The sequence below is a fragment of the Leptidea sinapis genome, chromosome 4, assembly GCF_905404315.1.
Source record: "Leptidea sinapis chromosome 4, ilLepSina1.1, whole genome shotgun sequence".
NCBI classification, from domain to species: domain Eukaryota; kingdom Metazoa; phylum Arthropoda; class Insecta; order Lepidoptera; family Pieridae; genus Leptidea; species Leptidea sinapis.
Window position 1 is genome coordinate 6,502,195 of NC_066268.1, and position 133,180 is coordinate 6,635,374.

Genomic DNA, 133,180 nt, shown 5'->3' on the forward strand with positions numbered 1-133,180 from the left:
TCAGCAATATGAATATCGTGTCCGAGGTTCTCGAGAGTGCAGAGAACGATTTTGGTATCATTTTTGAAAACGAAGATGGCCACCGCAAAAATTATGCTTACAACATTATGGGTATCTCATCCGAGGTTTTCGAGGGTACAGAGAACAATTTTGGGATCAATTTGAAATCGAAGATGGCTGCCGCACACAATTAAGTTTTCAGCAATATGGATATCGTGTCCGAGGTTCTCGAGGGTGCAGAGAACAATTCTGTGATCATTTTTGAAATCCAAGATGGCTGCCGCACACGATTATGTTTTCAGCAATATGGATATCGTGTCCGAGGTTCTCGAGGGTGCAGAGAACAATTCTGTGATCATTTTTGAAATCCAAGATGGCTGCCACACACAATTATGTTTTTAGCAATATGAATATCGTGTCCGAGGTTCTCGAGGGTGCAGAGAACCATTTTGGTATCATTTTTGAAAACGAAGATGGCCACCGCAAAAATTATGATTACAACATTATGGGTATCGTATCCGAGGTTTTCGAGGGTACAGAGAAAAATTACAGGATCATTTTTAAATCCAAGATGGCCACCGCACAAAATTATGTTTCAGCAATATGGATACCGTGTCCGAGGTTCTCGAGGGTGCAGAGAACAATTCTGTGATCATTTTTGAAATCCAAGATGGCTGCCACACACAATTATGTTTTCAGCAATTTGAATATCGTGTCCGAGGTTCTCGAGGCTACAGAGAACAATTTTGGGATCATTTATAAATCCGAGATGGCCGCCGCGCAAAATTATGATTTCAGCAATATGGATATCGTGTCCGAGGTTCTCGAGGGTGCAGAGAACAATTCCGTGATCATTTTTGCCATACAAGATGGCCACCGCAAAAATTATTATTACAACATTATGGGTATCGTATCCGAGGTTTTCGAGGGTGCTGAGAACGATTTTGTTATCATTTTTAAATCCAAGATGGCCACCGCACAAAATTATGTTTCAGCAATATGGATATCGTGTCCGAGGTTGTCGAAGGTGCAGAGAACAATTCTGTGATCATTTTTGAAATCCAAGAGGGCTGCCGCAAACAATTATGTTTTCAGCAATATGGATATCGTGTCCGAGGTTCTCGAGGGTGCAGAGAACAATTCTGTGATCATTTTTTAAATCCAAGATGGCTGCCACACACAATTATGTTTTCAGCAATATAAATATCGTGTCCGAGGTTCTCGAGGGTGCAGAGAACGATTTTGGTATCATTTTTGAAAACGAAGATGGTCACCGCAAAAATTATGATTACAACATTATGGGTATCGTATCCGAGGTCTTCGAGGTTGCAGAGAACAATTTTAGGAGCATTTTTGAAATCCAAGATGGCTGCCACACACAATTATGTTTTCAGCAATATGAATATCGTGTCCGAGGTTCTCGAGGGTGCAGAGAACGTTTTAAGTATCATTTTTGAAAACGAAGATGGCCACCGCATAATATTATGATTTCAGCAATATGAATATCGTCTCCGAGGTTTTCGAGGGTGCAGAGAACAATTTTGGAATCATTTTTAAATCCAAGATGGCCGCCGCGCAAAATTATGATTTCAGCAATATGGATATCGTGTAAGAGTTTCTCGAGGGTGCAGAGAACGATTTTGGTATCATTTTTAAAATCCAAGATGGCCGCCGCTCAAAATTATGATAACTACATTATGGGTATCGTATCCGAGGGTCTCGAGGGTGCAGAGAACGATTTTGTGATCATTTTTCAAATCCAAGATGGCCGCCGCTCAAAAGTATGATAACTACAATATGGGTATCGTATCCGAGGTTCTCGAGGGTGCAGAGAACGATTTGGTGATCATTTTTCAAATCCAAGATGGCCGCCGCACAAAATTATGATTTTAGCAATATGGATATCGAGTCCGAGATTCTCGAGGGTGCAGAGAACAATTTTGTGATCATTTTTAAATCCAAGAGGGCTGCCACACACAATTATGTTTTCAGCAATATGAATATCGTGTCCGAGGTTCGCGAGGGTGCAGAGAACGATTTTGGTATCATTTTTGAAAACGAAGATGGCCACCGCAAAAATTATGCTTACAACATTATGGGTATCTCATCCGAGGTTTTCGAGGGTACAGAGAACAATTTTGGGATCAATTTGAAATCGAAGATGGCTGCCGCACACAATTATGTTTTCAGCAATATGGATATCGTGTCCGAGGTTGTCGAGGGTGCAGAGAACAATTCTGTGATCATTTTTGAAATCCAAGATGGCTGCCGCACACGATTATGTTTTCAGCAATATGGATATCGTGTCCGAGGTTCTCGAGGGTGCAGAGAACAATTCTGTGATCATTTTTGAAATCAAGATGGCTGCCAAACACAATTATGTTTTTAGCAATATGAATATCGTGTCCGAGGTTCTCGAGGGTGCAGAGAACGATTTTGGTATCATTTTTGAAAACGAAGATGGCCACCGCAAAAATTATGATTACAACATTATGGGTATCGTATCCGAGGTTTTCGAGGGTACAGAGAACAATTACGGGATCATTTTTAAATCCAAGATGGCCACCGCACAAAATTATGTTTCAGCAATATGGATACCGTGTCCGAGGTTCTCGAGGGTGCAGCGAACAATTCTGTGATCATTTTTGAAATCCAAGATGGCTGCCAAACACAATTATGTTTTCAGCAATATGAATATCGTGTCCGAGGTTCTCGAGGGTGCAGAGAACGATTTTGGTATCATTTTTGAAAACGAAGATGGCCACCGCAAAAATTATGATTACAACATAATGGGTATCGTATCCGAGGTTCTCGAGGGTGCAGAGAACGATTTTGGTATCATTTTTGAAAACGAAGATGGCCACCGCAAAAATTTTGATTACAACATTATGGGTATCGTATCCGAGGTTTTCGAGGGTACAGAGAACAATTACGTGATCATTTTTAAATCCAAGATGGCCACCGCACAAAATTATGTTTCAGCAATATGGATACCGTGTCCGAGGTTCTCGAGGGTGCAGCGAACAATTCTGTGATCATTTTTGAAATCCAAGATGGCTGCCAAACACAATTATGTTTTCAGCAATATGAATATCGTGTCCGAGGTTCTCGAGGGTGCAGAGAACGATTTTGGTATCATTTTTGAAAACGAAGATGGCCACCGCAAAAATTATGATTACAACATAATGGGTATCGTATCCGAGGTTTTCGAGGGTACAGAGAACAATTACGGGATCATTTTTAAATCCAAGATGGTCACCGCACAAAATTATGTTTCAGCAATATGGATATCGTGTCCGAGGTTCTCGAGGGTGCAGAGAACAATTCTGTGATAATTTTTGAAATCCAAGAGGGCTGCCGCAAACAATTATGTTTTCAGCAATATGGATATAGTGTACGAGGTTCTCGAGGGTACAGAAAACAATTATGCGATAATTTTTAAATCCGAGATGGCCTCCGTGCAAGATTATTATCACAAAAATATGGGTATCGTATCCGAGGTTCTCGAGAGTGCACAGAACGATTTAGTGATCATTTTGAAATCCAAGATGGCCGCCGCTCAAAATTATGATGCTGCAGAGAACAATTCTGTGATCATTTTTGAAATCCAAAATGGCTGCCACACACAATTATGTTTTCAGCAATTTGAATATCGTGTCCGAGGTTCTCGAGGCTGCAGAGAACAATTTTGGGATCATTTATAAATCCGAGATGGCCGCCGCGCAAAATTATGATTTCAGCAATATGGATATCGTGTCCGAGGTTCTCGAGGGTGCAGAGATCGATTTTGGGATCATTTTTGAATTCCAAGATATCCGCCGCATAAAATTACGATTTCAGCAATATGGATATCGTGTCCGAGGTTCTCGAGGGTGCAGAGAACAATTCCGTGATCATTTTTGCCATACAAGATGGCTGCACACACAATAATGTTTTCAGCAATATGGATATCGAGTCCGAGGTTCTCGAGGGTGCAGAGAACAATTCTGTGATCATTTTTGAAATCCAAGATGGCTGCCGCACACAATTATGTTTTCAGCAATATGGATATCGTGTTCGAGGTTCTCGAGGGTGCAGAGAACGATTTTGGTATCATTTTTGAAAACGAAGATGGCCACCGCAAAAATTATGCTTACAACATTATGGGTATCTCATCCGAGGTTTTCGAGGGTACAGAGAACAATTTTGGGATCAATTTGAAATCGAAGATGGCTGCCGCACACAATTATGTTTTCAGCAATATGGATATCGTGTCCGAGGTTCTCGAGGGTGCAGAGAACAATTCTGTGATCATTTTTGAAATCCAAGAGGGCTGCCGCAAACAATTATGTTTTCAGCAATATGGATATCGTGTCCGAGGTTCTCGAGGGTGCAGAGAACAATTCTATGATTATTTTTTAAATCCAAGATGGCTGCCACACACAATTATGTTTTCAGCAATATAAATATCGTGTCCGAGGTTCTCGAGGGTGCAGAGAACGATTTTGGTATCATTTTTGAAAACGAAGATGGTCACCGCAAAAATTATAATTACAACATTATGGGTATCGTATCCGAGGTCTTCGAGGTTGCAGAGAACAATTTTAGGAGCATTTTTGAAAACCGAGATGGCCGCCGCGCAAAACTATGACAACAACAATATAGGTATCGTATCCGAGGCTCGCGTGGGTGCAGAGAACGATTCTGCTATCATTTTTTAAATCCAAGATGGCCTCCGCACAAAACTATTATTTCAGCAACATGGATATCGTGTCTGAGGTTCTCGAGGCTGCAGAGAACAATTTTGCGATCATTTTTAAATCCGAGATGACCGCTGCGCAAAATTATGATATCAGCAATATGAATATCGTGTCCGAGGTTTTCGAGGCTGCAGAGAACAATTTTGGGATCATTTATAAATCCGAGATGGCCGCCGCGCAAAATTATGATTTCAGCAATATGGATATCGTGTCCGAGGTTCTTGAGGGTGCAGAGATCGATTTTGGGATCATTTTTGAAATCCAAGATGTCCGCCGCACAAAATTACGATTACAGCAATATGGATATCGTGACCGAGGTTCTCGAGGGTGCAGAGAACAATTCCGTGATCATTTTTGACATACAAGATGGCTGCACACACAATTATGTTTTCAGTAATATGGATATTGTGTCCGAGGTTCACGAGGGTGCAGAGAATGATTTTTGGGACATTTTTCAAATCCAAGATGGCAGCCACGCAAAATTATGATTTCAGCAATATGGATATCGTGTCCGAGGTTCTCGAGGGTGCAGATAACGATTCTGTTATCATTTTAGAAATCCAAGATGGCCGCCGCACAAAACTATGATTTCAGCAATATGGATATCGTGTCCGAGGTTCTCAAGGGAGCAGAGAACAATTCTGTGATCATTTTTGAAATCCAAGATGGCTGCCACAAACAATTATGTTTTCAAAAATATGGATATCGTGTCCGAGTTTAACGAGGGTGCAGAGAACGATTTTGGGATCATTTTTGAAAACGAAGATGTCCACCGCACAAAATTATGATTACAATTTTATGGGTATCGTATCCGAGGTTCTCGAAGGTGCAGAGAATTATTCTAGGAACATTTTTGAAATCCAAGATGGCCGCCGCACAAAATAATAATTTCAATAATATGGATATTGTGTCCGAGGTTCTCGGAGGTGCAGAGAACGATTTTGACATAATTTTTGAAAACCGAGTTGGCCGCCGCGCAAAACTATGATAACAACAATATGGGTATCGTATCCAAGGCTCGCGTGGGTGCAGAAAACGATTCTGTAATCATTTTTGAAAACCAAGATGGTTGCCGCACAAAACTATTATTTCAGCAACATGGATATCGTGTCCGAGGTTCTCTAGGGAGCAGAGAACAATTCTGTGATCATTTTGGAAATCCAAGATGGCTGCCGCAAACAATAATGTTTTCAGCAATATGGATATCGTGTCCGAGTTTAACGAGGGTACAGAGAACGATTAAGGATCATTTTTGAAAACGAAGATGTCCACCGCACAAAATTATGATCACAAAATTATGGGTATCGTATCCGAGGTTCTCGAAGGTGCAGAGAATGATTCTGGGATCATTTTTGAAATCTAAGATGGCCGCCGCAAAAAATTATAATTTCAATAATATGGATATTGTGTCCGAGGTTCTCGAAGGTGCAGAGAACGATTTTGTTATCATTTTTGAAAACCGAGATGGCCGCCGTGCAAAACTATGATAGCAACAATATGGGTATCGTATCCGAGGCTCCAGTGGGTGCAGAGAACGATTTGATGATCATTTTTCAAATCCATGATGGCCGCCGCGTAAAATTATGATTTCAGCAAAATGGATATCGTGTCCGAGGTTCTCGAGGGTGCAGAGAACAATTCTGTGATCATTTTTGAAATCCAAGATGGTTGCCACACACAATTATGTTTTCAGCATTATGGATATCGTGTCCGAGGTACTCGAGTGTGCAAAGAACGATTTTGGGATCGTTTTTGAAAACCAAGATGGGCGCTGAGCAAAATTATGATAACAACATTATGGGTATCGTATCCGAAGTTCTCGCAGGTGCAGAGAAGAAGTGCATTCTGGGATCATTTTTGAAATCTAAGATGGCCGCCGCACAAAATTATAATTTCAGCAATATGGATATTGTGTCCGAGGTTCTCGAAGGTGCAGACAACGATTTTATAATCATTTTTGAAAACCGAGATGGCTGCCGCACACAACTATGATAACAACAATATGGGTATCGTATCCGAGGCTCTAGTGGGTGCACAGAACAATTTGGTGATCATTTTTCAAATCCATGATGGCCACCGCACAAAGTTATGATTTCAGCAATATGGATATCGTGTCCGAGGTTCTCGAGGGTGCAAAGAACAATTCTGTGATCATTTTTGAAATCCAAGAGGGCTGCCGCACACAATTATGTTTTCAGCAATATGGATATCGTGTCCGATGTTCTCGATGGTGCAGAGAACGATTCTGTGATCATTTTAGAAATCCAAGATGGCCGCCGCACAAAACTATGATTTCAGCAATATGGATATCGTGTCCGAGGTTCTCAAGGGAGCAGAGAACAATTCTGTGATCATTTTTGAAATCCAAGATGGCTGCCACAAACAATTATGTTTTCAGCAATATGGATATCGTGTCCGAGTTTAACGAGGCTGCAGAGAACGATTTTGGGATCATTTTTGAAAACGAAGATGTCCACCGCACAAAATTATGATAACAACATTATGGGTATCGTATCCGAGGTTCTCGAAGGTGCAGAGAATGATTCTGGGATCATTTTTGAAATCCAAGATGGCCGCCGCACAAAATAATAATTTCAATAATATGGATATTGTGTCCGAGGTTCTCGGAGGTGCAGAGAACGATTTTGTAATCATTTTTGAAAACCGAGATGGCCGCCGCGCAAAACTATGATAACAACAATATGGGTATCGTATCCAAGGCTCGCGATGGTGCAGAAAACGATTCTGTAATCATTTTTGAAATCCAAGATGGTCGCCGCACAAAACTATTATTTCAGCAACATGGATACAGTGTCCGAGGTTCTCGAGGGAGCAGAGAACAATTCTGTGATCATTTTTGAAATCCAAGATGGCTGCCACAAACAATTATGTTTTCAGCAATATAGATATCGTGTCCGAGTTTAACGAGGGTACAGAGAACGATTAAGGATCATTTTTGAAAACGAAGATGTCCACCGCACAAAATTATGATTTCAATAATATGGATATTGTGTCCGAGGTTCTCGAAGGTGCAGAGAACGATTTTGTTATCATTTTTGAAAACCGAGATGGCCGCCGCGCAAAACTATGATAGCAACAATATGGGTATCGTATCCGAGGCTCTAGTGGGTGCAGAGAACGATTTGGTGATCATTTTTCAAATCCAAGATGGTTGCCACACACAATTATGTTTTCAGCATTATGGATATCGTGTCCGAGGTTCTCGAGTGTGCAATGAACGATTTTGGGATCGTTTTTGAAAACCAAGATGGGCGCTGAGCAAAATTATGATAATAACATTATGGGTATCGTATCCGAAGTTCTCGAAGGTGCAGAGAAGAAGTGCATTCTGGGATCATTTTTGAAATCTAAGATGGCCGCCACACAACATTATAAATTCAGCTATTGGAAATTGTGTCCGAGGTTCTCGAAGGTGCAGACAACGATTTTGTAATCATTTTTGAAAACCGAGATGGCTGCCGCACAAATCTATGATAACAACAATATGGGTATCGTATCCGAGGCTCTAGTGGGTGCACAGAACAATTTGGTGATCATTTTTCAAATCCATGATGGCCACCGCACAAAATTATCATTTCAGCAATATGGATATCGTGTCCGAGGTTCTCGATGGTGCAGAGAACGATTTTGTAATCATTTTTGAATACCGAGATGGCCGCCGCGCAAAACTATGATAACAACAATATGGGTATCGTATCCGAGGCTCGCGTGGGTGCAGAGAACGATTCTGTAATCATTTTTGAAATCCAAGATGGCCGCCGCACAAAACTATTATTTCAGCAATATTGATATCGTGACTGAGGTTCTAGAGGCTGCAGAGAACAATTTTGGGATCATTTTTAAATCGAAGATGGCCGCCGCGCAAAATTATGATTTCAGCAATATGGATATCGTGTCTGAGGTTCTTGAGGGTGCAGAGATCGATTTTGGGATCATTTTTGAAATCCAAGATGCCCGCCGCACAAAATTACGATTTCAGCAATATGGATATCGTGTCCGAGGTTCTCGAGAATGCAGAAAACAATTCCGTGATCATTTTTGACATACAAGATGCCTACACACACAATTATGTTTTCAGCAATATGGATATCGTGTCCCAGGTTCACGAAGGTGCGGAGAATGATTTTTGGAACATTTTTCAAATCCAAGATGGCAGCCACGCAAAATTATGATTTCAGCAATATGTATATCGTGTCCGAGGTTCTTGAGGGTGCAGAAAACAATTTTGGGATCATTTTTAAGTCCAAGATAGCCGCCGCGCAAAATTATGATTTCAGCAATATGGATATCGTGTCCGAGGTTCTCGAGGAAGCAGAGAACAATTCTGTGATCATTTTTGAAATCCAAGATGGCTGCCACAAACACATATGTTTTCAGCAATATGGATATCGTGTCCGAGTTTAACGAGGGTACAAATAACTATTTTGGGATCATTTTTGAAAACGAATATGTCCACCGCACAAAATTATGATTACAACATTATGGGTATCGTATCCGAGGTTCTCGAAGGTGCAGAGAACAATTTTGGGATCATTTTTAAATCGAAGATGGCCGCCGCGCAAAATTATGATTTCAGCAATATGGATATCGTGTCCGAGGTTCTCGAGGGTGCAGAGATTGATTTTGGGAACATTTTTGAAATCCAAGATGCCCGCCGCACAAAATTACGATTTCAGCAATATGGATATCGTGTCCGAGGTTCTCGAGAATGCAGAGAACAATTCCGTGATCATTTTTGACATACAAGATGCCTACACACACAATTATGTTTTCAGCAATATGGATATCGTGTCCCAGGTTCACGAAGGTGCGGAGAATGATTTTTGGAACATTTTTCAAATCCAAGATGGCAGCCACGCAAAATTATGATTTCAGCAATATGTATATCGTGTCCGAGGTTCTTGAGGGTGCAGAAAACAACTTTGGGATCATTTTTAAGTCCAAGATAGCCGCCGCGCAAAATTATGATTTCAGCAATATGGATATCGTGTCCGAGGTTCTCGAGGAAGCAGAGAACAATTCTGTGATCATTTTTGAAATCCAAGATGGCTGCCACAAACACATATGTTTTCAGCAATATGGATATCGTGTCCGAGTTTAACGAGGGTACAAATAACTATTTTGGGATCATTTTTGAAAACGAATATGTCCACCGCACAAAATTATGATTACAACATTATGGGTATCGTATCCGAGGTTCTCGAAGGTGCAGAGAACAATTTTGGGATCATTTTTAAATCGAAGATGGCCGCCGCGCAAAATTATGATTTCAGCAATATGGATATCGTGTCCGAGGTTCTCGAGGGTGCAGAGATTGATTTTGGGAATATTTTTGAAATCCAAGATGCCCGCCGCACAAAATTACGATTTCAGCAATATGGATATCGTGTCCGAGGTTCTCGAGAATGCAGAGAACAATTCCGTGATCATTTTTGACATACAAGATGCCTGCACACACAATTATGTTTTCAGCAATATGGATATCATTTTTCAAATCCATGATGGCCACCGCACAAAAATATAATTTCAATAATATGGATATTGTGTCCGAGGTTCTCGAAGGTGCAGAGAACGATTTTGTTATCATTTTTGAAAACCGAGATGGCCGCCGCGCAAAACTATGATAGCAACAATATGGATATCGTATCCGAGGCTCTAGTGGGTGCAGAGAACGATTTGGTGATCATTTTTCAAATCCATGATGGCCACCACACAAAATTATGATTTCAGCAATATGGATATCGTGTCCGAGGTTCTCGAGGTTGCAAAGAACAATTCTGTGATCATTTTTGAAATCCAAGAGGGCTGCCGCACACAATTATGTTTTCAGCAATATGGATATCGTGTCCGATGTTCTCGATGGTGCAGAGAACGATTTTGTAATCATTTTTGAATACCGAGATGGCCGCCGCGCAAAACTATGATAACAACAATATGGGTATCGTATCCGAGGCTCGCGTGGGTGCAGAGAACGATTCTGTAATCATTTTTGAAATTCAAGATGGCCGCCGCACAAAACTATTATTTCAACAATATGGATATCGTGACTGAGGTTCTCGAGGGTACAAAGAACGATTTTGGGATCATTTTTGAAAACGAATATGTCCACCGCACAAAATTATGATAACAACATTATGGGTATCGTATCCGAGGTTCTCGAAGGTGCAGAGAATGATTCTGGGATCATTTTTGAAATCTAAGATGGCCGCCGCACAAAAATATAATTTCAATAATATGGATATTGTGTCCGAGGTTCTCGAAGGTGCAGAGAACGATTTTGTTATCATTTTTGAAAACCGAGATGGCCGCCGCGCAAAACTATGATAGCAACAATATGGATATCGTATCCGAGGCTCTAGTGGGTGCAGAGAACGATTTGGTGATCATTTTTCAAATCCATGATGGCCACCGCACAAAATTACGATTTCAGCAATATGGATATCGTGTCCAAGGTTCTCGAGGTTGCAAAGAACAATTCTGTGATCATTTTTGAAATCCAAGAGGGCTGCCGCACACAATTATGTTTTCAGCAATATGGATATCGTGTCCGATGTTCTCGATGGTGCAGAGAACGATTTTGTAATCATTTTTGAATACCGAGATGGCCGCCGCGCAAAACTATGATAACAACAATATGGGTATCGTATCCGAGGCTCGCGTGGGTGCAGAGAACGATTCTGTAATCATTTTTGAAATTCAAGATGGCCGCCGCACAAAACTATTATTTCAACAATATGGATATCGTGACTGAGGTTCTCGAGGCTGCAGAGAACAATTTTGGGATCACTTTTAAATCGAAGATGGCCGCCACACAAAATTACGATTTCAGCAATATGGATATCGTGTCCGAGTTTAACGAGGGTACAAAGAACGATTTTGGGATCATTTTTGAAAACGAATATGTCCACCTCACAAAATTATGATTACAACATTATGGTTATCGTATCCGAGGTTCTCGAAGGTGCAGAGAATGATTCTGGGATCATTTTTGAAATCTAAGATGGCCGCCACACAAAAATATAATTTCAATAATATGGATATTGTGTCCGAGGTTCTCAAAGGTGCAGAGAACGATTTTGTTATCATTTTTGAAAACCGAGATGGCCGCCGCGCAAAACTATGATAGCAACAATATGGATATCGTATCCGAGGCTCTAGTGGGTGCAGAGAACGATTTGGTGATCATTTTTCAAATCCATGATGGCCACCACACAAAATTATGATTTCAGCAATATGGATATCGTGTCCGAGGTTCTCGAGGGTGAAGAGAACAATTCTGTGATCATTTTTGAAATCCAAGATGGTTGCCGCACACAATTATGTTTTCAGCATTTTGGATATCGTGTCCGAGGTTCTCGAGTGTGCAAAGAACGATTTTGGGATCGTTTTTGAAAACCTAGATGGGCGCTGAGCAAAATTACGATAACAACATTATGGGTATCGTATCCGAAGTTCTCGAAGGTGCAGAGAAGAAGTGCATTCTGGGATCATTTTTGAAATCTAAGATGGCCGCCGCACAAAATTATAATTTCAGCAATATGGATATTGTGTCTGAGGTTCTCGAAGGTGCAGACAACGATTTTGTAATCATTTTTGAATACCGAGATGGCCGCCGCGCAAAACTATGATAACAACAATATGGGTATCGTATCCGAGGCTCGCGTGGGTGCAGAGAACGATTCTGTAATCATTTTTGAAATCCAAGATGGCCGCCGCACAAAACTATTATTTCAACAATATGGATATCGTGACTGAGGTTCTCGAGGCTGCAGAGAACAATTTTGGGATCATTTTTAAATCGAAGATGGCCGCCACACAAAATTACGATTTCAGCAATATGGAAATCGTGTCCGAGGTTCTCGAGAATGCAGAGAACAATTCCGTGATCATTTTTGACATACAAGATGGCTGCACACACAATTATGTTTTCAGCAATATGTATATCGTGTCCCAGGTTCACGAAGGTGCGGAGAATGATTTTTGGAACATTTTTCAAATCCAAGATGGCAGCCGCGCAAAATTATGATTTCAGCAATATGTTTATCGTGTCCGAGGTTCTTGAGGGTGCAGAAAACAATTTTGGGAATATTTTTAAATCCAAGATGGCCGCCCCGCAAAATTATGATTTCAGCAATATGGATATCGTGTCCGAGGTTCTCGAGGGTTTATAGAACAATTTTGGGATCATTTTTGAAATCCAAGATGGCCGCCACGCAAAATTGTGATTTCAGCAATATGGATATCGTGTCCGAGGTTCTCGAGGCTGCAGAGAACAATTTTGGTATCATTTTTAAATCCGAGATGGCCGCTGCGCAAAATTATGATTTCAGCAATATGGATATCGTGTCCGAGGTTCTCGAGGGTGCAGAGATCGATTTTGGGATCATTTTTGATATCCAAGATGTCCGCCGCACAAAATTACGATTTCAGCAATACGGATATCGTGTCCGAGGTTCTCGAGGGTGCAGAGAACAATTCCGTGATCATTTTTGACATACAAGATGGCTGCATACACATTTATGTTTTCAGCAATATGGATATCGTGTCCCAGGTTCACGAGGGTGCAGAGAATGATTTTTGGAACATTTTTCAAATCCAAGATGGCAGCCGCGCAAAATTATGATTTCAGCTATATGGATATCGTGTCCGAGGTTCTCGAGGGTGCAGAAAACAATTTTGGGATCATTTTTAAATCCAAGATGGCTGCCGCACAAAACTATGATTTCAGCAATATGGATATCGTGTCCGAGGTTCTCGAGGGAGCAGAGAACAATTCTGTTATCATTTTTGAAATCCAAGATGGCTGCCACAAACAATTATGTTTTCAGCAATATGGATATCGTGACCGAGGTTCACGAGGGTGCAGAGAATGATTTTGGGAACATTTTTCAAATCCAAGATGGCAGCCGCGCAAAATTATCATTTCAGCAATATGGATATCGTGTCCGAGGTTCTCGAGGGTGCAGAGAACAATTCCGTGATCATTTTTGACAAACAAGATGGCTGCACAGACAATTATGTTTTCAGCAATATGGATATCGTGTCAGAGGTTCACGAGGGTGCAGAGAATGATTTTTGGAACATTTTTCACATCCAAGATGGCAGCAGCGCAAAATTATGATTTCAGCAATATGGATATCGTGTCCGAGGTTCTCGAGGGTGTAGAGATCGATTTTGTGATCATTTTAGAAATCCAAGATGGCCGCCGCACAAAACTATGATTTCAGCAATATGGATATCGTGTCCGAGGTTCTCGCTCGTATCATTCCAAATGTGTCGTTGTCGATTTTGCGAGTAGACCTCCTGGTACGTTACATACATTCCAAGATTAAGTACTAATAAAATATCAAATAACTTGCTATTACTAATATCATTCTATACCATCTTTATTATAAGACTTTGAAAGCCAGAACTTATTATAATCATCATAATATTATATAAGAAAGACGCTCACTAACTAACAAGAAAACTTAAGTTCCGCAATAAAGCGGTTACGAATGATATGTATTCTGCCCAGGATTTTACTTCTGGTTGATTAATCTGTGACATATACTATTTGACCTTGTCGTGCTGCAGTTGACATCACAATGTAGAGACTGAGCGTTTGGCGATTAAGTAAAACAACTGCTTGACTGTGAGGAATATGTGGAAGACATGATTTATTTGAAAAGTTACATGATATATATTCAAAATCCTTAAAACTAGTTACCCAATTACAATTGTTACTTAAAAAATATTTACAAGTTCAGAAAATACACACCAATACTAAAACTAACATTTTAACCAATAGTAAAACGTTTCATTCAATAAGAATTGAGAATAATATTATGTGTTCTATCTCGCTCTAAAACTAATGCTATCGCATTAAGCCGGCTAGAGAGCGCGGTTTGTGTAAACTCGCGTCGAACCTCGATCATACGATGTCAATGAGCATTCTGCACCTACGCTGTCGCTCATTGATTAAAATTGCATGAATAGCGATCGACCCCCGAGTCCCGACGCTTCACTCGTCAGTCGTGTTCGCTCGGCCTTGCCGTGCGGTTGTGTAACGCGGAGCATATGACTGATCACGTGAGTAAATCTGCGGCCGTCGAGAGAACGTGACGATGCTCGTACATTGATGAGATGATTACTGGTGATCTGTATGATTCTATGAGTTGATGTACAGCAATATGAAATGGTTCTTATCAGAGCTAATATTACGTTATATAAAATAAAATGTTCTTTTCAGAACGAATCTTTCGCCATACGCTTATTACAGTTATTATGCACGATTACCATTTCTACGATCTATAATGCTACGTTACAAGTTAGATATTAGACATTTGTATTAATTGATATTATTGGTTGTAGGTACAGCTACAATAACCTCTATCTTGCTCGTTAATAATTCGAGATTTATTTGTAATTAAGAAATAAAATCGTAATAAAATACAAATACGACGTTCTTTTCTTTAAGTATATAAAATACTTTCGAATGGTAGGAAATACCTTCACTCTTATATATCTTGCAAACATAGTTTTTACATTTTCTTAACACATAGGTTGGCATTTTAGATTATTATTGTCACGCCACGAATACGTTCCGATTAGCTCGCTGCTATTAGCCGACTAAATGAAATTACGACAATTGTCTGAATTTGTCTGCAACAATTTGCGCTCGCTAGTGCGATATCTACCTCTTTATTGTATATAATATCATTGTCGAATACGGTCAATCAAGTCAGGTAGCAACCATTCATAGAAATTTCTTCTACTTTCGGTTCCACGTTTTACCTTAACCCATCATCTTTTTCGATTTTTCTAAAATGTAATTTCGTAGGGCTCCACAAAATAAAATATTAGTATTTTCACGGTGTAAACATGATAAAAAATAATTGTGATTTTTTTTCAATTTTAACATGTTATCGTGAAGTGTCAGAAATCATTTTTTTATATTCTATTCCTCATTATTCCAAGTTCTATTCCTTCTTCTGTAGTTTATTTTTCTTCCACAATGCACTGAACATTTATGTGGCCATCAGGACTCATACTGAAAAAAAAACATTTATTGCTTGTAAAAAAATATTTATTCCACGAATAACCCGCTTTTGACAATGATCAGTCAGTTTCCTAAGTTAATTGGCATACCGCTTCATCTTCTTTCTCCTTGCCTTAGTCGATAGTAGCAGTAGCAAAAGTCGAAGGTACTTGTGAGTGCAGCAGCAACTTAAAGTGAATGTAAAAAATGCCTTGAATTCTAGTAGATCAAACATTTGTCGGTAACAATAGATCGGAGTCAAAATTATTTTATAGGGACAATGTTATCCAGTCTTCTACGGCAATATTCAGTCTCGCTATACACCCAATAATTAATTCACTATAATCTTAATTAAATATGTGGTAGGTACTTAGATGACGGCATTTTAGGAGGTGAAACAAATACAGTTCGGTTTTGTCTTTTTGTCCCGAAGCTAACCTATATTCTCCGATGTTGCCCTCTTTGGAATCATGAAATTTGTCTACTATGGACGATTCTCTACGAAATTTACTAAGTATCAAAAAATTTAAATTGTTCACTGTCTGATATTTCTTGGTGTCAGGCCTCACTGCCCATTCGTTTTAGTGGAATTGGTATCAGAAAAATATCTAGTATATCCTTACCAGAATTCTTATCTTCTGTTCACAGTGTCAGCACTTTAATATGATAAAATTATCTTCCAGTCATTAGGGTTCCTGCCACTGGCATATGCGTAAACTGCTAAGAATGCTTGGAAAGTTACCTGTCCAAGTGAAAACTTCCCTTTAAACATGCGATCACAAAAGCTTTGGGATGAGCCACAGTGCAAAATAATTCACAAAAGTATATTATTATCAAGTCACATTATTTCGGATCAGGCTCGTTTTATTGCTGCTAGCGAACGAGATCTAGGGTATTGGCTTCAGGCCACTCCTTCGACTAACATAGGGACGCTTCTCGATAATTCCAGCTTCTTAACCGCACTTGGTTTACGCCTGGATGTCCCTATAACAGTTCTATTATATTCTTCCTACTATTGCTCCTATGGAAGGTATACCACAAGTTTGCCAATGTCATGTTAAGGTAGAGCTTAGAGTATTTACTAATTTTAATGGTAATGATCGGTGCTTAAGATTGAAACAAGTTTTATTTTCTTAAACCTGAAATAAATATAAATGCTGTTAGTACTATAAAGGACATACACAAATATAATTACATACTTAAATTTACTTAGTGCTATGTACAACTTAATCTTATTTATTTTAATATATTTACACAAAATATATACAAAAGGAGTGAAAACTAGGGAGAGGAGACAGAGAAAGTTGGGCGGGGAACAGGCATATGACAGATGGCAGAGACACTGAGAACATTATTACAATTGCTGTCATTGGCTCTAAACTATTCAAATCAATAGGTCTCGTTACCAGGCCATAAAATCCAAAAAAAAATTCAAATCAATAAACAGAGTAATATTTTTAATTTTAGTAATTAAAAACTAACAAGTGCGCAGTTGGGCACTTGCCAAGGTTTAAGAAGTTTACAACTCTAATCCTTTGGAACAATAATTATGGTTACATCTTATTATATCCTTAAAATGTGCCTCGCTCAAAACAACACGCAATTAACGGACCACTACAAAAATAAGAAGAACAAGTCAATCAATTTAAAAAACAATCCCTGCAGAGTATGCCTCTCTGAAGGTTCTCTATCGATATTTGATAATGCTTGCTCATCCGAGATAATTAATATAGTAAAAAGCTTGTGTAATATTGAAATAACTCAAGATGATAAATTTAAATTATTGTGTAAGAAGTGTGAAAATTTTGTGAAGGATGCTGTTTTATTTAAAACCACAGTAAAGCAAACACACGAACTTTTAAAATATTCAACAACCGAAGAATTTCAAGAAAATGATTCAATTTACTCCACTGATACAGAGTTGTACAAAGAAACAAAACAACATAGTAAAGATCATAACAATATTGATAAAACTGCTGAAAATACAGAACAACAATCTTCACCTAAAATTCAGTGTAAAATCTGTAATAAAGTGATAAACAAATCATATTACAAGCAGCATGTAACAATGCATGATCCAGACCACTACAACTTCATTTGTGATGTCTGTGGAAAGTCATTTCGACTTCGCTGTGCCTATCGCAATCATAAGCTTAGACATAGAACGGACTTTTCTTTCAAATGTAAATCATGCCCGTATAAAAGCCGTTACTTAGAACTGTTAAAGACTCATAGTAAAGTCCATGCCGGAGATTATAGATACATGTGTACTGAATGTCCGGCTAGATTTTTATTCAAAAGTAATCTTAACCGTCACATGCAAAAGCATAAAGAACCACAGTTTAAGTGTGATTCTTGTAAAAGGGCTTTTCATACTAAATTAGCTGTGCAAAGACATTATGAGGTAGATCATTTGGGAATAAGGAACCATGTCTGTAATGTGTGTGGAAAGGCCTTTGGTTACAGAAATTCCCTAATGAAACACCAGAGAGGTGTTCATAAAAGAGAAAAATGTATTTTTTCTAGAATGCCATCATATTTACAGGCCCAAGAAAATGGTTGAACAAATTCTCATCCTCAATATATCTTTTTTTAGCCTTTTTTAGCCTTTAATTATGCATGCAGAGCAAAGCTATGTTGTAAATGAGATCCTTGAATTATAATTTATTTTACACATAATTTATTTCACATTAGATATTTGGGGAAGAGCAAAATAAGTTGCTAAGGATGAGGGTACTTCACTTTATTAAAATGGGATGTTATTCACCCTTTAAATTAAATTTCTTGTATTGTAACTCATACAATTAAGATTTTAATTACGCTAATAGCAATGCATTAGTATTTTAGTGTAGGTACAGCACTTTTTCATGCTCTAAATATTATAATTTTATATATTGTATTTACTTTAATGTCTAGTATGTAGAAGTGCAGAATACCAAAAATTTTAATTTAATTTAATTAGAAATGGATTAAATAATATAATAAATTATATTCAATTTATTCAGTACTTTCATAATTTAAGCAAAACATAAATTTAAAATTATTTTTTACATTATTTGTATTCAATGTTTTTTATGAAGAATTATAGAAAGCCAAATATAAATATATATACAATTTAATAACAAATGCATTAAATAAACTATAATTTATCTTTTACTATTTTTGTACATAAAGTTGAATTATAATGTACTGACATTGTCAAATTACCTTTACTTGGGATATCATAATAATTAGCTTAGATGATTTTATATGTCTAGAAAGACTGACAGCTATAAACTTTCACCAACTCGTGCACACTAAAACAAATTGACTGACATATTGCGAGTGTTGGATGTAGCTGCTGTCATGCACACTAAAGTACTGAGCCTGACTTGTCATATGGCCTAATAGCAAGACAGATTCTATCAAGACATATAAATTATCTAAGATCATTACAAAGAATAAATTATGAGAAAAAATACTTATTTGCAACAGCCATAGGTGGCTCATAGCAAAAAGACAATAAGATTTAATCAAATAAAACATTTATTGAAGTAGGCGTTACTTTGCGGAAATCCATAATTATACAAATGATTTGAGTTTTCTTTAGTGTTAATTCCGACAATATTTGTGTTTAAACAATTCGACACGTGTTTCGCATCTACACGAGGCATCCTCAGGACGTGTTGTCTTGCCAAAATCTGGCACGAGACTGAATCAAGTGAGCCGAATTTCTTTTTTTTTGAGGTAATATGTCGAACTCGAGTGTCCGCGTAAGCTGACACCCCACACCGACTAAAACCTCCTTTATGCTGTAAGCCATGCTTTTACAGCGACATAGGGCCATGGGCAGTGGAGGCCGCAAAGACTACGCAACAACAGTCGCGGGACGTTTCCTAAGGAGACTCGAACCCCGGACCGGCTGTGTGCTTGTGGGAAGTGAGCCTGAAGCCGCTGTTTTATATTTATACCCTCGTCCCATGAAATGACCAATTACAGCGCGTCATTAATAATATTGTCGGAATTAACACTAAAGAAGACTCATTTAGGTCAAAAAATGACACTTATATGTCAAAGATACACATTCTACCATTAATAATCACATATGAAAACTTTCTAGCTTTAATGAGAAGAAATGGCAAGAAACTGCCAATCAAATGTTACACTTTACAGCTTCATTTTTTTATAAATTATTTTAATTACAATCTATGTAAAGTTACGCAACAATACTCGAACGTCACGATTTACACGAGTAAGTTAAAAAGCAAATCTAAATAAATACATGAGTTAATTTTTTTTATGAAAATAAGGGACGAGACGAGCAGGACGTTCAGCCGATGGAAATTGATACGCCCTACCCATGACCCAAAAATTCTGAGTGGCACTACAACTGCGCTCGTCACCTTGAGATATAAGATGTTAAGTCTCATTTGCCCAGTAATTTCACTAGCTAAGGCCACGGACGAGTAATAAAATAAGGATTCCGTGTCACCTTACATAACAGTGAGGCACCAAAACAAGCTGGTATACCTGTAAATACATAGCCCCACGTATACACTTACACTAATACAAGCCGATCGGCCGCCATTATGAGAATTGCCATCGTCTGTGACAGATCAGATTGCGTCGCCATAAAATATTTTAAAAATGCCGTCGTGCGTTGTGAAAAAGTGTAAAAACCATAATATAAAAGTATTTGTGGATATATGATTATCTAAGGGAGAAAAAATTGTGTACCTGGTATACCCCGCAACCCCACACACACTAGCATAAAGGTGTTTCCCTTGTTAATATCACGGCGCGGAGTCCTTTTTTTACTAGTCAGTAGCTAAGGCGTCCTTCAGAACGAAACAGTAATGCTTACATATTACTGCTTCCCGGCAGAAATAGGCGCCGTTGTGGTACCCATAATCTAGCCGGCATCCTGTGCAAGCCTCCCACTAATCTGCACATACTGGAAATAAATAAACGTGCAAGCGAGTTTATATTAAAAATTATGAATTTAAGTACTTAAAAGGTATGACAAATTAACCACATGAAGCAATTTACGAGTATGAGCGATTGACCAGCCATCGCATCTCGACCATATTTTTAGGAAGGGAACGACCCGCTCAATAAGTGAGGTATTTTTTAATGAAAATAAGGGGCGAGACGAGCAGGACATTCAGCTGATGGTAATTGATACGGCCTACGCATTGCAATGCAGCTCAGGATTATTGAAAAACCCAAAAATTATAGGCGGCACTACAATTGCACTCGTCACATTGAGACTAAGACGTGCTACCTACCTACGATGCTAAATATTTGAAAATTCATATAAAACGGTACCTACAGGTATATATTGAAATGACTTGCAGTATTGTTAAATATAAATGTTATTACTGTTTATTTGTGGTCAATTCCAAGTGAAGTGGTTGTGGCTTCGTTGTGAAAAATTGAGGATTTATTTACTTCTTCTTTATCCTCTCCCTATCCCATTTTAGTTGGGGTCGACTCTCATATTCAATCTTCGCCAGGACGTTCTGTCCTGGGTCGTCTGCGGATTTATTTGTGCTTTTTTTAGACTCGGGCTCGTAGTACGCGGCTGGACAGTGCAGCAGTCGCCGGTGGTGATGACGAGCACGGTATCACTGACACTGTGACACTATTAGTGTCCACGGGTGCAGAAAATGTACTCACAATGACCAGTACATGATCATCGGCACTATGGGTCTTATTGCGAGACGCGTTTTGTAACACTGGTTTCCAAGTTAGTGGCAGAGCCCAAACCTTGTCTCTATTAAAATTAAGTCGACGGTCAATTTCTATGGCTTCCAGCAGCTTGCGAGACACAAAGTTTTTATTGCGAGCCAATACCCTATCGAACATAATGATATAATGTGACATCTCGGAGTTTAGGGCGTGATCTGCCAATGCCGAGGTGTTGCTGTCTAACTTACGTACACTGCGGATGTGCTCGGTGAGTCTGGTTTTTATGTTGCGTCCCGTTTCACCAATGTAGCTTTTGCTGCACTCACATGGAATTTCGTAGACGCCAGGGCTTTCCAGAGGGTCCCGATCCTTAGGAGATCGTAGAAGACTACCAATCTGCGTTAGGGGGGCGGTTCAATAGGGTAAAAGTATTGGCTCCCTCTACCCTTTTGAGTGGGGTGTTCTGAAGTTGTATGGTGCCATGTGTTGAGTTGGCAAAGTTACAGTGCTTATACACAGTCTTCTGTCTGCTGACTCCCAGTCCAGCATTTTCCAACGCACTGCGCCATTGTTCCAGTGTGATCTGTAATTCCTCTACGTCTTCATTAATGAGGGCTATGTCATCTGCGTACAAGATGTTCCACGGGGGCTTTTTCTGTAGATCTGCTGTTATCTGTGATGTGATCTGTGTTCATCACTAAGTTGAAGTGTAGTGGGCTGAGAGCTGAACCTTGATGCACGCCGGCTTCCACGTCAAATTGGTCACTCAAACCAGCGGGGCTGCGCACCTTAGTTTTTACTTCTTTGTACATTTCCATCACCAGTTCGACGAGCTATTCTGGTACGTTCTGAACTCGCAGGGACTGCCAAATGAGATCTCTGGGGACTGGAAGGTTTATTTACTGGCTTTGAGAACTCTCTCTATTTTTACTTGCTACCACTCGAAGATATTGAAGTCATTGGATGATACAACATGCATTTTAAATAGCTTACCCAAGGTAGTTCAATTCTTAAAGAGTGGTGCGATATTTAATACCTATACCAATTCGTTTCAATTAAATGGAACAGCTCACTCGCCCACACAATATTGAGGTACAGTGCATCTATCTGAAAATTATGATTATTCAGCATAACTTAGTAAAGTGGTCTATTACATAATCAAAGATCTGATATATTACACAATTGCCAAGAAACTAGTTAACATTAGCAGACCCAGATCCATCCAATTAGGTACCTAAAACTCAGCAGGGCTAGGGCACAAGACAAATACATGAATATACAATAATAGAAATACATTTAGAGACTGAGCGTTTGGCGATTAAATAAAACAACTGCTTGACTGTGAGGAATATGTGGAAGATATGATTTATTTGAAAGGTACACAATATATATACAAAATCCTTAAAACTTACAGTTACCCAATTACAATTGTTACTTAAAAAATATTTACAAGTTCAGAAAATACACACCAATACATTACCAAGCTTACATTTTAACCAATAGTAAAACGTTTCATTCAATAAGATTTGAGAATAATATTATGTGTTCTATCTCGCTCTAAAACTAATGCTATCGCAGTAAGCCGGCCAGAGAGCGCGGTTTGCGTACTCTCGCGTCGAACCTCGATCATACGATGTCAATGAGCATTCAGCACCTACGCTGTCGCTCATTGATTAAAATTGCATGAATAGCGATCGACCCCCGAGTCCCGAGTCTAGAGGTGTTCGTTATATTAGATAGCTGATAAAATAATCTAGTATATATTTATAATCATATCACCTATTATTTATTAAAACTGGCAAGCGTTATTTAATATTTATGTGATACGCGATTTTTGTCACCTGCCAACTTATGCTCTAATAGGACTGCATAAGAACTAAATTCAAATGAAAGTCGTTTATAATTGATGCGATACGCTATTTTTGTCACCTGCCAAATTATGCTCTAAGCAGACTGCATAAGAACTATATTCAAATAAAAGTCCAGTTGTAATTGGAAATATATTAGGCAAAAGAATATATTTTGTTTAGCTATCCAACGTTAGATTATTTTGTTTGTTTGAATAAATATTAAGTCAGATCGGATATAACGCGCTTGCGGCTCACTTGATTTCGTATGACGTATTTTAATTAGTATTGAACATTGATTATTGAATATCGTGCGTTTGTGAATGATTTTGAATTGATTGTTTGTTTTATAGAATAGTTTAAAAAGTTTTATAAAAGTTGTACCTAAATTTAGTCTTTTATCAGTATAGTGTAAATAGATAGAGGTTGAGTATTTTCTGTATAAATAACTGCAAATAACTATTGTACATAAAATCAATGCACTTTGAAGTACGTCTGACAATTTAGTATTTACTGAGTAGAATAACTAACTGGAAGATTAAATTTAAATTGCATGAATAAAATCAATAAATGATAAGTAGATATTAATATTTTATCATAAATCATTATTTCAGTCAGACAGTCCTAAGCCTGTATAAAAAATACGAAGGAAATTCATTTTTTTTAATTAATACGTACATTATTAGCAAGCACTTGTAAAAGCTCACACAACAATAATGTATAGAATAATACTGAACAACGCACGATATAAGGCAGGTTTAATAAACCAAGACGACTTTTTTCTGAGGTCTCCAGACCTCACCCCCCCCCCTGATACTCCTCAAACTTCTCAATTCCAACCGGCGACCTGCACTGCCCACACTTCTTCAACATCTTACAAGAAGACATTCTTACTCCCAGCTAAACCTAAACCAGTTTTAGGGAAATCCTATGACCGTCAGGCTCACCAAAATATTATCGCTTCTTCCCAGCCAAACGGCTGTGCCTTGCAGCTATTGCCATCCCTAGAATCAACCCCTCTCCCCACTCCAAATGATAATCTTGCTGAACTACTTCTTTGCTCTCTTATTAATATGCTGTCCAAATTCTCGGACGCCTTACCGAACGATGTCTCTGCCCTGGTTGAACAGTTACTTGAAGTCCTTTCCCGCAATAATGGCTCCTATAGGTCTAAAAATTCTCCAATGGAATTGTAGAAGCATTCGCCGTCATAAACATGATTTGTCATATTTGATTAATCGATACAAATTATCTATCCTTGCCATTTCGGAGACGTGGCTCATGCCTGGGTCCCATTTTAAGATTTCAGGCCTCCGGGATGACAGGGATGATGGTTGGGGAGGTTGTGCACTGCTGATTAACACATGTGTGACATACTCCCAAATTATTGTGCCTATACATAATCCAGGTTTACATGTAGTAGCTGCCAGAGCTGCTAATATATCTTTTGTTTCTGTTTATATTCCTTACCCCAATTCTAACATCATTCTCGAACTAAATACTATCCTCTCCTCAATACCTAGCCCCATGGTGGTATTAGGTGATTTTAATTGCCGACACACCATCTGGGGTTCTCATTTTATTGACCCATCTTCCTCGTTCCTCTTAGATCTTCTTGATGACATAAATTTCTGTATCCTCAATGATGGATCTGCCACTCGTAGAGTTTCCCCAGCACAAAATATCAGTGTGCCAGACCTTTCTCTTGCATCTCCTTCTCTAGTCTCCCTCTTATCTTGGCTAGTGCTACCAAGTTCATTGGGCAGTGACCATTTTCCCATTATTATTTCTTATTCCCATCCATCTCCCCCCTTTTCTCCCTCCCAACCTCTCCTCAAATACCGAATCGCCAATGCCAATTGGCATCAATTTTCATTGCTTATGGACTCAGAAAGTGACTCTTTTACAGAGATAAAAACATCTAATTGTCTCCAGATGTATGAGAAGTTCATATCGTCAATTTTACAAGCTGCTAATGCTTCAATTCCCATAAAAAATCCTGACCGAAAATTAACTTCTTCCCCTCCTTGGTGGGATGCTGAATGCTCCGCCATGGTCCGCTCGCGAAAAGAAGCTGAGAAAATATTCTCCACATCTTGTAGCATGGTAGATTTTATTTCCTTTAAACAGATTTCTGCTCGCACATCAAGACTTCTTTCCAAAAAGAAATCCCTTGGATGGCGTCAATTCTGTGAATCCTTATGTCCTCGTTCCCCCTTTCCCTCGTTTGGAAAAATATAAAAACGTATCGTAGAGGTTTTGACATGCCGGACATTACAAACAATGACCCAAACTCTTTTATTAATGACTTCTTTTACCATCTAGCTCCTCCCTACGTCCCTGAATCTGATTGTCTTTTAACCCCCGATCCGATTTCTACCCTTTCCAACTCAGACAAAATGAACGATCCTTTTTCCTTCTCCGAACTAACATCTGTTCTTGATCACCTTCGTGATTCCTCTCCTGGCGCGGATGGTATACCTTATTCCTTCATTTGTAAGTCCTCTACCACTAGCAAAAAAGTCCTTCTTAATATTCTCAATTCGTTCTACTCCTCCTGTGTAATCCCGAATTCTTGGAGAACACAAATTATTATACCCATCCTTAAACCTGGCAAGGACTCATTGGTTGCTTCCTCCTATCGTCCCATTGCTTTGTCGTCAGTTCTGGCCAAAATTATGGAAAATTTGGTAAAAAACAGATTAGAATGGATAATAGAATATAAAAATCTCCTTTCTAATAGCCAATATGGCTTTAGGAAAGGTAAGGGTACGCTGGACAACCTTACTTCTGAACATCCTTACTTCTGAAGTTCGTTTAGCATTTTCTAGAAGCGAGCATGTTGTTGGGGTCTTTCTAGATGTCTCAGCGGCATATGACAACGTTCACCTTCCTCTACTCAGGCAGAAAATGCACCAGCTGAGTATTCCTGTTAGGTTGATCAATATCATTTGTAATATGTTAATGGGTCGCTCTATTTCCGTCCGCCATCAAGGAACCCTCCTCCCACCTCGAACTGTCTGGAAGGGCCTCCCACAGGGTTCGGTGTTAAGTCCTATCCTATATAATATATATACTTCTGACCTAGCCCTTACTGCCCATTCTGCAAAATTCTTCAATATGCTGATGATATAGCACTATACTCCATCTCATCTTCTTTTAGCTATTCATCATCTTGCTTAAATTCTGCTTTATATTATCTGAATCAATGGCTCTTAGACCACAACCTCTCTCTTTCTGTTCCCAAATGTACTGCGGTTATTTTTCCCCGAAAACGCACTATACCGGTCATAAATCTCTCAGTACGTGATGAATCAGTCCCGTTTAAGGATAATGTTAAATTTCTAGGTCTTTTTCTTGACTCTAAGCTCTCCGGTATTCACCACTTGAAGTACATTGCTAAGAAATGTGAGAGGGGTGTAAACGTTATGAGGGCCCTTTCGGGGGTACGCTGGGGTGCCCACCCATTTTGTCAAAAACTTTTATACAGTGCTATCGTTCGTAGTCATTTTGATTACGGTAGCTTTCTACTTGAGCCGTGTAGCAAAATAGCCCTGTCCAAATTAGAGAAAATCCAGTCCAAATGCTTACGAATCATAACTGGTGCTATGAAATGTTCTCCCGTCAACGCTCTCCAAGTGGAGTGTGTACACCAACCACTTCACCTTCGCCGTCAGTACCTAGCCTATAGATTCCTAACTAACGTAATCCAATTTAGCGCACAACCCCTTCTTGATATTCTGCACTCTTTGTCTCTAGCTATTCAAACTTCTTTATATTGGTCTCATAAAGATCCGCCTCCGTTAATTAATTATTATACAAAATTTAAAGCCTTTCCAGTTCCCGTTTACCAATGAGCCTTATGCCCAGTCTTTGAAGTAGAATATCAGTCTCTCATTTTCCAACCTAAAATTTTCTTTGACTTTGGAACTACTAAACACTGCCCTGAAGCGAATAGAAAATTTAATTCTATTCTATCTTCTGATTGGTCTGATTGGGTGACGTTGTACACGGACGCATCCAAATTATCCAATAATAGCTGGGTCGGGTCTGCAGTTTGGATCCCTAAGTTCCGTATAATTCTAAATTACAAAAGTCCCCCGCAGAATTCCATCTTTACCGGCGAATCAATTGCCCTGTCAGAGGCGGTGTCAAATGTTGAATCACATAAGATCAACAAGGCTTTAATCTTGTCTGACTCATTAAGCTGCTTGTTGGACCTAACAAAAAATCCATTCAAATCTTCAAGCAACTTCACAATTAATTTAAGAACAAAGGCATCCCTGTACAGATGTCACATAATGGGAATAGAAGTTACATTAGCTTGGATACCTAGTCATCTAGGGATAACTGGCAATGAATGAAACTACTGAAAATTGCAGACTCGTGCGCTAAAGACGCGATTCAGTCTGGAACATTAAAATTTAATTACTGTTTTCCTCGAGATCTACGCGCTATGTCTAAACACTTTCTGGCTGATTCATGTAATGCTTTATGGCAAATCGCAAAACAAACTAAAGGTAAATTCTATGGTTCTATCCAACCCTTTATCCCCTCTAAGCCCTGGTTCTTTCCTCAAAAAAAAACAAAATAAACTTTTCACTTCTGTCATCATACGACTTCGCTTGGGATTTGTCTGTTCCCCAGTATTTTTGGCCAAGATCCGGGTAAGGGACCATTCTATATGTGAATGTGGCCTTGAGGAAGGTACTCTTGAACATATTTTTTTCTATTGCCCTAAATTGTCAATTCCTTTATATGACCTTCTACCGAAGGATATCCCTCGCCCCATCAACATCCCTTTTCTTCTTACTTTATGCCATTCCCCTTTCATAAAGATTCTTTACAAATTTATCTCCCGCAATAATATTAAATTGTAATTTCTATCCTCCATACTTTCTACGCTTCTATTAGGCACATATTCCCACTTACATTCACACATTACTCCCTTAAACTTAGATTAGATACTAACAAGGTACTTACTATTGTTGTGTTATGGGTGTTTATTACTAACCGTACTAACTCTTGTTGCCTATTCTTCAGTTCACAAAAAAACCACAGCTATATCAACCGATCATTTCCTTTTAAATCAGCTCTTTATATACTTCAATCAGCTAAATTAAAATAAAAAATCTCTCCACCTTGACGTTGGCGGAATCGTCGACATTGAGTCGACGGAGCCAGTTATAAAAAAAAACAAACGCGTCATTTGTCATAACGAAGTGTACTAATATATTATAGCATAGATTTCAATATATAGCCGTTGCAAACACCTCCAGTCCCGACGCGTCAGTCGAGGACGCTCGGCCTTCCTGTGCTGTTGTGTAACGCGGAGCATATGACTGATCACGTGAGTATATATGCGATCGTCGAGAGAACGTGACGATGCTCGTACATCCATGAGATGACTACTGGTGATCTGTATGATTCTATGAGTTGATGTACAGCATTATGAAATGGTTCTTATCAGAGCTAACATTACGTTATATAAAATAAAATGTTCTTTTCAGAACGAATCTTTCGGCATACGCTTATTACAGTTATTATGCACGATTACTATTTCTACGATCTATAATGCTACGTTACAAGTTAGATATTAGACATTTGTATTAATTGATATTATTGGTTGTAGGTACAGCTACAGGCCGCTCTCATGAAGTAGGTACAAAAAGTGACAAGCGAGAACTACATTCTTCACAACTGGGAATAGCTGATGATCAAACTTAATCAATCTACGTTGTAGATCAAACCATTTATGCTGCTGCAAGGAAAACGCCTAAGTACAAACATTATTAATTAAATTATCCAAATTGGCTTTGAAGAAGCTGGGCGTCATATATAGAGCACGGCAATACTTCAAGCCGGCCCACATTCTAGCACTCAACAAAGCGCAGGTCCGGCCACATGGAGTATTGCTTTCACCCGATTCGTTCCGTCGATTTCCACATTCGCACGACACGCCACAAATTAGGATATCATCCTCACCATCTGGATGTGTGGGGTTCGTCCACGGTGCGGTTTTCAAGGAACTTACTAATTTCACTAGCTACAGCGCCCTTCAGACCAAAACACAATAATATTTACACATTACTGCTTCACGGCAGAAATAGGCGCCGTTGTGGTACCCATAATCTGGCCGGCATCCTGTGCAAAGGAGCCTCCCACTGGTTCGCGTCCAATTTATTGTCGACAATAACAACTAAAACAGCTCCGAGTGAACCCCGTTGTGACCAACGTGTAATTGTTGTGGCTTGTCGTTTACAGCTGCTGGTAAATGGTTCAAGGTTAATGAAACTCCACAGTCATCTAAGGCAATTTAATAAATAAGTATCTATAAATCAATAATCACAGATTGAATCAAATATATAAGTATAACACAATTTAAATTATGTTCATGAATTCATAGCCCGCAATACACACGTTTTATTATAGCTATTGGCAACAGGAGTCAAATTATTTGTATTTTCGTCATAGATAACTGATACATACCTACGTAACATTGCTTCTTTATAGAATGGTGCTACTAGCAGGATAGGTCACGTGATGTACTCTTGGAAAACCAGAAGAAACACAAGATTATTTCTTGCCTTTTGTATATCAACAGATCGTTGCATTCGTGTATTGCAGAATCGTCCAAAAAGTTTTACTTGTTTTAACATAATGTGAGTAAACATAACATTGATGTACAATAAACAACTACTCACAATCACACTCAAACATTGTCTGAAGCAAAACTCTGCTTACGCGTCTATTAGGCAGAGTTTTCGTTCAGTTGTGCTTTGACCGCGCTTTGAATACAACGCCACGCAATGAAAAACTATCGAAACATAAAATGGATGGAGTGTCGATTTTCAGGTAAGTGCCACTTTAAATTAACAACGCAAATAACTTGACGTTTTTAATCACTTTGCTAAATAATTACATGTCAATTGCTAAAACAATATGTTCTTATCTCGTGTTCCGAGCTTCTTATGAGCGTATACAATAGACTTTGAACATTACTGACACGAAATAAGGTGTTAATTTGACTTAATGTTTTAATGTTATCTGTATATGTGTATTGTGTACGTATATACAACTACGCACGGAAATATTATAACAACCTTTTAATTGGCGATTAGGAGTTGTTGATTGTAAGTCAATGATAATATGTTTTTAATTACGTCTCATCAGAAAAAACGTCGAAATTTTTTATATCTGTAGCCTCGGGATGTAAAGAATGATTTTATTTTCATTTGAATGTAATGGAAGTGACGTTATTCATGAAAAATATGCCTGTAGTTAATTGGTTACCCACATATCTCTGACAAAAATACAAATTTACAAAAAAAACTTATCTCTAAGCGAAACAGCAACCGAAGCATTATATTTTAAAAGTTTTATCTATAGTTTAACATTTAACGGTATGCGCATCATAGTATTTTGTTAGTGAGAATTTTTTTTTATCTATACCCTTGCTTTAGATCCTCTATTAAAGATTCTGAAACAGCTTATTGCCAACATTTAAACACCCAATGAAAAAGTAAGCGAATCTATTGTTTATATAACTCATTTTGACTAATAAGTCGTAAACAGTCAGCCACACTCGGAATTAGCTTCTTAGCTAGTATTTTGAATATTAAACAACTTGCTAACGCAAACATTTACAAACCAATTGTTTGTGACGCATTACCGAGTTGACAGGTTGTTTACGCTGATGTATTCTGTCTTTGATATATTTTTACATTTGCAATTTTTTCATATCTAAACAATATGTTATGTTTTTAAAGTGATAACCCTCACTTCTAGGATTAATACACAAATAAAATTTGAAAAACAAAATTTTATGAACGATGCGAGATTCGAACCCACGACCTCCAGCGTTCCGTGCCGGTGCTCTAACCAACTGAGCTAACCGTTCGGGTACCGCCTCATTATAAAATTCTGTTTGCTTTGTTCAACTCTTTTCATATCTGTTTATCGCTCACGCTGAAATAACACCCGATCATTGAAAAATTTAGTAGCCAATGCATAACCGTAATTCAATTATACACATTTTGTAGAAATAATGTAACATTATTACCCAATAATTTATTAGAACTGCTCCATAAACGCCCGCCAAAGATTTTCGTGAGTCAAATAAATACAATAATTAAACTAGTTAATATAATATTTGAAACGGCTTAGCTCACGTTATCTAGGTGTAGGCACCGACTAGTTTCGGACTTATCGAGGGTCCTTCATCAGGGTGAGTGAGATGAGTTCGCGGTCGCGTCCCATTCTTGCACTACGTGCTTGAGCTCGGAAGCGGTTCGCCAGCGCGGGCGCTGGCGTTGATGATTATAAAATACTTTTTGAGTAATTAATATTGCAAGAATTTTATCAATATGTCAATTCTATTAAAATAAATACTCTATCAAAATTAAATTATAAATGTTAGTTATTTATAGAGTTTTTACCATAAGAAAAAAACTCTAATTTGTTATTACAACATGAGTAACATTCATTGGCGCATTCTTTATCGTTTAAATTTAAAACAATTTTTCTAAGCATAAATTGGAATAATTTTAAGGAATTAAATCTAGGCTATCATAGAATCTTTACGATAATTTCTGAATATATTTAAAAAAATGAAAAATAGCCTATTGCAGTGAACAATAGCATGATCAAATAACACTTAAAATATGCTCGAGTACATTTTAAACACGGACGAGTAAAAAAAGAAGGACCTCGCGCCGTGATATTAGCAAGTGAAGCACCGTTATGCTAGTGTGTGTGCGGTTACGGGGGATACTAGTTGCACTATTTTTGCTCCCTGAAATAATCATATATGGCCACTAATACTTATATAGTATCGTTTTTACACTTTTTCACAACGCACGACGGCATTTTTAAAATATTTTATTGAGACGCAAAGTGATCTGTCACAGATGATGACAATTCTCATAATGGCCGCCTATCGGCCTGTAGTAGTGTGAGTGTGTGCGTGGGGCTATGTATTTACACGTTTATCAGCTTGTTTTGGTGCTACAATGTTAGGTGACACGGAGTCCTTATTTTTTACTAGTCCGTGATTTTAAAGTGATAAATTAGATATTATTTTTAAATTCAAAATAGGCTCTTTAACAGATTATAACGTAGATTATTAGTGATAAGGTTTCGTTAAATCATATTTTTTTAAATATGTATAGATATTATGTAGGAAGCCTCTTTAATATTTATACCATTTTTCTATGGAAAGGATACATAAGTCTACTTGAGCTTCTCTTATTACACGGAATGTATATTCTAAAGAACAATCATTAACACTCTGAAATTATACTAACGGACATACAGAAATTCGAAATTACACATCTCTACCTCTACGATATTATTTTCTATACTAATATACAATAAAATAGCAGACAAGCTAGCCCATAAATGAAATATCTCCTTTATGTGGGTAGTTCTATAAATACTGATACAAATCTATAAACATTTTACTTTGTATAAGGGTTAATAAGGGAGTATATAATATATTTCAAATTCGCAATACACTGTTAGAAAAGGTATACAGATTAGAGAATAGATTGTCTATAAAAAGCATTGCATTACAAAATGTGTATGTACAAACATAGGCAACATTGTGACTTCGCTTGCTTTGGAGTAAATTTTAATACGTTTGTGGCGGTTAGCGATTTTTTATTTTTACATGAGTGTTTTTAGCTAATGGTGCGTACAGATTGGTGTAGTGTATCATGCAATAAAATATTTTGACGTACACATAGCTGCAATGTATCATGAAAGATATCAATTTCTCACAGTTTCACCAGTGGTAGCCCCTTTTGCTCAGGATACCGGCTAGATTATGGGTACCACAACGGCTCCTATTTCTGCCGTGAAGCAGAAATGTGTAAATATTACTGTGTTTCGGTCAAGAGGGCGCAATAGCTAGTAAAATTTCTTGGCACATGCGACTTAACATCTCATGTCTCAAGGTGATGAGCGCATTTGTAGTGCCGCTAAGAATTTTCGGGTTTATCAAGAATCCTGAGCTGCACTGTATTGTAATGGGCAGAGCACATCTGTTGCCATCAGCTGAACGTCCTGCTCGTCTCGTCCCTTATTGTCATAATGTAATTTCCTTGCTACGAGCATTACAAGCAGTCCGCGGCGCAATCCCTGATTTACGGTTTTTCGAACGAACACAAAGGGGCGCGTCCGTGGCTGAATAGCATCGTAGTGAGCAGCAAATACGCAATGAAAGGAAGGATGTTACATTTCATGATACATTTCACTGGTCTTTACGCACCTTAAAATAATAAAACTTCTTTAATAGAAATAGGACGACCATACGAATACGAATAATTTAGAATTCTCTAAATTAATTTTGTTTATAAACTCTACTTAATAATAGTAAAATATTTGAATTAGCCAATAATTTGCCTTGAATCCAAAAATAGCTATCACAATATGAATGCATATCTATCTATAAAATCTGTTGTGGCTGTTGAGACTTTAATAATAGAAGCAATTTTTGTTTATTTTTCACCTGCAGCTATATACAATGCATCAAATCCATTATAGTTAATAAGAACTAATATAATTTGAATAAGACTTCATAAGTCAATAATTATGATTTTGTATTTCACCATTACCAGTATATATCGTATCTAGTACAAAATATAGCTATTCAATCCATTGCAGCTAATGAAAATTGAATATAAATTGAATAAGTTAATAATTTAAATTTTGTATTTATTTGTTACCACTTCTAGTATGGGTTGTGTCTAGTATAAAAATAGCTGTTTTATCCATTCTAGCTAATGAAAATTAAATATTAATTGAATAAGCCAATAATTTATAGTTATGTATCTATGTGATATCATACCCAATTAACAATTTATCTTCTAAAGTCTAAACCCCTTGTAGCTAATGAGAATTGAATAATAATCGAATAAGTCAGTAATTTTAGTATTTTTTATAACAGAGGGTATCAATTACATCAATTTTAGCTAGTGATAATGACATAGTCTAAGAGCCAAATTAATAGATTACCAATTATGATGTACCTATTAATTCTAATGTAGCTTTTGAGATTTGAATAACAATATTTAGGTTACACTCACCGCCGCAAACGTATTTTACAAAACGCCTTAAGTTTTAGTAGAATATAAACATCATTATAATTTCCTAATTTTCTATTCTATGCTATACAATATTATAATACTGCATTATTTTCATCTAGGAATATACATTTTGTAATGTGCCAAATAAATTAAATTAGGTACATTGCTGTCAAATACATATTTGTAAACGTAGATAGAAGATGAACAATGGATGGGTCACTGAAATAACAATAATCATGTGACAGAGACACATAAATTAGATTGGTATTGAGAGGAAGCGAGACACACTACAATATCTACTATCACTTTCACGTATGCAAATTATTTTGGGTGGACCCGGTTCATCGGTTCCCAACAAACAATGGTAGCCGTGGTGCAATATTTTTTGTTAAAATGAAAATAAGGGACGAGACGAGCAGGGAGTTCCACTGATGGTTATTTATACGCCCTACCCATTACATTGCAGTGCCGTTTTGGATTCCTGAAAAGCCCAAAAATTCTGATCGGCACTACAACTGCGGTCGTCACCGTCAAGTCACATTTGCCCAGTAATTTCACTAGCTACGGCGCCCTTCAGACCGAAACACAGTAATGTTTACACATGTCTGCTTCTCGGCAGAAGTAGGCTCCGTTGTGATACCCATAAACTAGACGACTTGCTGTGCAAAGGAGCCTACCAATGGTTAGGCAATACTACTTAATTTAAATTCAAATTGAATAAATTCTGACTGTTAATAAGTAATCGAGTGATTTGGTGTGAATTCAGTTATTATTTAAATATAAGACGTTGTCATCTATTACGTTGCACAATCGTCCGGAAACATGAAAACATATCACACGTCACGGACTATCGCTATCTCATTTACATACGCTGACAGCGAATCAAGTGTTCACACTAACCTGTATAAATACCACTGGACAGGCTGTTCCTTATGTTTGACAGCAATTTTTTGTGCCTATTTGAAGCGCCCTTGCGAGCGTCCAGAGAACTAATTTGACGTATAATACAAATGGCTGCAAAGGAACGTAAAATACTCTAAAATATTTTTGCATTTTGAATGAATTTCGTTCGTTTTCCCTGTTATTTATACTTCAAGAATTAATGTTATAAAGTTGAAAATATTATTTGTAAATAGTTTTCCTATCGATGTTTGTTTAGCTGAGGTTGTCATCACTAGTTTTAGTACCGCAGACTCTCGCGACATGGACAACAGCGCCAAAATGGCGAATATCAAACAGGCACAAAAGCACTTTAACAGCCGCCAGTCTAGGGGTTTAAAGTAGAGGTCAGTGAGTGTTCATCTTCCATCTACATTTCTACACGACGAAAATATAAATAATAATAAGTACTCATTATAATAATTGACATTTTAATCTCAACGTGTAAACTAGAATAACAAGAATAGGTAGTAATAATTAATAGCAAAACAAGGGATTCCTCACTCCTATGTGTTTCTCATAAACATACACGAGATCAACGGATTGATTGATTGATAGTTAATTTTTTACCAAAAATGGAATTTCATTTCAATTTGTGGCTTAAGCAAAAATCGCCAAGCCCAGTTTTTTGCCAATAGGCATGATGGGTGCCTTACGAAAACTGTTCGTTAATGCTACCAACTATTTCGAGAAAAAATCAAATTTACGCAGAAAATCAGATTTGTTAAAGATAATCACATAATTATAATAATTACACTTAGATAATTTATACGTCTAGATAGTGCCTCTTGCTGCTAGACAACCGATGAAAACAGGCCAGGTTTATTCCTTTAGTGTGCGTAACAAGTTACGTCTTACACTCGCGATTTGTATGTCACTTTGTGATACGTGCATTGCTCAAAATAGAGGTCAACAGTCAACCTCTATTTTTTATTCCACGTTTTTACAGCTGTCACAGTCTATCTATACGTATAAATGATTTAAGGCTTCTCTTACGGTGGGGTAGTATGTAGCCGCCCTTACGACTTAAATACATAATTGACGCTATATTTCTATCAATAAGTATCTAATTCGTTTAAACAATATACATAAAATAATATCACATATTAAAAAAAAAACCTGAAATCAATATTAAGTCCACAATTTAAGATTGTATCGAATTACGACATTTCTAACTACAGTTTTCTACATCAATGGATTGCAGTTTTCTGGAACTAGAGAAATTTAATTAAACTATATTTACTATATAATATAAATTGATCTAACATATGAGCTAATTAAGCAAATGCATTTATAATAGATTGGCAATGACTGCGTTGCTTTTATTGGACATTTTACAATTAATACAACAACGAACAATTTTCTACAATTGGTTATGATTGATATCATTATAAAATCTACCAATTGGTAGAAATCTTTGGATTCTATCGTCAATTATTATTTGACCACAATATCAAACATCCATCGCGAACTATTTGATGTTTGATAAGCCTATTGGGATTACTTTTCATCGCTGAAGTTCATTTTTTTTTCATAGATCAAACATCAAACAAAAATCTTTTTATAAAGCGCCATTTTAGCGCCATACTAAGCAAATCTCTCTAATATCTTTGCTTTATCATTAAATTACAATAAATAATTAGATCATTGCTATAAGTATCATAATACAATAATTCAATAAAATCAAACTTAATACGTACACATATCAACTACTTCAATTTGTACCACAAATTAAAATCTGGCCTTTGAGGTAACATTTTTCACTAAAAATACTATTTCGGCAGTTGCACGGAAGGGGTAACAGATGGCTTTTTAATTAACTGAAATTATACATGATTGATATATTAAATTCAAAATTGATTCCAATAATAATTAGCAATAACAAATATAATAAATTTCTTTAACAATAAAACTATTTGTTAATCTATATCAGTGTTTCCCAACCTTTTTTAGGCCATGCCCCACCTTAACATTTCTAAAATTTTTAAGCCCCCCATACATAATTTTTAGCCCTTAAAAATGCTTTTTTCCCCTTAAGAAATACAAATGATAGGTTTTAGGAAGAGATCACTATAAAATTGTTATCAAAACAATGCAAAGTAAAATTTCAAATCATATAACGAAAAACTGAAATTCAAAATAATTATAATATTGATTTTTCGTGCGATCCTTGCGGTTAATGCTTGCTGCACAGAGATTTTATATTAGGTTCCAATTAACTTAGTTATAATTTCAAGTCTCCTCGTTGTGTTACATCAAGTCGACTTATTTATTTATCAGTAAATAATTTACAGCACTAAATCCACATTCAGCTAAATATGAAGATGGAAACGGTAGTAAAAGTTTTCTTGCACATTCTTGGAATTTGCCTTTTTTGTTAAATCTGTCACCGATATCTAGCATTTAAATAACCCAAAGCGAAAGGGTTAAAGACGTGTCGAGTCCATTTTGAAATTGCCCCCTTTAACTATCAAATAGTCCCTTTGTGGGGCAATTTGGGAAACACTGATCTATGTCATCATTGTCAAGAACGCGATGTACTGGTAACCCAACGCTATCCGTCGTGAAATTAAATACTATTTACCTAAGCCGTTTTTAGATCTGGTAACACTCATAGGGCGACGAGGCGGGTGTTGCAACCCTGCCATTTCTCTTGTAGTTTGCGGTGTTCTTCATATTGCTGCTCGCTTATATGTTTTACTGCGGGTGCGCTCTGTAACATTGTTAGTTATTTTTAACACATATTCGAAGGCTCACCAATGAAACTCTATTAGTAGGGCCAGGCCTGTCTCACTCCCCATCCGGGACTCAAGAGCGAGCAGTAATGCGCGCACCAGTTTTGTTCACCTACTTCACCGGTTTGATCGATCTTTTAAAAATGGAGAAACATAAAAAAAGCAAAGCATATTAAGGGTCATTCCGATCCATATTTATTTTATTTATTTTTTAAGCTTCCTAAAGACCCTGCAACAATCTAAAGTGATTATTATTATAATGAAATTACCATTCATGATAGCTAGGTAGCTATTTATTTTTCCAACGCCTACATTACTATCTGCAAGACTGCAACTAATGTAGGTTTGACAACGAAAGAATATTGTTTAAAAATTATGATTACATTCCTATTTATATTAAAGAAAAAACTAAGCATTTTTTAAAAGATGACCTTATACAAGGTAGGTACAGTTTTGGGTAAAGAAGGCAACCCTATTGTCGTCAGAATAGGTAAGAGTCACGCGATAGAAAGACAGGCAATTTCTGGGTGAATAATAATGTGGGTTAATAGCGGTGTGCGATCTGAATTACGCCTTATTATATAACCTCAAGAGTCCCTATTTCTTTAATTGATTTTCCAGAGTGAGATTTATGTCCTTGTACTATTATAATATATTCTTTGGTAAGGCTAAGATCTATAAAATGTGAAGAACAACATTGTGCAAGAACCCACTGCTCGATTCGCTGCAGGTATGTATTATTGATAAAACAAATTTTCAATGAACGTTGTAGAAGTATGCAATGTATTAATAATAAAAGATGTGCGTTTCACAATCACATATCTGGCAGATCATTTTTTCTGAGTGTTATATATATAGCCTATATTCTTATTAACACGAAAAATAAAGAGAATTTTTTGTGGTAGACAGATATGTAATGTAAGCCTGAGAAAAAAACGGTGGAACACTAAAAATAGTTTATATGACAAAACAACGGTCTGCCGGAGCAGCTAGTTTTAGATATTTTAGACTGAGTTTGTGTCAAATAGCCGTTCGGAATGAGTATTCCGAAAAAGATATAATGCAAGGCAATGGAGTTATTAACAGAATACTGGATAGCCAACAATTCAAGCATCTCTACGTCGTACGCGGTCAAATGGTTCGAGCTGATACTATTTTAGTACCATCATCATCATCAGCCGGAAGACGTCCACCGCTGGACAAAGGCCTCCCCAAAGATCGCTATGTCGACCTGTCTTACGCTGCCCTCATCCAACCTATTCCAGATCATCATTCCATATTGTGGGGGGCCTACCAACATCGCGTCTTCCGATACGTAGTCGAAATTCGAGGCTTTTACTGGTCCAACGGCCATGTGTCCATCGAGCTATGTGTCCTGCCCACTGCCACTTCAGTTTCACAAACATCTGGGCTATGTCAGTGACTTAGGCTCTTCTACGGGTATCATCATTTCTCCTCATTATATTATAAAAACGTGGTAAAATATTCATACCTTAATCTTCCTCGGATCCAAATTAGCCCCAAGAGTCTGTACACCTTTCGCAAGTTTTGACAATGGCGACAGGACCATGTCTCTCGTGGCACTCGACGCGGGACTGGCGATAGTCTTCAGCTGCTTCAACGCGGATTCGCTATGAGATGTCGCTATATTCAACGATATATCATGTTGAGAATTGGAGCGTACATGGTAACTAACCCCTTCCTGGTTTTCCTCATAAATATGACTCGAACTTTGGGATAATTTTTGGCTCAGCATCAACGAATTAGGCGGGTTTGGTTTGGAATCGAAATCGACCTGGATTTCCGGAGTAATTGTTTCATTATCGAAAGGGTTCTTTTTAGCTGTCATCGGCGTTTTGAGTGTCGGTATTTCTTGCGGCGCAGGCGCACTCGGCGATTCGTGCGTTTCAATTTTGGACGAGTAAAGCGGGTTTTGTATCAAGTCACAGTCTTCAGTTTCCTTTCTCTGATCGCCGATGTAGTGTTGCAAATGTTCAAAATTGTCCAAAGTCGGTTCAAATATATTCGTTCTGTTGTCATCATCGCTGGAGTAATCTGAACTCATTCCATCAGATAGGCTGCCTTTCTTTTTGTTGTCTTTGTTTTGGCCCAGGGTGAACATTTTGCGAGTGCGAGCGGCGCCCTGATCAAATTTTAACTGAAGGCTCGGTCTTGCGCGCGCGTTAAGCGAATGACTCAATTTATTAAGTTTGCTGAATTGTTCGCTCATATTGGTCAATGCTTTCGATCCTGCAATAATTTAAAAAAATTACAAAGACTATTTTGTTATTAAGCTCCTAGATAGGACAAAGCGTCAGATAACCTGCGCAAACACTACACTGTATTATTAATTTGGTTTACACCAAAAATAAAAATAATCAGATGTGATAATATTGCAGTAATGAATATTGTGTGAGTTGTAAATGGTAAGACAGACGAACAGTTGGGAGTCTGTGATAGTATTACAATATAATGAAACAAAAATAATAATTTGAAGGAATCGCAATATATTTTAATAATAGAACAGCCATTCAACAACAGGCGAAATTGATAGAAAAATTAAAAGCAAAACAAAACAGTGAAATTAATGAACGCTTGAAAAATTTAAAAATTCTGAGCGGCACCACTAGTATTACGCTTGTCACCTTGAGACATAAGATGTTAACTCTCATTTGGTCAATCGTATAGACTTAGAATATACTAGCATACAGAAGAATTTACAGCCCAATAATGTGTTATATTTATCAATGCATGCGTTAGTTAGTTAAATAGTCTTGATACTAGGCCAAGTCTAATACCAAGCGTGGCTGACTACGACTTGTCGACAAAAATCGGTTACAGTAACGATAGATTCACTTTCTTTTTTTTATTATTTCATGCTGCATCTCCGTTAGAAATATTCTTCTCTCTTGCATGCTTTATTTGTCTATACGCCTAGATTAACTCTGAATATGTGTTAACAATGATTGCCACTGTCATGACATCGACAGTGATATTAACCATGTGACATTAAGTGCTATATAAAGAATGCACAGCATAGAGGGAACGCCAGTTCCAACCGATCATTAGTCGGGAGCGGATGTCCTCGGGTTCGGGCTACTTACTGAGCAACAGTTGTCTCAGTTGTGACCAAACACGAGACATTCTAGTATTCAAAAGGCTTGTTAAGACAATTGAATACAGGCTGTAATCCCTCAACAGTAAAGTGTAAAATGGAACACACACTAACGGTCTGGGAGTCGACATCCTTCGCTATCGATATGTATCTGCACGTGGTAGACGCTCCGGGGTGTGATACGATACGGACTATCTGGTTAAGCACGAGCCGGGTTGCCGTGAACTCATACTCTTCTACGGAACAAATGTCTTTAAGAGGTTGACTAATCTACATTGCATGGTAACACCTTGTCCATAGAACAAAATATGCTACATTAATTATTGGTAGTACTATAATTCGAAAACTTCATGCGCGACCGTCCCACGGGGTTTTTTTTTCTCCGGAGAAAAACGTTCCATACGGAAACAGCTCATCTCCAGAGAGCTTGGACGATTTCATTCGTCGCCTGAGGACCTCTGTGTTCGCGCGCGCCGATGGAGCGCGATCCCAGCATCGACGACCGCCGGACATAAGAGGACTATCACTTGACCTAGTCTCCTTGGACACGTCTGCTTCCTCGCCGCTGACTGATGGGCGCTCACCGGTACACTACCGGCGGGCTCGACCTCGCTGAGCGGCTGGCGCAAGCTTACCATGGACCTATCACCCTGCCGCAGTCCGCAGATCGCTAGCGACATTACGCGGGCTCAATCGCACTGCAGTAAGATACCACCGGACATAACACCATAGACCAACCGGTCCCAGCCAGAGCCCCGCCTGTATTGCAGGCGGCGATTATATCACTGAAACAGTTACCCCTACGTCTGTGAGGGCCTACGCGGAAGATCCAGGTGTGGTTACGGCAGACTCACGCTGACATCTATAAATTACCTCTTCCCCGCCACCGTCATTCACCCCGTAGGACAGTAGCGCAGGATGTTGTCGGACTATAGTACTACTAATTTAGCATATTTTGTTTTCTCTAATAAACGCTTAGACTGGACTTTTAATAGTCGATTAATCTTCGTTGCCTGATTAAACCTGCCTATGCATGACAATATTATTGGTAATAGTCGTCTACGACACAAATGGTACTAATATTCTTTAAACAGTTAATTTCTTTGTGGATGACGAGGATAAAAGGGCGTACGGGTCATCTGACATTAAATGATCACCGCCGCTTACATTTCTTTACAACACCGGAGGAACCACAGGAGCGTTGCTGGCCTTTTAGAATGCACATGCTTTTTTGATATCGTCGTATCGTCCTGAAAATACTGGACAATGAAGTGCATTCCACAGTGTGGAAGAATAAATCTATTAAACGTCTGATTTCTGTGTGAGTTTGGTCTAACTTAATCGAGAAGAGTCTGGCCCGATCGCACTGACGTCATAGGACGGCAGCGTGACTCTTTCACTTCTAAAAGCGCTTAGTCGCCCCGTATGAATTTCTTGGGCCTGGGACTCCCCAATTTTATTTGCCCCAGGGAAGCACAGTACATATTATATAATTAGAAATTACAAGAAAAATAATAATACTAAAATTACGTTATCAATATTATAATTTTTTGGAGAGGAGAATAAAAGAGCGTACAATTTGCAGTACCAGAGGAGTCACAGAAGCGTTGCCAGTATTTAAGGATGGTGTGCGCACATTTTTTGAAGGTACCCATGTCGTAACGTTACAGAAACACCGCACAAGGAAGCTCATTCCACAGCTTTATAATACGTGGAAGAAAGATCCTTGAAAACAGCACTGTGGAGGAACGCACACATCCAGGTGGATGGTGATAATAATTTTAATAAGCATAAGTCATCGAATTTTAATGAAGTTACCAGTATATGATGGAAAGCGAAACATCGGATTTTATGTTACTTACCCACGCTCCGAATGTCCGCGACGAGTTGAGTTTCGCTAACGTTCCTTGTAAGCCCAAGCGTAGGCAACCTGGATAAATCCACGTATAGGGAGGACCTAGCACCGCCTGCACCTTGGCACGGATGAACCTGAAGTATTTACACGTTATGAGCAACGGGCGTGTCAAATGTTCACTAACAACTTCCCTTCTTCTAAATATTATACTACCCGGTAACATTGTCTCTAGACTTGACGCCGATGACGTCGTTATTATAATGATGATAAATCAATAACAGCTTCTAGGTTGACTACAAAGAGTAATAAATTTTCTGGTAGTACTATTATAGCGACACAGAACAATAGAGACTACAGAACTTTCAACAACAAAAGTCAAGACAAAACAAAAAAAATAGAAATGAAAAGAAATTAGTGGGCAAATGAGGCTTGACATTTTATGTCTCCAGGTGACGAGCGCAGTAATTGTAGTGCCGCTCAGAATTTTTGGGTTTGGTATCAATTACTATCAGCTGAACGTCCTGCTCGTCTCGTCCCAAAAAAAACAAAGAAGTGATAATATGAAAATATAACCTAACGGTATTGAAACTGCAAGCCGTACTGGGTAACAGGGTAACGCGAGTGGGTAAAAGGGGAACGGGAAAGGGCATTACATTCCTGCGAGGACCAGAGATAGTATGACCGTGTAGTACTTATGATCCGGACCCATTTGTCATGGCCATTAATTAGATGTGGTGCCAGTAAAATCTGAAATACATGTGTTAGGCTTTTCCTCATATAAAAAACGGCAGTCAAATCGACCAGTCGTCATTTTTTATAAGTAATGTAAATTTAATGTGTTGTGTGTTTATTGTTGATAATAAAGTTATTCCTATTCTATTCATCACAAGAGCCACCCGTTATCGAGGTGATGAATGGACCAGTCATTGCCCCGCACACTCTTTTGATGGAATGAGGCCGCCACAAATAGATACGCATCACGAAAAGATACTAGTTTTTTGTAGGTACACATTCTAAGTAATGAATTCTGTGTCTTTATTATGTATGTGTGTGCGTGTGTGCATATGTGTGCGTATTGTACGGATGCTCGGTCAAGTGTTAACTAAGTCAGTTAACATTGCACGCCGGGTTTGAGCGAACTCCAAAGATTTATAAGAGCAAAATGACATAACAACCTTAGATTTCCTCTTCTCCAATTTCACACCATCGTAGAAGGGTACCGGTGGAAGCTTCGCGACATCCCGTCCAACCATTATTGACTCGCATATAGAGTGCAGCGATTCTGTAATACGGGGAAAGTCATTTATTTTCGCATTGATTACTTCACGTTATGAAATAAATGTCAGAGAGAGAGAGAGAGAGAGAGAGAGAAGAAATTATTATTATTGTAAATGTGTAAATTTATTAGGTATTTTTTTATTTATTAAAAACTTCCATGTACCTTAAGGAACTTCCAAAAAAAAAAGGAACTAGCCGAGTTTTGCGCTTAGCAACATTCAATTTTATTCAAACAATTCTTTTATTTTTATTATATTTTACACATGTTATGTCATGAATAAATACTTTGTTTACATTAGAAATATCTTTTAAAAGTTCTTGAATCTGAGAGAGGCCACAGTTAGGGCTATATTTCAGCGGGACACCAAAGTGGCGCAACCAGTCGCCGATACAAACAAAATATAAACAGCTCTATAGAGAGTTACATACCTGGTGTAGGTAACCAATTTGCGACCAGCACGCACGCGTCTGTATGGTGTCTAGTTACCTTACGGACACCACGCCGACGCGACTGGTTGCAACACAATGGTGTCCCGTTGAAATAAAGCCCTTAATGGTACCACCAGTAGTAAGCACATAAACACATACACTGACCTCTACTATATATCACTGGACTGGCGGCTGTCAAAGTGCTTTTGTGCCTGTTTGATATTCGCCATTTTGGCGCTGTTGGCCATGTAGCGAGAGTCTGCGTTACTTAAACTAGTGATTACAACCTCAGCAAACATCAATACATGGCGGGAAACTATTTACAATGATAAATTGTATACTTTATTACGTTGATTCTTGAAGTATAAATAACACGGAAAACGAGCGAAATTAATTCAGAGTATTGTATGTTCCTGCGCAGCCATTTGTATTATACGTCAAAATTAGTTCTCTGGACGCTCGCTAGTGGCGCTTCAAATAGGCACAAAAAAAATTGCTGTCCATCCTATGGAACAGCCTGTCCAATGGTATTTATATACAGGTCAGTGAACACATACCAATCATCTCATCGTTAGTGTTGATCACGACAGCCATGTTGTTGAAGAACCGCAGCGTGGTGGAGCGGAACATGTGGAAGTAGCCAGGCTCGTTGTTGTATATGTAGTTGATCCGGATACAGTGTATTGGCTCGGCGTTGCTCTTGCGACCCACGCTGAATATCTGAAATTTACACACATTACTGCTTCACGGCAGAAATAGGCGCCGAGTAACTACTATTGTTAAATAATATTTTCTGCTTAATTAAAGGTTATTATTTTTTAAAGATCAATATCCTATTAAATAAATATCCTTTTCTAATTTCTAAATAAACAAACCGTGGAATTATTGTCGAGCGTTCCTAGTTCTACCGAGGTGACGTCACTGAGCGGCACACGTTGTACGGACAGTAGTCGGTCGGAAGTCTCGTCGTAGTCCGTCACGTAGTAAGCCTCGCTCGTCAGAACCAGCACGCTATCCATCTCTGTCTCGTGCGGGTCGCCCGTACTATGAACAATAGGGATGGCTTTATTAGTAGAACAACTATTGATTTCTAGGGTTCCGTAGCCAAATGGCAGAAAACAAAACCCTTATAGACTTGTCATGTCTGTCCGTGTATGTCACAGCAATTTTTTTCCAAAACGATAGTGTTGAAACTTGGTAAGAAGATAGATATATTCTGTGAACCGCATTAACATTTTCACACATAGCGATTGCCAATTTCGTGGTCATCTGAAAGGCAAAGCCAAATTGGCTTAAAAAAAACTGGGCGGCATTAATAGAACACGAGCAATACTTCAAGCCGGCCCACATACTAGCGCTCTACAAAGCGCAGGTCCGGCCACACATGGAGTATTGCTGTCATCTCTGGTCTGGCGCACCCCAGTATCAGCTCGATCCATTTGACCGCGTGCAACGCAGAGCAGCGCGAATTGTCGGAGACCCAGTGCTCTGTGAACGGCTGGATCACTTGGCGTTGCGTAGGGACGTCGCTTCATTGTGTGTCTTCTACCGCATTTATCGCGGCGAGTGTTCCGAAGAGCCGTTTAACCTGATTCCTGCCGCCGAATTCCTTCGCACGACACGCCACAAGTTAGGATATCATCCCCACCATCTGGATGTGCGGCGGTCCTCCACAGTGCGGTTTTCAAGGAGCTTTCTTCCACGTACTACAAAGCTGTGGAATGAGCTTCCTTGTGCGGTGTTTCCGGGACGATACGACATGGGTACCTTCAAAAAAAAGACACCGTAACTTCGCGTACACCTTCCTTAAAGGCCGGCAACGCTCCTCTGGTGTTGCAGGAGATTGTGGGCGGCGGTGATTACTTAACAACAGGTGACCCGTACGTTCGTTTGTCCTCCTATTCCATAAAAAAAAACATAAATAGAAAAAAAAATACAATAAATTTTGGGGGTTCCTTAGAACTGAAGAACGGCTTAGAACTGAAACTCATTTTTTTTATCAAACCCATACGTGTATCTATGTAGCTTCAAAAATGATATTGAGTTTTCTGATATCATTTTATTCTAAACTGAATAGTTTGCGCGAGAGACACTTCCATCAGGGGGTTGACCCCCCCCTGTAACTTTTAAAATAAGAAAATAATAAAACTAAGAAAATATAATATGATGTACATTACCTTGCAAATTTACACCGAAAATTGGTTTGAACAAGATCTAGTTATTAGTTTTTTTAATACGTATAAATGATGAGAGCTCATTTACAGTGTATAATTTTGAGCAAAGATTTTTTGCCTTTTCCATTTCAATAATTTAATATCATTTTCCTCTCTATATAACTTTCATATTATGTTACTTGCTGCGACTCGCACTTGGCCGATTTTTGTATTGTTACATGGATGTAATAGTTAAGTGTAACCAGGCGATTATTTAGTAACGATTACAGATAGCAAAAAACTCTATCGATTATATATGTTTCGTAATCAGTAAAATGACATCAAAATATTTATAAAAATCAACGAGAAGTATCCAAATTATTGATATTTAGTATGAGATTCTTAACCTTTGTTCAGGCATTTATCTATAAATAAATTTGAATGTAATAAATTTATCAAAAAATGGCTCTTTCGTAAATCCTACTACTCCACAGATGAAAATCTAAGTGATCGGACAGCCTGGGACTAAATTATGATTATTTTATGGCAATAACAATGACAGTAAAATATTGTATTAAAAATAATGCTGGGAGAGTTTCTTGCACCTCTTCTTCTCTCTCAGTGCGCCATTTGTTTCGGAAGCGGTAGTAGTATTTAGTATATAAGAAATGACATCAAAAAGAATTAATTCCTTTTATGCCTTTGGTTATGGCCTATCGCGGTACGCTACACGACAGGCTGTTTAGTGGTTCGTTCTTACGCAGGTCATATAGTCACTGTTATCGGCAGAGGACGCAGCTTTAGATATCGTGGGGATCAGCTCATCCCATCACTTACAAAGCATGTTAATTTACGGTGATAATAATGGATAATATCTTACTTGGGATCAGCATCGATGAGTCCCCATGACCCAAGCACTGGTTCCGTATCGACCAAGAGTTTCTTGCAGTCGTCAATTAGAGACTTGACGTGTTGGGCCACGACCGCCGTGTCCGCTACCGATTGTTCTTGCTGAAAATTATTTTATTATCAACCAAAAATCAAATAAAATCAAAATAAAAATCACTTAATTCGTATAGGTCAACACTTATGAATGTCATATGTTTTCTTTTCATTTTTTATTTACCGCCATTTCGGAAAAGGTTGAGAAGAAGTCACAAAAAACTCATTGCCACTCTTCTAAATCGACATTTACATCTTCCTCTTTTTACGAATCATTTCAATTACAATATTATGTGAAATGATAGGTACAAAAATTAATATTAAATTGTTTTAGCATTTATGCACTTTTACTGCTATAAATTTTCAGCCTAGCGAACCTCTCTAAGAAAAAAGCGATTTACTCGATTGTATGAAACATGCTATTTTCTCTCACAATCTCACATATTGTATTTTAACAATAACAGTGAGAGGCTCTTTTGCACATGATGCCCGCTAGATTATGGGTACCACAACGGCGCCTATTTTTGCCGTGAAACAGTAATGTGTAAGCATTACTGTATTTCGGTCAGAAGGGCGCCGTAGCTAGTGAATTTACTAGGCAAATGAGACTTAACATCTTAAGTCACAAGTAGACGAGCGCAATTGCAGTGCCGGTCACAATATTTGGGTTTTACAAAAATCCTGAGCGGCACTGTAATGGGCAGGGCGTATTACCATCAGCTGAACGTCTATTCTCGTCCCTTATTGTCATAAAAAAAAAACTTAATTCGTACAGTTGACTCACGTTGTAGATGAAACAACTTAATTCGTACAAGTGACTTACATTGAAGGTGAGCACCTTGACGGAGGTGGGACACTTGCAGTCGGGCACGATAAGCTGCTCGGGGATGGATCGAGACTCGCCCGTCATCACGTCGATGGCCACCTGCCGGAGAGCATCCTTAAACGTCGACAAGTAATATCTGGAAGTAACGATACGATATAGATGAGACTCTAATATATATATTTTATACTCCTCTACTTTTATCTATGGCTTAAAAAAGCATTGTTTACCGTACTATAATGTCGCCAACAAAGCACAGTTGTTTTATCGCCACAGACAACTTATTATAGGTTAGGTATCAGTAATACCACAGAGTAGGTATGGATACTTACGTATGTAGTACAAACATAATATTTTCATGTTTAAATCATTAGACTAAACATTATAATGTCAACTACAAAAACTTTTTAATATAATTTGGCAATATTCTGTAATTTTCACATTTCCCACGTTGGCTGTATGGGTGTACCTTTTGCCATTCTTTGAAGTAAAAATAAAACCACTCACCTGACATAAGTATGTACACAACACATTTCCCGCCCATTTAAGGAGCAACTCGAAAACTTGTGGTTTTACATTTTTTATGATGTATTTTGAGCAAGAATTTTTAAATGTGACTGAAGTATAGTGGCATTTTGTTGCCTTGGAGGTAACACTTGCTGCAGATGACCCATTCATCTGGCAAAATTGACTGGCCTTCTCTTGTACGCACGCCTCGCAATAGACGCCCTTTTGCTGTACGGCTGCAGTTTGTTGGAAACACTTTTTTACTAGTCCATAGTCAAATGACACTAAATTACAATTAAATTTATTTACCTAGGTGGGTTATGGTTAGGGTAGCTATAATATAACATAACCGGACGACATGTTGACAAGACAGGTAAGAAGATTTTGACCCGAAAAGTTCGGCTAATTGAATAAATACGGAAACTTAAAACGCACCTATTGGCCGACGCAACACCGTCTTTCATCATTCCAGTAAGCTTTCTTTCACCAGTGCGCGTGTAGTCACCCTGAAGCAAAAGCATTAGTAGAAGTTTACTAGGATTAAAAGCCCGGCAGCATGCCAAATCGCGACGTACTCTGTTCGTATTGTCCCACTGTTTTATACTAACTAAAATAACTTTCATGGCAATTTTTCGCATTAAACCTCACCTTAAAATGTATAACTGTGAGATTGCTTGAATTTTGTTTCAATTTAGATCTAAACGCGATTACGCGACAGTAATTCCTCAATTCAATCGGCAAATGTATCGGTACGGGCAATGCATTTTATGGGGGCATAGCCTGCAGGCCATATAAACTCTTTTGCAAAAAAAGGCACCTAGGTAAGTAACCTGTTTCACTTGCATGTTCAGATTATTTCATAATTCTATGTAGCTTGTACGAGGGGCGGTCAAAAAGTTCGCGGAATGGCGGGGTTGGCGGGGGTGAGGTCGCTCCTCCAGGTAGCCGCTACTTGAGTAACTCATAATTACTATATATGCCAATTTCTAGCCTAATTGGGTCATTAGCTTTCGAGTTACAAACGAGTGAACAAGTAAATCGGGAACAAACTAGCCACTATGGAGAAAATTGAACATCGCGCCGTCGTAAAGTTCCTCACCAAACAAGGAAAAACGCCTCAAACTATTTTGCAAGAGATGTTAGCTGTTTACGGAGACTCTGCTCCTGGTAAAACCATGATTTACAAATGGCACGGCCTTTTCAAGCAAGGAAGGGAGTCAATTGAAGATGATCCTCGACCTGGACGGCCCATTGAGGTTACTACGCCGGAAATCATTGAAAAAGTTGAAAAACTTGTATTGGAAGACGGAAGGTTGAAGAAGAAACAACTTGCAGCATCAGTTGGAGTATCAGAAACCACAATTTTAAATATTCTTCATCAACATCTTGGCATGAGTAAAGTGTGTTCAAGGTGGGTCCCGAGAATGCTCACGCCGCTGCAAAAACGTGAGCGCGTCAACTGTTCCCGCGAGTATTTGGACCGCTGTGGAGAAGTTAGGGAAGAAATTATGGCCCGAATTGTAACCGGTGATGAAACTTGGGTTCACCACTATGAGCCTGAGTCAAAGCAGGAGTCGATGCAGTGGCACAAAAAAGGCACACCACCCCCAAAAAAATTTAAAGTGTCGCAATCGGCCGGAAAGATCATGGCGACTATTTTTTGGGATACTGAAGGTATTCTTTTGATCGATTATAAAGAACGTGGTGTTTCTATAACGGGAGAGTACTACGCTTCCCTATTGGACCGATTAAAAGAAGCTATTAAAGAAAAAAGAAGAGGAAAACTGACAAAAGGTGTACTCCTTTTGCACGACAACGCGCCCGTTCACACGAGTCATGTTGCGACGGCTGCCATTCATCGATGCGGTTTTGAACAACTACGCCATCCACCCTACAGTCCAGACCTGGCCCCTAGCGATTTTTATTTATTCCCAAAGATGAAGAAAGAGCTGCGTGGAAAAAAATTTAGAGACGATGATGAAGTCAAGTCGGCGATTTCGGCGTATTTTGACGCCCAAGACAAAACCTATTTTTTCGACGGTATTAATAAGTTATATGCCAGATCCCAAAAATGTATTCGTGTTAAGGGGGAATATATTGAAAAGGAAAAATAACATAATGTATCATTTCATCTTTTTTCCCAGTCATTCCGCGAACTTTTTGACCTCCCCTCGTATCATCATTAGTTATTCATGCAACTATTGTGTAATAAGGGTTATTTTTTTGTATTAATACCTAATTATCAACAGTTGCATACAAGACTTTATCTACACCGAGAATATGAATCCTTTAAAAGATTCTGGAACAGCTTATTCATTAGGACTTCTTTTATGTACCGGTGTGTATTCAAAGTGCCGTTTTATTAGAAGCCTAACTCCGTACGATCCAATACATTAATCGCTGACCAAAACATAACTGAGCCTCCACCATTAGGGGTTATTTCTTCAAAGCAAACTTCTGCGAAACGATCCCCATGCGTACTCGCCGACGTCGGTCCTCACCATATACTGATATTCCCGCTTCATTCGAGTATCTACCCCAGTCCTCTTGCAATTGACTGCAATTTTTGTCAAAGTCCGACTATGTCTTAAATTTGAATTTGAAATAAACTTCTGTTATACCAGAACACTTCATAAATGTGCCAGTAATATTCTCAAATTATTAAAACCTCTTTTGGTACTGTATTTTCTAAATAAAGTACTTTCTAGTAATTTCTAATAAGGCCTTGGACTAAAATAAAGAAATCGATGTGGGACACTTAACATGTATAATTAAGTTTTTATACCCAGACGAACAGTGATTCTCAAGGAACTTTTGTTCTATGTATAACCAAACTTTGAACCATGTTATAGACATACATACATATTCTGTAATTTCTCTGCTGTTGCACGAAAGTAAATGCAGCGGTGATCACTTATCATCAGTTCCGTACGCTCGTTTGTCCTTCTACTTATTTCCTAAAAAATATAGTAATACCCGGTTACATATACATTTGGTACGGTGTGCAAAACAAGCATCACTATGATATTAATATTAAAAAATAAACAACAATTAACTTTTTCAGTATTATACATTGATGTAAAGGTGTTGTGATGCTGATTATTATTATCATGATGAAAAATCAATGAAATAATCTGGGTTAATATTTTTCTGGCAGTACTATTATGGCGACACAGAACAACAGAAACTACAGAACTATTAACAACAAAAGTCATCACGTAACAATGAAAACATCAAAAACAAAGCATTGATAGCACGAAAATATCACGACATGTACCTAACGTTAATGAAACTGCAAACCGTACTGACGCAATAGTACATGCGCGATGATGTGAAAGGGGAACAGGAGGGGGCTTCCCGTTCCAGCGAGGTCGAGAGATAATGTGGCCTAGTAGTATAGAGGGATGATTGCTAAGGTACCTTGAGTGCCTTAGTGCCAGCGTATTGCCTCGAGATGACGTCACCGTTGTCAGCCCACATGGATAAGAAGGCCTGCCTCAACGCGGCTGGTAGTCCTCCGCCCCCGAGCCCCAACCTTCGCAGCTGAAGCTCCAGCACCAACTTCGCTATTGCTGTCTAATTTCACATCCAGTGTCAATATTTATTTTTAGTACCAACACCTTAAAAGCTCTCATTAATCATAACAGTAAATAGTTCCTCGAGATACTACCAGTGGAAGCCTTTTTTGTACAGGATGCCGACTAGGTTATGGGTACCACAACGGCGCCTTTTTCTGCCGTAAAGCAGTAATGTGTAAGCATTATTGTTTTTCGGTCTGAAGGGCGCCGTAGCTAGTAAAACTACTAGGCAAATGAAACTTAACATCTTATGTCTCAAGGTGACGAGCGCAATTATTGTAGTGCCGCTCAGAATTTTTGGGTTTTACAAAAAATCGTGAGCGGCACTGTGCGTTGTAATGTGCAGGGTGTATCAATTATCATCAGCTGAACGTCCTACTCGATTCGTCTTTTATTTTTCGGGACTCACTTCTGACCCGAATAACTATCGCCCTGTTTCGGTGTTGCCGACCCTTAGTAAAATTTTTGAAAAAATTATTTTAAGCCAAATGCTTACTCACTTCAACACTTATAAGTTACTTCATATAAAACAATTTGGCTTTACTAGGGGACGCTCGACTACGGATGCAGGTGTTGAACTCATCAGGAATATTTTTGAGGCCTGGGAGGAATCACAGAATGCACTTGGTATCTTCTGTTATTTATCTAAGGCTTTTGATTGTGTTCAACATTCAACGCTGGTCAGGAAGCTATGCCACTATGGTATAAGAGGATCTGCACTCGATCTTCTGATCTCATATTTAAATAATAGGATTCAGAGGGTCGAGGTGAATGGCAGGAGATCTCCTGGGACTCCTCTCGGTATGGGGGTACCACAAGGGTCTATTCTTGGACCCTTCCTCTTCCTAATTTATATAAATGATCTACCTAACCTTGTAGAAAAAAAACACAAGATGGTATTGTTTGCGGATGACACTTCACTTATATTCAAAGTGAAACGAAGCCAAGTTTTATATGACGAAGTAAACAATGCTCTATCTGACATCGTGTACTGGTTTAGCGCCAATAACTTATTGTTAAATAATCATAAAACCAAATATATTAAATTCACCGCGCCAAATGTCAAAAATGTAGATGCGAATATTTTATTAAATGGAGAGGTGGTAAAACCATTGGAATCTGCTTTATTTCTTGGCATTACTCTTGATTCCAAATTGCAGTGGGGCCCCCATATTGAAGGATTGGCGAATAGGCTTAGTTCTGCAGCATATGTGGTTAAGAAAATTAGACGGTTAACTGACATAGATACGGCGAGATTAGTATATTTTAGTTATTTTCATAGTATTATGTCCTATGGTATATTGTTATGGGGCAGTGCGGCCGATATTAATACTATCTTTGTGCTGCAGAAGAGGGCTATTCGCGCGATTTATAACCTAGGTCCTAAATAATCATTAAGAGAAAAATTTAAAGAAATAAACATTTTGACTGTTGCTTCTCAATAAATTTTTGATAATGTTTTGTATGTTCATAAGCACATTGAGGAATTTTCTAGAAACTGTGACATTCATAATGTTAACACGAGGAACAAACATAAACTTGTTATGCCTACTACTCGGTTGGGTCGAGTTAGTAAGTCTTTTGTTGGGCGATGTATATGCTTCTACAATATGATCCCAGACAATGTACAAAACAAATGTGTTACGAAATTTAAAAGAATTGTTAAAAAACGTTTGTGTGGGAAAGGTTATTATAGCATAAAGGATTTTCTTAATGACACCACGGACTGGGATTAAAGCGAACACCCTCAGGCTCTTTAATTATTAATGTTTATTGTACGATATTACATTGTAATCCATATTTTATATATAAAAAAAAGCCCGCTGAGTTTCTTGCGGGCATTCTTCTCAGGTCTGAGGCAGTCTCTTTTGAATGGGTGGTAGATTTTGACGTTCAATAAGTGATTATAAATCCTATTTTGAATAAAAATATTTGAATTTGAATTTGAATTGTCATAAAAAGAGATCTTAAATTTGAAAAAGAAAGTTGAACCAAAACATGAGGCTCAATTGTATGGCATTGCGCAAAGATATAGAAACTCTTTGCATCTTCCCCCGCATACGCGGATACGCGGAGACGCATATCTCGACCGCTACTAATGCAGGTGAGCAAAATGTCCGTTTGTCCTGTCTCTCTCTCTTGAAGACAACTGGCGCGGAATAAATCTGTTTAAAAATGATGACCAGTCATGAGGGATAGTATAGGCTGTATTGGGCTACAGCCTCTCTTAGCTAACCTTCATTATTGATTTTGCGAAGTAAGACGGAAGAAAAGGCGCTGGCATAGTGCAGTATGGTTTAGTGCTTTGCAAAAACACTGTATCTTCGCAATGTGACCAAACACTCATCCAACTAGGGTGAGTGGGCGCATGGTACTGAATAATTATTGGTAGGTAACGATCACAACATATCGTAATTGGTCAGGTAATCAACATCGTTTCACCCGGAAGACGTCCACTGCTGGACAAAGGCCTCCCTCAAATATCGCCATGACGATCGATCCTGCGCTGCCCTCATCCAACCTATGCCAGCGATCTCGACCAGATCGTCAGTCCATCTTGTGGGAGGCCTACCAACACTACGTCTTCCGGTACGTGGTCGCCATTCGAAGACTTTACTGCCCCAACGAGTAAAATAATGTGCCCTGCCTATTGCCACTTCAGTTTCGCAACCATCTCGGCTATGTCAGTGACTTTGATCAGGAAATAGTCGCAACACATTGTCATCAATCGCAACTGGTGTCTGGTGTCAACTACTGTGTCCGAACAGCCAATGTAAAATGTCTGAAAGTGTATTAACACAATAATTGTAAACAAACTCACTTGAACAACGTTTGTGCGGTCCAGACAGTCGATGCAGTTAACTCGAAATACGCCATTCTGTTCACAAATCAAGCCGCGGTTATCGCGCCAGCAAAAACGCATATCTTCGATGACGTCAGCGATCGCATTGATCAGAATACTAACATTTTCGTAGTGCATGCCCCGGCTGAAACCAATGAAATTACTATATCCACTTTCAATATTGACACCAAAAGTTTAGCCAAATAAAAGTCAGTATTATTTAAACGAGTCCAAACATCAGGCAGTGGAGCTTCTGTACGACTCTTTTTTATTCTGTGGAAGTGGAAATAAACGTATTGCCTCTCTATTAAATAAACATAATCTGCTTTATTATTTCAAGGAATAGAACAACCCAAGACGTCGTTATAAGCAATGACTTTTAAGAGGGCATGATAAGGTCTCTCTGTAGTGCAATGGCGTCTCTGTTTGTTAGTTGTTATGAACTATGACGTCATTGTTCGCGCTCACCAAGAACGGAAAAGTGTCAGGTGTTTAAATTGTCCATATCAGTTGGCTATTTAAAGAATATTTTAAAGTTTCTTAATGACCTAAAGTAAGGAATAAAAAAAAATCAGTTGTAGAAACTATCGATAGAAGTGAGAACTTAGAACTTGTTATTATTATTATAACTTAACACCCCTTAAATACTTTTATCATTAACGTACGTAATAATACTAGCATAAAATAACAGAAGTATTCCTATTAGGTTTTGTAATTATTATTATTAGGTACTCCTAAATTGGCATATTTGCAAAGTTATTTGTAAGTCTATTGTAGTATAATATAAAGATGTTGGATTATTAGTATATAAATAAATAGTACTAAAATTTTCAATTTCATAATGTCTAAAAACATTTGAATTATTAGTTTCAATTTATTTTTATAACTTTCCAATAATATATTAACTAAACAAAAACGCTATTTCAACGCTATAAGCATTTTTGATGAGATTTTTCCGCTACTAAAAAGTGCTCAACGTGGCTAAAGAAGTTTTAAAATTAAAAATATGAATATTTAGTATTATCCTTTCTGGTAATCAATACTAAAGCTGAAATAATTAAAGAAAATGCACAAAGCGCAAAGAGATATGGCAATTCATACCAGTACTCGTGAAAGTCGAAAGTGGCGTATATAACGTCTGGACTGTTGTACTTTAGGACATGGTTGCCATAAGCTTCCCATATGATCCTTTCCCGGCCTTGCTGCTCAACGAGATTAACGATGCACACCTGCTTATATATCTTCAACTCTTCTTCGAAATGTTTCCTAAACGCCGCTTGGGATTCCTCTTCAGCTGGGAAATAAATAAGTTTTAAAATCGATTACTAACTCTGTTAATTCTAACGAGACAAATACAGATAAATATATCCATTTACAAGACGATACGACGACAGTAAATATGGACAAGAATGTTTCGCTATTTGTCAACAATTTTCAAATCCAAGATGGACGATGAGCAAAATATTCATAACGAGGGTCAAACTGAAAGGTCTTATAAAATCAAAAACTTATTAAACTGACAAGTTATTAGTTTTATTATTATCTTTTCAAAACAGTGTCCATTCACGTCAATACAAAGCTGCATCTGATAGAACCAATCAGAAAAGCACTTTGCCTACTTCTCCTTAGGGGTGCCTTCGATAGTCTTTTGAAACACAGCTACACCTGGCTTGGCGTCCATAAATTGTTTTCTTCGAAGTATTTCTTTTATTTTCGGGAATAAATAAAAACCGCAAGGTGTGAGGTCTTGGCTATACGGCAGATGACGCAGCATCGTTCCCCTGGCGGTGTGCGACGATGCATTGTCGTGGTCAAGAAGGATCCTACTGCGAGGTCGTTTCTCCCGCACTTTTTCCATGACAAGTAGCAAATAATAGTCGCGTTATGAACTGTCCTTCAGTCGTCGCCTTAGAAGACCATTCGTGAGATGACCACATTTAAACTAGTTGTAAGCAGTCGCACGACATGGGGCTTCATCGTGAAAGGCCAATCGCACTCTATCATAAAATTCTTGTTAATTTAAATGAGATCGACAGTCATACAAAATAATTGCACAAAAATTTTTTTACGTGAAATTCATCCTGACAGTGTCACGCAGGCATTTTTTTCAATTTGCTAGTCAAACGAATAAAATACATACTCTTACTCATATATAATATTGGCAGAGTACAATTTTTAAAACTAAAGCTTACTTTTTTCATATATTGTTTACAATTGGCCAGTTCTAAAAACTTTCAGTATCATCCTCGTATAACAACAAAATCCTGGCGGCCATTTTTGATTTAAGAACGACGATATAAAATAAACCATGCTCATTTATTTGACTGATACAGAAAGTTCACTTACTTCTATCTAATCGAGGTGGGGGTCGGAATTTATAGTCGGGCTGGCTCCAGAATATCGGCACAGAGCCACGAACCTGTAAATATGGAAACATCACAACACGAGTGTTTTTACACTTATATTAACTCGTTATGTATATATGTTTTGTCTCCTCTTATTAATTGGGGACTTAACCTACTTAACTATCAGTAATTTTTAAGTAAGAATAAAAAAAATCCTACGAAATTTACTTAGTATAACAAAATGAGAGTGTCGCCTAAACCCAGTACCATCAACGAGCGATTTATAATGAATATTTCCTTAGATTCATTAGATCATTTAGAGCATTCGCAATGATGCAAAATATAATAAACAAGAATATCTAACATTATTCAATCTACGCAATTACAAGAAAATCCCTCAAGAACTTATACAATGTATTTACCGTCGCAGATAAGTAAAAATTGATTTCAATACTTTTTTGAAATGGTATTTAAATATGTTTTCAAACAATGGCTGAAAATATAATAGCAGAGGTGACCCTACTCCGAATTTGCACCTTATACATTTGATGGCGGTACTCTAATCGTTATATTTCACCTGAACACCATGGTGGCGCAACCAGTCGCCGCTACCAACAAAATGTATGCAGCTCTATAGGGAATCTCAGTTCGTTTGGTTGCGTAACCAAACCTTCCCCGTGAAATATAGCCCTAAGTGAAGTACTGTCTCGCCTTACTGAGTACACCAATTCGGCCGATCTCGAATCGAGGGGAATTTTTAGTGGCGAATGCTTAAACTTTTGGACTAACTATTTGCCGGCTCTATTCCGAGAATTTGCAAGTCTCGACGCAAGAGATGTTGGCACGGCCGGTGTGAGAAGCAGACCCTGTGCTGTTGTCTGCATAGCTGATTGTGGAATGCCACTAATATACAGTATATCATTTATATGCAGAAGAAACAGTGAGATAGCACGCAGTTTTGCAGGACAGCAGTGTTTAAGAGTTTAAAGTCGAAGAATGCACCTTTGATAATTATATAATAATCAGCCAAAAAGCTAGTCACCCATATAAAATAGCTTCGCTATTAATTGATTAATATTGATTGATTAATGAAAAACCATATAAAGTATATACAAAGAAACGTTATAGAATTTTCTAGAGACAAAATTCCGCAGAGCATCTAGCCCCGTTTTTCTCAGATCTGAGGCATACCTCAAAAATCCTTATTTATAAGAACAATACATTGACTTAGCATCAATTATTGATCATGTTCATCAAAAATAAATGTATCACATTTTAGTTTAACGATGGGTAACAAATGAATTAGCCATTCGTGCTAACTATTGCAAATTTTATCAAAAAAATAACACCATTTCAAAGTTGAATAACCGCATTTTGCGGAGCAACTGAGCTTGAAGGTAGTTTAACTGAATAACGGGAAACGATTACACGCTCCAAAATAATGATTTTATTTATAAAAAATTATAAAACAAAGTCTACCGCAGCGTCTGTCTATCTAATCTCAGTAAACTCAAAAACTACATAACCTATTTTTTTTTTATGGAAAAGGTGGACAAACGAGCTATACGGGTCACTTTGTTGTAAGTGATCACCGACGCCCACGTTCTCTTGCAACACCTGAGGATTCATAGGAGCGTTGCCGGCATTTAAGAAAGGGGTACGCGCGGCCAAGGTAACTTAAATGCAGTTTTAACTAAAAGATAATTCTTAAGGAAGGTGTAGGTGTATAACATTTTAAGGTTTTGTGTCTTGATACTTTGGTTACTTTATATACTGTTTACGTAGTATGATTTATTTTAGGAAGTTTCAAATACGAATTTTTGGTTTTAGTATGATAGATTCGTAGGTACCTACTGATTTGAAAATGAATTGTCGTAAATTGGTGTTTAGTTTTATTTTACGTAGTGACACAGAATAAAGGGTAAATTTATGCAACACTTTCAAAGGTTAAGGCTTTCAAATTTTAATTCTGTATGAATAATTCAATTATTAATTTGTGACGCAATAATTAAGTTTGACAGTTCTTCTGTGACATTATTTCATTCAATTCATTATTTCAATAATTATTGTGATGATTGAACTTCTACATCTTTCGTGATTAACAAAAAGTATGTAAATTTTGATATGAAACTTCATTCCTGTGCACCTGTTTATATTTCGAGTGAATTTGTCAGCTTGTCACACAGCCATTAAATTACTTCGCAGATATCTGCAGGTTTAGTATACGTAATTTTGGAAAAATGAAAACCCATTGTTATTCCCAGATGAGAAGAAACCGGCATTAGCCTTCGAGCCAATGAGACTCTTTAAAATTAGATTTTATTCCTTATTGTGGAGATCTATTTGCTAAATTACCTGCACAAATGATGCACGGTGTATACTGTCCGAGCAGACAATGGACACAATTTGTTCTGTTTCCACATAATTAGCGACCTTTCCATCAGGCTCTATACCCCTACGGTTATACCTGCAACAATACATATCAGATGTATAGTTTTAGAACCTTCAAAAGACGTTTTATAACAAGTCCAATGCTCGCAAGTTTATGATTTGACATAAAAAGTTGCTATAATTCAAATTAAATCAAATCAAAATCACTTTATTGACCTACATGAATAAAGTGATTTTGATTTGATTTATAGATACATATCAGTGATTTTACCTTGTTCCTGCTTGATATCTTGAACGTCGTGATATTACCCCCAAGGTGAATGTTTCATCACAGGTGCTACTGCCTGAGAGTGATGCGGTGTTTAGTGGATTCGCATCTGGAGGGTCACAGGCTATTTGTGAGAGATGTATGAAACCTTGAATTATTGGCAGCACCCACTCATCACAGCATGGACTCTTAAATTAAAAGTGAAGTTCAACATGACATACCAGTTATAGTTCTTTGAAATAATTCTATTTCTTTTAACATGTGTACTTGACTATGACTTTTTATTTTATAAATAATAGGGACGAGACAAGCAGGACGTTAAGCTGATGCTAAATGATACGCCCTGCTCATTACAATGCAGTGCCGCTTAAGATTCTTGAGAAACCCAAAAATTCTAAGTGGCACTTCAATTGCGCTCGTCATCTTGAGACGTAAGATATTAAGTATCATTTCACTTTGTACACATCAATTTTATTAAAGTGGCAATCAGACCATTTATATACCTATACATACAATTCCTTCAACAAATTTATTTTTGCACATGATCTTTATTTTTATCAAAATAAAAGGAGCTTGGACTTCACCATACACATAAGCTTCAAGATCTAGCCATTATGCAAATAAAATGAAACAGACAAACAAACTTTTATTAGCTTACCAGCTATAGAAGTTTGTATGCAAATTGCAATTCACGCGTCCCAATATAAGGCGATAAGAATGACTTATTGGGTATATTGGGACAGCTTCAGATTATTGACAGCTAATTACTGACAGTAAATTACTACCAATTTATATCTATCTGTATATTGGGATTAGTGTAACACTAAAACTAATGGTGGCTAATTTTTATTTTCTGTATGAATTAACATATTTCACAAACTTTGGTATGAAAATCTCAAAAGCATCCGCAACATCTTGATCTGTATTGAAGATTATATCATTTATTTTTAAACTACAATCTAAGTTGCGAGGTTTGTTTCTTCCACTCTCACTGTTTATTCCTTGACATGTTGATTTTATTTTAACCGAGCTATTTTTAATTTTATTACCTATATACATCGATTTTGCTAAGATACTTGAATGTTTAAATATCTTTGGATAATTTTTAAAATAGTCAGCAAATTATAATAATAATAATTATACAATTTCTCCTCATAAAGTATAATTTATATAGTTTAATAGTAGTGAGTATAATTTCCTCCTGCTAATATGAAATCCCACTGTAGCCCAATCACTGAGAGCCAATGTTTTCCATTTTCTGTATAACATCCTTTAATAACATCAATGAAAGAATCATACTTCATTGGGGTCCTCACAATAATTTAAACTAGATAATTTCATTAAAGTATTTGTTCTAATATGGTTTAGGCAACTATTATTCACAGGTACATATTTAACACTGTACTTCATATGTTTACTATAATTATAATTAAAAGTGGTTAGTAGGCCACAGTGATCTGAGTCTAATTAATTTATATTTGACTAGCTGGCCCAGCAACAGTTGTATTGCCATATAAAGTAATAAAAAAATTCAATAATTAATATTTTTATGGTATAAAAATAGATGACGACCGACTCTCAGACCTACCAAATATATCGTACATAAAATTTATGGTACTACAATAATCATTATATTCGATTGCCATATTGCAACTCTATTGCGTGTCTGTGGATGGATTAGAATAATTTTAAAATTGCGATACAAAAGTAAGTATTGATTGTAGGGTAAAAATTTGAAATTATATGTATTTTTTAATGCTGACCCATAATCAAACAAATTTAAAAAAAAAATAAAAAAAAAAATTCGTGTGGACGACCATTCTTAACATTTTGGGGGATGAAAAATAGATGTTGTGCTATTCTCAGACCTACCCAATATGCACTCAAAATTTCATGAGAATCGGTCAAGCCGTTTCGGAGGAGTTCGGTCCCGCACACCGTGACATGAGAATTTTATATATTAGATTTTGTCTGTAAAAATCCAATCAATAAAGTCATTAAAGAATAACAATGAAGAGTATCCTTTAAGTTTTCAAATAACTGATTCAATAAGTCATATACAGCCATTTTCAATAACATATCTCTAATTACGGATATATTGTTATCACTGTTTGACAAGATCTTATCTATCCATAGTTATGTCCAATGCTTTATGTCTATAGGTTATTGATAAGTCAACTTAAAAGGATAGATTTGTTTACCTCAAGTAAGTTAAACTAAGGATAGATAGGTTATTGAAAATGGCCGATAATGTATCATTAAGTTTTTTTAGGCTTAAAATTTTTACCTCAAGTGCAACTATATCCTTCAGCATAAATTTGTTCCAGAAAAATCGGTCATCCACATGTTTCCACCACCTGGTCAGGTCGGTGACTGGCTTACTCACACCCTCCTCTGCATCTAGAATCTTCTCTATGTCATATTGCCTTTGCAAACTGTTTGTCAAGTCTAAAGTTCGACAATAGTAAAAGCTATCAGAGTCATCAAAAATTTTGTGTAGTTCATCAGTCAACCGTTTCTCAAATCTTTCGGCAACTTTCGGATCCCTTTGTTTCTTAACAGTCTGCTTCACCTACAATACATTTTATAATATGTGTTATATTTAAGAGAAGAATTACACTTCTTTTTTAAATATATTAAGATGTTTAGGGATCTTACAATGAGTCTTTTGTTTACAGTTTTTTTTGACAAAAATACTGAGATAGTAATTCATAATTTTCAAAATTATATGGTTAAGCTCTATACTTTAGTTTATTAAAGTAAAACTTAAGTACATATTATATACATTATCTTTTTCTAACATTGTTACAGTTTACCACATATCTTACTATTAGTTTACCTGGGTAGCTGCTTGCTGAGTTGTTGACTTTATAGTATTGCTTACATTTTTCACTGCACCCACTGTTTTGTTTAAAAATGCAGAATTCTCGAATAAACGACCACCCATTTTCTTATTGGACCTGTTTATTGACGCAGAAGAACCGTGTTTTGTGCATGGCAACAGGTCTACCTCCTGATTGGTAGTTCCCAAATTAATAATGGATATAGATTTTATTTTGTATATAGTGTGGTGAAAATATATTTGACCCATCGGTACGCTTTCTTTTATAACAATAAGTCTCGGGTCGTAAATATTTGAATGTTCCACTTTTCCAATTATTCCTTCGGTTACCCCCAGGCATTCTATATCTTCGATATCGGATAGGTCCCATGCTAAATGTAAAAGAAAGAGAGGTTTAAAAAGCTTACGAAATATATATAATACATCGTTCCCATACTATAAAAATGTATTTTACCTGAACGAACTGAAAATTCACCAGTTACACGATTCCACCAAAGACTTGACTCGTTTCTGACAAAAATGTAGAACATTTCCGATCTAAACACTTCCATTTTGATTTTTATTGATAAATTCTGTTTGTATATTTTTGGTTTTAGGATTTTTTTGGTTTCATTGTGTTTGTTGATATCTCTTAACTATTTTGTAGCATGTAAAATGAGCTTTGAAGATTGATTTGAAGTTTGAAATTTGAATTTTAAAGTCAAGACTCAGAAGGGTGTCGATGACATTGATTAATAAACAAGATTTGTCATTTGAGAGTTTAGTAGGTATCAGCTCAGCTATGGGCTAAGAGCACAGAGTAAGCAAACGGATGGAAGGAAATTTAATATCATTCATCAAAGGAAATAAGATGTAAAACGCCATAATATTATGAAACTTTGAAGTATCAAATTGAATATTGTACGTTTAGGAATTAGTTGAAAGCAAAAAATTCAATAATAAAATAATAATTGAGATATTCAATAATATGTTTTCTGTACGTACCGATTACAATTTTGACCTGTACGCGAGTTACGTCAGATTTCAGAACTGCGGTTTCGCTATATCAACTTTGACATACGTCAAACCTGCCTGCCCAAGCTTCATTATTCACACATTTATTAGGTTCATTATACGTAAACTTATTGCCGTTTTATTTAAATTTTTTTAATGCTCATATTTCATAGCCAATAATTATTTTTTTACAAGAAAACATTAAAGATAACATAAGTATTTAATTTTCCTCCTAATAAATATATATTTATTTGGTTCTTAACGTTATCTAAAATCAAACACAAGGAAGAAGGAACGTGTTGATATTGCTATGAACATGACGCATCAATCATAACGCAACTCGTAACTTCACAAGAGAAGACGCTTGCCCGAGTACCCGGATTTGCCCGTTGCCGCTATTTATCCAATGTTGTCACTAAAATTATTTTAATTTACCTAGTACGAAAAATTTGTGAAGATGGATTGGCAGCTTACATGTAGAGCATGCCTAGAAACAGGAGATATGGTATCTCTATTTGATTGGGATGAAAACAACGACCAATTGTGTGACAAATATTCGTATCTTTGTGGAATAGAGGTACGAGTTGAAAAATACTTAAAATGGTTGCGATGGCCACCCCACAATACAGTATAATGTTGCTATATTTCGTTGAATAGCATGAAGAATGATGGAATTTAGTAATTTTTTGCTGACATCCCTATTTGATTTTTGCGGGTTCGACTTCCTAAATTTTATTAATTTATACACAAAAGTAAAAGTGAATATTTGGTGTTTTAGGTTAGTAAAGATGATTCTTTACCAACACTTATATGCTTGAACTGTGTGGATCGGTTAACTTATGCACACCAATTCAAGCAACAATGTTTATCTTCGAATGAAACTTTGAAAGAATGCCTTGATGAATTTCTAAAGACCTCATCATTGGCACATTCAAAAGAAGAAGAAAACTCGCAAAGTAAGTTTATGTAATATCTATTGTTGTATGTTAGAATTTTACTATACAATTCGATATATGTATAATGTACAATAACAGAAAATTAATTTCTTTTTCCCAGTACACAGCAAGAATTTTTCATTCAATCATTATAGATCTGCATTATCAGTTTTTGCGAAAATTGTAATATTCATTTTCATAATATTACACACATTCATAAAAATTGGTCTCCCTAATTCCTAATTAAAATGAAGAGTTACAAATATTTTGTTAAAATCAAAGGAAATTAACATCAAGATCTTTACTATAAGTAGTATATTATCAAGAATACCAAATACTTGTGAAGTTTCATTTTATAGTCATTCTGAATAAATGTATGGGCTCATTTTTTATCTCAGTTGTGAAGAAATCTTGTATATATTATACAAAGATCTTCAAATATGATGAATGTACGAATTTGTGGTTGAAGGATTAAAACCCCCAAAACCTGGTTAAGTCAAGTAATACTTGATCACAACAAACAAGCATAGTGTGCCTCAGCAGTAACGGGCAAGTGCTAGAACCGAAATGTTTCTTGTTTTTTACATATTTAAATATACAACACAGCACCTTAGTAGGAGCCAGTGTGTTCCAGCTACCATCCTAATGTTGTGCATTTATACTGTCTATCTTATTTCGTTTTGCTGTTGAACCTAGTCTATTCTTCCTTGTCTATTTCTCCGTCTTTGCCATAGTAAGGATTATTACCATATCTCTCTAAAATTTATTATTATGTTTACATAATTTGTGTAAAACATTTATTGCAATTATTTTTGTTGTATACAGTAAAGTCTGAAACTGAAACAATTACAATTAAACAAGAGAATGGACTTTTATTGCAATATGAGTTGCCTGTGGAGCATGATCCCCAAGGCAAATGGACACGCAGGGTTGTCAAGACACCAACCAGTACTGTGGTCACTAAAGCACCAGGACCAGAGAAGAGAGGAAGACCCAGGAAGTATCCGAATACTCAAGGACGTATTGGTGAGCAAAAATATTTATATAATTTACTTAATTTCTAGTGGGGCCTACATCCAACTCATAAGTCTGCAGCACTGGTTGGAGTTGGTTACAAACCATTTATGTGCCATGCACTCTCATGCAAAACATGAGGAATCTTAAACTCACTGCTGGTCGTTTAGAAAGATGTACATTCCGTAAATACAGAACAAGGAAGCTTACACATCCCAATTGTGAGGATAGTAGTCAATGTTGTGGCTATCATGCAAAAATGAAATTTGGTGGCAGGAATCATCTCAAACTATGCTTTGGAACTCTTCCTGTGTTAAATGTCTTATAAGACACATGAAGTGATGTTTTTATGCAACATCTAGCTGTTCACAGAGTGCTGTTTTTTTGCAATTTATATTTGAATGATCGATGGAATGTTCTAATTTATAAGTGAGGAGGCTCCATAATCTTCAGGGCCTGCAACACTACTTTTAGTATAAAGAAGGCCTCCATCAACCACTGTTTTCACTATTCTCTTACTAATAATCTAAAATTTTCATAACATCCGAGTGCTTGTTTTTTGGTATACAATAAAAAAACTATGCCCAAAAATTCCACCCATCCAGTGGCCCCTGCGATCGGATTACAAGTATATAAGCAGCCTATTATGTTAGCATTAAATATACTTTAGAGACCTTTGTATGATGTTGAAAATTGAATCTTTTGATTACAGCTGTTTCGCCATATCAACGTAAAAAACCAAGATCTGAATCAGAAGAACCTGAATCGCTAACATCACTGTTGGCTTCTGGATTTGAATTGAAGCAGGAACCAATGGATGGTGAAACTCATCATGGCGATGATATATTTGAGGTGGAAGGTGAGAGGTTTTAGTAAGACTTTAAAGTAATTCTTATGTTTACAACATGGTTTAGCTCCCGGATCGTACACAAGTCCATTGGTCTGCACAATGTCTGTCAAACAATTTTGTTAATCTTTTATAAATATTTTAAATTTGGATACACTAGAATAGAGGGATACACTAGAAAATAAAAATATTTATTTTACGTGATGATGATTCTTGGATATATTTATATAATTTATTTCTCTTGAGTCATATAAATTGCAGTGCTTAAAAAATATATGGTTTTTACATGGATTAATATTACAATGTTTTTATTTATACATATAAAGTTGGAATTAATTTTATTATCAGGAATAGATAGTGATCCAGACTTCAATCCAACTACTGAAGACTTGGAAAGTGAAAAGGATATAGATATTGAAGTAAGTATATATATGATTAAATTAATAAGTACCACATTAATGGTTGTTTTAATTTTTATTGATAGTAAGTATGTATATGCTCTGCCATACTCATACATGAAATTAGATGCCACTTAAGATTCTTGTAAACTAAAAATTCTGATCTTCACTTCCAACTTAAATGTGGCTTCTCATTGGAATTTTATGAGAAGGTGCATTCCACGGACCGGTACATATTATGTGTATTTAAAAAATTATCACGGAGTACCTACATAGTGTGTATGCTTAAAAATAGTTCTTCAACACTATGGTGTGGAGAAAAATTGAATCAGCGACATGAAAACATGCCTAATCAACAAAAAACTACTTGAGAAAGTGCAAAAAATATTTATTATGTATTCATAATTCAACGACCTGTATAGCCGAGTGGTTAGCGATCCTACCTACTAAGCTAGAGGTCCCGGGTTCGAATCCGGGTAGGTGCATTTATATGATGAATATGGATGTTTGTTTCCGAGTCATGGATGTTTATATGTATTTATGTATGTTTAAGTAAGTATATTGTATTAAATATATCGTTGTCTCGCAACCCACAACACAGGCTATATGCCTAATTTGGGGCAAGATAATTTGTGCTAAAGTGTGTCAATATTATATTATATACATAAGCATATAAGGACATATCATTCGCAGTCTGATGACAATGCAAGCAAAGTTTTCTCCTTAGTCATGTGTCAACTGTCACTGTCGGAATCAAATCTGAACTAAATAAATGTTTGACATTGCTGCTCATTGACCAAGTATATTTTAAGCAACTGAATTAAATGCGGAAATGTATTGATATAGCAGGCGAAGCTTACTATGGTGTAATTTGTGGCGTGTTCCATATTTCAGCTTTGTTTTTATAAGACGTGATTTGTCTATATGTTCATAACGTCTTTGGGTTCTTAAGATAGTCACAACTCGTAGAATTTTACGCCGAATACAGTCGCATTAATGACCTGTTATTAGTTAGTAGCCAAAACCACGCATCCATTCCATGTTCAGTATTTTACAGGTTACCAGTTCTATTGTTTTTGGTCTGTTCGCTTTCTGTGAGAAGAATGTTAAATTAGTTTTTAAATTAAATTTGTAACCATAATTTATGAACGATGCGGGCCTCGAACCGCGCTTAGCAAACCGCTCGTAAATCTTGGTATGTCTTGTTGAACTCTCTTGTTGTGGCTCCATCTCAAAAGTAAAAAAAAAGTCAAAAATAATTTATTGACATAAAATCGTTAACGTTAATCACTAAAAATACAATTCAGATACATGTAAATTACACAAAAGTTTAAACATACACATTCTATTCTATTCTATTCTTTCTAGTGGCTTCTGTGGAAGGGGCACCACAACTCGCCAATGTCACGTTTCAGTAGACCAACAAGCTTAGAGTGTGTCATTTGATCGGTGTAAACGATTTTATAAGTGATTATAGTAATGACCGGTGCCCAGAATCAAAACAGATTTATTTTCTTATTATACCTGAAACAAATATACATGCTGTTAGATTATAATGGACAAACACTGATAATATTACTTATATAAAACATTTATTGTGTTAGTTATAACTTAATATTATTCTGTTTAATATATTTACATAAAGTATTTACAAAAGGAGTGAAAACAAAGGTGAGGAGGCATTTCATGGAGGTGGGGCGGGGGATTTCAGGAGGTATAAAATTGTACAAGGAAGACTTCATTAAAGGGCAATTAAAGAATAAATGGTCTACATTTCCCTCATCAAGTCCACATTCACATAGAGAATGGTCTCTAATTCTTAATTTGGCTAGGAATACTGGAGTGCAAGAGTGGTTTAAGCGTAACCGGCAAACTGTACTAAAAAATGCAATCCACTAAAACTGTACAAGGCTGAACCATTAAAACCAAAAAAAAAAACTATAATACTATTCAATTCCATATTGTAATATCATTTCCGTAATCTGCAATACTGTAATAAGCCTTCGACATAAGTATGCGTTTAATAAAAGATTTAAATTTATTTATTGATAATTCAGATACACTAGTAGGGGGCACTATAAGTTTGTAGCTATTTCTAGTGTTTAAATTATGTTTGTCGCTTATTTTACTGTATAAAATATGTTTGTCGTGCAGGAGATTGCTATAAATATCATTGAAATTTTCCCTTAGAGATTCTCGTGGGCTCATTTGGTATATGGCACATACAGCTCTTTTTTAAAGTATGACAATATTATTTACTTCCGCTGCACTACACTACCTTCTATGAAAATAGCTAAAATAGACAATTCTTTTATGTAGAAAATTATTTTAATAATAAATTAAAAACAGCCATAGATCACCCCGTGTATACGCGCGCTGTTAGTCTTAACCGGCTGCACATGCCTCGGGCATCCAATGCGTTCGGTGAAAGAACAACAGCTTACATAGTACCTGGACTGATTAATAAACTGCCACGTGACTTGACCGACTCGTTGACTGAGACTAATTTAAAACAGAATTTAAAAAAATACTTTTTAAGACTTGACTGACCACCGATCAACTTATCGTGCTTAACTATTAATTGTATCAAGTACTTTTACTTTTATTTGTATAATTATAATGTATAGCTAAGTGATTGTGAACTATTTTTTCTTTTATTAATTTAACTCTGTTGGTGTAGACTTAATTTAGCAATTGTACAAACCTCAGTGGTTTTTATTGCTTTGAAACCGCAATGTAAAATTTGTTTTTTATTAATAAATATATAAAAAAAAAAAAAATGTCAGTAAGTTCTCGTATCCTTTTTACAGCAAAAGCTGTCGAACTTAATTTACTAGTTAAATTGTGTAAATGAGGCCTCCACTGAAGTTTGGAATCTAATGTTACACCTAAAAATACTGCATTATTATCAATTTTCAATACTGTGTCATTAAAATTTACTTTTGTATGTACTTGCCTTATATTTGACAGTGTAAATTTCAAACATTTTATTTTAATTTTATTCAATAAACTACAAGATCTACATTACAGTTGATAACCTGCTCAATAATTAAATGTAATTATCATTAGTTTAATGAATGAAAAATCTGTTATTAAGGTCAATATGGAATAAATTAATTTCAGGAAGTAAAGCCTCGGAAACGAGGTCGCCCAAGGAAGAAACCACTTAAAAAGGAGCCGCCCGAGGAAGATGATGACGCCTTGTTGAAGGAGACAATACTGGCGTTCTCGGAGCCCATCCCGGAACATATCCTGAACCCTAAGCCGAAACAAAAGAAGAAATCTAATAGGCCAAAGAAAAAATATGTGTATGATAAAACGTAAGTATCATAATACGAACAAGAGTAGTGATTCTCACTAATGGCCGTTCCCAATATTCAGTCTATCTCTTACTTGAGATAAAAATCGTAACTATCGTTGACTTTTCTGTCCCAATAAAGTTATTGACACCTTATCCGTACACGCTGTCTGTCAATGAGATGACGTATAGCTTACCAGCGGTAGAAGTTTGTATGGAAATTGCAATTCACGCGTCCCAATATAAGGCGATAGAATGACTTATCGGGTATGTTGGGACAGCTAATTGCTGACAGTAGAAGCTAATTTATCTCTATCTGTAGATAGTATATTGGGAACGTCCGTAAGTCGCGACCCTGTTTCGGGCCGTGATACATCAGCGTTTGAAATCAAAACCTGAAATGAAAAGAAGGACAATTTGAAATAGTGTTGTTAGGTATGTCTGCCTATAACAACAAAGAACATGTTAATAACTTCTGTCTCCCTAGTAGCAGTGGCTATCATTTTACTCTTACTGAAAAATGGACTATTCCTAACCACTTAGTTAATCACGTAAACATATTTCGCTTTTTATCTTATTATTCTTTAACTCTACCTCGCTCGCTAATTTCACTCCACCGGTCTTAAATTTTATCGAGTGAAAACGTGTCCTAGAACCCATCGAAAAGAAACTTTGTTGTTTTTTTTCTTACAAAGTATTCAATATATTCAAATTCAAATATTTTTATTCAAAATAGGATTTAAAATCACTTATTGAACATCAAAAAATACCACCCATTCAAAAGAGACTGCCTCAGACCTGAGAAGAATGGGCGCAAGAAACTCAGCGGGCTTTTTTTGTTTAAATATAAAATATGGATTACAATGTGATATCGTACAATAAACATTAATAATTAAAGAGCCTGAGGGTGTTCGCTTTATTCCCAGTCCGTGGTGTCATTAAGAAAAACGTTTATGCTATAGTAACCTTTCCCACACAAACGTTTTTTAACAATTCTTTTAAATTTCGTAACACATTTGTTTTGTACATTTTCTGGGATCATATTGTAGAAGCATATGCATCGCCCAACAAAAGACTTAGTAACTCGACCCAACCGAGTAGTAGGCATAATAAGTTTATGTTTGTTCCTCGTGTTAACATTATAAATGTCACAGTTTCTAGAAAATTCTTCAATGTGCTTATGAACATACTGTCTCTACAAGTCCCGAGACTGCTCTGTTTGAGTCTATAGCGGACAGAGCTGCCTGCCTATCCATGTGGATTTTGGTACACTTCAATTGCCGACGTAGCCTTTATTCATGGAAAACGGCAAGGTCTCCTAAGTTAACAGATTTGCCAAATTTGGAGTATTCTCAATACATAATATCTAAAGACATAGAAATTCATTTTTATTGAACATTATTTTCCTTTCGGAAGTCGGGGGTTATCTGCTTGTATTCGTCTTTGACCAAATTCAGCATTCCAATTGCAAGAATGTGCAAAGACTTGATCTTTTGTCATCTGGGCGCTATCAAACATTCTAACTCATACCACGTAGTGTTAACACGTCATCATATCAGCCGGAAGATGTCCATTGCTGGACCAAGGCCTCCCCCAAAGATCTCCACAATGGTCGTGCGCTGCCCTCATCCAACCTACTCCGGCGATCTTGACCAGATCGTCGGTCCATCTTGTGGGGGCCTACTAACGCTACGTCTTCCGGTACGGGGTCGCTATCCGAGGCCTTGGCTGTCCCAAAGCCCATCTGTCCGTCAACAATTTTAAATGATGCTAAATATCTTTTCAGCCATGTCTGTGAGACATGTGGTGCATCGTTTACATCAAATTCGTCACTTCAAACTCATATTAGAAGACATCTGGGTATCAAACCGTATGTTTGCAGGTAACTAACTGTTACACTTATAAAGCTGTATAAAATTTTTACCTGAAAAAATAAAACCACAATAATTGCTCTTGTGTGCCATTGTGGTTTAATTTTTCAGAGCATCTTACACCTTGTTTGCACCAAAAAGTATTCTACAAGTTTTGTTATATATTTTGTTCACACCGGGCTAATCAAATATCGAAGCCAGCATGTAATATAACAATATTATTACTGTGTATGGATAATACTAACTTAGTATAATGCTTGTAGAATATGCAGGTGTAAAAAATGGGTAAGCTACAGATATGAACTCGCTGAGAGTTGAACAAGACATACAAGATTTATCAACGATACGTCACTCGAACGGTTGGCTCAGTGGAAGAGCTCTCAAGAGTGCTCACAAGGAACGCGAGAGGTCGCGGGTTCGAGAACCGCATCGTTCATAAATTTGAAAACAATCAAATGTAATTTGTGTAATGTTTAAGTGTTACATTTTTAAAATGTAATATGAATTAATGAATTTAATATATCAAATCATTGAATAAGTTTATAACTTATTAAAACAATATTTGACTCAGGGTGACAACTATATCCTATAAAAAACAAAGATATTATGTGGGGTTGATTTTACTGCCCGCAGAACTCTTAGTACCCCATCCCCGCCACCGTCTGTCACCCCGTGGGACGGTCGCGCACGTAGTTTTCAGACATTAGTTGCCGTTCGCTAACTTGTTTCTAGTATTCTCTACTCGCATCTCGTTCAACGACGGCGGTGAAACAATTAGTGATTGAGGCTCGTGTCCCCTTAAATGTCTCGAGACTTTTTCCACGTTCCTAGTATATTGTTGTCACTTAAAAAACTGAGACATATTTTTCTTAGATAATATATGCGTCTATATAGAGCCTCTTGCTGCTAGACAACCGATGAAAACAGGCCAGATTTATTGTTTTAGTGTGCGTCTTACACCCGCGATTTGTATGTTACATTGTCTTAGTGTGCATGTATTGCTCGAAATAGAAGTTAACTGGCAATATCAATTTTTTTCGACATATTCACAGCTGTCATAGTCTATCTAGACGTATAAATGATCTATGTATTTGTTGTACATCAATGTCTGTACTTTTTATTGCTCAGCTTTCGCGAATTTTATATAACAGTGGTGCGGTTATATAAAATTCAGACAATTTATTATTGGCTATGTTTTATTTGACTGATAATTAATTTTTTCTTACTTTATGTTATCTTGGGTGCGGGTGGAGAACTTTGATATTTTTAATTTGACGTTTGTTTGAAGCGTATATTTTGGCACTGTCAATGTCAAACTGACAGCTGTCAAATAGTGGCTGTGTCATAGTTTCTCGCGCGTTTTCAAGTTGGTCTGCTGATCTATGGACTGTATAAATTTATAGTATAATATCTCGTGTAAATGAAGTAATTGTTTTAAATTAAACAAGTTTTTTATTACATTGAATTAGTTACTACACCTGCGCCCATTGGCATAATAATGTTATCGTACGCGTTCTGAACACCCGCACCCGCATCTATTTGTTTTTTATGAGGTCAATATATTCATTTAGTTTTATTTTATGACCTTTTTAAAATTCGAGTGTATTGCGTAATTGTGACAATTTGACGCACTTATTGATGCCGTTCGCTTGTGATGTTGTTGACTTTGAGTACCAATACAAAAAAAATATTGTTTGAAGATCAAGCTACTTCTTTGATGTATAGACATCTAATAACCATAATTATGAGTGGACTAATATACTCCTTATATTTTTGCATAAGCTCGCTCTAATTCGCGTATCCAAATTTGTATATAAATATGAGCACTTAATTATTTACTTCAATGATTCAATTTAGATTTGAACTGATTTTCTTATAAATTAGACAATTAGTTTAATAATTGTTTAAAATAGCTAAGTAAAAATATTAAAGAAAGAACTAGTAGTATTATATTATAATTACCGGCTTCTTCTCTAGTTATTTTTCTCACTCTTATCTATTATCAAAATTACTCGCTTTTCTGGTCATCTTTCTATTAGTGAACTTCACTATCACGAATTAATATGAAGTTCCATATACCGGCAACGACCGCGATCGTCGAAATTTGTCTGCCCTCCATTTGTTGTGTCATGCCTGCAACACGCCTTTCGTGTTAAAAGACATAAAAAAGGCATTTAATTTCTCAAAATTTATTCCTTTAGAATTCTATTTGATGTAATTACTAACACTACCACCGCTTCGGAAACAAATTGCGCTCTAACATATAAATAATGCATGCACGAAAATATATTTCTTATAAAATTGTTGCCAAAATTTCGATCTAGATTTATTATGCCAATCCGTAACATTGAATATGTAAAATGTCCACTCTGTCACGCAATTACGCAACACACTCGTCATTGTACGCACTATGCTCAGTATATGCGGGTACGCGTGCGTTATGAATATGGAGCTACGACGTCACATGTTCCGACATACGGGCGTGCGACCCTACAAGTGCCGCGTGTGTGACCGCCGCTTTGGAGACTTTGGAAGCCGTCAGAAGCACGAGAGGCGAGTATACACTAGAAAGAACTCCCCCGAATATTGTACACTATTTGGTAATGTTGCCAGGCAACTCACTACATAACTATTGAAAAGTGAATTTTACAGGCCGTAAAAATAAATTCGGTATGAAATATGTTGACTAAACGTTGTACGTAATATATATATAATAAACCAATCATAAGCAAATGCCTATTTCTAAACATTTTTCATATTCTTGGTTTATTCAGAGGTATAACATACTAAGTTTATTTGTTAGATCGTAAGTGTTCGCGATGAACAAATAAAGTTTTGGATATCTTCTCAGCCTTGCCTCGGTATTCACCCCTAATATTATAATAATAAAAACCGTTTGTAATCTCAATAAAAGACAATAAAACAAAATGGCCGATCTGTCTGATTAGAAACAGTTACTGTCGCGGGAGTTCTATGCCATAGTAATCTAACCTTGCCTTATTGAATAAAAAACTCGGAACATGTGAAGGTTACTAGGCACGCGTGCGATACATTTGTACAGAATATTGGTAAGGATATAAAATAATTACAATTTGGTGGGTAGATGAATAATAAGTATAACATTTGGACAGTGTTTGTTGCTATACGACAGCTGCAAGCCAAGCATTAAGAAAACACATGATGAGGCATACGGGTGAAAAGCCTTACCCGTGTCGGAAGTGTGGTAGGACGTTTAGAGACTGTGGCTCGCGGCAGAAACACGAACGGTAAGGGTATAGTTTTAGAGAACTGTCAACAGATGGCGCTGAAACTATTTCATTTAATTTTATGGGCGTTTCTTATCAATTCTTCTCCCTTTGTGAACTCTGTATCTTCATGACGTTAACCAAGTGTTGTTGCAGTATGTTATGTTATTGTCCCTTTGCTAAGTAAATATATTTCTATCGTTTAATATTTTCTGTATTATCTCCTCGTGCCAATATCTTAATGATACGACTGAAGATATTTTATTGAGGTACATATGCAACTTAATCCAACATTATTTAGAAAACGTCATGGTAATGCACAGTCGGATGTTATCTGGTCAAATTGTTACAATATTAATATCAGCGTCCAAAATTCAGTTCAAATCCCAAACTGACAATGAGCTTGCTTTCGCGGTTTTTCAGGACGACGACGCGACGTACGCTCATTTGTCCAATTACTATGGATTTTTATGACAATAAGATCGTAACGAGCAGGACGTTCATCTGATGGTATTTGATACGCCCTGCCCATTACAATCCAGTGCCGTTCAGGATTCTTGAAAAGCCCAAAAATTATGAGTGGCGCTACAATTATTTCGCTCGTCGACTTAAGAGAGTCGAGACATAAGATGTTAAGTCTCATAGGCCCAGTAATTTCACTAGTTACTGCGGCGCCCTTCAGAACGAAACACAATAATCCTTACACATTTCTGCTTCACGGCAGAAAATGGCCTTCCACTCGTAAATGCTCTAAGGCGCCTCTTACGAGGGCCTGGAACTTTCCTATTCTTTTTATGCCCCGGGGAAGCACAGTATCGCTATAGAACATAGCCAGCAATTACAAAAATTATTATTAAAGGCTAGTCGATAGATATAATAATACTATAATCTCATTAAATTAGCTATTACAATATAAAAAAAAATAACAATTCCAATCCAACTGGTAGATGCACATATGAAATCATCCAAAACAAAACAGTCTTCAGTTATATAATATTAGAATTGTTATTGCCGAAAAAAAAAGTGATTTTATAATTTTTTTATGTATTTCAGGTTGCATATGGGCATTCGGCCGTACCAATGCTCCTTGTGCGGCAAAGCATTCACGTATTCATACGTGCTTGCAAATCATATGTTGACGCACACTGGCGAGAAGAAATACACGTAAGTAATTATTTGCTTTTTGTATATGACGAGGAAAGAACCTCGGTATTGTTTTTAAAAGGTCTGACGTCATTACTGTTGACATCACAATTGCTATCTTGCTGAAGATATCTCATTGGTTCTTCTAAAGAAAAGTACACGAGTAGGTATTTTATTACTTTCGTTTATTCAACGGGCAGCGTTACGACGCTCTCTGGGAAGAGAGGTCCGTACCGTACGACAGCCCGAGCACGATTGACTCAAGTGTCGACCATGCAGCTGTATTTATAGGACCCGGCGCACGTGCTTATCCACGTGTTTTGAAATGCGGCCGTATTTATGGGGCTCGGTGCACGTGCACGTGTTTTCAATCCATGTTGTTTTTACAATAATTTCACCTCACAATGTTATGAACTAATTTTAACTAAAATTAGTTAAACTGAATTATTCTCGTTTTTATAATAGGTGTGTTGTAGTATTTGCGCCGATATATACTATTTCCAACGAATGACGTGACGCCGAAAGAAAACTATGGATCGAAAGAAAAAGAGTGTTTAGCGAACCGAGTGAAAGAGATGGCAGACCACTATCTGAGTGTCGTTTGTCGTGGTATTCTGTATTTATGCCAGTAATTTTGGAATCTTTTTTATATGTTTTGGGAACAGAATTAATGATTTCAATTATTTTTTATATTTTGTTATTTATGGCTGAAAATTTATTGAAGTAGGCGTTATTTTGTGGAAATCTATAATTATCCGAATGTTTTGAGTTTTCTTTAGTGTTGAATCCGCCAATATTTGTTTTCAAACAAGTCTTGTGCCAGAGTTTGGCGAGTCAACATCTCCTGAGGCGAAACACGTGTCGGATTGTTTTAAGACAAATATTGGCGGAATTAACACTAAAGGAAACTCAAAACATTTGGATAATTATGGCTGGCCATGATCGCTGGAATAGGTTGGATGAGGGCAGCGCAAGGCCGGCTAGATTATGGGTACCACAACGGCGGCGATTTCTGCCGTGAAGCAGTAATGTGTAAACATTACTGTGTTTTGGTCTGAAGGGTTCCGTAGCTTGTGAAATTACTGGGCAAATGAGACTTAACATCTTATGTCTCAAGGGGACGAGTGCAATTGTAGTGCCGCTCAGAATTTTTGAGATTTTCAAGAATCCTGAGCGGCACTGCATCGTAATGGGTAGGGAGTATCAATTACCATCAGCTGAACGTCCTGCTCGTCTCGTCCTTTATTTTCATAAAAAAAAAGATGGTTGTCCAGCAGTGGCGGTAGAAAGAGGTGTTGCTGTGCGAAGTCCCCACTGGTGAATCAGACTCGCTGGTCGCGTGTTGTCCGCCTCTTTTTACAAGTAATTTCTGCTTCCAGTTGCGAGATCTGCAACAAGAAGTTCACGAAGGCGCACCATCTCAAGTACCACAACAAAGTCCACCACAGGGAGCTGTACATGAAGCAGCAGATGGAGCAGGAGGCCAAGAAGTTACGCCAGCAGATGAACATCACGAACTTGACCGGTGTTTTATCAGGCAGGATCGTGGACGGAACACTGCAGTTGGATCGGAGGCCTTCTGAGGGTAAGATCGCACCACACTTACCAGGGCATTCGCCAGTGGGGCGTAAGACTTCGGCTTACGGCTAGATTATGGGTGAAACAGCGGCGCCCTTTTTTGCCGTGAAGAAGTAATGTGTAAGCAATATTGTGTTTCGGTCTGAAAGGCGCCGTAGCTAGTGAAATTACTGCGCAAATGAGACTTAACATCATATATCTCAAGGTGACGAGGGTAATTGTAGTGTAACCAACAACCAAACTTTATATTTTAAATTGAGACTAGTTGGCTTTCCGGACCGCCCACTAAACTTGACTACGCTGAAAAAGCTATTGCCAGTTATACAACAGTTAAAAATAAAAACCATTTATGCACCACTTGGGAAAAAATGAGAAATTCTTTATCATTAATAAAAACTAATTAACTAACATTAATAAAAATTAAACACTTATGCTATTATACTAAAGGTTATCCCCCTTATTCATAATCTAAGGAGTGTTTTTTCTCATTCTGACTTAGGTCAATAGAAGAAGATAGAGTGAGAATTAGCAATGTTTTAAGTTAGCAGACTATTATGAATAAGGGGGTTAAACTGTAAAAAATAACAAATTGTTTAGATTTGAAAGAGCGACATCTCAAGTCAATTTTCTAATATGCAAATATTGGGGTTGAGCAGGTTATCAACTGTAAAGTAGATCGTGTAGATGTAGCGACAAGATGAGAGTAACAAAGACATATCAAGTTTTATGAAGTTTACGTCACTCGAACGGTTGGCTCAGTGGAAGAGCGCTCGAACGGAATGCGAGAGGTCGCGTGTTTGTTTTTAAATTTAATTTGTGTGTTATATTTCCATCCTAAAGCTTAACTCTTCGTTTGACATTCCATGTGGCCATTGTATATTAAATTCTTCGGTAGCAGATTTTAATGAAACATTACATATTGTACAGAGGGTGAAGTGGACGAGCAAATGCAAGTGGTTGTAGAGGAAGCCAATGATCAACAGCAGGAAACGGACCGAGCCGTCGCTGACATGCAGGTGAGAAGAATGTAGTAATATACTCTGTATTACAAGAGATGGAAAGTATGAGAGTGTTATTGAAAGAAGAGTGAATTCAGGAAACATGGTGAATGGAGCTTTGTTCTCCTTTATGAGCAGGCAGAAGATGTCTAACAAGGCTCGTTTGGCTGTGCATGAGGGGTTGTTGGTTCCAACACTCATGTACGGAAGTGAAAGTTGGGTACGGCAGAAGAATCATGATAAATGCAGTTGAGATGAGAGTGTTGAGAAGTATGATAGGAGTTAAAATTAGTGACAGGATAAGAAATAGTGAGATAAGGAAACTTTGTGGTCTGAAAGAAGATGTTGTGACAAAAATTCAGAAAGGTATGCTGAGATGGTTTGGCCATGTCGAGAGAGTGAAAGAAGAACGATTGACGAATTAAGTGTACAAGGCCTGTGTGAATGAAAGTTTTGGAAGGGGTAGACCTAGGTGGACGTTTCGAGATCAAATCAGGGACGTCTTGATAAAAGGCCAGGTCAAGAGTCCCCTAAACCGAAGACATATGAAAAGATTAATGAAAGTGGACAAAGCGAAACAAGTATGTAAGGTGCGTAGCAAGTGGAAAGAAGTGGTCTTTGCCTACCCCTACGGAAAAGAGTATGTTTGAACTGTGTACACGTGCGCGATAAGTTGAGTCTTGCGGGTCGTTCTGTTGGCAACGTTATTTAAGGATTTTGTACTCCAAGGACAAATAGCAGATCTCAACGTATAGCGCACACGGGCGTTGACACTATACCACACTGTTTAGCTGCTAGTGACAACACACCATTATATGCCACAAATTAAAATACCAACCCCATTTTTGAACAAGCAGATGACTCACCATTAAGTGGCATAATCAACAATATGACCTAAGTCGGAGCATAACAAAAACCGATCTTTTCACTGCGCCCGTCACCCATAAAACAATTTCTTGTTCTGTTGTTGTTCTTCATAACATCAATGGCACCTGAACTGTAATTTCCCCGGGGCGTAACAAAAATAGGGGAGTCCCAGGCCCATGGGATTCATAAGAGGCGACCAAGGGCTTTTTAGAAGTGGGAGAGTCACGCTGCCGTCTTATCAAGTCAGCACAATCGGGCCAGACTCGCCAGGGTTAATTACCATACTCGCACAGAATATCGGCTTGACTATGCTATGTTTCGCATAGGTTAGTGTCGAGGACCGGAGGCCATCACTTCCCTCCCCCCCTCTCGCCCCTCAACAAAATATGAAAGCGGTCTTAAAAAGAAATTACCCCAGGAGGGTACCGGCTCTACCAGAGCCGAGAATCCCTCCCTGAGCACTTTCGCTCGGGCTACCCTTCGTATTCTGGGGAGGGCACAGAACCGTCCTTGACCGAGGACAAACGTGGCAGTAACACCACGGCACCCCGCTCCACGCTCAACGTGGACTTTTGCAATATCAGGGGAATTCACTCCAATTAAAACGCTGTCCACCACCACCTTGAGACGGCGCAGCCGGCCTTGTGTTTCCTTACGGAGACGCAGATATCTCCACCTAGCGATACGTCATATTTAACTTACCCCGGGTACAAAATACGTTAGAGAGGATATCTGCTGTCGCCGTCTCGGCAATTTTGAGGGTAGGGACCTGTCTACTCTCTGGCTGAGCGTAAATTTAGAGGACCGCGTCCGTATCTATCCGTGTCTACAGATCCCATACTTGTAACGCAGAAAACCGATCATCTCATGGGCTGCGTTCAAGCGGCAATTGACGACGTGCTTGCACAGTTCCCCTCCGCTGAAATCGTAGTCTTGGGTGATTTCAACGGACACAATGCCGAATGGCTTGGATCACGCACCACAGACTACGCAGGGCGATCTGTGCATGATTTTGCATTGGCGTATGGTCTGTCCCAATTGTTTGAGTCGCCAACGCGGCTCCCGAATGTGGATAGCCACATGCCGTCCATATTAGATCCTCTGCTGACTACACATCCCGATTGTACCAGGTCTTTGTCGACGCCCCTCTCGGAACGTCCGACCATTGCCTGTTCAGGAGTGTAGTGCCTAAGCGACGCAAACGTCGCAGACCACCAGCGACCCGCCGCGTTTGGCACTACAAGTCAGCAGATTGGGATAGGCTGCGTTCCTTGTTTGCATCCTACCCTTGGGGCAAGGTTTGTTTCCCGTCGGATGATCCTAGTGCCTGCGCCGTTGCAGTAGCCGATGTGATACTACAGGGTTTGGATATTTTTATACCAAGCTCTGTAGTACCGATCGGTGGCAGATCACAGCCCTGGTTCGATGCGTCAGTTAAAGCAGCATCTGACTGCAAAAAACAGGCGTATCGAACTTGGGTTGCGGCGCTGGGCACAAAGGATCCGAACTGCAAAGTTCTTAAGAGGAAATATAACCGTACCTCCAGATTTTTTAAGCGGCAAATCGCCTGTGCGAAATCGAAGCACGTCGTCAAAATCGGCGAGCAGCTTTCCAGTTACCCGACCGGAATACGCTCGTTCTGGTCGTTGTCGAAAGCTGCTCTTGGTAACTTCATCCAGCCGTCCCTGCCGCCGCTGCACATGAGGAATGACACCCTGGCCCACACGGCAAACTCGACTCTTAAGGACAACGGAAAAACACCGCCGACCGTCCCGCGGTGTCAGAGCTCTATGCCTGAATTACAGTTCAGACAGAAAACTGTTATCTCCCACGCTATTTCTTCTGCATATCAATGCTATGTTGGACACCACCAAGTCGAGCAGTGCCGGGAGAAACTTGTGTCTTCTATCGAGTCCTCTCTAGAGAAGGACGCGAAATGGGGTAAATTGAACCTTGTCCAATTTAACCCCCAGAAGACTCAAGAATGCGTGTTTACCACTAAAAATAACCCCATTTGTCGTATCACCGCTCTTCGACAGCACTTCCCTTAAAGCCTGGCCTAGTATCGGAATACTGGGTCTCGAAATCTCGAGCGATTGCCAATTTCGTGGGTATCTGGAGGGCAAAGCCAAATTCCTTTCGAAGAAATTGGGCGTCATTAATAGAGCACGGCAATACTTCAAGCCGGCCCACATTCTAGTGCTCTACAAAGCGCAGGTCCGGCCACACATGGAGTATTGCAGTCATTTCTGGTCTGACGCTACCCAGTATCAGCTCGATCCATTTGACCGCGTGCAACGTAGAGCAGCTCGAATTGTCGAGGACCCAGTGCTCTGTGTTGCACTTGTTGTGCACTTGGCGTTGTGTAGAGACGTCGCTTTATTGTGTATCTTCTACCGCATTTATCTCGGGGAGTGTTCCGAAGAGCTGTTTATCCTGATTCCTGCCGCCGAATTCCACCTTCGCACGACACGCCACAACACTTACGTGGAAAAAAGCTTCTTGTTGGTGTTTCCGGGACGATACGACATGGGTACCTTCAAAAAAAGCGCGTACACCTTCCTTAAAGGTCGGCATTGCTCCTGAGATTCCTCTGGTGTTGCAAGAGATTGTGGGCGGTGGTGATCAGTTAACAACAGGTGACCCGTACGCTCTTTTGTCCTCCTATTCCATAAAAAAAGAACTGTTCATATTAGAACATAGCTGTGTAAAATCTAATTTTATTTATATACTTTTTTTGCAGAAAATGTACTAGACAACATTAGGCAAAATTGGTTTTTACTGAGCAACCAACCACCTTTTATCCCAGTATTCCTAATACCTATATATCCAAAGGCAAACAATTGAGTCAACCAACCGAGGTAAGCGGGTATGGTGAACTGAATGCTCATTGGTCAGTTGGAGGACCAATGAATGAAAAGTATAAGAAATTAACTTTAGAACAAATCCAAACTAATTCCCTCTTTTTCAGATCGTGCTGGAATCGGACTTCGCTATTCCAGAGAATTCGCCGTATGCTTAAGTATTAGATTATGTATAAATTAATTATGATCGAAAAACATAGAAATAACGACGAGTAGAATACTCTACTTACTACTACTACTTCTACTACTTAAAAAAATATGCATGTACATGCATATTTTTTTTTTCTTAGAAAAAATTAATGAAATGTTGTTTAAAAAATTACAAATAAATAATTTTTAAATAGAGCAATAATATCTGGGAATATATGTATAGTGAAAATAGTCTTTGTTTGAGGCTCAATCACGCCTAAACCACTGATCGTATCGACATGAAACTACCACCATTGGATGCGAAATTTATCTAATTTATTTTTCGAATTCTAACGTTCCTTCATTAATTTAATTCAATTTCATTAATCTTCATTAATTAAAGAATTGATGTAAAATAATGGTGACAAATGTCCATTTCCAGTTGTTATGATGAACTGTGACGTCATATACTTTCAGTTATGTACTTTGACGGCGTTTAGTATTTACTCTATTGACGATGTAAACTATCGATAAAAATATAATGCATATTCCCTATTCTATTAGATACTAGTACTTGCGAGCGACATTGCTCAATTAGTTTTTGTTTACTAGGTAGGTAATTATATTTGCTATAAGGCTATTTCTGCTGAGATAAATGTAATTTATAAATGTAAGAGGCTCGAAAGACTTGACTCGAGAACATGTTATCTCAATTTAATTAGGACAATAGTTTAGTAACATAATGTTAAAATAAACTATGTTGTGTGTAATACAAATTTATGCTATATAGTATTCATGCTAAAGCAATATTAAATTCTAAAGATTAAATTAGTTATAAGTTTAAATAAAACAATTTTTAAAGGATTAAATCGCGTGTAATTGAAACTAAATAATAGTAAATTGTAAGCCATTGAAATTAAGAAAACACTCAAATTTCAATAGAGAAGACGGTCTTAAATTATCTAACACCTGGGATCCAATAATCTCAAAATTAAAACCCAAAAGAACACATACCAAAAACTGTCACTGTCAAACTGTCAGTAAAGTGTGCTAAAAACTATCTGTATACATCAAATACCACCTCCGAGGCAATAAATGGCGCCAAACTTAATAATGACAGCTAAATCGACTATAACCGATCAATTCCCGAGGTATTTAGACGCCCGAGCGCAGCAAGGGCGGCTACAGTCCGAGTAGGAATTGATTCTTTTACTGATTAGGAAAATAAAACTAGTTGTTTAACTAAACTATTTATTGATAATATATAATAAATAATATTAGTAGTACCTATTTAAAATTAATTGTCAAATTAGGACAATTTATGTCGACTTTTTAAATTTTAAATATGGAACTCGCCGCTTAATTGTTGCGGCTTATTCCGCTCAAAGAAGTTTGCGCTAAGTTCACACTGGCTGTTTAGAACGTCACATGGCCGCAGTTATTTTTAGTATTTTTTTACATAAAACTTCACAGCTGACAGCAGTTCTATTTTTAAAATTCATTCCGGCCCGGTGGGAAGTAATTTGCATGAGTTTTTCCCTCTCTATGGATGGAAGCCGTATTTTCCACCCAATAATCAGATCAAAACAACATAACTTTCCGAGTATGAGAAATGAAAAATGCTATCTTGACTAATTTCTTCTGCAGTCCCCCTGAAAACGAGATCTGGAAAGATCTTGAAACGTCGGGTTATCTAAAATAATAATAAAAATGTAAATTTTACGCAAAGTCTAATGTACAAACAGTCACAATTACACGCGTTTTAATCCTTTAAAAAGTGTTTTATTTAATTGTGTAACTCTCGCATTAATCAAAATAATTACTATTTTATAATTGTTGTAAGTAGTTGAATTATTATTCGTATCGGTGTGTGCTCAATAACCACCGATACGACGTGATGAGTTAAAATGTATCTAATGATATGCGGTCCAAAGTGATTTTATTATTTTTATATAATAATAAGTTATTCTATTAATTATTATAGATCTTATAGAATATAGTCTTAAAACGGGTAATGTTTCCCATCTCAATTTTGTCAACTTTAGGATTAATAAAAAAAACACTTAGTTGTCTTCGAAGCAATGATTTATTTGTATTGAATTAAAAAACGCTTTATTGTTTTATTATAATATGAAACGAAATTAAGTTAAAATTTTATTTATTTAAAAGATTGCGTATACAATTTAGTGGCTGATGGGGATTTTATGATTTGTTCGCAATTGATTAAACTCAATAACGAAATGTATAAAAATGAACTTCTACTAAAAACATTTATTTTTAGGAAAAGGAGGACAAACGAACGTACGGGTCATCTGGTGTTAAGTGATCATTCTCTTTGCTCTTCCCACATTCTCTTGCAACACCAGAGGAACGACAGGAGCGTTGCCGGCCTTTACAGAACAACACAGCTTTGTAGTACGTGAAAGATAGCTCCTTGAAAACCGCACTGTGGCGGACCGCCACACATCCAGATGGTGGGGATGATAACCTAACTTGTGGCGTGTCGTGCGAAGGTGAAATTCGGCGGCAGGAATCAGGTTAAACAGCTCTTCGGAACACTCCCCGTGATAAATGCGGTAGAAGACACACAATGAAGCGACGTCTCTACACAACGCCAAGTGATCCAGCCGTTCACAGATCCGCGGTTGCACGATATTGCCAGTTGATAGTCTACAACTTTATAGCATGGCGCTAAATGGCGACACTAAATGAATGCACAGGTTCTCTACCTAACCGTAATCATAACAAAATCTAAAGATATACTAAGTTAATAATTGAAATTTTCACACAAACAAATTATATATTTAAAAACAGCGAATAGATCAGTTACCTAAAGCAGAGACTTACAACATCTATATATATAAACTAGCTGACCCGGCAAACGTTGTTTTGCCATATAAAGTATAATTCACGCGATAATTTTATAAGTAATAAAATATTGCCTATATTATAGCCTGTACATCATTTTGTTCTATTGTCAATAGTTTTTGCAGCGCACGCAAAAATAGGTTTTCGATTTTACACCTTGTGTTACAAAATAGCAATTTTATTACGGATCCCTAATTTTGAAAAAAAAACAGCGTATAGCCTTCCTCGATAAATGGACTACCCAACTCTGAAAGAATCATTCAAATCGGACCAGGAGTACCAGAGATTAGCGCGTTCAAACAAACAAACACTGCAGCTTTATAATATTAGTATAGATAAAATTGTAGTAAAAAGTAAATAATAATAAATAGTCTGTAATACTGAAATAACCGTCTTTTATGTATATGAATATAAATACGGTACATACACCAAAATAACAATTTTTACAATTTTTGTCTGTTTGTTCCGGCGAATCTCTGAAAATTTCTGGACCGATTTTGACGGGACTTTTGTTGACAGGTAGCTGATGTAATAAGGAGTAACTTAGGCTACGTTTATTTTATAAAGTAAAGTAATGTTGCAATGTCCAAGAAACGCTCTAACTCTAAAAATAATTTATATGGCAAAACAAAGTTTGCCGGCTCAGCTTGTTTATAATACATGCTTTCGCATGCGACTAACTTATTGTTGGCGTGAGAGATAGATTTTGTTTTTAATTCTATTTCGCAATCAAACGTGACAGAAAATGCCCGTTACATTGGTATGTAAATAATGTTTGTAGAATCTTTTCCCTTATCATTCTGTCGTATTTGTTATCGATCTATTGTAAGTTTGATGTCAATAAACTGTTTGTAGTCATTGTGTGGTTTAATTCTATTACCTAGAAGGGGTATTTTGCTTCTGACAATTTTACTCAGGAACGCGCAGGAATAAAGTTCAAATTAATTACTCAAAATCTACGGTATGCTGTCCGTTGCGCCTTAGAACAAAAATCTTTAGACCATTAAGACGTCTAGAATAACTACATAGACTGTGAAAACGTCGAATAAAATTGAGGTTGACTGTTAAGCTCTATTTTTAGCAATGCACGCAGACTGACATAAAATGGCATACATGTTAGATGTAGCTTGTCCTGCACACTAATTAAAACTGGCCTGTTTTCATCGATTGTTGGCATATCTAGACGTATAAATTATCAAAGCAAAAACCAATCAAATGATAGGGCCCTGTGCCCCAGCCATAGATAATTCACTAATATAATATCCCAGCCAAATATATTAACACGAAACAATACCCAAACGTAAGTAGTTTCTGAAAAAGGATTTGGTGATGACAAAAGCAACACTGATAAATACTGTCAAAGTATAATGAAAGAAATTATTGGTCGGCCAAATTTTCGAGTCCAATCGGATTGTATGTGCGGAGCTCTTTATAAAATTTATTTATCATAGGTATCACAATTTATAATGTCCTTACGGGGGAGTCCTAATGCGACAGTTTACTCTTAGTATATGTTATACCTATTAATTATTGTGTATTATTATAAAGATTCTTAAAAAATGAATTATTTACAACGATTATTATTGAGGTACTACTTAACAGCTATCTTATGTGTAACTAATCATCCACATTGCTGTCATTGTGAGCTCACTCACGGCCGTTCCCAATATACTATCTACAGATTGAAATAAATTACTACAGTAATTAGCTGTCAATAATCTGAAGTTGTCTCAATAAATATTATATATATATATATATTTAATTAAAATAAGGGACGAGACGAGCCGGACGTTCAGCTGATGATACGCCTGGCCCATTTCAATGCGGTGCAGCTCAGGATTCTTGAAATTACCTAAAAATGCTGAGCGGCACTACAAGTGCGCTCGTCACCTTGAGACATAAGATGTTAAGTCTCATTTGCCCAATAATTTCACTAGTTACGGCGCCCTTGAGACCGTAACACAGTAATGCTTACACATTGCTGCTTCACGGTAGAACTAGGCGCCGTTATATCCTACCATCCCTAAAACAAATAATGTTGGGTACATTTAAAGGATAATATGGACATACCCCATACAGCCTCATATACAAGTACCTAACAAACTTGTTCTGTACCCTCCAGACAGTATTGAGTTTCATGAGGAGCCCAGATGACTCCATTGCCTTCTAATTGACTTCTTACTAGCGCATTGTACAAGGCTACGACAGCCTTCATATAAGTAAAACCGCCAACCGTACGAAGTATAAAGCCTAAATTTTGATATGCTTTTTTACATCATTCATAGTATGTGAACGAATGTTAGCTCAGTGTTCAGACTAACCCCCAAGGCCCTAACCTCTACAATCCTCTACATCAGCAAATTAATTTACTTAACCTTAAGTAACCAGATCACGGAAAAATGGACAGTTTAGAGAGGCTACGTGAAAGAAAATTGTTTAGGAAACAAATTCATAGGTAACTCTTTAAATACAAGTAACAGGAAGGTGTTATTTTACAAATATTTTCTTTATTATTTTGATTTATTTAGTAATTTCACAAAGCCATAATAAATTTTTTATTCCTTTACATTATTTATGAATTTTCATCCTCATTTATTAAAAAAAATCTATGTACTGCGGTGTTACCTACCCTTGGTTTATGAATTAGATATCCCTTAGAAAATACATATAATTCCACCACGAAAACACATAAACAAAATAAAATAGATATCTAGGTTGTAATCTGGGGTCTAAGGCTGGGATCTATAGAACGTACATAGACTTTACTTATAAAACTGTAATCTTCGATAACGATTTTATAGTCACTTATAATAGGAAATTATATCCTATTCTAAATTTCTACGAGATCGAATCAGAAATGAGGAGATCTGAAGGAGAACCAAAGTCACTTATATAGCCCAAATGATTGCGAAACTGAAGTGGCAGTGGGCAGGGCACATAGCTCGGCGGTCAGATGTCCGTAGTAAAGTCCTCGAATGGCGACCACGTACCGGCAGGCGTAGCGTTGGTAGGCCCCCCACAAGAAGGACCGTTGCTTCTGGTGGGCTGGTTGTCTTACGATGACCTTTGTAGATCGGAAAGAGATGCAGAACGTTGTCTGGTAATTGAGTCTGGGAGGAGTACCTACTTGTTGAATTAGCCATTTGTGGTGTGATTTAGGCTTTCGTGAGGGATTGGACTTCATTTTTATTCCCACGAGAATGGTCAAGTTATTGGTCGCTAACGCGCATTCCTGTAAAAGAGCACTATACAACGATGCGGCCAGGTTAATCGAGGTTGGCGCGAGAGACTGAATTCCCTCAGCCATTCATCCTGTCGGCGCATTTCCCATCATAGAATTGGGGTTGTTTTTTATGGAGGTTATCCTCTTGGCCCAGGCGATTAAGCTAAGAAAACCGTTCTCGCGTGACATGACCGCAAGCTTACGGTTTGTAGAAGTCGTTTCCTACGGGAGTTGGCCGCTAGTACATAAAAATTATAATAATTTATAATGTTAAATAAAATAAAAACTATTAGATTAGTTGACCGTAGCCTACGAGTCGCCGTTTGTTGTTCTTTAGCTGTTGCTGCCTGGGTGTCCCAGGGCACACGTGTATGGTTGTGGTTAGGTAGCTTCTAAGGATGTGAACACCACAATAAAATCTCATAACAGAGTGTAGGTACAGATTTATAAAGGTAGTAGTATTAATCTATGCGTATAATATCATTGCCTAGCAAATATAAACCTTATTGTCTTTTATTTGCCGCTATAATCTGCTCTTGGACGTGGAGAATTGCAATAATATTAAAAGTTCTGCCACCCTTCTAAGTAGACGATTTTTTGTCCTTAATGTAAAAAGAAAACGCGAAAAGTTTCGGGTCGGCACGAGTTTTAAATTTTTTCCACCCTTAATGCGCTTATTACGAGTGGCACAATCAAGTGGTTCTCAAACTTTTTTCTTACTGAAGTATTTTAATTACTTTAATCCTATAAATGTCCTAAACTATAAACTATTGAAGAAAGAATCTTTATGTGTGTTGAGATCTCGAAAGTGGTTCTGACGATTTTGAAGTAAAACTTCTTTAGGCGTGACTTGGGGGTAACTCAGAATATTTTTCTGACGGAAGTAGCGTTAGTACTTCCGGCAGTAAAAAGTCAATTGAAACAATTTTAACCATTATAATTTAATGTTTTAAAAAATAGTTTCTTGTCTTACAACTTTTTAAGAATATTTGTTAAATACTGGTTGGCCTAGAATAGGTGGGACAAACAAGGGCAACCGAAAATAACATATTTTGTCTATGAGCGTTCAGATAAGCAAAAAAGTATATGTATCTGTTAATTATTCCTAAAGTTAATTATGATTAAGTTTAACTTCAATCGCGCGTAAAGATTACACGCACACATTTATTTATCTAATTTTCAATTGGAGAGAGAAAAAACTGATCCAGTCAGATCAGGGTCTCAAATACATCATGAAATTATCATCACATATATTATACATACGAGTATACACACTCCAGTGTATGCAGTATATGAAAATTAGAGATTTTTCTGCAATTTCTTTGCTTACGAAAAAAAACCTCTGTGTGTGCCCGTTATTAAAGGTGGTGCAAGTGGATAACGTATAAAGGAAGCAGCAAAAATAATAATAAATGTAACATTTGTTTTATTTTTCAGTTATTACACTTTTAGTTTTTTTTTCATGCACTGGGACAATTTTATAGAATAATTTTCTTTTGTAATAAAGAATGATTACATTTATCTGCACAGCGCAATACTCCGTCAAGAATAGGTAAATTTATTTCATACTTTTTTGCTCCACTATTGCCAATGTAACGAACACATATTAATATACAACATTTTCCCTTTATCAAACAGTGGAAGATTAGATTGCGTACCTAAATATTTCGCTTTGTAGCAACTATTCATTTCATCGAACGTAATTTAATAAAACCATTAATATTATCGCATGAGTTAGACTATCATCATATGTGGATTATAGAAGATGCCGACGGCACTGTACTACACGAGCTCGACCGCATTGCTGAAAGATGGCGTACTTACTGTGAGCAGTTGAACACAGATCCCCACTCAAAACGGTCAAAACGGTGATTGGCCGCGGGACTGGTCGGAATCCGTTATTCTTCCGCTACATAAGAAAGGGTCAACCAAGAGCTATGGCAATTATCGAACCTTATCCCTCATCTGGCATGCCAGCAAAAATTTGCTTCATATTCTCAACAATCGCATCCACTACTATCTGGATTGGCAAATTCCGCAGGAGCAAGCTGGTTTTGTGAAGAGCAAGGGCACTCGGGAGCAGATTCTCAATATCAGGCAGCTCATTGAGAAGGCATACGAGTTTGATACGCCATGAGCTTTGTCGACTATAGTAGGGCTTTCGACTGTGTCAATTGGAGTTGCTTGTGGAGGGTTCTGCAAGAGCTTGGTGTACCAAATCATCTCATCGCTTTGCTTCGCACTTTGTATGGCTCTAGCCAGGGAGTTGTAAGAGTTGATAAAACAACCTCGAAATCCTTTAAGTTTCATCAAGGACTGCGGCAGGGATATATTTTGTCGCCCATTCTCTTTAACGCCTATGGAGAGCACATAATGAGACGTACCTGCGGGAACTGGGAGGGAGGCATCACAATTGGTGGCGTGAAAATCACCAACTTGCGCTACGCCGATGACACTACTCTTCCTGCAGCAAATAAGACAGAAATGGCTGCACTTCTTGAACGTAGGGAGCAGATTAGTGGAGAGATGGGACTTCCCATAAACAGGTTCAAGACCAAAGTCATGGTGGTGGATAGATCTTGCAAGTTGGAACTAACTGGTGCCCTGGGCCTAGAAATGGTGGACAACTTTACGTACCTGGGTTCCAACATAAGTAACGATTCGTGCGAGAGGGAAGTGCGCAGGAGAATTGGCATGGCTAAGAGCGCTATTTCTCAGCTTGGAAGAATCTGGAGAGATCGCAACATTTCCGTAAAACTAAGACCAAACTGGTACGGACCCTAGTCTTCTCGATATTTTCGTATGGCGCTGAGACTTGGACACTGAAGGCTGCAGACCGCAAACGCATTGACGCCTTTGAGATGTGGTGCTGGAGAAAGATTCTTCGTATCCCGTGGACAGCATTTCGGTCTAATCTCTCCATACTGCGTGAACTCAAGATCTCCTCGCGATTGTTTTCCGAATGTCTGCGCAGAATCTTAGAATACTTCGGTAAGATCGCAAGGAAGCACGATGGAAACCTTGAGAGGCTCATTGTGGTCGGCAAAATAGATGGGAAGAGGCCTCGTGGACGCAGTCCAACACGATGGTCCGACCAGATCATGGTGCCGGTTCACAATGCCTTTCACACTGCCAGAGACAGGAATAGATGGAGAGCGATCAAACGAGAGAAAGTGAACAGAAGGCAGGTCACGACTCTCAGTACTGAGGATTACGACGCAGAGAGAGAGAGACTATCATCAGTGTGGGATAAATATCATAAAGATTAAGCATGAAGTGCTGACAGGCTACTAAAATTGGTTTCTGATGGATGAATAAGAGGTGTTTAGTATCGTATATCTTCAAATGCATGTCTGCCTGTCTATAAGTTCTAATTAATTCACACATTTTCGGTTTTACTTAGCTAGGTGCATGATATAGTATTTTACCTCTGTAATATTTTTCCTCCAAAATATCACAACAGTTTGAGCACCGCTGACAAAGTATTTCGTAGAAAAGCATTTGATGCGAGCGCGGCTTGTGTCTCTGGCCCGAACAATTTACATTTTTATTTTACTTACTGCTCGCTTCTTTTACTACTTAATTTGATGTTGTTTTGAAAACATTACTGTAATGGTTTTTACTTATTTTTTGCCAGTTATCAGCGGACAACCACTCTTGATGGAGCTTATTATAAACTCCTGCCTAACCGATGCCGAATAGTGTCGGTAATCCTCACTTACGAGAGTCACACTAATGTTTTTTAAAATTGGTAAGAAAAGCTGCCTATAAAATATTTCAATATTCAATTATTAAATTATCTTTAAGTAATATAAAAGCGTGGGTACAAAGTACACTAGTCAGAAGTGAAACTTCTTTGACAAACAAATATTTAAATCTCGTTTATATATTTTATACTAATTTATCACAAAATGTTTATTTATATATTTAACTCACTGTTAACACACTGTATACATGCTAATGATAATGTAAATAAATAAAAAAGGTTTGCGTTTATTGTAGTGCAAGACGTTATGCGACAGAATGGCCATCTAAAGTTTTAATATTTTATACTAAACGAATACCTTCAAAAACTACATCTACCAAAAGCGTGTATTTTTCTTAATCTCCCTTTCTCACTCGCTCTCTCCCTACTCTCGCTCCAAGGCTATGTCCTTCATGCTACGTTTGCCCTTTTTCACTCTCGCAATCGGTCTTTTTTTATGGAAAAGGAGAACAAACGAGCGTACGGTACTGGTGCTAAGTAATCACCGCCGTCCACATTCTTATCCAACACCAGAGGAATCACAGGAGCGTTGGCGGCCTTTAGGGAAGGTATACGCAATTTTTTTGAAAGTACCAATGTCGTATCATCCCGGAAATACCACACAAGGAAGCTCATTCCACAGCTTTGTAGTACGGCGAAGAAAGTTCCTTGAAAACCTCAGTCGCTCTCTCCCTCATCTTGGACAAAAACGTCCCACATTTTCGTGTCACTAATATTATTATTATTGCGTTTCATTCGTAAAAAACTTATCCTTATTAGTGCAAAGAAGATTCACTTCAAAAAACTAATAACAAAAAATCTTTTATTGGCTAGTATCTACACTAATTGTTAATATTTGTTTTACAATTAATTGTCAAGTATAATTGAATCGGTGCTCCTGTTTGCTCTTCAATTAAATAAATGCTAGACCCCCGGGCGAAACAAATGTTCACAATCAAAGCAAATAACTACTTCATTTGTTTGTACTGCACAGATGTGATTGTAAACTGCTATCGAATGATTATTTTTCTTGTTGTCGATTTTATGGAATAGAGTTACCTAGGCTCTACGAGTATCTATCTAGTTTTGTCTATCATTACAATTATTACATCATATAATAAAGGTATTGAACCTTTATTTTATTTTGAAGAAGTTCTATTTTACTAAATACCACGAAATCGTTTAGGAGTCTAGACTTTAGAGGATTTATTTGGGTAAATCGTCGCTTGCGATTTGTACGTTAAATTATTATTATTTTTAATATTCAGGTTAATCTAGACAAAAACATGGTTGTTGTTCTAAGTAAATTCATTCAGTACGTAAGCCTGTACATTTTTCGTTTGGTTTAAATATAAATTTTGTAAATTATCTGACGCTTCGATTATATTATAATCTTGGATAGGTATTATGATAATTAGAATACTTGTACCGTTGTCTATGTTTTTGATCTTTGGAATGAAAATATAATAATATAATAATTTAGAATTAATTTAGAATTTAATGGAGACACCTGGTACAGGCATTATTTGCTTAAAAGGTGACTCCGGCCACTAGCTGCTGTAAACTATGATTTTAAGAGAAATAAATTATTATATTATTATTATTATAAAATTCTAACAAGGCATCAATTAGCCTTGCATGGTTATAAATATATCTAAATTAATGCTTCTTCAAAATGATGCAAGATGATAAAATGTAGCTTTGATTCAAATAACTATTAGATAATTGATATCTGTAATAGTTACGGAATAATAATCACATTAACAATTACATCCTGTATACCTACCATAATACCTACGAATATTAGCATAGCTCAGAAATTATGAAGTAAGTACGGTACATAAATTTAACCTAGGCACATACTCTAAAAAAGTAGTGAAGTATTAATAGAGTAATTAATAAAAATATTTTTTATACAAGCACATAATAAATGGGAGCAGATTGCCGCGAAATTATTCAGGAAGAGCCCCTGGCACAGACTTGATGATATTGTATTAGGCGATCGCCTACGAATGCGATTTTAATGGATCCAAACGCGCCACCCCTAATGTCAAATCGCTCGACCTAACGTCATACGCGTAAAGATCCAATTCTCCCGCCAAACTGTTTGACGTATACGTCATTCTCGTGCGCTGCGCATGGCAACCCCAATCTAAATTAAAATCTAAAACCTTGTAAACAAGACAAGTGCTCACTTTTTCGGGGATTTTAACCCTCGGAATTAACGAGATAAGGGGGTCGGTCGGGACAGCGGTTTGTCTCTCACTTTGGATACGTTTTTGATAGTGGAGTTACGTTCACTTTAGTGTGTTTTGTTTTGAACCTGTTAATTGTTTTTACGGTATAAGATTATAGTTATAATTAATGAATGCTTTTATAGGGTTCACTTTAATATAATTTACATGTAAGCACCTTAACGCAATAGCATAAATAAATAATCTACTTACGGATAACTTATAGGTACGTACAAAAGAAAAAGTTATAAGTTGAATGAATTGATAAAGCCAATGTAAAACGGAAAAGAAAAAAGATGAAAGGCAAATTAATATTTCATTTCTTAAATTCTTGTGTTGCATGAAAGAAATTCTGAAGTGTCTATTTCAGTTATATAGATTGTCAAGTTTCTATGCACTCTCCTGTAATTTATTACTAAGGATAAGAATACCAAAACATACTCAGATGGAGTAATCTGAAGAGTTTGTATTCGCTTTTGGATTTGTATTTGCTTTGGTGGCTTCACTCTTGTGTTCGGTGCGCATTTGAGTACATTTTATTAATGTCTAAAGATTAAACCTTCTTGGAAGTGCTTTTGTTGAAATTGAATGACATTTTTACTAAAGAGAATATGAGAGATACAGTTCTATTCCTGTTCTAATTTTCACTACGCGCGCGTTGTCCCATTATCATATTTGAGACGTTTATGATTTAAATATTGTTGACATTATAAACAAAAGGTTCGATTCATATACTAGCGTCCGACGCCTTATAAGCTCGGCAACGCTCTTGTCATTCCTCTGTTACAAAAGGTATGGGCTGCGGTGATCACCTACCATCAGGTGATCATATGAGTCAGATGCTCATTTATCCTCCCCTTCCATAAAAAAAAACAATTGTGACTGTAGCAGATTTTTTATTAACAAGTCGTCAATAGTCAGCCACGTTTGAAATTAGCTCCGCATTATTTTCAATATTAAAACAACACATTGAGTATACAAATTGATTACGCATTATCAACGCTACAACGTGAACAAGCACTTAGTGCTTGTCCACGTTGGAATTCGACTAGAGTGAAATGTACGTAAGGTTTTTTTTAATTTAGAGGATCCATAAGAAGTATCGTAAAGGCCATACGAGTATTATGATGCTGCTTTACTATGGTGGTGCTCGTGTCGATACTTATTCCCACTATAAAATCCAAGAAATACGAAAAATTCAGGGGCTTATGATAAGGGGCATATAGTATTAATAATCTTATATCTTTAAACGAGCAATTCTTAAATACTTATATATAATCTGAATCTCGGAAACGGCTCCAACGATTTTCAAAAAATTTAGTATACAGGGGATTTCGGGGACGATAAATCGATCTAGCTAGGTTTCAATTTAAAAAAGATAGTTTTATCCGTGTTTTAATGAGAAACTGCTACAATAACATTAGAATACAAAGGTAAATTTCGCCACTATATACAAGACTGTAATAGCTCAGATGGGACATTGGGTGATCCTGAAAGCAGAAGACCCTGAAGATCCTGAAAGCAGATGTTATATTAGCTTTTATTTGTTCATTTTTGTACAGTCTTAAAATTCCGAGCAAGGCTCGGTCGTACGGATATGAATAATAAAACAAAACAAAGTAAATCCAATCAAATAATTTAATAAAATAAAATATTAAAAAAAATCACAATACCAATTACATAAATTAATCCATCATACGGACTCTTTCAAAAGACTGGTTGGATAGCGGTGGGGATGGCTTGATGGTGAACAGAGCGGCTTTGGGAAGTTGGGGTTCCTTCCTGAGCCGTAGTGATGTTATGGATCCCTGGTTGAGTGGCTTTTCTGTGACTCTTTGATCTACAATGCGGCCTCGTAGCATTTCAGCTAAGTTTGCCTCTAGACTCAGTGCAGCGTCCCCGTACAACTTATGACCTCGGTTCACCTGAAACGAAAAAATTCGCAACTCCAGCGTTTGGAATAAACTATCCTAATAATATTATACTATATTAAATATAAAAAACGTACTGTGCGACCGTGGATTATTTATACGTCTAGGTAGACTATGACAGCTGTGAATACGTCGAAACAAATTGAGTTAAGAGTTAGCCTCGACTTTGAGCCATACAAGCAAACACTAACACAAATAGCTTGTCACGCACACTAAAGGAATTGGCCTGCCCTTTTTTTTCGGTTGTCTAACAGGAAGACTGCAAGAGAGACTATCTAGATTCTAGACGTATAAATTATCTAAGTGTGCGACTCATAATGGCAACGGTATTTTGACACTTGACATTGACAGAATAAACGTAAAAAAACAAATATTACTTTTCTTCGGTTTGCGATTACGGAGTCGGAGTATTCGATTGAAAGATGGATATGGACGCAGGATATATCGCCTTGGTAATAAATTTACATGATCACTGATAATGATTAAACATTCAATTATTAATAATATAAAAAATTAATTTGTAGCGCAAAAATTACAAAGTTAAACGAATCTCAATGAATATGACAGGATATGTTTAATTGTTTTTCTTTTACCGATATACGACTATTCTAGAATACTAGTAATATTTAGGCTTAAAACGCCTGTTTACAAGAGGCCTAATTACCTCACTATTGAGTTCAGCACGCCTTCTGGACACCCACTCAATCTGCTCTTGCAGCCTCTTGCACTCCCGCTCGTTGAACGTGAGGTCTTTCCGCAACGCCTCCATGACCTCACGGTACTTCTGCTGCACTCCATGGTCAATCGCGTGCAGGTTCTCAATCTCATTCTGCGTCTCACTTATCTTATATTTGGACAGCTGCAGTCTACCTTCCTGTGGAGTGACAATATTGATTGCTTTTATTTAATTTCCTATGAATAGTAGTAGTAGTAGTAGTAGTAGTGTACGCATGGTTTCAGATTTTTTCTGTGACATAAGGACAAACGAGTGAACGTGTGGATCTAGATCATATTATGGTGATCACCGCTGCTCATAGTTTCTTGCAATGTCAGAGGAATATCAGGAGCGTTGCCATCCTTATTTTTACATGCTTTTGTTGTAGGTACCTAAGGTAAGGTTTGTTTTCGACCTGGTTGTAGCGCTTATTAAGTGGAGGATAGCGGACAAAACCAGTATAAAATAATTTAATTACCTTTTCAGCAAGTTTCCTTGTGAGCACGTCGAGATGTTCGTCTAGGCTGTCCTTTTGCTCCAACAGGTAGCTTTGCACCACGTTGCGATGAGGACACAACTTATGAACCAGCTGTACAGGAGTAGTTGATGGTTGCGATTGTACAGTGCGGGTCTAAAACATATATTCAATAAATCAGTTACATTTCACACGAAAACATTCAACACCTCGCTGTGTATAGGATGGCGCTCAAATGGGGGCGCTTTCAAAGTATAAGTATTATATTATCTACACACTGCCTTCTTGGGCCTGGCTTACAAGAGAGACCCCTAAGGAAGAATGGGCCCACTGCTTTTCTCAGTGGTTCCATCGAATACGACGATGTGTAGAGAGGAACGGAGATTACTTCGAAAAACAATAAAAGTATTGGTAACTTTCTACATTAAGCCGTTTTTCATTTTCTTAACATTTTCAGTGTTACCTAGGTACAACGAACAACGGCAAACGAAAGATATCTTTCTTACCTTTTTTCGCTGAAATTATTGTGATTCGACGCGGCCTTAACTTAAAAATAAATTATCTTTTAAGAATAACCATTAGATCTGTATTATCGAAGGGGTCTCAATACGTGATCAAGTGTGTTTTAACTCTGTCGTCATTGCTATGCAGAAAAGAGACAAAACACACTTGATAACAACAGATATAGAATATAGAGTAGGAGCTACCATGCCTTCTGAGGCTTCTGACGGACCTAGAAGCTTTATCAGAACTTTCCACCTTATAATATATTCATACCATTTATAATCATTAGATTGTATTTTTGCCAACTAATTGGTAGCCATTGTACGTAATTTTTAAATACATTACCTAGAATAGAATAAATTTATCAATATATTATTTTTCGAGCAAATGATTGTATTAAAAAGCATTATCAAATTCCAAGCAAAATGTTTATTATAAGAGACTTGGTAGGTAATACCGCCTTTTTTTATGCATTTCGGATACTCATAATGTGCATTAAAATACTGGAATCGCTCAATGTACTGCTGTTTGGCAAAACTTTAATGATTTCTAAAGAAGTTTGTAATTTCAATATCAACTTAGAATGAACATGATAAAAATCCTCTCTTCGTTTTGAAGTTGAATAATATCAGAAAATATATATTATAACGGTTCAGTAGTACTTATATTTACTGTATTCAGTCCTGAGCTAAATCCAGTCAGGATATTCCACGCACGTAATAATAGGAGTTATTTAATCAATTATACCTACAAACACGAACGAGTAAAAAAAGAAGGACTCCGTGTCACCTTACATAACAGTGAGGAACCAAAACGTGCCGGTAAACGTGTAAATGCATAGACCCACGCATACACTTACACTAATACAAGCCGATCGGCCGCCATTATGAGATTTGCCATCATCTGTGTCAGATCAGTTTGCGTCGCAATAAAATATTTAAAAAATGACGTCGTGCGTTGTGAAAAAGTGTAAAATCAATACTATAAAAGTATTTGTGGATATATGATTATTTAAGGGAGAAAAAATTGTGTAACCTCACACACACTAGCATAAAGGTGCTTCCCTTGCTAATATCACGGCGCGGAGTCCTTTTTTTACTAGTCCGTGCCTACCAAATAGGAATATGTAATAATAAAGGTTTTATCTATTCCATATCGTAATAACTGTATTACTTTTATTATCTAAATAGATTACAATCATAGAATGACATGATAACAACAATAATGAGTGTATAAATGTTAAATGCATACTTTTTTAGATCTCCATTTCCAGCTAATCAAGACCAACACCAGAAGAACGACCACGGTAAACCCAGCCAAGGCGTAAGGATTCATTATTGAGCAGATTGAGCCACATTTCGTGGTGTATTTGTATGTAAATAAAGTTTTCTTTAAAAATACATGTTAACTGTGACAATATTATGAATACAATATGTCAAAGTTTTAAAATGGAATGCCATAGTGAGGTTATATTTTTTTCAGAGTAGGTGAAGCCTTTTTGAAATACTTTGGCTGAGTAGGTATGTATTTAACGACTCTGATCTATTAGTGAAGTTATTGAGATAATTCATAAGCGTTTTGCAATCTCTAAAATCTTGTATTAGTAGTTTTCAACCGACTTATGAGCTACAATTTGAAGAGGTTATAAAGTCACGTGTATTATTTTGTAAGGTCATGCCGCGCCTGTTCCAATAAACATTGCCTTATCCGCAAGTATGGATTGAACATTTGCCGACAGTGTTTCAGGGAGTATGCACACGACATCGGATTCAAGAAGCTGGACTAAATGTATGGAAATAGGTAAAATAAATTTAATTTAACACTGACTCATGTATACTTAATTTAATTATTCGTTTATTTTAAAGATTGCATATACATTTTAGTGGTTGGGGCTTCCCAGTAAGTCGTCTTGGGACAATTGTATTGGGACTGTCTCGCAATTTCTTAGCGGATAGTTAATATTTATTAAACAGTATAGATATAAACAAAAATGATTACAAATAAAATTTTTAGAAAAATAGCACTATTAAAGCAAACCTGAAAACTGTGTGTGTGTAATGTTGTGGACAGTAATGGAGGGAGCAGAGAAAACAATGGCTGTGTCATATGAATAGGTGAATATCCTCGCCCCATCGATCTGGAGGTTACATAAGTCGTTAATATAGATTAGAAAGAATGTCGGGCCGAGGATACTACCCTGCGGTACGCTAAATTTCAGATTTTCCATTGTGCTATGATACAGGTCAACCTTTACTTCCGGAATTCGGTCATTTAGGTAGTCTAGTAGAGAGAGAGAGACTTTGTCACAAATTCCGAGGCCTTCTAATCTGCGCACAAGAATGGGAATAGAAACTGTGTCAAAGGCCTTCTTTATGTCTAAGAAAACTGCGAGACATTTATTGCCCCTGCCCACATCTCTTACTATAGTTTTTGTTAGGTCAAAAAATTGCGTGTTGTGTGGACACACCTTTTCTAAAGCCATATTGACAATTAGATATAATACAATATAATAAACGTTTATGTACCTAATATAGGTAACTATAGCATAAACTTAGTTTCATATTAATGTGAGTGGCGCGGCCAACCTCAGGCTATTTAAATAATCAATTTTACTGTAACGAAATTTGAATATAAAAACGAGACCTATTGAGTTTTATGCGGCCGTTCTACTCAGGTCTGAGGCATACATTTTCGAAAAAGTGGCAGTTACTAAAATTCAATTAGCGATGTAACTAATCCTATGTTAAATAAAAATATTTGAATTTGAACGTTTAACAGTGCCTTTGAACTATTAAACAGTGCTTCTTTTCTGATAGAAATACTACACTGGCTTTCAAAAGTAAGTATCACACTTTTCAAATTGGGATAACGTTTTAAGTTCACAAGATATACTTTCGAAATAAAAAGAACTCCAAAGAGAATTTAATTTTGTACATAAAAACTTTATAGTCGGTAACCTTCTTTTTAGAATTGGCTGTAAAAAAAACTTCAAAAACAAAACCATTCCTTTTTCAAAGTGCACATTTCCGAATTTCAATTTTACCATTCACATTTTTCTTTCTGTTTTAAATTTTTTTCAAGATCGATGGGTCTTGTTTTATTAATTTATGCTAAAAAGCACATAACATTTATTTATCATGCCTCTTTCAGTTGAAGAATGTGCTAGGATCATGGCTTTTCTGGAACTAGGCATCAGTATGCGTCGCACTGCAAGAATGGTAGGTGTGACGGTACGAACGGTCCAGAAGGTAAAGCGAAGGTAAGAAGAGACTGGACACCATCTGAGGAGACCTTGTAATGGCAGACCCAGGTGTACCAGTGCCCGAGAAGATCGTTATATTAGTTCCACTGTGTTAAGAAATCGCCACCAAAATGCCGTTGAAGTCCAGCAACAGCTACTTCAGACCCGTAGGGACTACATTAGTGACAGTACAGAGAAGAAGACTTGCTGAAGCAAATTTGAAACCCCGAAGACCAGCGAGTGGCCCAAAACTCGAGAGACAGCATCGAGTAGCGAGACTGCGATACGCCCGTGAACACATGCAGTGGGATGAAGAAGAATGGTCAAGAATTTTGTTTGCAGATGAGTCTCGATTCTCCCTTTACACTTTTGATGGAAGGCGAAGTGTTTACAGGCGACCTGGTGAGCGATACCTTCAAGCCTGCATCTCAGAAAGAGTCCAATACGGTGGAGGCAGTGTACATGTATGGGCTGGCATATCTTCAGAAGGTCGCACAGAGCTAGTGGCCATAGAAAATGGCACCCTCACTGGGCAAAGTTATGCTCAAGAGATTCTCAATGAGTATGCAGGGCCGTATTTAGCAAATATGGGTGATGGATCGATGCTGATGCATGATAATGCCCGGCCACACACGGCTCACATCGTACAAGTATATATATATCGTCACATCGTATAAGTATATTCAGGAGGTCGGTATCAGCGTGATGGCTTGGCCATCAAGAAGTCCTGATCTCAACCCGATTGAACACGCCTGGGATGAGCTTGGGAGGCTAGTCAGAAATCGCAGACCACCTCCTACTAGCCTCAGGGCACTAAAGCAGGCCCTGGTAGAAGAATGGGAGAATATTCCCCAACATCGGCTCCGAAACCTAGTGGTAAGTATGCCAAACCGGCTCGAAGCTGTAATCAGAGCTCGACGAGGCAATACCAGTTATTAAAAATTAAATAACATGTAATACAATTTAGTTGAATTTTCTTACACTAAACTAAAAATGTCTATTTTCATTGTTTTATCTTTTTTAAGTTAAAAATGTTACTACTATATAATTTTAGTTTCTGAGAATTAAAGCCTATAAAATTTGCAACAAAACGTTTTTAATCTTAAATCTCTACCTTCTATAGTTAAGAAAAAAATTTAATTTGAAAAGTGTGATACTTACTTTTGCAGGCCAGTGTATTTTAATTATATAAATATTATTTTTTGTGTTTTAACTTTTTATGCAGCATGGAAACTGGTCTTGTTGTATTTTTAATATAAGATCCAAGGAATTAGGTCTTAGTATGCTTTTTTTCTTAAATGCGAAAAGCAAAGGGAGAGCCATACAGCTATCGTCAAAGGTATGTTTTTTGATAAATCTTATGAGTTATTACAATGATAAGACCGAAGCCAAGTTTTTCTTGAATCATAATGGTATATTAAGTATAAATTTATTTCAATGGCATTGTATTCATTTATTTCAATGGTATTGTATTCTCAAGTCCAGTACACAGTACCTTAAAAGAAGTAAGTAGGTAGTACTCACGGTGATTATAAAATTTATTAGATTATCATTATAACTACATCAAATAGAACAGCCCTTTTGGCTTATATTTTGCTAACAATGTTACAAACAGGTTTGTTACATCAAACAAAAAAAAAATAAGGCAGAATTTAGCAATATATCGCTGTATGCCCAGTAACTAATTCAGTACCTAACGTTTTACCAATTCTGAAATTGGACTAAATCGAACATTTTACATCAGTTTTAAACTCCTTGCCATTTCAAACATCGATTAACGTGCAGTAACTATAAATTTCTCTAAAGCCGTTATGATAGCTGTGTTTTCGCGCGGGATCCAGTAATAATTGATGAGTGCATTAGACACACGCGGGTCGCGGCCGACATGTTTTATTCATATCTCGCACAAGATGGCGCTCGATCTGCGAGTGTGGTTTGTAAAGTATTATCGTAATGGTGGAGTTGACGCTCGCAGACCTGTTTAATAATTGATCTGACACTCGTACCGTGGAAATATGTATTAAGCTGGCTTAGCCGTGAGGTTCGCAAAGTGTTTGTACACCTCTCAGAGTTCTCAGTGCAATATTATAATTTTATAGGTTATAATTTTTATAACCTTTACTAGAACATTTGTAAAGTCACACATACTACATACTTCTATTTCCATACTTTTTCTGACTCGCTCCATAGCTTGTTTCGCCTAATGCTTATATTTTTTTGTGCTCAGACAAAGGAGAAAAGGCTACCCTCCGGGAAAACGATGGGAGAAAGTGCATCATGCATATCAACGCAGCCGGTTGCGTTGGTTATGTGGGACCCACAAGACCCTACGTGCCTCAACACCACCTGAGGTTGACTTTGGGCAAGTGCTCGCTAAACGTGCGTCAACGTAGAGGCGCAAGCGGCACTCTCTTAAGAGTATCCCCTGGGATATAGCACAAAAGATGCTATCTATCGTTGTCAAAATCGGCGAGCAGCTTTCCAGTTACCCGACAGGAACACGCAAGTTCTGGTCGTTGTCGAAAGCTGCTCTTGGTAACTTCAACCAGCCGTCCCTGCCGCCGTTGCACATGAGGAATGACAACCTGGCCCATACAGCAAAAGGGAAAGCCGATCTATTGTGCGCTCTTTTCGCCTCCTACTCGACTCTTGACGACAGCGGAAAAATACCGCCAACCATCCCGCGGTGTCAGAGCTCAATGCCTGAAATACAGTTCAGACAGAAAACTGTTAGGCGAGCTCTGTTTTCGTTGGATGTCAGGGAGTCGAGCGGGCCGGATGGCATTTCTCCAATCGTGCTTAGAACGTGTGCCCCTGAGTTGACGCCGGTGCTAACGCGTTTATTGCGGGACTTTTATTCAAAAGGCGTAGTCCCTGACTCATGGAAGTCAGCTCTTGTCTATCCGATCCAAAAAAAAAAGGAGACAGCTCGGATCCGGCAAACTACAGGCCTATAGCTATTACCTCCCTGCTCTCCAAAATCATGGAGAGCATAATTAACCGCAAGCTCTTAGTATACCTAGAGGGTCACCAGTTGGTCAACGACCGGCAGAACGGCTTTCGCCATGGTCGGTCGGCAGGTGATCTTCTGGAATACCTAACACATAAATGGGCGGCGGCTATTGAAAGCAAGGGGGAAGGCCTGGTAGTTAGCCTGGATATAGCGAAGGCCTTTGATCGTGTATGGCGCTCAAGGCAAGGCGCTCCTCTCAAAAATTCCATCATTTGGGATTCCCGAGAGTTTATGCAAGTGGACCTCCAGCTTCCTCACTGGGCGCAGCATACAGGTCGTTGTCGATGGATATTGCTCAAACCCGAAGCACGAGAACGCTGGAGTGCCCCAAGGCTGTGTGCTCCCACGCTGTTTCTTCTGCATATCAATGATATGTTGGACACCTCCAACATACATTGCTAAGCAGAAGACAGCACTGGTGATGCCGTATACACGGGCCATGCAGGTCTCTCTCGGGAAATCGTCGACCAGTGCCGGGAGAAACTTGTGTCTTCTATCGAGTCCTCTCTTGAGAAGGTCGTGGAATAGGGTAAATTGAACCTTGTCCAATTTAACACCCAGAAGACTCAAGTTTGCGCGTTTACCACAAAAAAAAACCATTTGTCTTGATTATCGGAATACTGGGTCTCGAAATCTCGAGCGATTGCCAATTCCGTGGCCATCTGGAGGGCAAAGCCAAATTGGCTTCGAAGAAACTGGGCGTCATCAATATAGCACGGCAATACTTCAAGCCGGCCCACATTCTAGCGCTCTACAAAGCGCAGGTCCGGCCACACATGGAGTATTGCTGTCATCTCTGGTCTGGCGCACCCCAGTATCAGCTCGATCCATTTGACCGTGCAACGCAGAGCAGCTCGAATTGTCGGGGACCCAGTGCTCTGTGAACGGCTAGATCACTTGGCATTGCGTAGGGACGTCGCTTCATTGTGTGTTTTCTACCGCATTTATCACGGGGAGTGTTCCGAAGAGCTACTTAACCTGATTCCTGCCGCCGAATTGCACCTTCGCACGACACGCCACTAGTTAGGATATCATCCCCACCATCTGGATGTGTGGCGGTCCTCCACAGTGCGGTTTTTAAGGAGCTTTCTTCCACGTACTACAAATCTGTGGAATGAGCTTCGCAAAAAAAGCGCGTACACCTTCCTCAAACGCTGGCAACGCTTCTGTGATTCCTCTGGCGTTACAAGAGAATGTGGGCGGCGGTGATCACTTAACACCAGACCACTGATCACGTAACTTTAACTGTAAACTTAACATGTATGTGTACAAACATGTTAAGGATATGAAATTCAAAAGGCTTTATTAATATTGCCAATAAAGGTAATTTGATTTGATTTGAGCTTGTTGATTGCCAAAATGTAGCTAGATTATTCGTTATTTGAATAGTGGCCAAGTAACGAAATATTCTATTAATTGTCTTATTTAATTCAGTTAATGCAATTTTCTTAGGTAGTGCTTTACCATAAATGAAAGAAAGTTCTAAATGTTTTGGCTGCTGAACTGGCATTTCGTGTAATTAAAAAATAAAGTTCTAATTTAGGTAATTTAATTGTTAATGCTTAGATTATTTATACGTCTAGATAGATAGTGAAGACGTCGACAAAAATTTAAGTTGACAGTTCACCTCTATTTTGAGCAATGCACGCACGCTCACACAAATTGTCATACAATTCGCGAGTGTAAGACTAGCTAGTAGCTAGCTAAGTAGCTAGTGAAAGTACTGGGCAAATGAAACTTAACATTTTATGTCTTAAGGGGACAAGCGCAGTAGTGCCGCTCAGGATTTTTGGATTTTTCAAGAATCCATGAATGTTTAAAAAACCAATATTAATGTAAGCTATTTTTATTTTATTTTATTAGAGAAGCTTTCAGCCACAAACACAATATAGTTAAATCATATGAATAAACATAAGGCCAATTAAAAGCTATCACATAGGAATAAGGCTATATATACATGAGTGTTAAAAGTTAATGGAAATGTTTTGTCCTTTTAAAAATATTTGAGCAATAATTGATTTTAAAATACGGAAAAAGAAATCGAACATTCTACCCTTTATAGCAGTGAACCTGTCAGTTACTGAATATCTTTACCGAAAGCTTAAAAACCCATTCAAACTAATCTGTCCTCTACTCACATCCGAATCCCTCTTAACTCTAGCACTTAGTAATTTCATCTAATCCGATAAACAAGTTTTAATACCTCGCCTACGCCCCCGCGGCTACGAAAAAAGGGACGAATAAGTCTCGAAAAACTGTACATTTTCACACGCTAACCCTTATATCTAATGGAATTACAAAGACATTGTTCTCGCCATGTTTATTGCTGATAGTAGAAATAATTGTCATTAATTAATTAGACTATAAACACGTTACATTACTGCTTAAATTTTGGGAATTAAAAAAAAAACATTGTTCGTGTCGTCATATACTTAATCTTTTTTTTCCTTTTTTTGAAGTTATACTTCTTCAGGCGCGTTATCAATAAATGATGAGAGTGAACTTTTAAGATGTGTGCGCATCACTGTAACACTGAAGTAACAGGGTGAAGTTGATTCCTAAAATTTTCTGACGTTTGCGACATTCGTATTAGGATAGGCAAAGGGTTCAAGCCCGTACAGCCGTATTCGTTATTTAATAATAATTTGTCAAAGCCATCGTTATAAGATTTTTACAATATTGTTCTTTCTACAAACGTAGAATAGCACGAGGAATTAAAAAAGTGTATGTGTAATTATGTATGCACGCAAGAAGTTATACTTCTTTGGCCTAACGAAGCAAAAACCATTGAAATGATTTATTCCTCGTATATAAAAATAAATATCCTCGTAATAGGAATTTACGTCACTTATTCAAAAAGTACTACCCACCAGGAAATTTATGTTCCAGACCTGAGGAGAAAGGGCGTTGTGTGTTTCTTTTTTTAAATAAAACTTTTATGAAATAAATTAAGGTCTTACTGTGGTATCACTAAGAATGTAATTTAACCTTTATCACACATAGAAGTGTTTTAACTTGGTCATCCACAAATAAAACTACCTTGTGTTTTTTTCTAAAGGTTAGATAGATAGACCATTTGTTTAATTAATAAAGAATAGGAACGGTCCAAGAATAGACCCTTGTAGTATCCCCATACTGAGAGGTGTCCCAGGAGAATAAGTGCCTTTCACATTGACCACACATTGAACTATTTTGATTAAATGTAAAATGAGAAGATTGGGTGCAGTTGCTTTCATGCCGTGCATAGATTCCTGGCCAGCGTTGAAAGTTGCACATTATGAAAAGCATAATATAAATCACAGATCATTTATGAATCTTCTGCATTCTGTGATTTCTCCTAGGCATCAAAGATATTCTTGATTAACTCTTGTATACCTATTTGAACGTCCATTAGTAAAGCCAAAGTGTTTCATATGGGAGGTAAATTAAGTAAGCATTTGGCTTAAAATTATTTTTGACAAAAATTTGAAAATGTAATTGTACTATTTAGATTCTTTAACATTTTCCACTAGAATGAAGAGAACAAAGCTGTTGAAGAAGACAAGAGTGTTTATTATAGAAACAGGAGTGTCAGAAAACAATTTTATAAAGCAGAAACAACTCTGATTGGATTTTTATATTCTTTCTTAATATATTTTATTCAATAAATCAAAAATTAATTCACTCTTCCAGATTCCCAGTTAATAAACTAATAACGTAAGTCATCTTAATATAATCATTTAGCGCATTTTTAATTATTTCTCTCATATGCATTGACTTTGCAATAGAGCATACATTTTTAATAACTTAAAGTATTTTTTCACTTTTGCAAGAAAATTATACACCATGAATATAAAATATTATTATATAATTACCAGCTGCTGCCCAATCAATATATGACCAGTGACCACCCGTGTCGACTTCAACAAACGTAAACTTTTTAAGTGAAGTACGTAACTGAATATTAAAATAGAGAAAGACCAAAGTGGTCTGATTTTAGTTTACTAATTTACTGAGAAATAGGTTTATACTTGGTAAATAAAAATATTACCAATACAAGCTGTATTTAGTTATTATTTAGAGGTGCTGGTTACTCTAACTGCAAGAATATATTTAGTCCAGTCATTTAAGCTTAAATTAGGTAAGAATCTCGGAATTCGAGATACCCAGCTGTAAGTCTGTAAATATAATAGTCTTGTATATTGACACCCTAAAAGTTGTCTCAAAACCTACATATGGTAGGTTGTAAGCAACTATTAAATTTCAAGGTCAAAGGTCACAAAAATCGGCTTTTCGCGCTTTTTTTGGAAATATCTCATTTCCTATGGGTTTTTTGCTATTTGTATTTATTATCAATATTGTAGAATACAAAATTTTCTACAAATTTTGTTAAAAAAAAAATTTTTATACGGTGAACCGTTTTCGAGATAGAGGGCGGAGAGCGCGCGTTCACAGCATCACTTCAGGTCAACCGGCACAGACTTACAGCTGGGTACCTCGAATTCCGAGGTGAATATACTATAATGACTGGACTAATTTGATACATGATTTACAAAGATCTGATTCAAACACTAGTGGTAGATTTTCCTAATAAATTAAAGTTACCACGTTACTTCTCACACTCAGATAATTTCAATTATACTTACGTCCTCCAATAAACCTTCAAATAACTCATATAATGCATTTTTCCGCTCATTAGCAAAATTTTTTTAGTATTTTCCATTCTATGTAATATTTATATTTTAATCTATTTGGCATGACAGTAAAACGAGTACAGTCCATTTCCCCCATACCAAAAGCGCTTAAAGAAACTTTGACTTCAAATATTAAAACGATAAATTTTGAATCATCTTTTTCAGAACATGCGAATCAAACAAATGACTGTTAATAAACAAAATTAAAATAGACCATAAATAATTTTGATGTTTCAAAGTTCAAAAATAACTTAGCACGTTGCCTCGTGAAATAGCAATTATAAGTTCAACTTGCTATTTTGTCGGTGCGCTACGTGTACGTCGACAACCGCAGTGAATCACAAAAGAAACAAACTCGAACTCAATAGGGGAGGGAGCTCGTTACCATTCATAATTCACTGCGAGAACTTCGTACGTTTTCCCATTAGAAATTTTATAAGGTTTTTATTCTGTGGTTCGTTCCCGGCAAAGTTGTTTCTTGTTTGATTCCGATCTCGCTTCCATAGAGTAAACATTAACGAGAGCGATTTTTTAGAGAGGAGAATAGGAGGTATTTTACAAATTCGTAGGTAGATTGATGTATTTTTATATTACCTACTACGAGGTGGGATGTGGGTAGCAGTTTGGAGATTTCATCAAAAAATCTCAAGGATCAACGAGAGGATATATGCTTGATAATGTTATCTATGTACATAGGCATATAAGTGAATTTTCTAGAAAATGTCATAACCACAATGTTAACACCAGGAACAGACATAAATTTATCATGCCTACTACCCGGCTAAGTCGAGTTAGTAAGTATTTTCTGGGGCGATGTATATGCTTTTGCTTTTACAAAAGTATTACGATATTCAATAGAATTGTTAAAAAACTTTGTGTGGTAAACGTTACTATAACATAAATGACTTTCTTAATGATAGCTCAGATTGGGAATGGAGCGACCGCCCTTAGGCTATTAAATAATAAGTTTAATTGTACAATATTACTTTGGAAACATATTTTATGATGAAAAAAAAAGCCCGCTGAGTTTGTTGCGCCCATTCTTCTCAAGTCTGAGGCATAATTGATGTAATGTCAAATCCTATTTTGAATAAAAATATTTGAATTTGAATTTGACTTCAGCATCTGTGTCAGCTAAGATAGACCAGGTTTACATGAGCGAGAAACGGCTCAGTTTACGGGAAATGAACCCATATACGGCTAACATAAAAACGGATAATGATACTATGTTTTCTATAATTTACGAGAGTATTACATATTCCAAAAAATCTTAAACTTAGAATAACAGAAAATATTAAGATCTTAGTATTTTCTTTGATTAAAGCGAGTGTTACACATTTAAATAAAACACTTTTTAAAGGAAATTTCAATAGAGAAGACGGACATTTTTTTATTATGTAACACCTGGGATCCAATTATCTCTAAATATAAAACCCACGCCACAAAGACACATACCAAAAAAGTAAATTTTACCAAAAACCATCTGTCATTTGCTATACAAATACCACCGAGGCAATAAATGGCGCTAAGCATCTTAATGACAACTATAATAAATACTATCTTGATTTATTTCATCTACAGTCCTCCTGAAAACGAGATAAAAAAAACTGGAAAAATCTTTGAAACGTTGGGTTAACTAAAATAATAATAAAAATATTACTTTTACGCAAAAATCGAATGTAAAAACAAAGTTACAATAACACGCGTTTTAATCCTTTAAAAATTGTTTTATTTAAATATTAAAATCTTGCTATACTCTCAATCCCGATCAATAATCCCATCAAACAATAGACAACGTATCTGACAGAATTGGTTGCATAATATAAAAGCGTTTTCTCCCCACGGAGACATAACACGTCATAGCAATATTCCTATTCATCAGGCGAAGCGTCGCTAAACACCACCAGCCCCAGAGATAACCGCGCAGTAAACCGACAACAATACCCAACCTCGCACTCAATAAAAGATGATAACACATGAAATATGAACTGCCAACACCCCAAGCTGAAAGAACAACCGCCAAACAATTACATGCCTTATAAAAATCTAATATAGATCTCAAATTCCTTCAGAACAACGATACGCTTAAGACACTACAAAACTAAACGCGTTGTTAGTATAATCACTGAAGGCTTACGAAAACAAACCACACTCTTCATAGATACAGCCAAAATTTCCTACATAAACACGTAAACTTACACCGTTTCGGAACGCAGCGTTGACGGTGTGAAACAAAAGCGCGGGAAACGACGCCATTGGCTGAGAAGATGGGCGGTATTCGGGATAATATGGCGGAAATATTACGGAGCGTGGAGGCATTCAAGGTGTATTGTGGGTGGAAATAGGAAGGGGAATAGAAGAGGTTAATTACCCACTAGATAAGGCAGCGGCTTGCTAATTACTTACTTATGGCGGACTGAAATTAAGTTATCGTCTGAAGGAAACAGCGTTCATTTTGTTTGTTCCAGGGATATCATGTAACCACCAGCACTCTGGAATAATGGACCTAAATTGGCAGCTATTCAGCTTTATCTTTTATGAGCAAGCTAAGATAATATGATTAGGCAAGCTCTCGGGGCTGTTTTAATCATTTAGTTGAAGACGGAGGAAATTGGCAAGAATTATAATTGTATAGAGTTAATATTACGACAAAGTAACCTAAGAAAAGTGTATAAAATAGAATGAAAGTCAAGTAAAAAGAGCAGCTGTGCTTGCAAGTAAAAACCGATATAATAAAAATGTTTCAGCGACAAACGAAGATGTAAATACGCAAAAATATTAAAGCAGCTGTTTTAAATTGCAGCGAACTTTATTACAACGCGATAAGGGCGTGATTTGGTCGTTTTTGTCTTCGGAGACTGTAAAATATGTTTGTAGGTTTATACATATTTACCACAAAAGCGGCTCAGCGAGATCGCGTTCTGGAGTTTTATTTTTCCAAGCTCTAAATGGAGTCGGTGGAGCATTTAAATAAGTTTCGCTCGGAAAATGGTAATGTGAGTAATACGCGCGGAGTCTGCTGCTTTTGTTTTTCGAATTGCCACTTTACCTACTTCTCGTGCTGATAAAGAATAGGATTGGAAATTGCGACTTCATCTTTGCGAGTGCGAGTAGATACATACTAGATACCAACTGTCGGTTTATGCATTTATATTTATACAAACACGAATATTATTTTATAGGCAGTACAGGTAGGTACGACACCCCCTCTCGTTGTCCCTTCATCCCTTTGCGCTCGTGCTGTTGCGTCAGTACGGTTTGCAATTTCATTACCGTTAGGTATGTATATGTCGTGATATTTTCGTGCTATCACTGCATTGTTTTTGAAGTTTTCATTGTTACGTTTTGACTTTTGTTGTTAATAGTTCTGTAGTATCTGTTGTTCTGTGTCGCTATAATGGTTCCGACAGAAGTGACAGACTTTTTTTAGTTAACCCAGATTCACTCAAATGATTTTCATCATATAAAACAGAACAATTTAATCGTTGTTTATTAATAATAATATCCAAGTGATGCTTGTTTTGCACACTCTAACAAAGCGACAATGTGACGTCATCGACATCAAGTCCAGAGAGAATGAAAGGCATAAAAGGCATTTATTTTCTCAAAATTGATTCCTTTACAATTCTTTTTGATTTCATTTCTAATATACTAGATACTACGACCGCTTCGGAAACAAAATGGCACTCTGAGAGAGAAGAAGCGGTGCAAGAAACTCTGTAAACAATGTAACTGGGTAGTAGTTTAAAATAGACTGTCTTGAAAAAAATATTCTTATTCGAAATCATTATCACAAGCTCATAAATAGCGAAAGCAAAGTACTTGGAACGCGCGGCCCCGAATAAGTAGAACATCTTGCTTACTGGCGTCCATTTGGGTTAGGCTTAGTAATTTAACTTATATTTTTAATGTATATTTAAGATAAATATGAAAGTTGAAGATGAAAACGCACAGTGTGGACTTACCTATTGGGAAATCAAAGGGGATTTACCAAATATGGTTTGCAATCTGATACAAATATCTGATAGAAACGGGTGTCAATTAATTTTTTTTAACAAATTTTTCTAAAATATGCAGCCACAGCTTCGCCGGAGAAAAATGTTGTAATGAAAAAAAGTAGGTACTATGCATCATTTTATAATTAAAGTGAAACTTTTATTACATCGTCAAACTTTTTCGTCTGTGTGTTGCATGTCGCGTGACGGTCGGGCGGCGCTAGAGACTTATAAATATTGTAATTTTTAGTTAAATGTCTGTAATGTGTAAAAAAGTTTCACTTTTACCGTGGTTTCATAAAACCACACCATCCCTTTTTTTCCTTTAAGTAAAATCAATTGTTTTTATTATTATACATAATTCAAGTACAAAAATTTTCGGTGAAAGAGATAATCAGATAAACGATTAGCATTATGAAGACTCAGGTATATCTACGTGTAGGTTACTATTTAGTAATTTGAAAAGTCCTGACAAAAAGCAGAACACTTAAAAAAGTCCGTACTTTTTAGTTTATCTCGTTTAGATTTCGTTTTTCTTAATACTAAGTTTTATTATAATATTTCATCTAATTAATTAAATAAAATCCGGACAAATTGGAGAGCCGCACAAATCCCAACTAGAGTCTAAGGTCCGGACATGTCTGGATTAAAATGGATGGATGGTAGCCCTATGCTACACGTCAATCAGTGACTACCGCACGTGGAAAGACAAAGGTAGACCAAATTCGGTGATTTATTACTTGATTTAATGATCCAAATAAATAAACATTAAAAATAATAAATAATCTTACCAATATTATTCATTGCACTTGTAGAGAGAGCGAAGACTGTATCTAATTGCGGCGTTCGCTTTTTTAGAAGGTACTTACTGAGCTACTTACTGAAAAACAGTGTTGGCTTATACACCCAACTATTATATTTAGTACTAAACCCAACCTAGAACCTAACCTAAAACCTAGGACAAAACACTGCACCGTTTCTAGGTTTTAATTTATATAAGATTAGATAATTTGTTATTTTTAAAACAAAATCTCTCACTCGTGGGATTATACAAATTAAATTCGTAACTAGTGTGTTATAGACTTAATCCTGCTCACGACATCGGCCACGTGTATATGTAGCCTATAATTATGTTGTAACGACCTCTTGCATTCATGGAATATCGTGAATTAAATCTATTCATTAATTTTCTTTGTTGGAATCTGTGTTGTTTGAAGAACACACAGCAAGTATTCTTATAAACTTTCTGGGATCATGTTGTGAAAGCATACACATCGCTCAATGAAAGACTAACTCGACTAATGGCAGTTTTCAATAACCTATTACTAGAGGTAGACAAATCTATCCTTTTACGTTTAATTACATTTGAATAATCTTTAGGCATAAAGCATTGGACTATAACCATATTAGAGATAACTATGGATAGATAAGATCTTGTCATTAGCGGCATTTTTCAATAACTTATCTATCCTTAATTTAACTTACTAGACGTAGACAAATCTATTCTTTTACGCTAACTTGCATTTAAATGACCTATCGACAGATAGCATTTGACTATAACTAATAATAATAATATAACTATATTGGACAAAACTATGGATACATAAGATCTTGTCATTAAACGGTGACAGCAATATACTCGTAACTAGAGTTACGTAATTGAAATCGGCCGTGAACGGTGATAGCAATGTATCCGTAACTAAAGATAGGTACGTTATTGAAAACGGTCGTAAGTAGTATCTTGTATATTAGAAACGACATCAAAAAGAATTCTAAAGGAATTAATTTTGAGAAAATAAATGCGTTTTATGCCTAACCGAGTAGTAGGTTAAAAAAAAGGTTAAGTTAAAAAAGGTAGTAGATAAATTTGTTCGTTTTAACGTAATAAAAATATTACCAAGAATATATTGAAATGCAACAGTTTTTAGGAACTATTCTGTATCACAATGCAGATGGTGTTAATAATTTATTTAAGTCTAAAAAGATTTAAACAACTACAGTGTTAAATCATATATAAAAAATCAATAAGGTATAATTGAAAGCGACACAGTCAAATTGTGAGCATGTGTTTGTAAGTGAGAAGTTTTTGTGAAATAATTAGTGACGACGCCGTGACGAGACATGGCCGACCGCCCGTGTCGTGTTCACACCGTATCATTCAATAACTGTTTATATTATGTTGGTACCTATTATTAAACGTACAGTATATTCTGTGTCAGTACATTTAATGTGTATTATATATTCTTATTTTACTAGCGGACCAGACAGACGTTATCCTGTAGACATTGAAAAATATGGGCAGGAGAATTATATATGGACTGAATTGATAATCTAAACCAAACACAAAAAAAAATTATGAAAATCGGTCCAGGCGTAAACGCCTAAATTTGTAAACTGAATGGCAAGGAAATATTCTGTGTCGGACTGCTTTCCGCTTACTGGAGTCGATTTTGTATACTAGGCCTCTTTTTGAAGCCTATATGCAAAGTGAATGTTAATACTACGTAATAATACGCGGTTGTTAAGAAGAAATTTAAATTTAGCTTAGTATGGCGACATTGAAACATTGTCAACACTTTTTGAAGTACTCTAGCACTTACAAAAACAAAAATATCCAAAACAGCAAAAGTGAGAGACACATATTATGATGATATTGATTATTCTGAAATTAATTTTTATTTACACTATTATTATGTATTCTTTGATCTAGGTTTAAAAATCATAGAGGAAAGAGTCGAGAGCGTTAAATATGGAAATATAGATATGAAAAAAGATTAATCTACACGACGTTTTTATATCAGTCATACAGTTGATTAAATTTTTAAACAATATGTTATGTTTTTAAGGTGTTAACCCTCACTTCTAGGATTAATACACAAATAAAATTTGAAAAACAAAATTTTATGAACGATGCGGTACTTAAACCCACGACCTGAGATTTGAACAAAGCAAACAGAATTTTATAACGAGGCGGTACTCGAACGGTTAGCTCAGTTGGTAAGAGCACCGGCACGGAACGCCGGAGGTCGTGGGTTCGAGTCCCGCATCGTTCATAAAATTTTGTTTTTCAATTTTTTTTTTGTGTAAATTTTTAAATTTACAATCCGTTTCAAAGTCAAGGTTAAATAAACTTTACTCGATTAGGCTTAATCTAAGTGCTTTTAAATTATTACTATAAATATTTCTTTAAAATTACTGAATCTACAATATGTTCGAAAAAGTAGAACTCTTGAGAAGAACAAACCTACAAGAAACTCAACGGCCACTCTTTTTTTTCAATCATAACAAATTAATTTGTAAGGCGCTGCATCCAATATAATATTATGTATAGTGTTTAAATAATATCAAATAGTATTTCATAAAAAGACATAAAGAATTAACTATATAAAGACAAATTTTCGTATCCTAATGGATGTTTCGTGAACATGACGTTCGTGATTACTGTCATAATTAGTAATTGCATCCAACAAATACAATTCGTTATATCATATACGTTAAGTTAAGTATTAGCTATTATTATTAATGTCCCCTATCGTCTTTTAATTATATTGCGTCATAAAATGTGGCCATTAGTCTACGTCAGCTTAAACACAATTTAAATAAAATGCTTTCCTGAAACCATTCCCGCTTCCGAAGCATTGTAAGCTCAGAAGCATTAAAATAGTTCCATATCGTTGAGCGCGGGGCGCGATGCTAGTGATCCATAGTGCGTTCCGTTCCTCCCACTACAAGCTAATTAGCTTCCGTAAGCTGTAAATCCAATGTATATTACGCCGACGTCAACGCAGCGGCTTTGATCATGCGTCACGTAAAACGGAACGTTTGAACGAATGAACGGTTTCTGAACGCGGTGTTTAATGTCAAATGTGGCGGGAATTCCGTCGCTTTAATGGCGGGAATAACTCTAATTGTGGAACGTTAATGCTTTATGGTCACCGTTAAGTTTTTATATGAATTAAATTACTGAAGCGTTACGTTAAATTATAAATGAATTATTAAATTAGTGCACGGTATAATTTATTCAAATAATACGAATCTTATAACTGTAATTTTAATCGTGACGGAGAAGTACACCAGAAATTCTGGCAGCATTTCCGCGTTGGATAGCTAGGCTGATCCCTTGACCGAAATAGCTGATAGCGCTTGGGTTTCCAGTAGCCCTATTGAGGTCGTATTGTATTTATAAAAGTAAATACAATTGTCTAAGCTTGCTTATATATAAAATCACATATATTTGTGGTAAAGTTAAAATAAGTTGGAACCGTACAATATGTCTATAAATTGTATTCGTAAAAGTATCTATAAAAATAATATAATATTAATAAAAAGTATCTAAAACATAACACATTGATATCGGTTTGTTTATTAGGTTTCACAAAAAGTTCAAACAGCGAATTCAAAACATATTGAAGAGCAAATAATTAAATAGTAACATTTTGGAGCGGAGTTTTTAAATTCTTACATTTCGTTCGAGATTTGCAATTAAATTAAAAGCGTCAGTAGCGCAATATGTTGAACCGTTCACTCTTACCACGGAACCCTCGGTTCGATTCTCGCCCGACTCGTACCAATATGTTTTCGGTTTTCGAATTTTTAGTTATTCGACGCTATATAATATCGGCAACGCTCTTGTGATTCCTCTGGTGTTAAAAGAGACTCCTTAAGTTTTACTTCTTGAATATATTCGGTGATATTAATCAATAAAACTGAGAACAATAGAGTTCTAAAAAACAATTGGAATGACGTCACACGGGGCGTTCCGATTCCCGTAATCACAGTCGCAGTAATCGTTCTATCATATCATCCAGTCGGCCAGAAACAATCAATTAGAACGGGCCCCTTTCAATTATATCCTGTATCGGTGCGTAATTGCCTCGCCCGCCGGGCCAAGGGGCGGTTTCGGCTCGCATTACCGATCGAGTTGTAACGAGCAATCAATTGCCATGAGAATGGAATTCTATCACAGGTTAATGTCATTTGTAATTAATCATTTTGACGTTGACGTGACGCCGCCATTTTGTTTTTATCTAGGTGTTACATCAGATTGTTCAGTAATCCCTCGTGAAATTGAAGTAATGAATAGAGGCCACTGTTCGTAAATAGAGTAAATAAAAATATTAATCATAATAGTATATAGTATGAAGTCAATCTTTCTAACGCAAATAACCACAAGATCTCCAATATTCTTGCAAACTTCAAAGAAATCTAATTACATACGAAAAGTCTAAATGAGACATCACGCATTTAAAAATTAGTTTTAACATAGTTATGTAACAACATTTCAAGTATAAAGTTTACAGCTAACTATAAATTGGATTGTCAATTATTGCCACATAGCACCAATATTTTTTTGTAGTAGGTAATGAATTGTATTTATTAATTCTTTTTTGTTTTGTTTAATGCTTTATTATCTTTTCTGTTTTGTTAATTCATAGTGTGTCAAACCAAACCTCCAGGATTGCGAACATTAATTTTTTATTATATTCTAAACATTTAATTAGTGTAGTGTTAAAGAAACTCATAAGAAGACAAGTAAACAATAATTATGTACATCAAAATAAATTTTTGTGTTTAGGGTTGCATAAGCTCCGGAAATGTACTCAATGTGAACTCTATTAGTTATTTAAGTAAAACACTTTTAAATGACTGATAACTGATGATTATTGTAACTGTGTTTTTACATTACATTGAGTGTAAAACTTACATTTTTATCTTTAATTTAGTTAGCCCGCCGTTTCAAGACTTTCCCAAATCTCGTTTTCAGGAGTAGGTACTCAGGTATTATATTTAGTAATGATTATGCTTTTTAGATTTATTCTAAGTAGTTGCAGTGAACGTAATATTACAATACGAAACAGTACCCCACCTACTTATTCCAATTGAAGTTTGACATTTGTTTGTCTATTGCAATGACGTTGACAATTACTCTTTGTATACGTAATAAGTGCCATCATGCACCTGTAGAGAATCATCAACGGATGACCGTTTGACTGTGCAGGACACGCCAAACCATAAACCAGGATTAACAGATTAAAAATCTATAGAGCTTGCTTAATTATTAATCTGTGGCAATGCTTGGTTGAATGTTGATGATTATTTATTTGTTTTTGCATATTACTATCAGAGTTACAGAAACAATTTTAATAGTTTAAAAATTGTTCGTAGTGATCTTTACAATTGATATATTCTGATTGTGAGAGATTCTGACTTGCACATCGAGAGCTCCGCATAAAATGATGAAATAACAAATGTATTGATTATAAATTGTACGATATAGGTGGGATATATTATATGGCATGTATGATACCGGCTAGATGGGTACGTAAAGTAGTAATGTGTAAACATTACTGTTTCGGTCTGAAGGGCGCCCTAGGTAGTGAAATTACTGGGCAAATGAGACTTAGGTAACATCTTATGTCTCAAGGTGACGAGCGCAATTATAGTGCCGTTCAGAATTTTTGGGCTTTTCAAGAATCCGGAGCGGCACAGCATTGTAATGGGCAGGGCGTATCAATTACCAACAGCTGAACGTTCTGCTCGTCTCGTCCCGTATTTTCATTAAAAAAAAGGTATCTGAACTATATAGAAAATATAATATTATTAACAAACTTCTACAAAATTGTATGGCATGTATTATGGGTATGGTATTATGGGTACAGATATATTTAATACAATATACATACTTAAACATGGAATAACGTCCAAGGTTCGGAAAGAAACATTCATATTCATTAAACAAAAAAAAATTAACAAAAAAAAAAAACCGACTGCAGAAACATTATTCCAAAACAATATATATAATGTGCACTAAAAAGTATAAAAATAATTGCGTATTTTTATACAATCTAATTAATTAATTTAATTCTAGTTACGATTATTGTTATTTTTGGAATACATGAGTAAATGTATCATCCACATACGTATAGCAAATTTAAGACTCTTATGGTTTTCTCATGGATGCCCTTCTCAGATCTGGACCACTATATAACTGCGACTACACGGGAAGCACCAGCTTTCAAATAAAAAAAGAATTATCAAAATCGGTTCACCCAGTCGAAAGTTTTGCGGTAACAAACATAAAAAAAATACCGACGAATTGGGAACCTCCTCCTTTTTGAAATCGGTTAAAAAGTATGCGCCAACTAAAAGTCAGGGTCATCATAACCATTGGCCATTTGCGATGTCAATAAGTCGTGATTTAAAAATACTATTTTATGCAACAGATTTAAAACTTTATTAGCTATATTTAAGTTAACAGTGTTATTTATAATATTATAATTAATTGATTATGGCTATCACAATAGATCATATTATTGGTCGCAGTAAAACAGGTCTGCCTTGAACTGTACTAAAGCCGATTTGCCTACCATTTTTTTATGAAAATAAAGGACGAGACGAGCATGACGCTCAGCTGATGGTAATTTATACGCCCTGCCCATAACAAGGCAGTACCGACCAGGATTCTTGAAAGACGCAAAAATTCTGAGCGGCACTACAACTGCGCTCGTCACCTTGAGACATAAGATGTTAAGTCTCATTTGCCCAGTAATTTCACTAGCTACGGCGCCCTTCAGACCGAAACACAGTAATGCTTACACATTACTGCTTCACGGCAGAAATAGGCGCCGTTGTGGTACTCATAATCTAGCCGGCATACTGTGCAAAGGAGTCTTCCACTGGTACCATAACCATAATGAACTATATATTAATTATTTTCAAATTATCTTTATTATTCCCCCTGTAATAAGATGGTACCTATTAGTCCGCCATCTCAGTGTCACTAATCCAAAACAAGGTTCTCTCCATAGACCAAGTATAGTAACTAGACTAATTTATAGCTTTCGTCTCACTCACACGAGTAAAAGAGAAACTTATGCGAGTCTTATGTAAAGAAATGAGATAGAGTGATTAGATTTTTTGTTTCGCCATGCGTGCCGGTTTTTTCAAGGTCAGCACACCCGGTGTGCTAAACAAACTTGACAGCGCTGCACAGATATTTTGTTTACTTTTATTTGCGTCTATAAAAATAAGCTATTATTGTTGTGAAACGTGTGAAATATCCACTATTTATTCAACATCAGTGGACAATTTTAAGTAGAATCGAAGGAAATATTGTGCGATGTTGTATTTTACAATGTAAAAGTGATAGTGAAAGAACACTAATTGTGTTATATTATGTAACTATATATATAGGATATTATCTGTCTCATGTTGGCCACGCCAAACCGATGTCTAGTTACTATACTTGGTCTATTCAAATTCAAATTCAAATATTTTTATTTAAAATCACTTATTCAACGTCAAAATCTACCACCCATTCAAAAGAGACTGCCTGAGAAGAATGGGCGCAAGAAACTCAGCGGGCTTTTTTTTTAATATAAAATATGGATTATAATGTAATATCGTACAATAAACATTTATAATTAAAGAGCCTGAGGGTGTTCGCTTTATTCACAGTCCGTGGTGTCATTAAGAAAATCGTTTATGCTATAATAACCTTTCCCACACAAAGTTTTTTAACAATTCTTTTAAATTTCGTAACACATTTGTTTTGTACATTTTCTGGGATCATATTGTAGAAGCATATACATCGCCCAACAAAAGACTTACTAACTCGACCCAACCGAGTAGTAGGCATAACAAGTTTATATTTGTTCCTCGTGTTAACATTATGAATGTCACAGTTTCTAGAAAATTCCTCAATGTGCTTATGAACATACAAAACATTATCGAAAATGTATTGAGAAGCAACAGTCAAAATGTTTATTTCTTTAAATTTTTCTCTTTGTGATTCTTTAGGACCTAGGTTATAAATCGCGCGAATAACCCTCTTCTCTATGGTTCTCTCCCTGTTTCTACGCGCGGAGGTTATAATGACGAATAACTAATTTCTACTATTTTCTTTTACATGCGTTGTGAAACATAGTTTTTCGGCAAATTATATATGTCTGAGTTAATGGGAAGTATCTTACTACGTTTTGATTTACAGTTTTCTGTATTTGATGTTAATTTAATAGTGAAACTTTCTTCAAAGACGGAGACAAATGAATAAAGTAAATTTAAACATAATTCTTTTTTCTTTTAGACGTATGAAATCATAAAACAGAAGATGACGATCTAGATTTTTAACCTCAATAATTATTTGCAGCATTTCATTTAGCAGCAGAAGTGCTCCTAAAACGTGAATTGGAGGACATTAATTACACTTGGAAATACAGCTTTAATTTACAGTTCACAGACCAACCCACTTATTCTACAATTTAGAAATACCAAACAATATTAATCTCTGTTTTGATCAAATAGCTGCAGTCAATTAGACGCAATCTAGCAAACACATAACTGTTTACTTAGTTTTTTTTGCATTACCTACTTATGGAAGTAAAAAATTGTACTTACTGAATTACGAGGAGCATAGCAACTTTACCTTTTCGAAGTTATACTTCTTTAGGCGAGTTATGAAAAAATTATGAGAGTGAAATTATAAGATGCGCGCGCATCACTGTTACACAAAAGTAACAGGGTGAATTTGGCTCCTAAAAATTAAAATATGTCTTTTAAACATTGACATTTAACAGTTATTGACATTTGACACATTTCTGACTCGGCGACATTCATTAATTTTTTTGGTTTCTTCGTCCATTATTAGGACATGAAAAGTGTTCAAGCCAATACAGCCGCATGAAATAAATTATTGAATATTACCGATATTCAATAATTTATTTCACGATTTTTACAATATTTTTCTTTCTACAAACGTAGAATAGCACGACGAATAAATAATTTTAAGGATTTTTTTTTGTTACGCCAAAGAAGTATAACTTCTTGCGTGCTTATATAAGTATACACACACTTTTTTTTCTATATTACAAGTAATATTTTGTAGAAACATAAAGTTATTTTCACATACCTATAAGTTGTGTTGTGTTTTAAAATAACCAATAACACAGTTGAATAACCAATAGCAGTGTATCCAAATAAAAAACTACGATTAATTCAATTACACAAAACGTGTCCAGATCAATTTAAATAGAAAAGAAAAGTAAAATACGACATATAGGTACTAGAGACCGAGAGTGCTCGTCTGGTCAAACATAACTTGTGAATTGATTGGGTTCAACCAATCCCCTATCCAATTTACACTTACTATCATCCAGTCAAGCCAACATCAACCTTACTACATTAAAATAAGATCTACAAGGTATATCTTGACGTAAAGCCACGTTTGTCAGACCCATCCTTGTAATACCCTTTGGATGTCAGCACGACATCTAAATTGAAGCTCGATTTTAGTATTTGCAATGATTTTTGTAGATTTATTTTGTGTACGTAGGTGTGATACGGGTTTTCGAGTTTGTTGATGAGAAATCGGATTCAGTGGGCTTACAAAACGGTTTTCGGTTCCACTTTTTAGAAAAGAACCTCAAATATATCCATTGCCATAATGTAGGGTTATTTGCTTTAACTAAAATTTCTAAAGTGCTTAAATTACTATTATTTCATGCATGTCTGGAAATATGTAACTCGTAAAACCAAAAATATTTCTTTGTCTTTTATCTCTTTTTTCAAACTTCAATTGTTTTTTTTTTTGTTTTTTGCGGCTTAAAGTAAAGTGAAGTGGCACAAATTGTGACGTAACGAAAAAGTGTTTTTCCCCCGCTTGATATAGGTACGTTCAGTTCTGTCCGGCATAGTTCAATCAAAATCAAAGTTAAAACTAACATTTAAGAAAATAATTATTTAATAAATAATTTATTAGATAATGTAATATTATTTTTTATTAATTCTAACAAATCCTTCTAAGATTTATCTCTTCCATATTAATTACGATTTAGTATTTTTTTCATTTCTTACACTAAGTATTTTATTTGGGAGTTGTTGTGTTTAAAAATTAGTTTTAATTTACTAGTTACAGTAAAAAGCTGCAAAAAGTATATATATGTTATGTTAATATATATAAGTTATACGTTAGATAATTTAGTGAAACAAACGCACTTAGCGTTTGTTGAAAATAGAGGCTTATAGTTAGCCGTTAATTCTCCTTCCATCGATTCGACATTATCACCGTCTATATACGTATAAATTTTCTAAGGTATACTTAAAGTGAAACTTACATCTGATAAGTACTTTAAAAACACGCATAAAAACATATTTTTGGATTGACTTTGACTTAGGTGCGTGTTATTGAAAAAACATAGCAAGCCGCGGAAATAATTATTTATACAAAGACCGTAAGCCCCCATATTATTATTATTCCACCAATTATACTATTACTATTCAAAAATGTATAGTAATTAAAAAAAATTCAACTGACTTTAAATTAATTAAATTGTAAAAATCGTGGTAATATAAAAAAAACAAGTTATAAATGACGAAGTAAACCTACTATTCGGCTAAGTCAGTTAGTTTTTTGTGCGGCGATTTATATGCTTTTACAACAAGAACAACAAAATATGTTAAAAACAAATGTATTACGAAATTCACAAGAATTTTAAATGACGTTTATTGTGAGAAAGGTTAAGAGACTTTCTAAGTGATACCACAGATTGCGAATGGAGCGACCACCGTCAGGCTATTAAATTATAAGATTTATTGTACGTTCTTTCATTTTAACCATATATTTGTGAAAAACAATAAGCGCGCTGTTTTTATTGCGCCCGTTCTTCTCAAGCGTACTTTTTCGAATGGGTGGCAGTTTTGGACTTTCTTTTTTATGAAAATAAGGGACGAGACGAGCAGGACGTTCAGCTGATGGAAATTGATACGCCTTCCCATTACAATGCAGTGCCACTCAAGATTCTTGAAGACCCCAAATATTCTGAGCGGCACTAAAATTGCGCTCTTCAGCTTGAGACATAAGATTTAAGTCTCATTTACCCAGTAATTTCACTAGCTACGGCGCCCTTCAGACCGAAAAACAGTAATGTTTACACAAGTAGAAATAGGCGCCGTTGTGGTAGCCATAAGCTAGCCGGCATCCTGTGCAAAGGAGGCTCCCACTGGTAAATGGACTTTCAATAAGTGATATGATATTTTTAATAAAAATATTTGATTTTATAGTATGGCCGGTTATAAACTGCAAGATAAGATAAGAAACACTGACCTAAGGAAAATTACGAAACTTACCGACATACTCAAACGAATCGACCAACAAAAGTGGAGATGGGCAGGGCACATGATGCGAGATAAAGTGAGGAAATGGAGCAAAAGACTTACCGAATGGTACCCAAGAGATGGCAAAAGAAAACGAGGAAGACAGCACACAAGGTGGGAAGATAAAATAAAATTGACAGCAGGACCTAACTGGAGAAGAGTTGCCCAAAACAGAAAAGAGTTCGAAATTGTTGGAGGAGGCCTTTGCCAATCGGCACGCCGAAGTAAGAGACATTTTATAATTTATACTTTTTAGCTTAAGATTATTAGTTATTCAAATGTTAAATGTTTTTAATTCGGAATTAAATGGCTTTATTATTATTATATATATTATTATAATGATTTTATAAATAGCTGTCTAAATTTGAAACACGTGTCCTTGTCTCAAGTCCTCAGGCCAATGGATGAGTAATGATATAACAAAGGAGATGGACCCGCGTAGTTTTCCTCGTAGTTTCAACAAAACTTTTTATTTTGAACCGATTGGAATGAAACAAAATATAAATGGAGCCTCTGACAATATATTAGTGAAAAACGCATTCTATTAGAGTTAGCCGCTTAGACAAACAAACAGAAAAAAAATCTTTAAAACTATTTTTGGCCTCGGTTACATAGGACGTCCACTACTGGACAAAGGCCTCCTCAAAGATCGCCATCGCGATTAGTTCTGCACTGAACCTAGTCTGGCAATCTTGACCAGATCGTCCATCTTGTGGGTATGATTATGACTATTTCTACTAAAAGTATTTGAGTTTGAAAGCTTACATAAATACATATATTTATTGTTTTTTTTTTAAATATTTCATGGTACGGTTTCATCATTTGTATTGATTAGATATTCTTTTAATAATTGTCTGTACTTTTTCTCCATGACATAATCCCATACTCCTCAATATTCTTTAACTGCAGCACAATATTTTGTGTTTGTCGTTTTATATTTACCCATATAGACATAAATAGCGCACGCTATGATACATGTACCTTATGTCAACAGAAACAGCTTAGATTTTGAAATATCACCCAATTCCCTTCTCTCCAGTGGTTTCCTATCAGAGGCGGTGGATTACGTAATCAATCGAATGCCCGTATTAATTGGGGTGCTAGTGAAATAAACAGTTGTTGTCGAGAACAAATAAGAGAGGACCTACTTATTAACCTTGTACGATACCCTAAAAGCACCCAGCTGCTTAACTACATATCTCTATTGCTTTACGATTGCTATTGCTAGCAGCTAATGAATGCAATTAAAATTACAAGTATTGTTTGTTTGAAAGGTCTTTACTCGCAAAGTAGTAATATCCAAGGCAACAATTTCAATATCTTGAAAAAATTATTTTACCTTTGAAAAAAATATGTATTAGTTCCTAAAATATTTGTTGTCAGACCCGTTTTTGTTTTCAATGCAGGAGTTGCATATGCAGCGTGGAAAAAATAGAAAATGGCGACAATGAATAAGGTGACACAACTAAGTATAATTGGGTCATATTAAAAAAAAAAATTCTAGTACCTATCTGTTTTACAAATACCGTCAGTATTAAATTTCCGTTTAATAAAAAGTTATCTTGTAACCCAGAAGCGACTGTAACACGCAATAAGGCTATAGAATATTCGTTATCTTCGCCGGGTCTTAATCACGTCCTCGTAGACATTATTCACGGGCAACACGGCTAATTGCCACATTTGTTGAGCGCTGACTACTTCTTCTTATGTTCCTTAGCTTTACTTTTGAACAACCAACCGCCGCTGACTTTGCTCGAGTAGATTTTGCTTTAGTAGTATCGGTGTTTATTTTTTGTTCATTCCATTCCCAATAATTATTCCTAATTATTGAATTAACACAGCCTTAGCTATTCCTTGTAACTTGTAATCTGCAAGTGAAAGTCCTGTTAAAGTTGGATCAGCTGTTTCGAAAATTTGCCGGAACAGAAAAAAGATGTGTGCTGATGAGAAGTATGCTGGTATCTATAACAGAAAAACGCATGCTATACTGGTCAGAGGGGGCCTAAATGAGTACATCAGAAGTATTCAAGTTGCCCCGACAAGTCGACAAGGTCAGAGAGAACTGCTGTAGATGACTCGTCCTTTGAATGTGGATTCAAATGACGGCCAGAAGATGGTGGAGCATGAGAAACGCGTGGAACTTAACCCGGCACCAGGTCGAAGATGGTCCAAATAGACATAAAAGAAGCCCATTCAGCAACTGAAATGGCGCAAAACTGCGCCGAATGGAAGAAAAGGACAATGAAGGCCGACCCTCAGTGAAAGGGAATAAGTCGAGGAGGAAGAATTGTCTGGTATCCTTAAATCTCTTGTATAAATTCATATGCATGTAATGGTTGTACAACAAACAGACACAATGTCAATTATATTTATAATATGTTACCGCCTTATAGATGGAATTTAAAACTTAGTGTTAAAATTGACTGCGTATCAAGCAACGACTTGTAGATTTCCATCACGTTTGAAAAAAAAATGTTTTTGCTCATAGGGTCAGTCTTGCTATTTGATTATTATGTCCTATTCTTTAAATATCAATAATTAATTTACTTTACAGGAACTTTATGCTCAAGTCTATTCAAGATTCTTTTGAGAATATAAGTATAGGTACTTTTATAAACTTTCTTATTTTTGATAATACAATTATGGTAGAGAATGTAGAACAAACTACACGATATAATATTATAATCCCTACTAATACTTTAAAAGTGAATGTAAGTTTGTTTGAAAAATCCATGGTTCCCGCGGGATTTGTGAAAAACTGTAATTCACGTCAATGACATGTAACTAGTGGTAGTAAGTAGGTTTAATTTGCCATGGCAATCTTCCTAGAAATAATATTCATTTAATAAGTTGGGAACGGGAGCGAAAACGGGAACCGGACCTGGAATAGGACTTGACTAGTTGGCGTTGCTTATTTTTTTTTTTACCCTTTATCTTTAGTATTAAATAAAATGCAAAGCATATCATCATTATACCAAGGCAAGGGAGTGCATGTTTCTTTTGTTAAGTAGCATTTCTCTTTATTTAATTTTTTAGTGTTGTTCGCATCTTTAATAGCATAAATTTCAGCCACGAAATCATGTTCATACTTTTATATTCCTTCTTTTAGTGAAAACCTTTAATTTACTATCAGTTATTATTAAGTATTTAAAGAAGTTTGGCCCACGGTTTCCCTTAATTAAATAAAGATATAAAAGTTAAATATATCATAACAGTGACACCGTTTCTGCTAAACAAGCACCCAAAACCAATGCACGTATAACGAAACACAATCTTGCTTACAACAACAAATTACCACCTTGTAAAATATAGAAGGTGGCAACCCAGCCTTTTCAAATTGGCTCGTTATTTTAACAACGTGCAACACTTAAGCCAGCGGTGCCAACATTCTCGTAAATGAACTGCTCTTCGCCTGCCTAAATTATTTCGCTGGCAACACATTTTAGGTTTAAGTTCGAAGAGATAAGGTCCTGTATCGTGTTAGATATAATCTATATAAGATAGGGGGGCAGATAAGTTTTGGTTTATTGTCTGTTCTATACTCATTGGTACCTTTGGGGTGATTACTTTGATTTGTTGAGCAATTTCAGTGAATCCATGTTGTAATGATTATCTGCAATATATTTTGGTTCCAAGATATTACATTTCTTCGTAGCTTAAAATAGCGGTAATAAATAAAGGTGATATGTTGAGAATAGAGGCCAAAATTAAGATGTCCCGTAGAATTGTGTAATGCTAGTAACCCGACAGATATCCTCTTTAACTAAAAATATTCTTGTGATGCGATGGTTTGATGAATTTGTTAGCAAATCTTATTCCTGTAATTTTTTATTAGAGTGTGAAAAGCGGATAAAAGAATTATTTACCATTGATAGTATGATGTACTAGATGAAGTATATAATATACTAATATATATTTATACTAATTTCCTTCTAATCTCAAGAAAAAAACATATGATTCGTCTTAGTTTTAGTTTCTTTGTTTGTGAAAAAAACGTGAAAGCGTTTGCGATGACGTAATGATGTGTCTAGACTCTAGGCCCTAGGGCATGCAAAATAAAAGGCATAAAAAGGCATTTATTTTCTCAAAATGGATTCATTTAGAATTATTTTTGATGTCATTTCTGTACGTTACGTTGCTGCCACGCTCGATTACAAGTCAGCCAAAAATTATTGCCTCTACATGAATACCATAATGCTTTGAGACATTATAATCAGATCGAAATACACAAAATTTCTGTATTTCCCGGTTTTTGAATTCCCAAGTCACTGTAGCAATGTCAAACAAGCAAATGCTATTCCACTTTCATACAAAATTATAATTTAAATTTCTTTTCCCTTCTTCACCCAGGAAACACGTGTTTTTGAGTAATCCTTACAAATTTGTGAATTTAAATGTTTTTCATATAGTATCCCTTTTACATGCGCGAGGTTTCTATCGCAATATTTTCTTTACTTTTACAATTATTTTAAGTTACACTATGAACGGCTTAAGTTCAGGTAAAATTTTAGCGAAAATGAAGATATTTGAAGGATTGAACTGATTTTTTTTTTGAATTTTTTATATTTTCTGCTTCGGTAGAAACCTACATACAATGCAAAAGTCATCTCCTTGTATTTTTTTTAAGAAAGATGCGTTAAAACGCCGTAATCATGTACGAGGATTAGTATGAAAAGTATGACGGGTTGACCGCTCTTAGACGGCTCTGTCACTTATTTCCCTTTAAATTTAGATTTCTATGGTTATAAAGAAAGAAAACCCCTGACATGCCCGTTATTGACTGACATAAGATAACGAGTCCTGTCATTCTGAGAATTATAGTTTTTTAGTTTAGGTTTAGGTTTAGTATCATAACTAAACTGGAGAACTATAAGTTTTTATTAAAAACATGTATTTAAATATTGTTAATTTATTAGGGTTACATATGGAAGCTTGATAAATGATTTAAATCTGCAAACATAATCATTAATCTTTACTTTGATCGGCATTCGAACTGTAACAGACATTATTTCTTTATAGTTCATTTATAAAGATTAGTGTTTGAAATGAATTTTGTAACAAATGGGTATCAATTTACCGGTCTTTTGCTTGCTTAAAATATTATTAGTGGTCTCTTTTCTTAAAAGAATATTCTCGAGTAGAGATTCTTTATATATTATATACTAGCAATGCCCCGCGGTTTGACTCGAATAGATAACGATCTCGTGGTAGTGGAAAGTCTACTAAGTCGGATTTTAGATTTATTTTTGTTAACATAAAAGTTTCATTTCACTTAGTTATTATTTTATTATTGCAATAGTTTCATTAGATGGACATTTTTAAATTCGTTATATCATTAAAATGGAATGTCCGATTTTATTAATTTACAAAGTATTTTACAGGTATTGAAACGGTCTTTAATAAAATATCATTTGATAGGATAAGTATTTATACAGAGGTATTAATAATATACTTTGATTATTGTCAGCACTTTTGTCAACTTTTAAAATCTAATAAAGTAGTTATATTGACACAACTATAGTAGTTGGACATATGGTATTGTGGACTTTTCTGTGGATATTAATACGTTCTATAATATTGTAGAACATTTTTTTGTTCTATCATTAATAGTTTCCGCAGCGCACGCGATTGCAGTTTTTTTATGACTAGAGACTATATTTTTGCCAGATTTTGCTCACCCTGGGTTATATGATTTGCATTTTATTTAAGGATCCCTAATTTTGATAGTGTAATAGCCTATGTTAACCAGTAAAGATTCAACTTTCTAATGGTGATAGAATTTTTGAAATCGGTCCAGTAGTTTTTGTGTGAATTACACACATACATACAAAAACACAAATGTTTCCTCTTTATAATATTATTAATAGTATAGATATATGTATATATATCTCTATAATCGCTAATATTATAATGCTCGAAAAATACCTTTATTATTTTTTTCTTTTTTCCTGTTCTTTTCGAATGGGTTGTAGTTTTTTTTTATTTTGAATAAGTGATTTAAATCCTATTTTGAATAAAAATATTTTAATTTGAATGCTAGCCAGCTGGAAGCACCTTTTGTCTCGCTCTTTTTATGAATCCCTGAGAAGCTATTAATTTAGGTTTGTTTTTCATACTTAATTATCTTTGTGACATCTAAACTGATACTAAAAAGAGAACAACTTGATTCCTTGTAAATAAATACCTCCCCTATTCATGGAGATGAAAAGATATTAATATTATTTATCATTAACTATTCGATCAAGCGCGATAGTTTCAACATTTAAAATAAACGATCTGCAATAAAACATCCCGCTCCTTAGAGAGTTGGCAACACTAACCGAGTTGCCAGCTAATGACACATTTACAACGCGCCCATATGTCAACTTTTCATAATGGCAACACTGGGGAATTTACAACTGCGGCACTGTTCTAGAGACGTTATTAGGTACGTTATGTCTATAGATGAGCGATAAATAAGATATTGTATCGTGGTTTTGTTGGAATAATAATAATTATTATTATTTGAGTATTTAATTATATTGAGTTATATATTTATTGTATACTAGCTGACCCGGCAAACGTTGTTTTGCTATATAAATTATTTTTAGAGTGAGACCGTTTCTTGGACATTGCTTTATTTTTCTAAAATAAACGTAGCCTAAGTTACTCCTTATTGCATCAGCTACCTGCCAATAAAAGTCGCCGGATTAGACGGAACAAACAGACAGACAGACAGACAGACAAATATTGTAAAAAATGTTATTTTGGTGTATGTGTACCGTATATGTATTTAAAATATACATTTAGTAAAAAACGCTTATTTCA

General features: G+C 36.6%; 5 protein-coding genes across 8 annotated transcripts; 3 read left to right on the forward strand and 2 right to left on the reverse strand.

Annotated features, from left to right (window-relative positions):
- The first annotated feature begins 17,191 nt into the window (after positions 1 to 17,191).
- LOC126979780 (zinc finger protein 429-like) lies at positions 17,192 to 18,380 on the forward strand. Its single transcript, XM_050829314.1, has one exon. It carries the CDS (start codon positions 17,330 to 17,332, stop codon positions 18,341 to 18,343), a length of 1,014 nt encoding a protein of 337 aa, XP_050685271.1. The 5' UTR covers positions 17,192 to 17,329; the 3' UTR covers positions 18,344 to 18,380.
- An 11,218-nt stretch (positions 18,381 to 29,598) lies between these two features.
- On the reverse strand, positions 29,599 to 64,106 carry LOC126979692 (phosphatidylinositide phosphatase SAC2). 3 transcript variants are annotated; one of them, XM_050829145.1, is made up of 18 exons: positions 63,881 to 64,105; positions 63,424 to 63,797; positions 62,872 to 63,156; positions 60,588 to 60,772; positions 60,281 to 60,392; positions 57,927 to 57,999; positions 56,682 to 56,874; positions 55,560 to 55,725; positions 52,581 to 52,736; positions 49,596 to 49,666; positions 48,654 to 48,792; positions 47,769 to 47,899; positions 45,611 to 45,779; positions 45,293 to 45,455; positions 44,204 to 44,310; positions 43,036 to 43,162; positions 39,551 to 40,308; positions 29,599 to 38,036 (listed from the first exon to the last, which is right to left on the reverse strand). In XM_050829145.1, the coding sequence occupies exons 1-18, from the start codon at positions 63,975 to 63,977 to the stop codon at positions 37,935 to 37,937; spliced, it is 3,408 nt and encodes a 1,135-aa protein (XP_050685102.1). In that variant the 5' UTR covers positions 63,978 to 64,105; the 3' UTR covers positions 29,599 to 37,934. The 3 variants fall into 3 exon arrangements, with proteins under 3 accessions (XP_050685102.1, XP_050685104.1, XP_050685103.1); XM_050829146.1 differs by lacking the exons at positions 29,599 to 38,036; positions 39,551 to 40,308; positions 43,036 to 43,162; ... (2 more) ...; positions 45,611 to 45,779; positions 49,596 to 49,666 and having other exon boundaries at positions 63,881 to 64,106; XM_050829147.1 differs by lacking the exons at positions 49,596 to 49,666; positions 55,560 to 55,725; positions 56,682 to 56,874; ... (4 more) ...; positions 63,424 to 63,797; positions 63,881 to 64,105 and having other exon boundaries at positions 52,581 to 52,716.
- A 660-nt stretch (positions 64,107 to 64,766) lies between these two features.
- On the forward strand, positions 64,767 to 87,332 carry LOC126979727 (zinc finger and BTB domain-containing protein 17-like). Of its 2 annotated transcripts, none has more exons than XM_050829223.1 (12): positions 64,767 to 64,996; positions 65,198 to 65,375; positions 66,180 to 66,380; positions 67,081 to 67,227; positions 67,564 to 67,634; positions 70,737 to 70,933; positions 72,698 to 72,793; positions 75,201 to 75,335; positions 77,081 to 77,191; positions 78,550 to 78,755; positions 79,676 to 79,764; positions 83,585 to 87,332. In XM_050829223.1, exons 1-12 carry the CDS (start codon positions 64,877 to 64,879, stop codon positions 83,633 to 83,635), a joined length of 1,602 nt encoding a protein of 533 aa, XP_050685180.1. In that variant the 5' UTR covers positions 64,767 to 64,876; the 3' UTR covers positions 83,636 to 87,332. The 2 variants fall into 2 exon arrangements, with proteins under 2 accessions (XP_050685180.1, XP_050685181.1); XM_050829224.1 differs by lacking the exon at positions 75,201 to 75,335 and adding an exon at positions 75,914 to 76,048.
- Positions 87,333 to 97,300: 9,968 nt separating this feature from the next.
- On the reverse strand, positions 97,301 to 100,718 carry LOC126979821 (uncharacterized). The gene is made up of 4 exons (XM_050829380.1): positions 100,553 to 100,718; positions 98,801 to 98,953; positions 98,272 to 98,481; positions 97,301 to 97,601 (listed from the first exon to the last, which is right to left on the reverse strand). The coding sequence occupies exons 1-4, from the start codon at positions 100,634 to 100,636 to the stop codon at positions 97,362 to 97,364; spliced, it is 687 nt and encodes a 228-aa protein (XP_050685337.1). The 5' UTR covers positions 100,637 to 100,718; the 3' UTR covers positions 97,301 to 97,361.
- Positions 100,719 to 100,733: 15 nt separating this feature from the next.
- On the forward strand, positions 100,734 to 101,087 carry LOC126980058 (40S ribosomal protein S29-like). The gene is made up of 2 exons (XM_050829679.1): positions 100,734 to 100,741; positions 100,973 to 101,087. Exons 1-2 carry the CDS (start codon positions 100,734 to 100,736, stop codon positions 101,085 to 101,087), a joined length of 123 nt encoding a protein of 40 aa, XP_050685636.1.
- The last annotated feature ends 32,093 nt before the right edge of the window (positions 101,088 to 133,180 follow it).

Coding starts and splice junctions, on each gene's coding strand:
- LOC126979780 (XM_050829314.1), top strand. CDS start 17,330: ATGGTTACATCTTATTATATCCTTAAAATGTGCCTCGCTCAAAACAAC.
- LOC126979692 (XM_050829145.1), bottom strand. CDS start 63,977: ATGGAAGTGTTTAGATCGGAAATGTTCTACATTTTTGTCAGAAACGAG. Junction 56,875..57,926: donor CCCACCTCGATTAGATAGAA/GTAAGTGAACTT, acceptor TTTATTTCCCAG/CTGAAGAGGAATCCCAAGCG. Junction 49,667..52,580: donor CTGGCACTAAGGCACTCAAG/GTACCTTAGCAA, acceptor CTTTTGCTTCAG/GGTGACTACACGCGCACTGG.
- LOC126979727 (XM_050829223.1), top strand. CDS start 64,877: ATGGATTGGCAGCTTACATGTAGAGCATGCCTAGAAACAGGAGATATG. Junction 67,635..70,736: donor AAAAGGATATAGATATTGAA/GTAAGTATATAT, acceptor AATTAATTTCAG/GAAGTAAAGCCTCGGAAACG. Junction 77,192..78,549: donor ACTGGCGAGAAGAAATACAC/GTAAGTAATTAT, acceptor TTCTGCTTCCAG/TTGCGAGATCTGCAACAAGA.
- LOC126979821 (XM_050829380.1), bottom strand. CDS start 100,636: ATGAATCCTTACGCCTTGGCTGGGTTTACCGTGGTCGTTCTTCTGGTG. Junction 98,954..100,552: donor GGAAATGGAGATCTAAAAAA/GTATGCATTTAA, acceptor TATATGTTTTAG/ACCCGCACTGTACAATCGCA. Junction 97,602..98,271: donor GTGCTGAACTCAATAGTGAG/GTAATTAGGCCT, acceptor TTTTCGTTTCAG/GTGAACCGAGGTCATAAGTT.